Below are 129267 nucleotides of genomic sequence, written 5' to 3'. Positions count from 1 at the left end.
ATCTTCCAATCCATAAACATAAGACGTCTTTCCACTTATTTGTGTCTTTAATTTACCATCCCCCCTTAAAAAAAACAAAGAAAAAAAAAATTATGTCTGCAGAAATGTTATTTTCCTTTTTCTCTTTGGATTCCTCTTATTTCTTGCCTAATTGCTCTGGCCAGAACTTCCTGTAATATGGTGAATTAAAATGATGAAAGTAGGCATTGGTTCATTGTTCTAATCTTAGAGGAAAAGCATTCCATCTTTTACCATTGTGATGCTAGCTATTTTTTTTTTCCATATATGGCCTTTATCATGTTACAGAAATTTCCTTCTCTTGCTAGTTTATTATTTTTATCATGAAAGCATGTTGTGTTTTGTCACAATCTTTTTTGCCTCAATTGAGATGATCATGTGTTTTTTTTCCCCCTTCTGACTATAAATATGGTATATTATTTTGATTTTCTTAAGTTGAATTACCCTTGCATTCTGGGATAAATCCCACATAGCCATGATATATAATCTTTTTAATATGCTCCCAGTTTTGATTTGCTATTTTGTTGAGGAGTTTTACATTTATATTCATAAGGAATGTTGGCCTGTAGTTTTCTTGTAATGTCTTTGTCTGGATTTGGTATCAGAGTAATGCTGGCCTTGTAGAATGAATTTGGAAGTGTTCTCCCCTTCAATTTTTTGGGACCAGTTTGAGAAGGATCAATGTTTTTTTTTTTGTTTTTTTTTTTTAAAGATTTTATTTATTCATTTGAGACAGAGAGAATGAGAGAGAGAGAGAGCACATGAGAGGGGGGGAGGGTCAGAGGGAGAAGCAGGCTCCCTGCCGAGCAGGGAGCCCGATGCGGGACTCGATCCAGGGACTCCAGGATCATGACCTGAGCCGAAGGCAGTCGCCCAACCAACTGAGCCACCCAGGCGCCCGAGAAGGATCAATGTTAATTCTTCAAATGTTTGGTAGAATTTATCAGTGAAGCTATCTGTTCTGGACATTTCTTTGTTGGGAGACTTTTGATGACTGATTTAATCTCCTTGCTTATTGTAGTTCTATTTAGATTTTATTTTATTTTATTTTAATTTTATTTTATGTAATCTCTACACCCAGTGTGGGGCTCAAACATACAACCTCAAGATTAAGAGTTGCATACTCTACTGACTGAGTCAGCCAGTCACCCCTAGATTTTTTTTTTTTTTTTTTTTTTTTATTTATTCATGAGAGTCAGAGAGAGAGATAGAGGCAGCAGCAGAGGGAGAAGCAGGCTCCCCGCCTAGCAGGGAGCCCGATGCGCACCCCTAGATTTTATATTCTTTCTTGAGTTAGTTTTGGTAGTTGTGTATATCTAGGAATTTGTCCATTTTATCTTGGTTATCTGATTTATTGGCATACAATTGTTCATTGTGCTCTCTTATAATTCTGTTTCTGTAAAATCAGTAGTGAGGTCTTATTTTCATTTCTGATTTTAATAATTTGAGATTTTTTTTTGTTTCTTAGTTAATCTAGATAAAGATTTGGTAATTTTTTTCAAAGAACTATCTTTTTCTTTTGATGATTTCTCTCTTTTTTTTCCCTCTATTTGGTTTATCTGTGCACTAATCTTTATTTCATCCTTTCTGCCAGGCTTGGGTTTAGATTGCTCTTCTTTTTCTGGCTTCTTAAGGTATAAAGTTTATTGATTTCAGATATTTTATTTATTTATTTATTTATTTTTAAAGAGTTTATTTGAGGGAGAGAGAGAGAGCAAGAGAGAGCACAATCAGGGTGAAGGGCAGAGGGAGAAGCAGACTCTGCTGAGGAGGGAGCCTGATGCAGGGCTCAATCCCTGGACTCCGGGATCATGACCTGAGTTGAAGGCAGATGCTTAACTGACTGAGCCACCCAGGTGCTCTGATTTCAGATATTTTTAAATGTAAGTGTTAATAGCTGTAAATTTCCTGCTGAACACTGTTGTCACTGCATCCCATGTTTTGATATGTTGTGTTTGTGTTTTCTTTGGTTTCAAAGTGTTTTTTTCATTTCCCTTGTGATTTCTTCTTTGACCCATTGATTGTTGAAGTGTGTTGTTTAATTTCTAACTATTTCTGATTTTCCACTTTTGCTTCTATTTTTATTTTTGGCAGTTTTTATTTCATATATTTTGTGCACTCTTTTGTTGTGTATATGTATATATATTTATATCTTCCTGATGGGTTGAATCTTTTACAGTATATAGGGGCTTCCTGTGTCTCATAACCTTTTTTGACTTCATGTTTATTTTGTCTAATATTAGTATATCTATTCTCTTCTCTGGTTACTATTTGCGAGGAGTGTCTTTTCTATTCATCTACTTTCAGTCTGTGTCTTTGTATCTAAAGTGAGTCTTTTCTACACAGCATATACATAGATCCTTTGTTTTTTTTAATCTAACCTCCCAATCTTTTAATATAATTTAATCTATTTACATTTAAAATAATTATGAATAAGGAAGGATTCACCTCTGCCATTTTGCTGTTTGTTTTCTGTATGTCTTATATGTCCTTCCTCCCCCATGCCATTTCTTCTTTACTGCCTTCTTTTGTGTTTGATTAACTTTATTCTAGTGTACCATTTGATTCCCTTTACTGTATATAGTTTAAAACGTTTTTCTCAGTGGTTATCTTAAAGATTAAAATCATCTTGGGGTGCCTGGGTGGCTCAGATGGTTAAGTGTCTGCCTTCGGCTCAGGTCATATCTCAGGGTCCTGGGATCGAGCCCCGTGTCAGGCTCTCTGCTCAGTGGGAAGCCTGCTTCTCTCTCTCCCTCTACTACTCCTCCCTGCTTGTACTCTCTCACTCTCTCTGTCGAATAAATAAATAAAATCTTTAAAAAAAAAAAAAGATTAAAATCATCTTAAATTTACAATTTATTGGAAATAGTACCGACTTAGTTTCAGCAGTATGCACTCTCCTGTTATATATTTCTGTTCTCCCCCTTATTTTTCTCAGATTATTATCTTTATATGTGTATTTATTAACAAATACTGATAATTGTTGTTTTATCTATTTGTCTTGTAAATCATAGGAAAAAAGTAATTATAAACTAAAAGTACAGTAATACTGTCTTTCTGTTGATTTATATAGGTAATTTCACTTAAGTTCTTCATTTCTTACGGCTTCAATTTATTTAATATGTTTTTATTATTGCCCGAAGGATAGCATTTCATGCAGGTATGAACTCCCTCTGCTTTTGTCTATCTAGAAATGTCTTAGTTTCTCCTTAATTTTGGAGGAATTTTTTGCTGGATATAGAATTCTTAGTTGACATTTTTTTTTTTAAGATTTTATTTATTTGACAGAGAGAGACAGCGAGAGAGGGAACACAAGCAGCAGGCAGAGGGAGAAGGAGAAGCAGGCTTCCCAGGGAGCCTGACGTGGGGCTCAGTCCCAGAACCCTGGGATCATGACCCAAGCCGAAGGCGGATGCTTAATGACTGAGCCACGCACGCGCCCCTTAGTTGACATTTTTTTGTTGTTGATTACTTTAAATGTCATCCCACTAGCTTCTGGCTTCCATGGTTTCTAATGAGAAATAAGCTGATAATCTAAATATTATTATTGATGATGAATATTATTATACATGATGACTTCTCTCTTAAAATTCTCTATCTTTGTTGGCCATTATGTGTCTTGTGGGTGTCTCTCAGTTTATCTGGCTTGGAATTTGTTGAGCTTGTTGGATGTGTATTGTATTTAGGAGTTTTCAGTCATTATTTCTTCAAATATTTATTCCTGTTCCTTTTGTTCTCTTTATGATACATATATGTTGGTATGCTTGGTAATGTTTTGTAGATCCTTCTGGCTCTCTTCGTTTTTCTTCCCTTTTTTTCCTCTTCCTCAGATAGGATAATTTCAATTTTTCTTCCTTCCAGTTTACTGATTCTTCTACCTGTCCAAATCTGCTGTTGATATCTCTAGTGAATTTTTCACTTGTTATTGTATTTTTCATCTCCAGAATTTTTGTTTACTTGTTTATAATTTGTGTCTGTCGGTATTTTCATTTTGATTATGCCTTGTTTTCTGATTTCTTTTAGTTCTGTCAGTGCTTTCCTTTAGCTCACTGAGCATATTTAAGATAGTTGATTTAATGTCTTTACTAGTTATTCCAAAATTTGGGATTTCTCAGGAATAGTTTCTGTCAAATTCTTTTATTTCTGTGAATAGGACTTTTCTGTTTCTTTGTACGTTTTGAAGATCTGTTCCATTATTCCTAGTGAGCTGTTGACCTGACAAAAATTTCCTTAAATGTTTGTGTGAAAAACAATGAAATAAAGGGTCATGTCTCATTAAATCTGATAGATGCTGCTGGGAAAGCTGTTACTGCCCAGAGGGCTGCAACCACTTCAGACCACCCCAAACACAGTTCCATGGTTTTTAGACCTTCCTCACTGCCAGTCCTCTGACCAGCCAGACTTTCCAGGAATGCAGGATGCTATCCCCATAGCCAAGTTGGGGTAAGGAATGGCGGATGATTGCTGGTTCATACATTCTGCTCACTTATGAATGATCAGCAACTTCTTCCTGAAGCACTCCCCTGGTTGATATGAGTGTTCATTGGGGTTCCAGGGATCTAAAGTAATTGGTGCCAATCACTCTGTCCAGCTCAATGGTTACTTGTGTAGAGGGACCCATATCTAGAACTTTCACTCTGCCATCTTGTTGATACCTGTCTTGATTTATTTTTCATATCATACTTAAAAGGACCAGTTGCCTTGTTCTTCTGAAAATTTTGTGCTGATCAGGATACTTCTTGCCTTAGGACAAATGAATTGTTAACTACAAGTTTAATTCCGTATGTAATCTAGTCATTTAAAAACTTTCTTTAGTAGGTGTTTAGAGTTTTATCTTTTTGAGGTCTTCTAAGTGAGTCACAATGAATCCATGCTCTTCTGTTTTCCCTCTTCTAATATTTCTGATGCTGTTGAATTCTCCCCTGTTCTACTTGTCTTTGTAGGTTTGTCTTTTTTTTTTAATCTCTGTATTTAGTTGGTTGTTGGATGGAAGGAAAGTTTTGTATCTGTCTTCAATTGGCCATCCAATTAATTTTTTTAGAGATTTATTTATTTATTTTAGAGAGAGAGGGAGAGAGAGAGTGAGCATGTGAGCAGGGGGTGGGGCAGAGGGAGAGAAGCAGACTCCCCACTGAGTGCGGAGCCTGACCCTGGGCTTGATCTCATGACCCTAAGATCATGACCTGAGTCAAAAGAGTTGAAAGCTCAACCAACCAACTGAGCCACCCAGGAGCACCCCCATCCAATTAATTTAATATTCTGTGCATTAATTTTGTATCCAGTGCTTGATTAAATTATCTCACTGCAGTAGTTTTTCATGTAAATATTTTTGGTTTTTGAGGTAAAAATTAACCTAATTTACATGTAATGATAATTTTTCTTTCAAAAAAATTTTTTTTCAGATTTATTTATTTGAGAGAGAGTGCACAAGTGGGAGGGGCAGAGGGAGAGGGGGAGAGAGAATCTCAGGCAAACTCCCTACTGAGTGTGGAGACTGGTGTGGGGCTCGATCTCATCACCCTGAGATCCTGACCTGAGGCTGAGCAAAAATCAAGAGTTGGACACTTAACCGACTGTGCCACACAGGTGCCTCTCCTTTCAAATTTTTATATCTCTTTTTTTTCATATAATTGCATTGGCTGGTACTTCTGGAAGTGATATATGATAAAAATAAAGAATATCCTTATCTTATTCTTGACTTTAATAATAATGTTTTTAATATTTCACATTAAATTTGGTGATATCCTTTGGTTGGTATTTTATATATGTATTTATACATCCATCTATTCCTATTTTAAAAAATATTTATTAGTGCGTGCACCCATGTGCATGCACAAGCAGGGGAAGGGGCAGACGGAGAGAGAGAATCTCAAGCACACTCTGCACTGAGCAGGGAGCCTGACACACTGAGCAGGGAGCCTGACACGGGGCTCAATTTCACCACCCTTAGATCATGACCTGAGCTGAAATCAGGAGTTGGGCACTTAACGGACTAAGCCACCCAGATGCCCTTATTCCTATTTGATTAAGAATTTTTATTCTTTTTTTTTTTTTTTTTTTAAGAATTTATGTATTTATTTGACAGGGAGAGCCAGAAAACACAAGCAGGGGGAGCAGCAGAGGAAGAGGGAGAAGCAGACTCTCTATTGGGTGGGGCTCGATCCCAGGACCCTTGGATCATGACCTGAGCTGAAGGCAGACACTTAATTGACTGAGCCACCCCAAGAATTTTTATTCTGAAAGTTTAAAATTTGCCAATTTGACTCAGAACTTTTGAAAGTACCCATGATCACGTATTGACTAACCTTTGCTGTAGAGAAGAATTCACCTTAGCTTTCTTTTTAACATGGTACCTAGAAAGCTCTTGGATAGGCTTCTATCAGTGAGAAAATGATAATTGTTTTTCTTGAATCATTTTGAAGTGCTTTCTGTTCTGTTCTTTTTTTTTTTTTTTTTAAAGATTTTATTTGCCAGAGAAGAGAGTACAAGCAGGGGGAGTGGCAGGCAGAGCAGGCAGAGGGAGAGAGAAGTAGGCTCCCTGCTGAGCAAGGAACCCAATGCAGAAGTTGATCCCAGATGCAGGACTTGGTCCCAGGACCCTGGGATCATGACCTGAGTGGAAGGCAGATGCTTAACCAACTGAGCCACCCAGGCGTCCCTGAAGTGCTTTCTTGTGATTTTCTCTGAATGTTCATAAGCTTTTTCAGCAAGTGCTAGTACTTTATTGTTAGGAATGTCAACATTTATATATATATTTTTAAGATTTTATTTATTTATTTGACAGAGAGAGACACAGCAAGAGAGGGAACATAAGCAGGGGGAGCGGGAGAGGGAGAAGCAGACTCCCCACTGAGCAGGGAGCCTGATGCGGGGCTCTATCCCAGGACTCTGGGATCATGACTTGAGCTGAAGGCAGACGCTTAACGACTGAGCCACCCAGGCACCCCAACATTTATATTTTAACTACCACATTTTCTTTGTTTTTTTTTCCACGAGAACGTTAAGTATTGTATTAATTGATTCTTGTTGAATCAAAATAAAGACCAAATACGACTGTAAAGCATTCATAATTTATGATGAACATTGTAGTTTGTTTGGGCTGCTACACTGAATTACCAAAGACAGCAAACACTTATTTCTCACCATTCTAAAGGCTGGGAAGTCTAAGATCAAGGCTCTGGCAGATTTGGTGTCTGGTGTGGGACAGCTTCCTGGTTCATAGATGGATTGTTATCTTCTCACTGTGTCCTCACATGGTGGAGGAGGGAAGGGAGCTCTCTGGGGTGTTTTTTATAAAAAGGGCACTAATCCCATTCATGAGGGCTCCACCTTTGTGTCCTAATCACCTCTCAAAGGCCCTGCCTCCTAATACCATCTTAACATATAAATTTGGGGGGACCACATTCAGTCTGTGACATTGATGGAATATCAATGGAGTATCAATATTAGAAACTTACTGAAATCTTGGGGTAAAGGCAAAAATTCCCTGGTAATTGTTTAGGAGTGAACAGTGTGCTAATTGATTTTCACATCTGGTTATCTTTTTGAATTCTAAGAAAAATCCTAAGAACTATTTTTATACCATTTACTCTAGGGAAAATTGAGGCTCAGAGAAGTAAAGGAATTTGCTCAGTGTAAAATAGGTAATTAGAATGGATGATGCAGAAAAGTGGCTAAACGGAATAGATTTTACGTATATAATGTAGAAGTGGTCAACTTTTAATCACATTTAATTAGGTCAACTTGTAGTCACATAAACGGAGTAAATTGAGTGTTTGGTGATTGAAACATATTCTCAATGACATATAGAAGTGGCCAAATATATTTATAGTATAGGATTTGAAAACAGTTGTTATAGTTGAGTAGTTACTCTGTTTTCAGAAGTGGATTACTGCAGAGAGCTAACTGGTAAAGAAAGTTCTATTCTGAGCTGCAGTGTTTTCTTCTGATTGATACCTAGCACTGCCATCAGAGGGTATTATGAAGTCAGTTCTAGCTTTTCTGTTTTAGAAATGGTCTTGTTTTAGGTGTGCTAAAACCATAGAAAGGATCCAGAGAACTCATGCATTAAAAGCCTATGCATTTCATAACGTCTGTATATTTATGCTTTCCTTATTCCTCTGAAAATTGCTGTGTTGATGAGGGTACTTCCTACTTTGTGGCACATGAATATTAACTTCAAGTTCAACTTCATTTCTTCCATTTGATACTTGTGTAGTTTGAATATTGATTTGGTTATTTTATTGAATTTTTTATTAAATAAGAGCTGTGCTATATTATTACTCAATACTTAATTACATATCAATATGAATATTCAAAAAGCTAATATCCAGCTTGCTGGCTGTGGTCGTGGGCAGCTTAGCTTTGAACATTATTATTATTATTTTTAAAATAAACTTTAGGCCCAGTGTGGGGCTTGAACTCACCACCCTGAGATCAAGAGTCCCATGCTCTACCGACTGAGCCAGCCAGGCACCCCTTGTTTTCAAATCCGTATAGAGAAGGCAATAGTGATTTCTTTCATGGATTTGCTTTAATGTTTAACTCATATGAATATTCGACTCATAACAAGCATCAGACAAATGTTAAAATATTAGTGGATGGATACACTTATTTTTTAAAACGAATTTATTTGAGTTATGAAAATTTTGAATCACTGTTATTCAGCATATTTCAATTTTTAATACTTTCTGTAGTGGTAATGTTAAATTTTTTTTTTTTTTATGTTTACTTAAAATTATGTGAAGTCCTTATATGAGGGTTTCCCCTAGCATATGTTACTGTTTTACCCTGAAGAAGTCTTCCTTAGTGAGGAGCTGTTTCAGAGTAATGGTGTATATATTTTATTTTATTTTTTTTTAACATTTATTTATTTTAGAGAGAGGGAGAGAGAGCACACACAAGTGGGTGGAGGGGCAGAGGGGGAGAGAGAGAGAGGGAGAAATGCAGACTTCCTGCTGAGTGCAGAACCTGACTGGGGGCTCCATCCCACAACCCTGAGATCATGAACTGAGTGGAAATCAAGAGTCGGGTGCTTAACCAGCTGAGCCACCCAGGCTCAAAAATTTTAATTTTTGAAAATATTTAAATGTCTTAGAGTATGGAATGGCAATTTGTAGATCTTTGAGTAAGTCAAATCAAGCCACCCCTTAAACTTTTAAATAGAATTAATCTGTTTTCTTTAAAGCAGATATAAATGTATCTTCTGCCATTTCCCAGTATCAACATGTCTTCCATACTGACAGAGACACAGTTCTTGCTCTTAGAGTAATGATTTGAGACTGGTTTTGGAACTGAGCAGTTTTACTGTGTCTGAGATACGGTTTTATTATAGAAAAGTTAACATCTCTCTTATTTAACTCAAGGTTTTGTCACAGTTAAGTGAAAATACAATAAGGCTTTTCCTATAAAATACTATTTGTTATTGAAAATATTTCATTTTCATTACTGTGTTGATTGAAACTAAACTTGGTTTGAGTAGGATGCTGAAGGTCAGAGAATAGCACATTATATATAAAATAAGGGACTAGATTGTATACCTTGACGATTAAATAATCATGTTACTTAAAAATAACTCTGGTAGTCAAAATGAACATATGGGTTTTTGCCTTCTGGCCCTTCCACAAATATTTGGGACAGCTGAGTGTATACTCTGTGCCTAGGCACTCTTTTAGGTTCTAGACATTCAGTGAGAAGAGCAAATTAGTTATGGTCTATCCAGTGTTTTCATAATGTAGTTGTTATACCCCTATTTAATGTCTGTGAAAAGTGCTTATTCTGTATCCCTTTTGTTTCTGGAGATTGATAATCCCCTCCTCTTTAATGCTTTATCAACTTTATATTGTTTTCTGTTGTTGACTCCTGTTTTTCCCATTATTCATTCAGGTGCTTAGCTGCCCGAAATTCTTTTTAGATTAATGTTAAATCTAAAGTGCAACTTGTTGGGGCGCCTGGGTGGCTCAGTCGTTAAGTGTCTGCCTTGGCTCAGGTCATGATCCCAGGGTCCTGGGATCGAGCCCTGCATCGGGCTCCCTGCTCAGCAGGAAGCCTGCTTCTCCCTCTCCCACTCCCCCTGCTTGTGTTCCCTCTCTTGCTGTGTGTCTCCCTCTGTCAAATAAATAAATAGAATCTTAAAAAAAAAAAAAAAAAGTGCAACTTGTTGATCACCTCTCCTACTCAGACTCCCTGCTCCTCCTCATAAGCTATATATATCAGTATAATGTGATCCTTTCAGAGGTTTTATTTTTTTCATGAATTTACATAAAAATATATGTAGTGTGTGTATCTTTATAGGTTTTTGGAGAATGCATAACATTGTAGTAGTAATGTTCTGTGTTCTGTGACTTTTTTCCAGTCAACAGTAATCTTATTGATCTTTTCGTGTTAGATCTACTTTTTATTTTTTATTTTTTAAAGATTTCATTTATTTATGTGAGAGAGAGAGCACGCATGAGAGCGGGGAGGGTCAGAGGGAGAAGCAGACTCCCTGCTGAGCAGGGAGCCCGATGTGGGACTCGATCCCGGGATTCCAGGATCATGACCTGAGCCGAAGGCAGTTGCCCAACCAACTGAGCCACCCAGGCGCCTGAGATCTACTTTTTAAAAATCACTAATCTGTTCACTTTTTTCCATCTCCTATCATCACCTTTGTTTCAGGTACTGTTATCTCTCACTTCGATCAGTGGCCATCTAGTTGGTTTCTTTGCTTCTAGTCCTGCCTTTTTACAATCCATTTCCCAAATAGCAGCCCAAACAATGTATTAAAAATGTAAACAACATGTTAACCTTTTAGTGAAAACACTACAATGATTCCTGTTACAGTAAAATCCAAACTTGGCATTTAGAATTCATGATTGCTAATTTCAGGGATGTTTACTTGTTTTGTTTATTGATTTTTTTTTTTTTTCTCTCAGGTGTCCAAATGAGTGGTGTCTTGTACATACTAGGTTAGGTGCTTCATAAATCTTCGTTGAATGCAGTTAATGAACTAACTTGTTGGCCTTGGTGGGTTTTTCTGTGCAAGTTTTTATATCCCCTACAGTTCTTCCCTACCAACTTGTTCAGCCACATTGGTCTTTATTCTCTTGCTTGAATTCACCAACTTCATTACCTCAGGCTTTTGCAGGATGCCCTTCCTACAATTTTCCCACAATTGGATCTTTCTTGTCATTCCAGATTTCGGTATAAGTATCACCTGCTCAAAGAGGTCTTCTCTGATCAATCTATTACCACTTTGTTTTTAAAAACTTTAATTTTTGCTTTAAAATCAAGTGAGAAATTATGTTCAGAAATTAAAATACAACAAAATATACAATGAACAATTTCTCCATCCCTGTCACCTATCTGCCAAAGTTATATTTATGTATATTAGTATCATCTTCATTGTCCCAGACACTCCTTATAGCAAAATGAGCAAATAGCAATATATATGAAGTAGTCAATGTTCTTAAACCAGCCTTTTTTTTGTTTTTATTTTTTTAAACTGGGCTAAGTGGTTTTATTAGAGAAAGAGGATTACAAAGGATTTAAGAGTTGGTGTTGGGGCTCTTAAACCAGTCTTTAAGACTTGTACGACCACTGTATCCTCACCTTCTCAGATGGCTTACTCTGAAAATTAGGCTACCATGTATTAACCACTTCAGATTCCCATCCACTCCATCTACAGAGTAACCTGCAATCAGTCTATACCCACCCTTCCTTTCCCCCCCTTTTATTTTTTTTCTTTTTCTCCCCCCCCCCCTTTTTTTTTCTAATTCTCTGATTCATGTTCAGGATTAGTTCTACTACCACCTGTGTCCATGACCTCATCCTCTCCATCTGCTCAAGAACTTATTTTCTTTTCTGGCTCTTCACTGTTAACTCTCTGCTGTCTCTTTGGCTTCAGCACAGCCCTGCATATATATCAGATGCTCAGAAAATATTGGTTGAATATAGCAGAGTAATGAAGAGCTTGGACTATTGAATTATAAAGACCCGGGCATGCATTCTAGCTGTGTGACTTGGGCAGGTTAGTTAGCATCTCTAAACCGTAATTTCTTATTCATTAAAATGGGACAAAAATTGTAGCTATATCAAGAGTTGTTTTGAAAATGTAACCAAGAAGTGGAATGTATAAATTTCCTGTGGCCATTGTAACAGATTACCGTAAATTTGGTGGATTAAAACAACAGAAACTTTTTTCTCTAATGATTCTGGAGGTTTTAAGTTGGAAATCAATGCCACAGGGCTCAAATCAAGGTGTCAGCAGGGCCATCCTTCCTCTGGAGGCCCTAGGAGAGAATCCATTCCTTGCCTTTCTACATTCTGGTGACTGCCAGTATTCCTTGGATGGGTTACTTCAGTCTCCGATCTCCAATATGTCTCTGTGGTCACATTGCCTTCTCTTAAGCCTGCAATCTCCTTCCACCTCCCTTTGCAAGCTTGTGCATTTAGGGTCCACCCAGCTAATCTGTTTTTAAATCCTCAATCATATCTGCAAAGACCCTTTTCCCATATAAGGTAACCTTTACAGGTTCCAGGGATTAGGATCTGATATCTTTGGGAGCCATTATTCACCCTGCTATGTGGATATAAAGCACGCAGCATTGTTCCTGTCAAATAAAGATTTAAGCTTTCTGGATAGGGTCAAGAAAGATTTCAGATTCTCAGAAGGATTTAATTTATAGTTATAAGGGAGCCAGGGAATATGAGAAAAAGGAATTAAAAAAAGATGTAAGTGAAATTAGGGATTAGATTGTATCATCTTATTTAATACAGTGGGTAAATGGGATAAAAGTATAGAGAAGGGATTTTTGTTGTCAGATTTTGGTTATTTTCTTGTTCAAATACATATCAAAGGATTTATCTATATTTTCAGTATTAAAGTTTATAGCTTAAATAGTGTGGTAGAAAGGAGGTGGTAGAGGTGGAAATATACTGCATATCATTACTGAAAATTGATTAATTACATTTCTTTTTATATTCAAGAGGTTCACATGTAAACTATGTAAAATGATTAGTGAATGAGTTCCTAGATTGGATACCAAATTTTTCTTTTATTGGATAAGAATTATTGTCATTTAGAATAAAAAGAAAAGTACTTTAAAATACTTATTTCAGTTAGAAGAGCAAAAGATTATATTGACATTTGTTTTCTTCTTTTTTCCATCTCCTTTACAGGTTTTTTGGCATGGACACAGGTTCAGTGGGAGGATTAGAATTGACTGATCAGACTCCTGTTTTATTAGGGAGTACGGCCATGGCAACTAGTCTCACCAATGTAGGAAATTCATTTAGTGGTCCATCTAATCCTTTAGTTGCTAGATCTAATAAATTTCAAAACTCGTCAGTGGAAGATGATGATGATGTTGTTTTTATCGAACCTGTACAACCTCCCCCACCTTCTGCACCGGTGGTAGCTGATCAAAGAACCATAACATTTACATCATCAAAAAATGAAGAACTACAAGGAAATGATTCCAAAATTCTTCCTTCCTCAAAAGAGTTGGCTTCTCAGAAGGGAAGTGTAAGTGAGACAATTGTCATTGATGATGAAGAGGACATGGAAACAAATCAAGGGCAAGAGAAAAATTCCTCCAATTTTATTGAACGGAGACCTCCTGAGACTAAAAACAGAACCAATGATGTGGATTTCTCCACTTCCAGTTTTTCAAGAAGTAAGGTAAATGCAGGAATGGGTAATAGTGGTATCACCACAGAACCAGACTCTGAAATTCAGATTGCTAATGTTACAACCTTAGAAACAGGTGTAAGCTCTGTGAATGATGGCCAATTAGAAAATACTGACGGGCGAGATATGAACTTAATGATTACACATGTAACATCACTGCAGAATACCAACTTGGGAGATGTCTCTAACGGACTGCAGTCAAGTAATTTTGGTGTTAATATACAAACATACACCCCATCTTTAACTTCACAGACCAAGACTGGAGTAGGACCTTTTAATCCTGGTAGAATGAATGTGGCAGGAGACGTATTTCAGAATGGAGAATCTGCAACTCATCATAATCCTGGTAAGCATTAAGTGATCTACTCCATGTAAAATTGCCTGATTCTTTTTTCACTGTAGTAATTGGTATTACCTTGGTTAGTTTATTCATGTAAGAGAAGTTAATTCCATTGACTTTTAAAAGTTTGAAATTTTAGCTAAGAAGAGATGTAAAACCATGTATTTCTTTGCAGATTATTAGAAAATTAATCCCAGAAATCTATGTCTAAAGGATTGGAATAAATACTCTTCACATTCACTACCACTGGAGTCTAACAGATTGGCATCTTATTTGTCATATACTTAGTTTTTGCTAATATATTTTTAGTATTTAGTAGTAATGTGTAAATAGTGAAATAAGATAAGTGGCACACTTAAGGAATAATATAGTATAATAGGTACATTTAGATTTGTTTTTACTTTACTTTTAAAGTAATTTTGATCGCTTATCTGATTTTAATTTTTTCTTATTATCATTTTATTCCTTTTTTTAATATTTAAGGTTGGTAAATTTCTCAACTATTTGAACAATTTTTCTTCAGGCAGCTTTGCTTTGTGAAAACATTAAAAAAGAGAAGTTGTAAGAACTCTGGTTTTTGATGACCTTGTCTTTATGTCCCTTTCTCTTTCACCTCTGCCCCCAAACCTTTTTATGTCTGTCTCTCTTATATATCCTTCTCTGTTTTTCTCTCATTTTCTCATCATTTTAGGCTCATTAGCAACCTTATTGGCCTAGAAATTGTGGAGAATAATAAGGAATGACTAAAATATAGTAGTGTAGAATGGTATAAAATGCTAGTCATTTTTCCTTTTTTCTTGTTATTTTTTTGGTTATGAGAGTAATGTTTAATTATTGAAGAATTTTTGGAAAATCTATAATTAAAAAATGAGGGAAAAAATTCCCGATAGTATTATTTTTTTTTTTTTTTTTTTTTATTTGAGAGAGAATGAGAGAGAGAGAGAGCACAAGAGGGGGGAGTGGGAGAGGGAGAAGCAGACTCCCTGCCAAGCAGGGAGCCCGATGCGGGACTCGATCCCGGGACTCCAGGATCATGACCTGAGCCGAAGGCAGTCGCTTAACCAACTGAGCCACCCAGGCGCCCTCCCGATAGTATTATTAACTGAAGATTACCACTGTCAGTGCTTTAAGTGACTGTCTTTAAGGTTTTTTCCATTTTATTTTTATTTTGGTTGAAATGCAACTCTGAATAATTTTGCTTCCTGTTTGTTTCCCACTTTACATTATATTTTCTCATACCGTTAACATTTATACACAAAAGTTTTAATGGCTGCGCAGTAGATATGGATATACCGTTCCCATATTTGGCAGTTTATACTCTTTCCCATATTTTGCTGATTATGAGTTTATGATGAACATCTTCTTATTTCTTTAGAGTATATTCTTAGAAATGAAGTTACTCGGCCAAAGGATATCACTGTCCCCCTCCTTCCAAAGATTTTTGGTTGAAAAAATGTATTTGGTTTATAGTGATTTTGAAAGAAATAGGTTCCTTATTACTCAATTTGGAAAATTTCTCCTGCCTTCCAAGACCCTTTCCTTCTATGTGTGTATATATATATTCATAGGTAGGTCTGGACTGGGGGGTGATGTATGTGTGAGTTTGTATGAGCATTTTAAAGTTGTCGAAATAATACTGTCATATTGCCTTCCAGAAGGGTTTTACCAATTTATACTACCAGCTGTATATATATAAGTTTCTTTCACTGTAACCTTCTGGCTCACATAAACGTTTAAGAAATGATAATGCTCAAATTAATTTCAAAATAGCCATTTTGTCTTTACTGTAATTATAAATATATTAAAAACATAAGAGTACGAAGAGGAAAATAATTAATCTCACCATTGAGAGTAGTACATTTAATTCTAACCTGAGATCATAGTTTAGGTTCAGTTTTGTAAACTCTTTTCTCCTACCATCCCTTTAAATACCTAACAATACATCTTGATATATTTGATTTTATTCTCTATTTAGCTTAGTTCCAGTTTTTACTATTTAAATAACTCTTAAGAATATTCTTATGCATGTATCTTAGGATCTTATTTCTTTAGGAATATTGCTGAGTCAAAGGGGCATATCATTGTAAGAATTGTGTTCTTGGGGGGTGCCTGGCTGGCTCAGTTGGTAGAGCATGTGATTCTTGATCTTGGTGTTGTGGGTTCGAGCCCCTGTTGGGTGTAGAGATTATTTAAAAAATATTTAAAAATCAAAAAAAGAATTGTGTTCCTGTTTACTGAAACTTATACAAGGGACTGTATGTTACTTATCAGAAAAACTAAACAGATACACCTTTTGCTCCTTTGTTTATGAATTAGCTCTTGTTTTTATTTGCTGCTTTGTAATTGGGAGTTATAAAATCTTGGCTATTTATACTGGCTCTCAGACTAATTGTGACTTGGGCAAAATAAGCTGTTATCCCTTGATGTCCTTTGTATAAATAGAGGGTTTAGATAAAACTTCTCTTCCTAAAACTATTTTGATGTTGGAGGATGTGAAAATTTGAAAGTAGGAGAAATATAAGAGCTGAAAATAGATTAAGGGTGACATATTATTTATACAGGGTCTCAAACTAAATTTTAAAAAAAGCATGCCATTTTTTCAAAATCAAGTTAATAGATGTTCCTAAGTTTAGTTTCTTTAAGTATATATTCAAATGATAAACCTACAGAATCAAGAATCTTAAGGAGCCAGTAATTGTGTTTCAGTAAGCTATTTCTTCTAGCATATGTTCAAATATAATTTTCAGTTGGAAGCCCTTCATAAGGTGAAATTTTTAGTTAGTGATTACAATTAACTCTTAAACATTGCAGGGATAAGGGGTGCCAACTCTCCCCGCCCCCCGCCGCTTACCGTGCACTTGAAAATTCACATGTAACTTTTGACTCCCCCAAAATGTAACTACTAGTAGCCTACTGTTTGTTTTGCTAGTAGCCTACTGTTGACTAAAAGCCTTAATGATAAATAGTCAACACGTATTTTGTATGATATGTGTTATATACTGTATTCTTACTGTAAAGTAAGCTAGAGAAAAGAATGTTATTAAGAAAATCATAAGGAAGGGCGCCTGGGTGGCTCAGTTGGTTAAGTGACTGCCTTCACCTCAGGTCATGATCCCGGGGTCCTGGGATTGAGTCCCACATCAGGTTCCCCCTGCTCTGCGGGGAGCCTGCTTCTCCCTCTGCCTGCCACTCCCCCTGCTTGTGCTCTCTCTCTCTCTGTCAAATAAATAAATAAAATCTTAAAAAAAAAAAAAATCGTAAGGAAAAGAAAATACCTTTATAATACTGTATAATAAAAAAATCTGCATATAAGTGGACTCATGTAGTTCAAACCCAGGTTGTTCAAGGGCCAACTGATTTTCTTCGTATTCATTAATATTTTTACCTGTTTATTAAAACTGGTCCATTACCTTCATGATAACAGGATAACAGGATTCTAGAATGTACTCAGTTTACTCTGTATAAAGTACAATTTTTGTGGGCAGGCATATTGTGGAGTAAGGTAAAATTTTAATAACAGTGTTATGTAGCCCCTTGAAATCATTAGGTTGATGGACTGGGTTGGAACCAGGAAATCACCCTCCTTAAGGTTTTGATAGTAGAGAAGTTTTCCTGAGCTCCAGATATATTTGTACTTCTGTGGAAGGAAAAAAAATTGTTTTTCATATAGAAGGGCAACGTTTTATGTATGGAAGTTCAAAATTTGGAAGAACCTAGAAAGGAAAAAAATTACTAGAGACAATAGAAATGGTGGTCTGTAAAGTTTCAGAAGGGAAAAAAGTTATGGTATTGTTAGTGTGGTGAGGTTTGTGGAGTAGTAACTAGTGTAGTAAGCTGGACACTTGCTGTGAAGCACCAAAGAAGCTTACTGTTAAAGAGAGAAAAGATAAATTACTTTGCACTCCAGTGTTAATGTTACACATATCTTTTAATTCTGTGCGATGCTGAAACTTTGCAGTGAGAGAGTAATGAGATGTTGGCTTGGTCACTCACTATATGTTGGCTTATCACTTCTGTGTTACACTCTGATTTCTTTGAGATTATGTGCTCTAGAGGCCATGGAACTAAATATGAAAAAAGCTGTTTTTAAAAAGATGTTTTGAGGTGTGCCTGGGTGGCTCAGATGGTTAAGTGTCCACTCTTGATCTCAGCTCAGGTCTTGATCTCTGGGTCGTGAGTTCAAGCACCATGTTGGGTGGAGCCAGTGTGGAGCCCACTTAAAAAATATATGTATTTTTAATATAATCCTATATAAACTTTATCAGACCTGTACTATATTTGTCAAAGGTTCTGATTGGTCAAGATTTTATTATAGTTTTATGTTGATGTATGTGTTCCTTACTTAAAGGAATATTCTATAAATTAATTCTTCCTGTTTAATAAATAATGACTAATATTTTTTAGTGCTTCCTCTATGCTAGTCACTATGGTTTATTGCATGTATTATCATTTAATGTTACCATTCGTATAAGTTTGGTACAATTTCCAGTTTAGAGAAGAGTTTAACTTTCCAGTCTAGTGGTTGGAGTCTAAATGTCAACCAGGCTTCCTTCCTTCCTTCCTTCCTTCCTCTCTCTCTTTCTTTCTTTGACAGAGAGAGAGAGAGAGAGAGAGACAGAGAGGGAACACAAGCAGGGGGAGTGGGAGAGGGAGAAGCAGGCCCCCTGCTGAGCAGGGAGCCCGATGTGGGGCTCAATCGCAGGACCCTGGAATCATGACCTGAGCTGAAGGCAGATGCTTAACGACTGAGCCACCCAGGCGCACCTCAACCAGGCATTCTTATTCCAAAACTTTGGTTTTTATTTATCTGCTATACTGCTGCCTTATTAATGTCTTAAACTTGTACAAGATGGGAAGTTAAAACTGTTTATGTAATAACATTGTCAGTGTGTGTAAATACCTGTTTCATTACTTTTCCTTGTGCATTTTGTTTTTAAGATTCCTGGATTTCCCAGTCAGCTTCATTTCCTCGTAATCAGAAACAACCAGGGGTGGATTCTTTATCACCAGTGGCCTCGCTTCCTAAACAAATTTTCCAGCCTTCTGCACAACAACAACCCACTAAGCCAGTTAAAGTCACTTGTGCAAACTGCAAAAAACCTTTACAGAAGGGACAGACAGCTTATCAACGAAAAGGATCAGCTCACCTCTTTTGTTCTACCACCTGCCTTTCTTCCTTCTCTCACAAGCCGGCTCCAAAGAAACTTTGTGTTATGTGTAAAAAGTAAGGTTTACCTTTCCTTTTTTTTTTTAAAATTGAAGTACAGTTGACACATGGTGTTACATTAGTTTCAGGTATACAACATAGTGATCTGACAAGTCTGTAGATTATGCTTTGCTCACCAAAAGTGTAGGTAAGGCTTACCTTTCAACATAATTCCATATGATTGAATATTGGTGGTATATAATTTTAGGGAAATTATAAGAGTCTTAGACTTGATCTTAGCCATAAGGCCGAGAAGCGATTATAAGAGTCTTAGAGGTGATTTCTGGTGTTTGAAAAATTGGTAAGCCAGTTGTTTGAATCTTAAAGCCAAACTTTCTCTACCACCACCAGGTGGCTTACAATTAAAAGGCTTCCTATTTGGATAGGCTTTGGGGTTGGTTGGTTTGTGTTTGTTTATTTATTTATTTATTCATAAAAGATTAATTGATTTATTTGATAGAGAGAGCACGTGCATAAGCTTGCAGTAGGGAGGGGGGCAGAGGGAGAGGGAGAGAGAGAATCTCAAGCAGACTCCATGCCGAGCATGGAGCCGGACATGGGGCTTAATCCCTGAGACCACGACCCTAGCGTAAATCAAGAGTTGGATGCCTAGCTGACTAAGCCACGCAGGTGCCCCTGGGGTTGATTTAAACACTAGGCCCTTGTAATTTTGTCTGTAATCTCCACTGGACTCCTTGAATTTGTCAAAATGCATACATGTTTATTTGCATTATTAATTATTAGAATTTAGTTCTAGCCAGATAAAATTGTTTTGCAGTTTATATATAACTAGTTCTGTATAAAAATAGGTCAAATTTTGTACTATCTTCATCTTAAGATTATTTTAAATTGGCAAGTCTTTGGATTTTATGTTTTTATGTTTGTTTTGAACATTAAATCACTAGAATACTCACAGTTTTAAGACTCAGGTACCAGTTTTTTGATATCCTTGGAGAGAGACACTTCTCTCTTCTGCCAATTTTTAGGTCTGGCTTCAACTAGTTAAAAATAAATGGAATATTGGGGTACCTGGGTGGCTCAGTTGGTTGATCTCAGCTCAGGTCTTGATCTCAGGGTTGTGAGTTGGAGCCCTGTTGGGCTCTGTGCTGAGCCTACTTAAAAAAAAGTGGAATATGGCATATTATGTGTATGGTCAAACCAGGTAGATTTTCTTTCTGTACCATCCTCTTGGTGTAGCCCAAGTTTGTGAAGATATTTTTAGATCTTAGAACTTTGAAAAAGGCTTAGTGTTCTGTACAAGTTTAATAAATTCAAATATTGGAACAGTTATCTAGTTTTTAGACTGCTTTATAGTAGTAAACTTTTACATACTATAATATAGGACCTCGAAATTGAGAATTTTATTAAAGGAAAACTTCACAGGTCATCAGTATTGTTTTCTACCATTTCTTTTTTTGAACATTTTATTTATTTGAGAGAGAGAGCAGGAGAGAGAGCGAGCAAGCAGGGGGGAGGAGCAGAGGGAGAGGGAAAAGCAGGCTCCATGCTGAAGGGAGCCGGACGTGGGGCTCAGTCCCAGGACCCTGGGATCATGACCTGAGCCGAAGGCAGATGCTTAACGGACTGAGCCACCCAGGCGCCCTGTTTTCTACCATTTCTAATTGCATTTGGAGAGCTGTAGAGAATGTATAGAATGGTAGGTGGGGTTATTTTGGGTTATGGGTGTGGGGGTTTACTTAAGTTCAGTTATCCTCTCTAGAATGTATGTCATATTTCTGTGACCTAGATCTTCCAAGCTTTCTACTTACCCACGGGAAAGGAATTGACTAAGTATTATAAATTTATACCTCAGATTAGACCTGGACATTAAACTCCATATAAATAATACTTTTTTAAAAAAGATTTTATTTATTTATTTTTTAAAATATTTTATTTCTATTTTATTATTTTTAGATTTTATTTATTTATTTGACAGAGATACAAGAGCAGGAACACAAGCAGGGGGAGTGGGGGAGGGAGAAGCAGTCTTCCCGCTGAGCAAGGAGCCCGACGTGGGGCTGGATCCCAGGACCCTGGGATCGTGACCTGAGCCGAAGACAGAAGCTTAACGACTGAGCCACCCAGGCGCTCCTAACAGATTTTATTTATTTATTTGACAGAGAGATAGCACAAGTAGGCAGAGTGGCAGGCAGAGGGAGAGGGAGAAGCAGGCTCTCCGCCAAGCAGGCAGCCCGATGCGGGGCTTGATCCCAGGACTCTGGGATCATGACCTGAGCCGAAGGCAGCCACTTAACTGACTGAGCCACCCAGGTGCCCAAACAATTTTTTTTTTTTTTTTAAGTATTTCCAATATCTGAAAGCCTTGTGAAGGAGTTTGAAGATAAATTGAACACTGGCAAAGATTTAATAGCGTAAGATACTTTTGCTTCTTAATCTTCTGTGTTCATATTTTATTGCCAAGAGGTTTTAAATAGTAAAAGTGATTTAATGGACCTAAAAATGGTGTTTGATTCCCAGGGTTCAATTTATGGAAATTAGAAATGTTAGTTATTACTCTTATATTTGATTTCTTTTAAAACATAATTTTACTTTAAGTTGTTCTGCTTATTTTTCAGAGATATAACGACAATGAAAGGAACCATTGTTGCTCAAGTGGATTCAAGTGAATCCTTCCAGGAATTCTGTAGTACATCTTGTTTGTCTCTCTATGAGGACAAACAGAATCCTACTAAAGGAGCTCTAAATAAATCAAGATGTACAATTTGTGGTAAACTAACAGAGGTTTGTATTTTTGTACCTTTTCTCTTTAGTTCTAACTAATGGGAATATTCTTAACTTTAGTTATGATTAACTTTCAGTATATATTTCCTTAAAACTGAGGATATATAAAATTTATCTTATAAATATCCCATTATGTAATCCCGTTCTCCCATGGGGAGAATGATTTAGGAAATATTAAAATATAATATTATATTAATTGACTCTTTTCTTGAGGTTTGGAACACGTAAAGACAAAACCATAGTGTTTAAACATATAGGTTGACTACCAAAGAAAGACAACAAAATAGAATGCTTAAGAAGGAGAACAAGTGGAGGAAATATTTTTTGATAACTGCACATTATTCATATGGTATTAAAGGGGGTATTAAACTCCCCCTGCTTGTGTTCCTGCTCTTGTATCTCTTGCATTTGTTTGAAGAAAAAGAAACCTGTGTACTATACATACCTCATTTGAATTATTTATAATATTGGTTCTCTCCTCCCTTTCTAGAGCAATGTACGTAATTTTAGTTCCTTTTGGATTTGTCTAAGGATTTCCAGTCTGTTTGTTTTAGAATTTATACTGACATTATCCAAACTGGGTTGTTTCCTATCATTTTTTAGATGTTTCTAGAGAAGTTTGTAGTGATGTCAGTAGTGGTTCCCCCTGTGACATACATGTATTTCTTGTGTGTATAAAATAGTTCAAAGAATAATGAAAGGTATTTTGTTTTTCTCTTTACCTGAATAAGCCTTCCACAGAAAAATTACTGAGGCGTTTTCTTTCATTGGAGCACCTTGTTATTAATGTACTTGTGATACTCATTTGTCATTTTTGTTTGTTTGCTTGTTTTTAGATTCGCCATGAAGTTAGCTTTAAAAATATGACTCATAAGCTGTGCAGTGACCACTGCTTTAATAGATACAGAATGGCCAATGGTTTAATAATGAATTGCTGTGAACAGTGTGGCGAGTACCTGCCCAGCAAAGGTGCTGGAAATAATGTCCTGGTGATTGATGGTCAGCAGAAACGATTTTGCTGTCAAAGTTGTGTCAGTGAATACAAACAGGTAATTCATGATCTAATCAAAATTGGCCATTCTTTTGAATATGTTTTAAATTGTAATAGTTTTACTTTAGCAGCATTTATTAACTAGGTTTTTCCTGGAATCTCATTTAATTCCATTATTGTATTCATCTCTTGGAGATGACCTATCCCAAATGAATACTGATAATATGTAGATTATTGGGCATTGTGTGATTTTACATATAATGGTAAATGCTAGCAGAATGATTCCTCATTTGAAATATTTGTTTATGGGTAGAGGAGAGGGGTTGCAAATAATGATTTTTCAAAGCTTAGTTTAGCAATGATTATCTTATTTATATTTCAGTGTTAAGGTCTTTTGATTTAGTTTGTTTTTGAATATATACATATGGTTCAAAAGTAAAATGTACATAAAACAATATATTCAGAGAAGACCAGCTCCTATTTCTATCTTCTCCTTTTGGTTCCTGCTCATCTTTTATAGGTATTAGCTTTTCAGTTCTTAATATTTTATGTGTTCTGTTATTTATGAAAAATTAAGAAAATATATAATTCATTCTTAGTTTCTCTTTTTTCTATAGAAAAGATAGCATACTGTATGTACTATGCTGCATCTTCCATTTTTTACTTCATACTATATCTTGGAAATCATTGTATATCAATGATAATGGACTTTCCTGTTTTTTTTAATGGCTGCTTAAGTTAAATTTTCAGGAAATTTGAATGAAATTCAAATTGTCACTCTTTTCTTGAGGTTTGGAACACGTAAAGACAAAACCATAGTGTTTAAACATATAGGTTGACTACCAAAGAAAGACAACAAAATAGAATGCTTAAGAAGGAGAACAAGTGGAGGAAATATTTTTTGATAACTGCAAAATTTTGTCTTTACGTGTTCCAAACCTCAAGAAAAGAGTGTTATTTCATTGTCAAGTGTTATTAAAAACACTCTATTAAAAATAAATTAAACATAGATAAGTTTATATTAGTCTGCTAGGGCTGCCATAACAAAATACCAGACTAGAGGGCTCAAACAAATTAATTTCTCACAGTTCTGAGGCTACAAGTGTAAGACCAAGGTGCCTTTCTGGGTTGGTTTCTGGTGAGGCTGCTCTTCGAGCCTTGCAGATATCTTCCTTCTTGCGGTGTCCTCACCTGGTCTTTCCTTTTTGCAAAAGGATGGTGGGGGTAGGGGAGGAGAAGGGGATCTCGGGTATCTCTTCCTCTTCTTATAAGGAAGGACCTTAGTCCTGTCTGATTAGGACCGCACTCTTAGTACTTTTTTAACCTTAACTGCCCCCTTATAGGCCCAATTCCAAATATAATCTCATTAGGAGTAGGGCTTCAACATATGAATTTTGGGGGGAACACAATTCAGACCTTACCAATATTGAAAACAAAATAAGTGCTCAAAACCTATTCCTTTCTAATTATTGTATTTTAATATTATTTGTATTCTTAAGGTTATTTGTGTCTGTTGTGTTTATATAATGGAGATATTACACATAATGATGTGCTTTTGTGCATCTCTTCCCAATTTCATGTTTAGTTTCATTTTGTAGCCTGAAATTAGCCATAGTGGGAGTATTTTCATGGCAAATGTTGCACATTATGTCTCCCTTAATCTCTGAGGAGCTAGTGGTTAACCATGTCCCAGACAGCACTGGGCTATATGATAGTTTATTTGTTCACTTTGCTATTGGATGGTATTGGGGGTATTTCCAGTTTTTTGCTATTTGAAATAATAGATGATGAATAACCTGGTGTATGCTTTATTCTGTGGAGGTATGGCATCAGGGTAGATTCCTAGAAGCTGGATTGCTTGTCTAAGGAATGCATATGTTAGTTTGTTAGATATTGTTAAATTCCCCTCTGTTACAATTGTACCAGTTTGCATTTCTCTCAGTTATATATGTGGAGGTGCCAGTTTCTCCGTTGCCTGTCCAACTGAGAATATTAACACATCATTCTGATTGGTAAAAATGATATGTTAATATTGTTGTAATTTGTAGTCCTTTTATTAGGAATGATGAGCAGTTTTTTATATTTCAGAAGTAATTGTCTTTCCTTTTTTGTGAACTATTTGCTTACTTCTTTTACCCATTTTTTGTTTGGGTTTGATCTTCTCAGCTTTTTCCATTAAATTGAACATTTATTATGGGACATCTGGGCCTCTGACTGTTGATCTCAGCTCAGGTCTTTATCTCAGGGTTGTGAGTTCAGGCACCATATTGGGCTCCACACTGAGTGTGGAGCCTACATTATAAATAAATAAATAAATAAATAAATAGATAGAAAATTTATTTTAATGAGCAAAATGCATTTGTAATTTGCTTACAAACAATTATTTAACATCTGCCATGTTGCAGGTACTGTCTTAGTTGCTTGGAATAGTACTTGTGGAAAGTAAAGTAGACATAGTTACTGCTTTCGTAGGATTTGCATTGGGGTGGCATACTTCAAATTAGTTAGTATTAGGAAAGCTATATGGTGATTGAAAGGACCAGATTAATCATAATCTTCAAGACTTCATTATAGTGTTTGATGTTTGATGATTATGTTGCATTTATTATCTTTTGATACGTAGAAGGTTTGGTTAAGAGTGCTGGCTTTAGTAAGTTAGTGTGGGTTAAAATCCTGGCGGCACCAATCATCCATCTGTGTCATGAGCAAATTATTTAACCTTTGTGCCTTGCCTCATTTCACCGTGTGTAAAGTTGTGGAAATAGCAATCCCTGTCTTATAGTGTTTTTAATAAATGAAATCTGAGCCTTTCTTCTTGATTTTTAAAATCCTACTTCAAGAAACTGAACATTACCAATTCTCCATCAGCCCCTTTGTGTTCTCTCCCAATTACTATCCCTTTCTGCCTCCTAAAAGATACCCACTGTTTTTGACTCCTAACATGGTTTGACTTTATAAAGTTTATGTAAGTGGCATTAATATGTAATGATACCCTTCCATGTTATATATAACTGTGATTGGATGTTTGTATAAATTTTTGTCATGTAACGTTTTAAATTTTATTGTCTCTTTAAAAAAAAATAAATTTTATTATCAAATTTAAGTTTTCTTTTATTGCTTCTGGATTTTGTTTCATACACTTTCCTCACTCCCAGACTATAAAGGAATGCTTTTCATGTTTTCCTTCTGTTTGCAAGGCTTCATTTTAATATTTAAATCTTTAATGCATTTAATGGAATTTATTCTGGTATATTGTTGAATTATGGGTTAAGTATTATCTGCGTCCAAATGATTGTCCTTGAGAATCGGCATCTTTGTGGTGTCAAGATGTCCTATCATAGAACAAGGGATTTCATTCTACTTGTTATATCAGTATGTTCCTGTTAAATTCATAAATATTTTGGGACGCCTGGGTGGGTCAGTTAAGCATCTGCCTGCATCTGCCGCAGTGGGTTCTCTGCTCAGTGGGGAGCGTTCTTCTCCCTCTGCCTGCCCCTTGTGCTCTCTCCCTGCTTGTGTGCGATTTCTCTCTCACACACAAATAAATAAATAAAATCTAAAAAAAAAAATTCATAAATATTTTTTAATCTTGTTGCTATTTTATTTTAAAGATTTTATTTATTTGAGAGAGAGAGAGAGTGAGCGCTTGGAGACTTGGGCAGGAGCAGGGGGAATAGCAGGAGGGGGAGGGAGAAGGGAAAGGGAGAGAATCCCTAGCAAACTCCGCACTGAGCGCTGAGCCCAACCCTGGGCTCTATCTCACAACCCTGAAATTCATGACCTGAGTAGGATGCTTAACTGACTGAGCCACCCAGGCGCCCCTGATGCTATTTTAAGTGAGGTTTTCTTTTCCATTATTTTATGTGTGTGTGTACATGTAGGATGCACATATATTTTTTAATTGATTTTAAATACCTGCTATCTAACTAAATAATCATCATTGGTTAATTTTCTTGGATTTTTAACTAAACCATCATACCATCTGCAAATAGAGAAAGTTTAGATTTTTCTTTATATTTTTCATTCCCATTATTATTTTGTCTTGCCTGATGGCGTTTCCTAATAACTCCAGTACAGTTTTGAATAGTGGAAGTAGTAAATATCTTTGTTTTTCCAGTGGGAATTTCTTTGGTGTTTTTTTACTAAATTAGATGCTGGCTTTAGGGTTGAGGTAAATATATTTTACCATATTAAAAAAGTACCCATTGAATTTTGTTTTATTAAGTATTTTATCAAAAATGAATGTTGAGTTTTGAAGGTCTTCATATGTCTATGGAGGTGATTGTATGATTTTTTTCTCTCCTTTTAATCTATTAATATGTGAATTATTTTAATGAGTTTTGTAATCCACCTAACCGTTCTTGCATTGCTAGAATAAACCATACCAGGTCATCATTATATTTTAAATTTTAGTTGTCATTGTTTATATTTAGTACTTTCCCATTGGTATTCATAAGTGACATTAGTCTTTAGTTCCCCTTTTTTGGGTGCATTCCTTGAGATGTCAGTGTTACAGTTGCTTTAAAAAAATGCTTAAAAGCAAAATTCTTATCTTTATATGCTTAAAACAATGAAAATGAAAATAAATGAATTAAATAATTAATACAAAAAGTTATAAAAAGAAAACAAACTAAGAAGAAAAGAAATAAAAGTAGGAGTGAGTTAGGAAATAAAAGCAGTACCAAAATAATCCAGAATGTTGCTTTTATGGTAACTAAATTCCGTGAAAAACTAGACCAGCTGATCATTAATCCGGAAAAGAGGTTTAAAAATGCCCAAATTCACAAAAATAACAAATGACAAAGTGGACTTAACCATCAAAACAGAGGAAATGGAGGAAAATCATTTCAAAGGGACTACTTTGTATACAACTTTATATAAAAATGTTGAAAACCTAGATTGAGTAATTTTCCGTGAAAATAGAATTTTTGTGTGTGTGAAAATATAATTTACCTAAATTGACTCCAGAGCAGATAAAATAAGGCAGAGAAATTTCCATTGAAGAAATAGAGATAGTTATCAATGAACTACCCCACAAAGAGAAACAGACTCCGATGTTTCTTTTTTTTAAGATTTTATTTATTTATTAGAGAGAGCACTAGCGGAGAGGGAGGAGCAGAGGAAGGGGAGAAGCAGACTTCCCGCTGAGCAGGGAGCCTGACGTGGGGCCCGATCCTAAGACCCTGGGATCTTGACCTGAGGTGAAGGCAGATGCTTAACTGACTGAGCCACCCAGCAGCCCCGACTCAGATGTTTCATAGGGAAATTCCATCAGATTTAAACTAGGTAATCGCATTGCTATTTTAAACCATTCCAGAGCATAAAATGGTAAGAAAATAACTCAAAGTTTTAAAAATTGTGATAAATGTATATAAAACAAAATTTCCAATTGTTTTGAAACATTTTTAAGTATACAATTGTCATATGAAATACATTCATAATGTGCAATCATCTATTTTTAGAACTTTTAATTTTTTAATTTTTATTTTTTAAAGATTTTATGTATTTGTGTGTGTGAGAGAGAGAGAGCACACAAGCAGGGGGAGCAGCAGGCAGAGGGAGAAGCAGGCTCTCTGCTGAGCAAGGAGCCGGACATGGGATTTGATCCCAGGACCCTGGGATCATGATCTGAGCTGAAGGCAGACATTTAACCCACTGAGCCACCCCGGCGTCCCTATTTTTAGAACTTTTTAATGACTCAAACAGAAACTGACAAGCCAGTAACTCCTCATTTTCTCTTAACCTCCCTGGTCCCTGGTAATTTCTAATCTACTTTGTGTCTTTATGAGTTTGCCTATTCTAGATCATATACTTGAAGTCATACATTATCTGTCCTTTTGTGTCTAGTTTATTTCACTTAGGGTAGCGTTTTCAGTTTCATCCATGTTGTAGCATTACTTTTTACCTCTGAATAATGCTCATATATAGGCCACATTTTGTTTATCCATTCATTTGTTGCAGGGCATTTTGGTTGTTTCCAACCTTTTGGCTAGTGTGAATCATGCTGCGGTGAGCATTGGCATGCAAGTATCAGTTTGAGTCGTGTATTTTAGTCTTCTGGGTATATACCTAAGAGTGGATTTGTTTGGTCATAGGCTAATTTTATGTTTAGCTCTCTTAGGAACTGTGAAACTATTTTCCGAAACAACTGTATTGATAATTTACAATCCTAACAACAATACATGAGGTTTCCATTTACTGTACCTCTTTCCCAACACTTAATTACTTTTTGTTTTTTAACATTTGTTTTTTATTTTAATCATCTTAGTAGATGTGAGGTGGTATCTCTTTGTGGTTTTGATTTGCATTTCTCTGATTACTAATGATGTTGAGTATATTTTTCGTGCTTATGGATGATTTGTATATCTTCTCTGGAAAAGTATCTATTGAAGTCCTTTGCCCATTTTGAATTGCATTGTTTTTCCTTTTGTTTTTCAGCTGTAGGAGGTTTTTTTTTTTTTTTTTTTTTTTTTTAAGATTTATTTGAGGTAGAGTGAGCAAGAGAGAGAGAGCATGAGCTGGTGGGGGGGCAGAGGGAGGAGGAGAAACAGGCTCCCCACTGAGTAGGGAGCCCACCCAGGACCTGAGCCAAAGGCAGACGCTTAACCAACTGAGCTACCTGGGTGCCTCTAGGAGGTTGTTTTTTTTTTTTAAGATTTTATTTATTTATTTGACAGAGAGAGACACGGCGAGAGCAGGAACACAAGCATGGGGAGTGGGAGAGGGAGAAGCAGGCTTCCCACGGAGCAGGGAGCCTGATGCAGGGCTCAATCTCAGGACCCTGGGATCATGACCTAAGCCGAAGGCAGACGCTTAACGACTGAGCCACCCAGGTGCCCCAGGAGTTTTTTTTTTTTTTTTTTTTAATGTTCTGAATATTAACCCCTTATTTCTTAAGGTTTTTTTATTTTTTTTTTTAAGATTCATTTATTCATTTGAGAGAGAGCAAGAGTGAGAGAGAGAGTGCCTGAGCATGGGGCAGAGGGGCAGAGGGAGAGGGAGTCTCAAGCAGACTCTGTACTGAATTTAGAGTGTGAAGCCCCTTTTGGGGCTCAGTCTCAGGACCTGGAGTTCGCCACCTGAGCCAAAACCAAGAGTGGGCTGGCTGCTCCACCGACTGTGCCACCCAGGTGCCCCTAATTCCTTATTTGATTTATGGTTGCAAATATTGTCTCCCATTTATTGGTTGCCTTTTTACTTTATTGATAATGTCATTTGATGTACAAAAATTTTAATGTTAAAGTCCAATTAACTTCTTTTTTCCTTTGTTGATTATGTCTTTGGTGCCATATCTAAGAATTTATTGCCAAATCAAAGGTTAAGATGGCTTATTCCTATATTTTAACAGCTTTATGGTTTTAACTCTTACATTTAGGTCTTTGGTCCATTTTGAATTAATTTTTGTTTATCATGTGAGACAGGCATCCAGCTTAATTCTTTTGTATATGGGAATCCAGTTGTCCCAGCATCAGTCTGTTGAAGAGAGTATTGTTTCCCCATGGAATGGACTTGTCATACTTGTCAAATATTAATTGGCCATAGATGGGTAGGTTTATTTCTGGACTCTGTATATTCCATTGGTCCATTGGTCTACATGTGTGTAGACATGTACTGGAACAGTACATAACAGTACCACACTGTTACGATAATTGCGTCTTTGTAATAAGTTTTGAAATTAGGAGATGAGTCTTCCAACTTTGTTCTTCTTTAAAGATTGGGTATTCTAGACCCATTCCAATGTTATGTGAATTTGAGTATCGGCTTTTCCATTTCTCCAGAAAAGGCTATTAGAATTTGGATAGTGATTGCACTGATCCTGTAGATTGCTTTGGGTAGTATTGACATTTCAACAATGTTAAATCTTCCTGTTTGTGAATATGGGATGTCTTCCCATTCATTTAGACCTTTCTTAATTTCTCTCAGCAGTTTGTAGTTTTCAGTGTACAAGTCTTCACCTCCTTTGGTATATTTATTTATAGGTATTTTATTCTTTTTAACACTATTGTTAATGGAATTGCTTTATTTTGTTTTCAGATTGTACATTGCTAGTATTTAGGAACACAACTGATAAATTTAAGTGTTGATCTTGTACCTGTAACTTTGTTGAATTTATTAGCTCTGGTAGCTTTATTGTGGATCCCTTGGGATTTTCTCCATATAGAGTCATGTCATCTGCAAGTAGCAGTAGTTTTACCTCTTCCTTTCCAATTTAGATGCCTTTTATTTCTTTTTCCTAACTGTTCTGGCTAGAACTTTCACTATTTTGTAGACTAGAAGAAGTTTGCGCGGCCATGTTTTGTTTCTGATCTTACAGGTTTCCTTGTGTCTTTGACTGTTGAGTCTGATGTTAGTTGTGGGTTGTTCATATACGGCATTTATTATGTTGAGGTAGTTTTCTTCTATTCTTAGTTTGTTGAGGTTTTTTGTTTTTTTTTTTAATCATAAAAGTGTGTTGGATTTTGTTAAACTTTACCATTTGAGATTATCCTGTGGTTTTTACCTTCTTTGTGTTCATGTGTTTTATTATATTCATTATCTTCTATTGAACCACTCTTTGCATTACTGGGATAAATCCCACTTGGTTGTGGTATGTAATACTTTCAATATGCTGCTGAATGTGGTTAACATTTAACATCCTAAATTTTATATCTAATTTGAGGTGATTACTTAATTGGCATTTAAGAACTCTGCTCCTATATAGCCCCACCCTTATTTTTGTTGTAATAAATTACATCTTAAACATTGTTTGCATAATAACATAGATTTACAATTGTGTTTTGTGCATTTGTCCTTAAAATTATGTAGGAAATAAAAATTGGGCTTATAAACCGAAAATACAGCAATATTGTATTTTATATTTGCCCATGTAGTTACTTAAACTAAAGACCTTATTTCTTCATTCTGCTGGAGTTACTGTCTAGTTTCCTTTCCATTTCAGCATAAATCTTTGACTCTCTTTAGCATTTCTTGTAGAGTGATCTGGTGGTAACAAATTCCCTCAGTTTTTTATTTGGGTATGTCTTTATTTCTTCTTCATGTTTGGATAATAGTTTTGCCAGATATAGTGTTTTTGTTTGAAAGTTTTTCTTTCAGCATTTTATATATGTCATCTCACTACCTTTTCGTTTCCACTGTCTTTGATGAGAAATTGGTGAAAAATCTTATTGAGGATTCTTTGTCCTGATGAATAATAGCTTGTCTCTTGCTACTCAAGAATGTCTGTGTCTTTCAACAGTTTGATTATAATGTGTCCTGTTGTGTCTTTTTGAGTTTATCCTACTTATAATTTGTTGTGCTTTTCAGCTTTGTAGATTTGTTTCCCATCATCATATTTATGAAGTTTTTTGCGATTTTTTTTTTTTTTTTTTTTTTAAGACTTTATTTGAGAGAAAAAGAGAGCGGGAGAGAGAGCACAAGCAGGGGGAGGGGCAGAGGGACAGGGAGAAGCAGATTCCCTGCTGAGCAGGGAGCCCTTTGCTGGAATCCATCCCAGGACCCTGGGATCATGACCTGAGCTGAAGGCAGGCGCTCAGCTGACTGAGCCACCCAGGTGCCCTCAGCCATTATTTCTTGAAATAATCATTCTTCTGGGCCTCTCATAATGCACATGTTGGTCTGCTTGATCTGTCCTATAGGTTCCTTAGGCTTTTTTCACTTTTCTTCATTGTTTTTTTCTTTCTGCTCTTCAGACTGTAATTTCAATTTGGGCCTTGTTACTGCTAGTGAAAGTCCTGACTCTACCAGTTCTCATCTTGAGAGGGGTTAGGTGACAGGGTACCTCGTTACTTCCTGATAGGATAGAATTTCAGGCTCCCTACTTAGCCTTTTCTCACATCACCTTAGCTGGGTTGCTGCAGTGGGGCACCTCATTGCAGCCAGGCCAACGTAAGAGTCTAGGCTCTCCACTTGTCCTTTTCTTGTGTGGGTGGGTTTAGTGCCACATTGTTATTGTGGTGTTTGGATCGAGTAGAGAGGCTATTGACCAAAAGTTTTCTGTCTTTCTATGCCATAATTCGAATTGTATTTCTCCTATAGCTGTGTCATTTTCTGTTGCTGGTTTCAAGATTTTTTTGTCTTTATTTTTATTCAAATTTTAATTTTATTTAAAATTTTCAGGAATTTGTGATAATATTGTGATTCTTTCAGTTTATCCTTTCTGGGGTTTGCTCACTTTCTTTTATCTGTAGGTTTGTATCTTCTGCCTAATTTGCAATGTTTTCAGACATTTCTTTGAGTACTTTTTCAGCCCTATCTTCTTCTTCCTCTCCCTCCAGGACTATAGTGACTTTTATTCTTTGTTGAAAGAGGCTAACTAGGGAGCCTGGACTTCTCTATATCTTTTTAGTCCTACAGATCCCTGAGGCTCTTTTCTTTTTTATTTTTTCCATCCAAGTCTGTTTTCTTTCAGTTCAGTTTGAATAATTTCTATATTTCCCTTCAATGATTCTTTCCTCTGTCTTCTCCATTCTGCTATTGGTTGGGGTTTACTAATAATTTTTTTAGAATGATGTTTTTTGTTTTCGGGTTTTATTTAGTTTTAGAGGTAGAGTTTAGTGATTCATTAGTTGCACGTAACACCCAGTGCTCATTACATCAAGTGCCCTCCTTACATCAAGTGCCCTCCTTAATGCCCATCCCCCAGTTACTTCATCCCCCACCCACGTCCCCTCCAGCAACCCTCAGTTTGTTTTCTATAGTTAAGAGTTAGAATGGTGTTAATGTTACAGAAAAACTAAGCAGATGGTACAGAGTTCCTATGTGATGGTCTTTTATTGATACCTTAAATCAGTAAGGTAACATTTGTTGCAATTAATGAACTGGCATTAATATATTTGTTATTATGTAAAGTCCGTACTTTATTCAGATTTCCTTAACTTTTATATAATGTCCACTTTCTGTTCCAGGATCCCATCTAGGATACCACATTATATCCAGTAATCATGTTACCTTAGGCTAGTCTTGGTTATGACATTTTCTCAGACTTCTGTTGTTTTCGATGACCTTGACAGTTTTTAGGATTTAGGTATATTGTAAGATGCCCCTCTATTGGAATTTGTCTGAAGTTTTCTCATCATTAGACAGATTGGAGATACAGGTTTTTAGGAGGGATGTTAGGGAGGTGTTTACTTTTTACACTGCCATTTTCATCACATCATAAGAGTACATCTATCAACATGATTTAAAATGACTGTTGAAGTTGATGTTGATCACCTGCTGCAGTAGCATTTGTCGGGATTCTCCATTGTAAAGTTTCCACCCCATTTCCATGTTGTACTTTTTTTTTTCCTTTTTTGGAGAGTGAGAGAGTGTGTGCCCAGCAGGGGAAAGGAGCAAAGGATGAGGGGGAGAGAGAGAGAGAGAATCTTAAGTAGACTCCATGCCTTGTGCTAAGCCTGAGGCACGGCCCTGAGATCAGGACCTGAGCTGAAATCAAGAGTCCACCCTTAACCAACTGAGTCACCCAGGCTCTCCCCTTGGGAGCACTTTCACTTGGCTCCTGTGTTCTTTTGACATACCCTATCCATTGATTTTTAAAATTTGTTACTGATTTTTTTCAGTCCTAGAATTTCCATTTTATTCTTCTTTATATCTTCTATTTTTTTATATGAATTTCTGTTTTTCGTTGTTAAGTGTATTTTTATTCTTTGTTGAAACATTTTTATCATGGCTGCTTTAAAAATCTTTGTCATAATTCTAACATCTCTGTACTTTCATTGTTAGTATCTACTGATTGTCTTTTTCCATTTATTTTTATTTTTTATTATTTTTTTAAGATTTTATTTATTTGAGAGAGAGAGAGAGCAACAGAGGTGTGAAGGGCAGAGGGAGAAGCAGACTCCCTACTGAACAGAGAGTTCGATGCAGGAATCGATTCTGGGGCTCTGGGATCATGACCTGAGCTGAAGGCAGACACCTAACCAGCTGAGCCACCCAGGCACCCATCTTTTTACATTTAAATTGTTGTTTTTCTGGGTTTTGATAGGATACATGATTTTTTTTTTTTAATCGAAGCCTGGAAATTTTGGGTATTGTTATTATATTCTGGATCTTAGATAAACCTTTTGCTTTAGCTGGTTTTATTTGACACTGCTGTGGTAGGGGTAGGAAGGCCTAGCCTCAGTTTTGACAGGTGTAGGTTGAAATCCGGACTCTCCATTTGGCCTCTGTTGACACCCATTGAGGTGGGAGGAGCTCCTTGTTATTGCTGGATGAGGGTAGAATTCTGGTTCCCCTCTGGGCTTTGGCTGATTCACCCTAACTGGGAGGAGTAGGATTATCTCCTTACTGCTCCCTACAGCTGTGTATCCACTGACACCAAATGATTCCATTCTAGTGGATATAGAAAATATTTTTTACACTATCATTAAATGAAATAATTATTTAAAAAGTTTTTTATCTTTCATTCCGTAAAATATTATTTTCATGTTTAATTCATATATTGCATGTTCATAGTTTACAAGTAAATAAATGGAAATCCATGTATACATTGTTACTTGACAAAGGGACACAATCAGACATGTTTGGAGATCACTATACAAGATGCTATAGTGAATGTCTTTTCCTATAGCCTGGGGGAACTAAAACCCTATGGTGATCTTTTCTTACCCTTGCCCTCCCCTCCCCTGTTTGTTTCTAACATTTAACTTGGCTGCCATTGTTTATATTCCCATTGCTGAATTAGTTTCTGGAATATACTGATACAGGTAGTTAATAATCTAGATCCTGGAGTGGAGACTATATACTTAACACTTCTCTTTCAATATTTTATTTTCCACTTTCTTGCATAATATTTTGACTTTAATGGAAAGCAGGATGCTTTCTGCAAGGAGTAAAGATGTAAAGTATTATGTGCTGTAAACTGTCATGTGCTCCAAAAAGAGTTTCCAGAACAACCCATTTGCCAATAATGAAAACTGTACCTGCATAATCTTCAGATCACTTAATTTAGAATGCTTTGAGGTACCATAGGCTGTAATGAGATCTTAGAATATGTTGTCATCTAAGAGAAATAAGTAATTTTTTTTGGCTAGGTCTACTTAGAAGCAAGTAAGTTTAAGGGTCTATTTATATTTATAATTTGTTACCTGTTAATTGTTTTATCATTAAATGATTTTTTTCCTATAGGATAATTAAAATAATTTAATAATGGCAGTGGGGATAGAACAGATAGGCATTTTTTGTTTTTTAAGATTTTATTTATTTATTTTGAGAAAGAGAGAGAACAGCTGGGAGAGGGGCAGAGGGAGAGGGAGGCGCAGACTCCCCGCTGAGCAGGGAGCCTGAAGCAGGGCTCGATCCCAGGACCCCGGGATCATGACCTGAGCCGAAGGCAGACTCTTAACTGACTGAGCCACCCAGGCGCCCCCCCAGATAGGCATTTTTAAAAGTCGGAATGAGTTTGTAAGACACAAACAGATAATTAAGAATCAACTTTGACAGATTGCTTATTTACCTTTCAATTAAGCAGCCTTTTTTTATATGTTTTTTCTTAAAGTCTTTTAAAATATTTTTTTAGGTAGGTAGCCATCCAAGCTTCCTGAAGGAGGTTCGAGACCACATGCAGGACTCCTTCTTAATGCAGCCTGAGGTAAGCAGGACTGTAGCTGTGGTTAGCCCTTGACAATTTCATGTACTGCTACTGTCTTTATTATGTAACTGAAAAATCATGTGCATTTTGAAGTATATTAAAATTTATGAACTAAAAATATGTCAAATGATAATTTTTTCCTTATGTTATCATAGGTAAACTTTATTTCACAAATTTTACATGTATTGTGATTTATTTAATTTGCTTTTAGGTATTTTTATTAAAAATTATTTTCAGATAAAAAATTTATGCACAGTACCTTGTCCACAATAGGCATTTACCTACGATATAAAAGGTCCTCTCTTTTGTACCTACCTGAAAGATATTAAAAACCCTTTATTTTGTAAAAATTTCCAAACTCATATTCCTTTATCCAGATGAATAGATTAGTACATAAATATGTGAATAATAAATGTATACAATTAATAATTTTAACTGTAGTACAAGGAATTCATATTGACATACTACTGCTATATATGATTAATCTAAATACCTTATTCAAATTTTAAAACATTAATGTCCCTTGCAGCAAATGGAAAAAAAATTACTTCTTGTTTAGGATCCAATCCTGGATTATAGGCCGTTATTTCTTTAAAAATATTTGTCTCTTCCCCCCTTCCCTTCTTCTGAGACCCTAATTCCGGATATATTAGATTTCCTGCTATTGTCCCATGGTCCCTGTGGCTCTATTATTTATTGGTTTTCTTTTTTTGGTCTTTTTTTTTTTTCTGCATTTTGGAGAGTGTCTATTGTTGTATCTTTAATTTTACTAATCTTTTCTGATACACTCTTAGTCCCATATGGTTTATTTTATGTCTCAGATCTTGTATTTCTCATCTCTAGAAGTTCCATCTGGGTCTTTTTTATATCTTCTATTCCTTTCCTCATTATGTTCATGTTTTCCTGTACTGCTTTCTTGAATATATCAGCATATTTATCATAGCTCTTTTAAAATTTTTGCCTACTATTTTCTTAGCTGTCATTTCTAGATCTGTTTCCACAGCTTGATTTTTTAACTTTCTATATAATGAGTTATATTATGTTTTGTGGAATGTTTAAAAGCCATTGTTTCATATCTTTTGTGTAGCTTTCTGGTTTTTAAAAGTGGGAGATTAAATCTAGTCTCTATCATAGCTGGGGTTGGAAGTCCTGTCTGCTTTAATCTGAAATAGTTCCCTATCTTTGTCTTTCATGACCTTGACATTTTTGAATACTATAGGACATTTAGTAGAGTGCCTCTCAATTTCAAGTACATCAAGCTTTTATCTCTTGAGTACTTTCCCATGTGGTTCACTCACTTGGTCAAAATATAGTAAAAGAAATGTATTACATACAATGTAAAAGAATAAATTAGGGGGAAGTTTTATTTAAAATCATGTGATGATTAATTTTGATATTCATATAGAACTGGGTAAAATTTAAATGTAAGGTACCAATTTTCAATGAGTAGACTGAAAATGAGCCAATTTGCCATAAACTCCCTATTATATTTACCTTTACCTTACCAGTATCTTGTTTTAATTAGTTCTACCTTATTCTTCTTCACTGAATTTGTAAGTAGGTTTATTTTCTCCCATGTCTGCATGGGGAATATAATAATTGTGAATTTGTTACAATTAATTTCATTTTTAACTCACTCAGTGTATATTTATAGGATGAATGAAATTAAATATTTTGATTGTTTACACATAAAACAGAAAACATGGCATGAACGGATATTTCTTTTTTTACTAATGTTCTTTCATTAAATGGGTCCTTTTATTTTTGAAGTAGTGGTGGCTGTGTTAAAATATTTTCAATATTAATGATTCTATCTTTCTGATAGTACTTTCTCATTCTCTTCAGATAAAAGTATTTGTCAGTGTGGACCAGTTGCTTAGCTCCTTGTTTACTTGACCCAATTCAACTGGTCTACTTTTTATTGGTACGTCTTAAAACTTACTAATTACTTAACCATTCTGCCAATAAAATTATTGTCAACTTGAAGGATGTTTCTAATAAGTTAAAAAAAAAAAATCTAATCCAGGATTAGATTAGATGGTTGGACTTCATTTATATTGATAAAAGAATTCTTGATGGGTGCTGCTACATGCAGGTCTTGTACAAACATGTGAGAGCTGCTTTTTCTCTTTGTAATCCTGTGATCTAATGGCAAGTGTCCTGATATTTTTAGTATTCCTAATTTGTACTGTGATGCCAGATTTTTAAAATTCTTTTTTCTTTCATTGTCTTATTGATGTGTTTTCTTTGACTCTTTTCCCATTATGAAAATTTGAATTATTACATAGGCCTCAGGAAAATATTTTGTCATTTCAAGCAAAAAACCAGCATTCTCCTCTATTGTCTTTGTAACACTGGGAAAGTCATACTTAGACTTAATAGGTTTGCAGTTATTCTTTTCTGTTCCTTGTTACCATTCTTTTACTGTTGATAAGTATTTCTTTTTGCAGTGTGTGAGAGATTGAAGAATGGGTTCATTTCCACTTTGAAAAGTAAAACTTAGGACTTCTGCGAAGTGATATTTAAGTAAATGGGGAATAGGCAGCCTTGCTTATTTTTTATGGTATCATAAAAATATTTTTTTTATGGTACCAGTTATGTTTTTCTATAAAGTTTTTTTTTTTCTTTTTTTGATGTTGATGTTAGTTACTTGTTTTTGGTTATTTTACTTTAAATTTATTACCTTTATTTTCTAAAATCCTGTGGCGCTCATGAAATTTGTCCATGCAGTTTACCCATTTTGTTATTTTTGGCCTAATTGTCATCTTCCCTGACATTTATTAGTCATCCATTCATGGAACATTTTGAGGCCTTTTAATATCATTATATTGTACTAGACGCTGTTGGGTATGATGATGAATAAAATAATCTCAACATCAGGTGGAAAGATGGTTATAATTATTTTGCAATATGATATGTGATATTTGATTTAGCAGCTTTTGATAGTTGTGTAACCACTCAGAAGAGAGAGCAAATACAAGTTGCACATTTTAAAGACTTGCTTTTCTTTATGTTTGATTTCTAATTGTGACTATCATGTTTTTAATACAAATACACCAGTTCATCTGCTGTATTTGTATTTTTGTAAGACTATATTTCAGTAATACTGCTTTTGTCTAGTAATTTTCAAAGTGTATCTCCTTTGGTCTTACCATTATATATTTTACCTTGTTTCTTTGAATTACGTGTTGGCAAATATTTACTCTTGCCAGAAGGATTGACTATTCTTATCTATTGACTAATTATTAGCTTTAGTTAATAGCCCAAAATCCTGTTAAATGACATTTTTTTTAGTTTAAAAAAATTTAAAATAATGGTGTTTTATTGTGGTTAAATGAGGTTTTAAACATACTATACATAGGTGGTTAATTGGTTTTAAGAGAACTTCCAAAAGTTCTTGAGACAACAGCACAGCTCAGTGGAAAAAATATTTAACATCAAATTTTTCCTCTGAAGGACTGTAGTCATTTGATTATTAAGGCTTACACTTTGTAGGTCCATTTAATTTCTTCTATCAAATGACAAAGAAGTGTGTCATGGTAAACAGAAAACACTGTGCCTTTGTTTTTCAGTTTATACTTTACCTATAGGTGGGGATTTTTTTAAACTAATTAATAGAGAAAACCCTATTTTTTGTAGGAGACTTAGCTGAGATCATTACTTTTGTTTGAACCTGATTTAGCTGAATTGTAGTTAACAGTTTGCATCCAGATGAAGATTTCTGACCCACTAAACCTGATTAGAGATTAACAGAATTGTTTTGCAGAGAAAAGGTGCACTGAAAAATATGATAATTTTTTCTAATTAAATTATAATTTTCTTAATTATCTTTTTATGTTTCAAATTTTAGAAATATGGAAAACTGACCACTTGTACTGGTTGCCGAACACAGTGCAGGTTTTTTGATATGACTCAGTGTATAGGTCCTAATGGATATATGGAGCCATATTGTTCAACTGCTTGCATGAACAGTCACAAGACAAAATATGCAAAATCACAAAGTAAGTTTCAGGTATTTGGAAAGCTAAAAAACCTTAATAATATGACTATTTTTTTTTTTTTTTAAAGATTTTATTTATTTGACAGAGAGAGAGACAGCGAGAGAGGGAACACAAGCAGGGAGAGTGGGAGGGGGAGAAGCAGACTTCCCGCGGAGCGGGGAGCCCGATGTGGGGCTCAATCCCAGGACCCCCTGGGATCATGACTTGAGCCGAAGGCAGACGCTTAACGACTGAGCCACCCAGGCGCCCCAATAATATGACTAATTTCTTAACTACTCCTTCCCCTAACTTTGTTTTTATACTTGTATTTAACTGTATAAACAATTTTTATTTATCACATTAAACTTTCTTACTGCAGACTTTTTTTAGTGGTTTTGACCATTCCATATTTCTTTGATTTTCTTTAATTTTAAGTTATTGGTGAAGTTCTGTCCATGTCAGCATTCTTAGTTGAAATTGCTTTTCCTTCCAAAGATCTAAAATTGAGATTGTTTCATGTATCCATGTATGTTTTAGAGACATGATGTTAGACTCTTTTTTTTTTTTTTTTTTTTTTTTTTTTTTTTTATTTATTTGACAGAGACAGCAAGAGCAGGAACACAAGCAGGGGGAGTGGGAGAGGGAGAAGCAGGCTTCCCGCTGAGCAGGGAGCCCGATGTGGGACTCGATCCCAGGACTCTGAGATCATGACCTGAGCCGAAGGCAGCCGCTTAACGACTGAGCCACCCAGGCGCCCTAGACTCTTTATAATGATATTTTTTAAGGTGCAAATTATCTTGGAAATTAATAAAAGAATAGCTTATAGAAGCTTCCGTTAAAAAAAATTTCCCAGAGGTCAATTAAAATTTTGTACTAGACTTTTTATCATTTTATAAAGAAATCAGATATGTATCTTTTCTCTTCTAGGTTTGGGAATTATTTGCCATTTTTGTAAGCGAAACTCTTTACCTCAGTATCAAGCCACAATGCCAGATGGGAAACTGTATAACTTTTGCAATTCCAGTTGTGTGGCTAAATTTCAGGTTTGTTATTTATTTTGGATAACTCTCACTCCCAATAAAATACACGTAGAAGATAAACAGTGTAATATGCTTTATCTTTATTAAATGTGCTAACTTGTATGTAGTTTGTTGAGGGTCAAACTGCAGGGTGGAGATTATAGAGTCACAGTAGTAGACATAGCTGCGGCAGCTCACCACTTAGCATGGATAATCTAATTGACTTTTTAATTGTTTATGGTAGAGACTTGAAGGAAAATAAATTTTAGTATAATTGAGCTCAGTGCCTGATGTGTACTATATTCTTAGTCAATGGTTTTAGTAATATGTGACTTTTAAGGGGAATTCTGTTTTATGATAAATGGATGAAGGACATAGGTATATTTAGCCTGGAAGTGATGAGCATAAATGTTTTCTTCATATATTAGAAATATGCCATGTAAAATGGGGATGGGACTTGGTACAGTAGACCCTAATTTAATATAAGATCACTTTACGGAGACCCTTTTCATTTTCGTAAATGTAAAGAACCTTCTGGCATAGTTCTTTAAAGTTGGATTATGGATAATCTTAGAAGGTAGTATTACTGCAAGTGTTCAAACTTAAATTCATTGACTACTTGGAAGGAATAGTTGAAAAGGGAATTTAGCATTAGTTAAGTGGTGTGAGTAGGTAGGTTTACCTTGCTGTAGGTGAAAATTTTCAAGGTACTCAAAGGTTCAGACCAGTGCATAAAGCAGTGCTTCATGATAATCTTCCAACAGTTCTACAATGCTGCAGACACTGTGTACTGTTATTTATTTATTTTTATTTTTTTTAAAAAAGATTTTATTTATTTATTTGACACACAGAGAGACAGCAAGAGAGGGAACATGAGCAGGGGGAGTGGGAGAGGGAGAAGCAGGCCTCCCGCCAAGCAGGGAGCCCGATGCGGGGCTCGATCCCAGGACCCTGGGATCATGACCTGAGCTGAAGGCAGACGCTTAACAACTGAGCCACCCAGGCGCCCAGTTCTGTGTTATTTAACTTGAAAATGTAGTCCATTAAGTATGTTAGAGTAGTTACAACCATTATTAGCATTTAAATTGAGGTAGTTTTTAATTCAGCCAGGTGAATGTTGTTTTTATTAAGAGTTACATCCTTGACTGAATTTAGGTAATAAACCATTTTCAAGACTAAACTTTTATTTTGGAAGTTGGGATCATGGCCATTGATATATCCTTAGAGTGGTAAATACTGCTTCCGACTTGTTGGCTTTTCTTAAACTAGAAGTTAAGGAGTAAGGATTAATTAGATGAGAGAACAGTAGTGTCTGTGGCATGCTGCTTCTCAGATTTCAACTTTATTTTTGATGTTGGTAAACTGGAAATGCTAACAGAAAATGTTTTAACTACTTTTTTTATTTAACTGAAACTTGTATTACCCATGATTTGAAGAGACAATTTGTATGTGTACATTGTATATTTTAAAGAAACACTTAATGTAGACTTATTTCTGGGGAATGTATCCAGATAAGTGTTGGCAGCCTCATCACTGTAACTCTGCATAAAAGTGATACAAAGAATAGAAAAGCAGCATTTTTTCCCTTTATCTTAAAGCACACCATAGATTTTGAATTTTATGTTTTCATTAGATGATGTTTCCATTTCATAATAAGGTAATAGGATAGTATTCATTTATTTTGAAAGAATAGTTAACCTTAATGGACTTACACAGTTTTTTTTGAAACATCAGGGCACAGTTGGTTTTTATTTAAAAAATGTATTCACCTAATAGTGACTATCTTAAATCTGCATGTTTTCTTTTTTAACAAATTTTAATTGTGTTGTACAATGTATGCAGAAGTTTTAAAAAATGATAAGGTTTTTTGTATAAAGATTCTTTCCTCTCTCCACTGCCACCCTGAAAAATTTTTTAACTTTTATACATTCAAAAGATTATATGTAATGTGTAATATATATTAGAGAATGATAAATATCAGCATACTCACCACTCAGGTTACAAATTAGAACAAAACTTTTTTTTTAAAAGATAGATTTATTTTAGAGAGAGAGAGCGCGCCACCCACAGACACCCCCCCCAAGCACCATCCCCCCCCAGGACCCCCCCACACCCCAGCATGGATGTGTGTGGGCATGCCTGAGTGGGAGGGGGGAGGGGCAGAGGGATAGGGAAAGAGAGAATCTCAGACTCCCTGCTAAGGGCAGAGTCTTATGCGAGGCTGGATCCCACAACCCTGAGATCATGACCTGAGTGGAAACCAAGGGTTGGATGCTCAACTGACTGAGCCACCAAGGTGCCTCTAGAACAAAACTTTTTAAGCCCGTGTATGCTTATATCTTTTCTTTTCTTTTTTTTTTTTTTTTTTTTGAAGATTTTATTTATTTATTTGACAGAGAGAGACACAGCAAGAGAGGGAACACAAGCAGGGGGAGTGGGAGAGGGAGAGGTGGGCTTCCCGGGGCTTGATCCCAGGACCCTGGGATCATGACCTGAGCCGAAGGCAGACGCTTAACGACTGAGCCACCCAGGGGCCCTGCTTATATCTTTTCTTATTCTGTAAATTGTTTTAACTTTTTAAAATGTAATAAAACTAAAATTATTGGTATCAATTCCAGTCTGTAAATCTTTTTTCCCCTAACTTTGTAAAAGAAATGATCAGTTTTAAAAAGTATTATGGGCTGTTTTCACTGATGGAATTAAAATGATAGCAATATTGCATGTGGGACAAATTACTACTTAAAATACCTATTGGAGAGAACTAGGAGCCAGGTTTTTTTTTTTTTTTTTTTTTAAAATGTTTAAATACTAGTTCAGAACCCGGTTAACCTTAACTATTATTTGCTCAGGTTTTTTTTAAAGGTAAAAAATAATTTTTGAGCTGTATGATTTTTCCTTTTTCATGTAATTTTAAAATAAGTGGTAGTAATCCTGAATAAAAAATGAATTTCAGTTTCATAAAACTTAGTGTACTAGTAAGTAATTTTTAAATACAAAATTCAGAAATACAATTTTATGTGAGGAAATATTTAAGCAAGAAACATACTATTTTCTGGACATAGTCAAAATTTAACAGTAGTTACAAATAAAAATTCTAAAAGTATGTTTTGTTCTTTGTTTTAGGCTCTAAGTATGCAGTCATCTTCAAATGGTCAGTTTGTAGCTCCAAGTGATATACAGTTGAAATGCAACTATTGTAAAAATTCCTTTTGTTCAAAGCCAGAAATCCTGGAATGGGAGGCAAGTCCTATTTTATTATATATATTGTCTTGCTTAAATAAGAGTCTAGTAAAATAATAATGGTGTTTCCATTTGATGACCGATTTCTTAGTGGACAAGGATTAGTTCTTCAGATTTTGTGATGATTGAATTATTTACTTCCTTTTGTGGGAAGAGCATCAACAAAGGATCTGTTTATTAAAGTCATATCCTTTATACATTATATTTGTAATAGTGTACAGGACGTTACTTTGTTTAGCTACATACTTGGAGCATCTGTTTGTACTGTATTTTTCCATTTTACCCCCATCCTTATTAAATATCGTCTGAACTATAATATTTTGTATTGCCTGCTACCTGTACAGATTAGAATCTGTTAGTCATTTACCATGTTGTCATTTAACATTTTATAATTGTTTTAATAAAAGAATCCTAATATAAATGTATTTTATTTTCCCTTTCTCATCACTCTTGCCTTCACCACTTTATTAATTTACTTTGCCATATATTTTTGCCATTAGCAACACCTGATCATTATTTTTTGTTTAAATAAGGGAGCAGTGATGGATGAATGCATGGACGGATGGATTTACAGGTGGACCTGGCTGAAAATTGCTTTCTTGATCAGTGTTCATCTTTGGCCATTCTTTCTTTTCATCTTTTTTGAGGGCATGGAATATGTAATAAAATGGTGTACAAGACATAGTACTAACAGTAGATTGCTTTTGAACTAAAATTTTTAGTGGCTATTGGTAAGTCAGTAGCTGAGTCCTAGGAGAAAGGTGATAACCAGAATCTGACTAATGATTACTAAAGTACTTTGGAAATCTGAAATTTCATTATTTTAACACTTTAGTCCCTAGAAAATTATTGAGCATTTAAACCAGTTATTCTTGGAGACTATTGTTGGCACCCAGTGATGATTTTTAGTGACTAACACCCTCTTTAAATCATAGCAGGAAAAATGTTGAAAGTCTAGTAAGAATAAAGGAATAGTAGGGGATGAGGAATGAAATCCATAAGCAAGCACAGAGAATAATATAGGGAATAAAGATCCTGCCTAGATTGAATTTTTATAATACTAGATGAAATTGAGGTCCTTTCTACCATCTCCATGTAAATGCTACCTGGCTTTTGTAGTCTTGGTGTTGCTTTTATTTACATGGAGGTTAAGTTTTGGAAGGAGTTAAGAAACACTGTCTATCAGACTGAGAGTTGAGCCTGTCACTCAGGCGATTGAGAATTCAAGGGCCTCTTTCTTCTCATTCCACTGTTGGCAGTTGTATTTTCTTTGTTGCTGTTTTTCCTCTTATAAGTTATATGTCCACAGTGGGGCAACTTTCCACTGATTGCCTTATTACTTGAGTTGGTTCCTAGACTCTTTCACCTTCCTTGTCTTGGTCTTCAGCTGTCTTTGCCCCCTGTTAGGTAGATGGATTAGACCTAGTCTATGCCCTCCATAATAACGGGAAAGGGTGCTGCCCTGGGAATTATAACTTGTTTGTGTTTGGCTGGTTTCTGGAAAGTAACTCTGGCTATTGTAGGTTTGGGGCCAGTAGAAATGACTAAATAATGCTAACCTAGCTCCATTCAAGGGAACCAACTCAGTCTAAAGTTTAGCAGCACACTGTATCATGGCCCCAAATTGAATACTTTATGCATAATAGGTCTGTTACTATAAGCGCGGTAGGAATGTGATTGAGTCTACTTGACTATACTCATCAAAGAATATTTCTTTTTGAGTGAAACTGATGTTAATGTCATATTTCTCATCTTTTTGTAGTTTACCCATGTTGTATCTTCCATTGCTTTCTTCCCATTTCTCCAGTTCCCTTAGCAACACCAGACTGCCATCTTGTTCTAGTGATACTTTTACAATTTCACTGAGTAATTTTGGGGTAGTTAATGGTATTGAATTTTGTGGAGTTTTTTCTGAGAAAAAAAAAAAAGAAATGTATCTCCAAGGATTATCAATCACATTTAACTGGGTAAATGATTTAACTTTGTTTCTGTAAAAGCGACTTGTTTATTTCTTAAACTTGTTCTTGAGGTGGTTATCATATACTTACCAAGGTTCCCATTGTGCATTTAGAACAAAGTGCATCAATTCTGCAGCAAAACTTGTTCAGATGACTATAAGAAGTTGCATTGCATAGTTACATATTGCGAATACTGTCAAGAGGAGAAGACTCTTCATGAAACAGTAAATTTCTCTGGCGTTAAGAGACCTTTCTGTAGTGAAGGCAAGTGTATATACAGTGTTGTTCATAATTTTTATTAATATTTAATGTTAATTTTTTGCCCAAATATTTTAAATATATAACTACATATATCCAGAGTAGCTGTACAATTTTAGTGTAGCTGAACAAAAAAAATTGAATTTGATTTTCTACTGACTTGTTTTGTTATTTTAATTTGTAGACCTCTGGGCCTCAAGGTATTTTATCTCTAAAAATTTAAAAACCTTTTTTCCCATTAAAAGTAAGTTTTGAAAATAAAAGCATTATTATATGTCATTTCTAAACATAGAAATTGTGATCTGAAAGTTGATTTTACAAGTGGATTAGAATTATTTTCCATTGGGTTCATTTCCCTGCCCAGCTTTGTGCCTAGCCTACAAAGGTTTTCAGTATACCAGAAAGAAAATCATATGTGGCATTACTACAATGGGAAAATACTTTTAGGTTTTTAATTTGGGATGCCAGGCAAACACTGGCTCTTGTTATTGTATATTCAAGAATTCTTTTCTCCTCTCATTTACACTTTTGCTGCTCTGGTACCAGGCAGCTGATTATAGAAATAAACGCCTGTTCTCATTCTAATTCTCCAGAGATAGGAACCAGGATTGTAACTATGGGTTTGGGGCTCTTGTTATTATTACTTTTCCCCAACTGTCACATTCTTGCTCTAAGCTGGCTTTCAGTTTCTATTCTTTCTTTAGCCCCAGGCACTGAACTCTCCCAGCTTTTCTATCTGCTATCCTCATCTGTCATTTTCCAGTTAGTTCCCCCCGGCCCCCATCCACTTTTTATATGGATTTTTGCTGCTGGTTAGGAGCAAGAAAAAGGTTGGAAAATCCTAAATGCCAGCAGTATTGAATGACCGAAAACTCAAAAGATCTATCAGTCCATTCCATCAATGCCTTCGTCTGATACATTATACATTTCACATATGAGGTTATGTATGTAAGAGGGTACTGCTTATAAAACAAGGCATTCCTCTTTTTATAAGTTTAGTTGAGTACATTTCACCTGATGAGAAAGGTAACCATGTTTACTGTTAAGATCATAGCTGTGATGAAAAGTGACATAGTGTTTCATTGAAAAGATTGATTCTGAATTAATTTAACTCCACACCTGAATTTTTATGTAGTGCGAATCTTAAGTCTGAATATATTGGTGTTGATGGCTGACATACCTATCCATGATCTTGTACTATTTAGATTATATGGATTTTACTAAAATGAATAGACAAGTAGCAGCAAATAGAGAATTGACATATAAGAGTATAATTTTCAATTGGAGGGACTTACATCTTTAGGCAATAAAAGCTTAAAAAGGACATGTGTCTTTTTCCTGTTTAGTAATATATTTTGTGCTTTCTCTAACTGCACCTAGTTCTCTCCTGGAACTTGGCCGAAATAACAAAACATGTAATACCTAGTACTACCATCAAAATCTAATTAGAAAGAGAAAGCTTTAATGAAGGTAAAATATTAAAAAGGTTTTTAAATATAGTTCATGATAACAGAAAAGAAGTCATAGGACAGTATTTAAATAATTGCTAAATAAACCAATAGAAAACAATTGCAGTTTGAGTTCACAGATAGGAAAGATGATTTAAAACTAGGTTCAGTAGAATTTGCAGACGAGGTGTAATTTGAATTCCTTAGTAATGAGTGGGTAGGATTTCAGTAGATATGAGTGCAAGGTCATTCCTGTGTGGCACAGTATGAGTAAAAAGTATGGAAACTTATTTAATTCATATAGAGATATTGTAGAGATTAAGGTTGATATGTAAAATCACTTAAAATAATGCATTCATATACTAGGTAAAAATATTTTATTAAAAGAATAACAAAACATTTTCTCTGAACAAGTCAATAAACCAGTTTTACTTCCCTGAAGGTCCATGTAGGGTGTCAGAGAAAAGTAAGGCTATAGAAATTTTGGCTAAAATGCCTGCTTAGTTGAGAACATCTTTACGTTTCACTCAGTGCTTCTCAACAGTCTACACTGTTTGATTTCTCTAATGCCTATTTGTGGTGTGTTACTCTATGATACTTCAGCAGGATTATATTTATTTATTTATTTATTTATTTTTATTTTTTAAGATTTTATTTATTTATTTGAGAGAGAGAGAGAGAGAGAGAGCACATGAGAGGGGGAGGGTCAGAGGGAGAAGCAGACTCCCTGCTGAGCAGGGAGCCCGATGCGGGACTCGATCCCAGGACTCTAGGATCATGACCTGAGCCGAAGGCAGTCGCTTAACCAACTGAGCCACCCAGGCGCCCCCAGCAGGATTATATTTAAATAGCCCAAACAAAATAGTTATGAGATGTTACTAGATTGGAAAGTCTTAGAGCATTATTTGAATGCACATGAGATCTAATAAAATATTCCATGCTCTGTTCCAGTATGTACAGGTTGTTGTTGATTATATTATATTATTCAGTTTTGATCAGAAAAAGAGGACTTATATGTGAACTTATAGACACTTCATAAAGCTAATGATCTGTTTGACTTATAAGCTCTTTCTCACCTCAAATAATAGTTTTCGATATGTTTTTTTGCTTTAATATTAAAACCTTGTGTTTTTCAGGCTGCAAACTATTGTATAAACAGGATTTTGCACGACGTTTAGGATTGAGATGTGTTACTTGCAACTATTGCTCTCAACTGTGTAAGAAGGGAGCAACTAAAGAACTTGATGGTGTCGTGAGAGATTTCTGTAGTGAAGACTGCTGTAAAAAATTTCAGGATTGGTACTACAAGGCGAGTAACTAAAATTTTTTATTATAGCAACTGCTTTATCCAATCTTTAATAAAATATTGCAGTTACTATCATTACAAATATGGTAGCTTATTTATTTAAAAAATGTACATACATTAAGCCCTGCCCAGATTATAGAATTCATTAAATTTTTTGTCATTTCAGAAAGTTGTTTGTACAACTTGAAGTAGCATTTTTACTTGTTTTCTAACTTAGCTATTACCCCAAACTAGAATATATATTTTCAGCAATATAGTTTAACAAAATGGATTATTTCTCTAAAATTTGTGTGTCTTTATTTCACCAAATAGAAAATAGACCATTTTATCAGTTTTGAACATTAGCAGGTAATTGTTTTAGACACTTAGGATGTGTTTTAAAACACTTTGTTCTCTTTTACCTTTATAATTGTGGATCTTTGGAGAGTTTCAGATTGAAAAGACTATATGGATAGAGACCAAAAATATTTAATTTGAAACTGTAAATAAGTGTGTGTGGTTGTCTTATTATAATCTACTTCTAGAAAAGATAAACCACTTTTTTGTCCATTGCATTGGTTTTTTCCTAGATAAGAAAAATGAGTGTAAATTTGGGCTTTGTTTGGTCAGATATTACCCAAGAAAATGTTATTAGTTCATATGTCCATAACATGGAAAATCATCTCAATGTTAAAACTTCATTATGGTTGTACTTCTAAAACATGTGAAGATGACATCATCATAACTTCAAAACTGTGAAATATTGCTAAAAGAAACAAAGGGTAAAATGGTTGAAATATGTAGAATATTATTTATTTAGTTCACTTAATGAAAGTGACTAGTGCTAATACTATTTAGGAAAATTACAAGAATTCTTGGTGTAGTTCTTGAATGTTTACAGCTCCACATATCAAGTAACATTTATTAAATTAAAAGAAGATGCTTTCCAAGTTGAAAGAGGTTGTGGAGGCTAAGAGTTTTGGTGCAATTTTAAAATTACTTCATTATTTTACTGTTGCTTCTGACTAATTTGTCTTACAATTAGGGGCGCCTGGGTGGCTCAGTTGGTTAAGCATCCAACTCTTGATTTCAGCTCTGGTCAGGATCTCAGGGTCATGAGGCTCCAAGCTTGGCTTGGAGTCTGCTTGAGATTCTCTCTTTCCCTTTCCTTCTGCCCCTCCCCTGCTCAAGCTCCCTGTCTCTAAAATAATTTAAAAATTTTAAAAATCTTAAAATTAAGGTTCAAATTTTAGAAACACACAGGACAAACATACTAACATCCTCTAACATGCATTTGTTTTAGTCTAATCCAACCTTTTGTTCTATTAAAGACAGTAGCAATTTTGAGAAATCACTCAAAATGTTACTTTAATAGCTTATTTAAAAGCTCAGTTTTGTTTAACACGTATGAACACTCTCCCCTGTTTGGGAGGTTTTATTTTTGAAAATTTGTTTTGGATTCAAAACAGCAAAGGTATTTAGTGGCTACATTATAAAGATGGGAAAATTCCATTTTATTCTTCCTTTTGGTTACCCTTTTGATCATTTATTTTATAGTTTGAGAGACAAAAACTGTTACCATATGATAAGTATGATTTCTCTGTCATTTTATTGTGCAAATTTCTGCCTAATTGTGTAATTGTGAATCCAGACCTTTAATATTTTAAAATCCTTTTTGGAGGATTTTGTTGTTTTATCCACAGAACACTGAATGTACTTCTGTTTGGCTTCTTTCTTTGAATGATTTCTTCTTGTTTTCTTTTATATTACTTAAAATAGAGAAGTCTTTTTGTTTTTTTGTTTGTTCTTTTTGGGGGAAGCAAAGAAGTGTTCTTTGGCAAAAGACCATATTACTCTAGATACTGCCATTTGTTCCATTTTGCTATTTATTTTAAAGGATAATTGTGTCTAATGTTTTTATGCAATGTTTAATGATGAAATTTTGGTGAGGCAGTGCATTTCAGGATATATAACAACATGTTAGTTAAATAACCAGTTGTAATTATCTGTTGGTTTAAAGTCAATATTTTGTACATTAAACACATTTTTATTATTATTCCTTGTCTTATATTAAACCCAACAAATGTTTGTGTAATATGCACAATAGCATTTTTACATTACTAACATTTTTACATACATTTTACTAACATTTTACATACATACATTACATACATTTTTACTGTACTAACCTGAGGAATAAAGGTTATACCATTTTATCATAATGGTAGGGATTTGTAAAGCAAGTAATGATGATTTTTCTATGATCAATAGGAATACCAGCTTTGAGATGAAGAGTTGCCCCTCCTTATTCATCATTGGCTTCTCTGTGGTGGCAACCAACACTAAATCAAGGAATAACTTTGTTCTGTGTGTCAAATTGTATTTTCTTATACCTCTCATGAGTCTCTCCTGTTCACTGCTACCATCCTGATATCATCTTGAAAATGTAGTAAGTTGAGTCCCAAACCAAATTACGATTTTTTTTGCCCTTTCCTCTTCCACTTTTTAAATTTAAGAACTCAAGTTTTATATTTTAGTTCATTATAAATGTGACACTTAACAGTCAGTCCAGCTTTTATTAGAAAAACAATTTTTTAAAAGGAAACTTTAAAAACAACAGATAGCCAGTCTAGTTTGTTAACTTCACCTTTGGTCATGAGCATTTGCTTCCTAACCAGAGGAGCACATACATTGTATTTTCCACCTTCTTATCTTTGTGCCTCAAGTTCATAGACTATCTATAGTATAAATAACTTTACATTTTTATTTATTTAAATTAAATTTAAATATTTATAAGTATACTTTAAAAATTTTGGCTTTTGTTTCTTTTACTTGACAAGATGTTTTGAATGATCTGTGTTTTTTGGTTTGTATAATGGTTTGCATTTGGATTTAAATAGAGGTTTATTAAATACTGTCTCTTCTAAATTGGAATACAAAATCTGTTGAAATCATGCAACCAGAAAATGTTGAGAGGTAAAGTTAACGTTTTTTTCTTCTCCCAAATTGTTCTTTAGAAGGAAGTAGATTTTACTGTTCCTCAAAATAAATGTTTCCAGGCATAATGTGAAAGCAGGTGGGAGGAGAGATGTTTTGATCTCTATAAGTTTGAAATTTTAGGAGAAAAAGGGGTTAGTACTCTAATGGAATAATAGCTAGGTGTTTGATAATGTGGTTAATTCAAAAGACCTACTGTTTTCCAGAATACTTCACAGTAATTCTTTGTAGAACTAATAATATTTTCTTGAATGTTATTGCTACAAATTATAGTTTTTTAACACGGGTTTTGATTTGCTGTACAAACCAGTAGTGAATGGCAGCATTCTTTAATGTAAATGCCCTGTAATGATATAAAAATATGATTTATGGGGTTTAATCAAATTAATACTTACGTTTTAGTAAATCTTAGTCATAAAAAGGTAGTTGAATAAAAAATACTGGGTTTTTAAATTTTCTTTTTTTGTAAAAAAATTGCTAGAAATATTTATTTTAAAAAATTATTCTTTGTTTTTGAAATAATTTTAGAAAGGGAGTATCTAATATTCTTGCTTTAAATGTGCTTTTTGGTAACTGAAGATTTCCTATCACTTGAATGCTTTGCCTACAATCACCTACTCTTATCACAGCATTTTTTTTTCCTTTTTTTTTTAGTGAATAACTGTACTTAGTAGGAAGTCATAAATAATTATTTTTTAAATGACTGTAAAATCCCCTATTTCATTCATATTCATGGATTCCCCTCCTCAAAATTAGGTCTGATTGGTGAAATGGGAAACAAGTAGATGGGCAAGTTACAAGGATGTATATATATCAACCAAAAGTGAGAATTTGAAACTGCCAAATAATAAGGGACTGCATCAGTATAGGCTGAATGACCTATTATCAATTATTGAAAGAGAGATTCCTGTATTGGCTGAGATGCTGGATTAAGATTTTTGAATTAAGAATTTAGTACCCACATATTATTTAGGTTTTTTGAACTGGTGACTGTTAATCCACTCCACCCCCCCCCAATAACAGACAGTCCCTGATTTTCCATAGTGACAGGAAGACCACTAAGTAGATGATGAAATTGTATTATTTATTTATTTATTTATTTTTAAAAGATTTTATTTATTTGACAAAGAGAGACAAAGCAAGTGAGGGAACACAAGCAGGGGGAGTGGGAGAGGCAGAAGCAGGCTCCTCGTTGAGCAGGGAGCTGGATGCGGGGCTCGATTCCAGGATCCTGGGACCACGACCTGAGTCGAAGGCAGACGCTTAACGACTGAGCCACCCAGGCTCCCTGAAGTGGTATTTTTGAAACCAGCAACTTAAGTTATACTTCAGTTCTTCTTCCTTTTTTTTTTTTTTTTTTTTAAGATTTATTTATGAGATAGAGAGTGTGCTCAGTCGGGGTGGGGGTTTAGGGGCAGAGGGAGAGAATCTCCAGCAGACTCTGCCCCAATCGCAGAGTTCATCTGGGGGGATACCGTGACCCATGAGATCACCTGAGCCCATGAGATCACCACCTGAGCTGAAACCAAGAGTCAGCTGCTCAACTGACTGAGCCACCCAGGCGCCCTGTACTTCGGTTGTTATGCTGTAGAAATGTTAAGCTTTTCTAAGAGTTCTCTCCTATGGTTGGAAGGAGGTAGTTTTCGTAAGGAATCATCATGGTCATTTTTAACGATGTTTTCCAATTAGCCATTGTATTTTAAGCTCAGTTCCAAACTTTACCCAGAATTCGCATGAGTGGCTATAAAAGAAAAAACCAAATGGAAAAGAGGTTCACAACTTCTGAAACTTTGATTATGGCATTGAACTTGGATTTAGTATTGAGTATTGTTACTATCCTTCCATTCTGAAAAAATATGTACATATTTTATTTCCATTTGCTAATTGGCATTAATTTTGGTCCTTGGGTACAGAGAAATCATCTAAATTTGTTTTGAACCTTCTGGAAGAAAGCTTCAAATATTGTTACTACAAAATCCAAATGTCTATAATTATAAAATAATGAAGTGATTTCATTGTTCAGATTCTTTGAGGAGAATGTGCTTGGCTTCATGTCTTTGACCTTCTAAATTTTTGTGTAAATAGAAGTATTTTAAGAATTAGCATAGTATATGTAGTGATTTGAATACATTTTATACAAATTGATTTGGGTTTTAGATGTTACATTGAGAACCTTTTTGCAGCATTTTACCTTTATTTGGATTTTTATTCTCTAGTTATTTATATTAACTCATTTTGTCTTTCCATTGTCTTTATAACTTGATACACTAAATAAAGCCCAGTTTTTGATTTGGATTGTCTGCTTGGAATCCTGTCTCTGCATTTTAATGTTTGGCCTTAGACAAGTTACTTCATTTCCAGTACTGTGGTGAGGATTGTAGAGAGTAGATATAATATGCCCGGCTTTTATTTTTCAGGTTCTCAATGAATGAGAGGTAGTCAGACTACAACTTCACTTTTGCTATGTTTTTGTACTGTTTAGACTCAATAATTAGAATGTTAAGCTTTTGATTTCTTCCTTTGTGCTTTGTCTTGGGTATAAAGTATAAAAAGGGAACCAAACATTGAAACTTTGAATACTTAAAGGTTATTTTAAAGAACAGTTTTTGGGTGGTGACCAGGGACCTTTTTCATTATTGAGTAAAATATGACCTAGTTGATAATAAGTGCTAATGTTACTGAAGTTACCACATAATATTACCGGCAATATAAAATTTGAGCTCACAGTTTTTGGACAAGAGATGTGATATTGGCATCACTTAATAGTCATAATTTATACTACAAATCTTCATTCATTTAACATTTATTCAGCAGGAGAAATACCTGACCTGGAGAAAAAAAAGAGCCTGTGTTCTAACCTTGGGGTATGTTTGTTATATAAGACCTGTTTATCAACACAATCATTTGTTAGTATTCCTGCCTAGGAATTTTGACATGGTATTTATTCATAGAACTCCTATTGAGAAATAAACTGAGAGGTTTCAAAACCCACAGTATAGAATTATAGATTATTTAGGTAATGAGGAAAAGCTACATGATTATTATGAACTTAATGTGTATTGCTTTATCAAAACTTCTAAGTTGTTAGTTAAACCAAAGGGTAATTTAAAAAATATGGTAATTTATTTCTGCTCTAACTGGATCAAACAATTATGAAAAGAACTGTATTTGGAATTAATCATTCATATCTTTTGGTCCACTCATTGATTAAGTTGTTAAGAAATAGTGAAAATGGGCAAAATTTAGGGGAAATGGGTTCACTAAAAAATGAAAATCTGTCCCTGGATTATGGATTCACCATCATAAGGTTTAATGTTTTATGTCTGAATTTTACTAGTTGGGGCTGATTGTTGTCCTAAAATATAACTTTTTTAATTAATTAAAGATTTGAGTGTTTTAAAACATGAACTTAAAGTCCTTGTTAATAGTTAAATCAGCATATTTAATAAAGCTCTTTAAATTTATTAAACTGTTGAAAATACTTCAACTTAACATCCATGATTTTCTCATAAGAGCTTGCTTCAGAATTTTTCTGGTCTTATACAACTTCTTTAAATTGATTTATCTTGAGCTATCAGTTGAACACAGGAAATCTGTTTATTAATCAGAGATTTTCAGTGTAATCTGATTGTAGGAAACTTCTACCACTATATCATTAGGGTCCTCAAGATTATTTTAAAATATTAAAATATATTGTCCAATTTGGTCTATTAGTGTTCACTTTTTTTTGGTTATCCTATCTTTGTAATGCTGGTCTTTAACTGCTGGTAAGTATAGAAAGGGATTTTGACAATTAGGTAAATTTTGCTACATTTTTTTCACTTTTATTGTGGATTTTTACTGTATGTTTATGATTTATATTTTTTATCAGAAATTGTTTTATATTTGGCAATAATCACTGATAAACTTTTATAAATCTTTTAAAGTACATGTCTGACTTTTTAAATTTTTTTAATTTGAAATGTCTGATGCCTTCCTTTTTTTATTAAGGCTGCAAGGTGTGACTGTTGTAAATCTCAAGGAACGCTTAAAGAGAGAGTGCAGTGGCGTGGAGAAATGAAACATTTCTGTGATCAACACTGCTTACTACGTTTCTACTGTCAGCAAAACGAGCCCAACATGACAACTCAGAAAGGACCTGAAAACTTACATTATGGTATGTAATAATTTAGGTAGTAACTTGAAAAACTTGTATAGCAGTGTTTAGTTTCTTAGATCTGAATTCAAACTAATGATAATGAATAGTTGATTTTGGATAACGCATAGTCCATTTTGTCTGGGTGGAGGTGCCCTGTATGATATTTCTGTAGGTGTATTGTTTTTTATTCTCTTTTAAAAATTTAGTGCTAGTTGAAAAAAATGGCAATTTTAAATGAAGACCAGTTTTAGGAAATTGTATGTGCTGGGAGTAGGTTGGGAGGAACAATGAAAACCCTTTAGAAGTTGTGACTTATTTAAGAGTTAAGCATAAGAACATAGTATTGAACCCAAAGCAATGAATATTTTCTGAGAGGACAGAATGGGAAAAGGGTTAATTCCACTTATTTAGCTTTGTATTTCAGCTCTCAAATTTGATACTTTTTACTTACAACGTTTTCTTCATTAACTATTTTAAAAAATCAGTAACATTTAATGAGAAATACAGATTTAGAAAATTCTGAAGAAAGTGATATTTGTCTTATTTTAAATTTGTTTGTTTTTAGATCAGGGTTGTCAGACGTCCCGAACCAAAATGACAGTAAGTATTGCTTAAGTAAAGTGCTAAATATTGATTTTTATAATGTGGGCATAAATAAATAGTCCAGTTTAATCTGATCATAATAAAAGATTTTTACTTTCCTCTCTTGGGACAGTTGAAGTATTTAGGTAAATTATCTAGTATTAAAACAGATACTTTCATATATGCTAAGGAATATAAAGGTGAATTAATTATGGCTTCTACCCACATTGGGGGAGATAGACATATAAATGGTATTTGAGTTGAAGTAACCATAATCTTTTTTTTTTTTTTTAAGATTTTATTTATTCATTTGAGAGAGAGATTGAGTGAGCATGAGCACAATTGGGGGTGAGGGTGGACGGACAAGCAGACTCCCCACTCATCTGACACATGGGGCTTGAACCCAGGACCCTGAGATCATGACCTAAGCCGAAGTCAGACAGTCAACCAACTGAGCCACCCAGATGCCTCAAAGTACCCATAATCTTTAAGGCAGTAGCAATACTATGTTTGAAATGATTGACTGAATGATTGTATTTGTTCCTGGTGGCTGTGAAAAAGCTTTAGAACAGTTGACTAGAAGGTTGCCAGATAGACAGTGATGAAAAGTAGGAGGAATGTGCTAAGGACATGCATAACTATTCATTAGGGCCAAACTTAAGGGACACCTGTGGTGGAATCATGGAAAATGAGGTAAAAGGATAGGCTGGGCCAGATTATTAATGGCTTTGAGTTTATGTTTCTCAAATAGGTATCTGAAGGTCTGTTTTGGGGGCCAGGACTTAACAAGTTTTTAAATATGAGAAATATTTCCATAATGTGTCCTGTGGATTTTTTTCTTTAGTCTTCGGTGTAATACATCAAATTCTGCTTTTATGTTAGCATTTTAAGACTTTTTATAGGTTGAAAGTGTCCATTTGTATGTAATGAATAAAGAGAAGAAGCAATGTTTTGCTATACTTTGAAGCATAGTGAGCCTGCCCTCTTGTATGCTGAGTAACAATAATCACCAGTATTGGAATATTGGTATTTCTGGCATCCGTATCCAAGGGAAGCTCTATAGGAGTCATTTATTGGCATTATATTAAGTCTCTGAGTTTTTGACCTGGTAAGAAAGAATAAATCAATGGTTTTTAGATCTGGCTACACATTTGGATCACCTGGGGAATTTCCAGAACTTTCCAATGCCTAGCCCCCAACTCAGAAATTCTGTGTTTTTGGAAAGTTCTTCAAGTGATTTTAATATGTAACCACAATTTAGGATCAATGACAAAGTTGAAAAATTAGTGATTTTACATTATTCTGTTCAGTTTTTGCTTTTGATGTTAATAGTTAAGAATCCTAGGAAAGTAAGAGTGCTTTCTCCCTTGCTTTACTCCCCTATATGTCATCCCCCCCCTTATGGAAATACATTTAAAATCAGATAATTCAGAAATACATCAAAATACTCAGCTGAATCATCTCATTTTAATACCAGGCACTTTTATCCATGATGAGGATATAAAGATGGTCACTCCATATTTTCACTTTGTAGCCATAAGGCAACTTCCAACCTTGTTTCAAATATGTAAGCTTTTGACCAAGGCTTTAAGGCCCACCTTCTACCAGCATAATATCAAATACTTTCTTCCTCTCCTAGCACTTGAACCACATTATATGACAGCCAGAAGGGTCTAGGGAAGGATAAATCAATGTGCCACTGCAATTATTGCCTTTTGTCTTATAAAAGCCCTTTCCCATCTTTTCTTTGTAAGCTTTTGAAATCTTTTAATTCCCTACCCATAAACTTCAAAGGGTGAGAGCTTAGCTGTATAATTTTGGACAAGTCCCTTTACACAAGTTCTTGGTGTGAATTTCTTGTTTGAAAAATGGGGATGAAGATAGTACCTACTTCAGGGTTATCACATAGTAAGTATTAAATACGTAGTAGCTGCTCTGTTCCAGACCTCATAAAGGCAGTATGTATAGTAGTTAAGAACATAGGCTTTGGTGTTAGGTTAATTTACTTGAATCCTGACCTCAGAACTTTTAGCTCTGTCATCTTTCCCAGGTTGTGTAACTTCCGAGCCTTAGTTTTCAGATGAGAAAATAAAGTGGGAGTGATTAAAAGGCCTACCTCTTGTAGTGTTAGGAGAATTAAATAACTCATTTCATGAGTTATGTAAATTTGGTGCTTTATGTAATGTCTTCGTCCATTTGAGCTGCTATAGCAATACCATAGGTGAGGTGGCTTACAAACAACAGGAATTATTTCTCACAGTTCTGGAGGCTAGGAAGTCTAAAATCAAGTTGCTAGCAGATAACAGTGTCTGGTGAGGGCCTGCTTCCAGGTTTATAAATAGCCATCTTTTCACTGTATCTTCATATGGTGGAAAGGGGTAAGGCATCTCTAGGATTGCTTAATGAGGGTATTAATCCCATTCATGAGGCCTCTGCTGTCATAATATAATCCCCATCTAATGGCCACACCTTCAGATACCATCACATTGGGTATTAGATTTCAACATATGAATTTTAGGGGGTATATATTATCTGTAGCACATAGTGTCTGGCATGAAGCAAATACTGAACAGATGGTAGCTTTTGTCATTATAATTTTATTTTGGGTCCTCCTTCAGTATTCATTATAAATAGAAGTAGATCTTGCTTGTTGAGAAGGAGAAAAGTAAGAAGCATTATCAAGTGTAGGTCTTCACTAGGTGGCATAGTTTATTTGACATGATGTAATGTTTCTAAATGACAGGAGGTAAAACCTTGAGTAATCTACAAAATGTATGATTTTGGACCCCTTGTTCTTATGTGGGGATTTTAGGGTATTTTCCAGCTTGGACCAGGCTTACCTAGTCTTGGTATGTAGTAGATACTCAATACCTATTTGTTACATTATTCTTCCCATTTTACAGTTGAGGAAATTGAGCCACAAGAGACTGAGTCACTTGCCCGATGTTACACAGCAGTAATTTTAGGACTAAATTCCCTAACTCCTTGTTTGTAGCTCTTTTTCTTAGCTGATTAATAATGTGGTTTGAAATCCTGATGAATCTAGAATAGTACCATCCCCGTGGCCATATGCATTATTTGTAACTCGTGAGATATCTACCTGAAACAGTCTTTTAAAAAATTTGTATCTTTCCATACCTTTAAATATGCACAGATAAATTTATTAAACAGTAAGTGCTTTAAGTACAATTGATCATCATTCATATTTGCAAATTTGCCTATTCTCTAAATGGTAGCCCCTAAATCAATACCCATGGCAATTTCAAAGAAATTTGCAGACATGGTGCAGATTGGTGAAAAACATGAGTCTCCTGAGGTGCATCTTCCTGCTGAGGTGGAACAAGGCAAGGCTTTCCCTTCTTGTCTCACTTCATCCTATAAGCAGGTGTCCTTTTCATAGTCAATTAGTACCACCTTTTTCATATTTTGTCCTTTTTGTTGGTGATCTTGCTTTATAAAAGATCCCCCAAGAATAGTGTTAAAAAGCCATATCTAGTGTTCCTAAGCACAGGAAGGCTACTCTGTGCCTTATGGAGGAAATGATGCATATTAGGTAAGCTTCATTCAGTTGGCAGTGAGTTTAATGTTCATGAATCAACAATATGGTACACTTAGAGAAAGGAATAAGAAATTCACCAGTCTGTAGATGAGGCAACTCTGAGTACTGAAGTAAAATCTATAGTACATGGTGAAGCTATGGAAAAGAAGGAAGAGTGATTATATTTATGGATTCATGGACTTAGGACTAATTAAAAAAAAAGTGAAACAGCATTGTTGTGAGGTTTTCAGCTTACACAGAGCATGTTACGCAGGCTCAGGAAAATGTTAAACCCTTCTTGCCTTGCTGGCTAGCTCACACATTTCAAGCAAAATGGTATGAAAAATGTTAAACTTGCATGCGAGGTGATTTCTGCAGATCAGGACCAGGATGCTTTGGAAGAATACCAGCCAAGTGTTAACACAGGAAGAAGGGATATACAGTTAAACAGATTTTCAACACTGATGGGACTGGCTTGCTTTCACAAGGTCAGTGGCAAATGAATGTATATGGTACAAGTGGTCTCCAAAGCACCTGACTTTAAATAGTTTAGAAACCATGCAACCTTGCTGTTGTGTGCCAATGCCAAGGATAACTTCAATCTCTCCTTGGTGCATAGAGCCCAAATCCATGAAAAATCCAGGGAAAAAACTGAACTATATGCCAGTCCATTAGAGGTGGAACAAAAAAAAGCATGAATGGTATCTAAAATATTCTGTGATTGGTTCTCCCAACTGCTTCATCCTAGAAGTTGAACATTGTCTCCAGAATGAAAACCTTGCATTTGAGGTTTTTTGAGGTTTTATTACTGGATGATTTCCATTGCCTTGAAGAACTCAAAAATGCCTATCTCAGTGTAGTTCCTTTCATGCCCCCAAACACTCTCTCTCTCATCCAGCCCCTCAATTAGGGCATAATTGAAGTTTCAAGACCTATTTCATGAGAAAGCTTTCGAGGCTCTCAACACCAACAAGGAAACCACCCTGATAGATTATTGGAAGTTAGTTACCATACGCAGCATTATTATGTTGGCACAGCTTAGGACAGCATCAAGCAGGCTACCATGAATAATTGGGAAAATGTTTGACCACACTGTGTGAAAAATTTCAAAGTTTTTGAAGGTGTCACAGGAAAAAAAAAAAAAAGTGTTAAAAACGTAATGTGTATTGCACCAAGTAAGTGAAGAAGGCTTTGGGGACGTGCAGGACGATATGGAGGAAGTTTGGTAGAGAAGGCAGTAGAGCCTACCAGTGAAGACCTTGGCAAGATGGCAAAACAAGGCGTCAAATTCAATGATGAAAGTCAGCCCAAGACTCCTAAGAATGGCCAAAATATTGGAATGGAATTCTGCCTTCGGAAGAATTGTCAGTGACATGGAAGAATATGACCCTATGCTGAACAAAGCTGCAATTTAAGCACCACTGTGGTTGCCCCTTATGTAAAGATGCTTTAAAAGATTTGAGGTGAAAAGCCAAGCAGACAGGCTGACTTCTTTTTTTGAAGCCAGTTTGGGAGGGAAAAGTGCTGACATTGTCAAGAAATTACAAGAGCCAAACTCTTGAGGTAGAACTGCCAGATGTCACCCTCTTCTTCCCTCACCAAGTCACCGACTTCTTCCTCTTCTGCAGAATAATTGCCATCAACCTTTCCCTTGGTTTTTATGGGCACGCCAAAGGTTGAGAGGTTTAACCACACAGTGCACTGCCCCATTGTACATCCTGCATGTCCACTAAGAGTAAGATGTTAATATTTTTATAAAATGTTCCATGTTTACTCTTTGGTTTTTTTTCCAGGACTTTATTTACATTAGTGTACAATATACAGTATGTGTTAACAGGACTGAGTATGAGTACCATATAGTATATGTGTACTGTATCTGTGTACTATGCAGGAGTGTACACATCTGAGTGAAAGTGTTAATAATCATAGTATACTACAGTACACAAAAATGCTGTAATCATGATATGTTATAAAGAAACACAGAGTATAATGATTTGTAAGAAATATATATGAAATCAAGTGTGTTTCAACAGAAACACTGTTATGTATTGATCTGTTGATGAAAATTTGTGACCAAAGGCTTGTAGGAACCTAACGTCGTATTTCCTTTTGGAGTTATGGTTCTGTATTCACTACTTAAGTATTCATGGTGACTGTCTAGAAGTTAAGTACCTCAAATATTCTGTATTCTCTACCTTTTTTCCTATATCAATATATGGAGAGCACCTATGTTTAGTCCCTTCTGGACAGATCTTTAGCTTATTTTAGATTGTGTATGTGTGTATGTGTGTCTGTGTGTGTTTTGCCCGGGAGGGGCGGGGTGTTCTCAATTGCAAATAATGCTACAGTGAACATGGTAAAAACATCTGAGAGACTATTATCTAGGACAGGTTTCTGAAATTGCAATTGCTGGGATATAAAAAATAGTTTGAAGTTTGATAATATGGTAATTCTTTTCATCATTTTTTTTTTTATCTTTTAAAATTTAGTAACATATATAAGCTGTTTATCCAGTAGAGGGAACTAGTGTGTATCAGGTGGCCATAATAACTAAGAATCTTTCTCAAATAAATTTAAAAGAACCTAATTATTTTCAAAATTCAGGCTAACAATCTTGTGTTTTTTACCTAAAAGTAAAAATTGTCTTTTTATGTTTTTTAAAAAATATCCATTGAGGTCACACAGTTCTGTAGAATGAATGATTTCTCCTGCTTTGTCAGTAGTTAGGACAGATTCACATTGATCCTTTCAGATTAAGACTATGGTAAACATAGTAATAATAACATAATTTGGTTATATTCTTAAACTTTTGTGTGTTCCCTCCACATGATCTAGAAACCAGATATTCATTAACACCGGGAAGTAATAAAAATTAGAGGCAAAAATAAAATGTTGCTCTTTGCTTCCTCTGTAGGGTTCAGCACCACCCCCTTCTCCAACACCTAACAAAGAGATGAAGAACAAAGCCGTTCTTTGCAAACCTTTAACAATGACGAAAGCTACTTATTGTAAACCTCACATGCAGACCAAATCTTGTCAGACAGGTAACTTAGGAAAATTTGACTTACATACTTCCCTATACTTAATACCTCACCTCCTGAAATTCATGCTTTTCTCAAATAATAGGCTATGGAATGTATTTGTTTTGGTCACTTTGTCATTTTCTGTTGATTTTGCTTATCTACATTTAGACATTACCTTGAGAATACAGCATTTTATTTAAAATAATTAATGAAAATCAGTCTCTGTTAAAGGCTCAGAATATAAATTATGTCACAGGTGAAAAAATGCTGTATCAAAAATTTCCTTGGGGCTAAGATTCACTAAAGTTACAGTAATCCCTCTGAGAAAATCATTTCTGTAAATGTGATCTGTAATGTTAACAGTTCTGTTTCCTTGTCAGAATGAGATGATATCATTCAATTATATATTTTTATGAGATTTAAATGTATTCTAATTGTTTGATTAGATAAATCTTTTTGCAAGGAATGTGAGGGGAATCTGATAGGATACCTGGAACTATATAATGTTTTTAAGGGATGTTTTCTTTGTATTTTAAAAAAAAAAGGCCTAAATTCTATTTTTCTGTCTTTATTAAAACAGTTACTGTATTTAGTTTTGTTTTTACCTTACCTAATTTTGTGAAAACAGGGAATTTGTTTTCTTTTTCTTTCTTTTTTTTAAGATTTTATTTATTTGAGAGAGAGAGAGAGAGCACAGCAGGGGGAGCAGCAGAGGGAGAGGGAGAGGCAGGCTCCCCACTGAGCAGGGAGCCTGACTTGGGGCTCGATCCCAGATCCCAGGACCCCGGGATCATGACCTGAGCCGGGATCAAGACCTGAGCCAAAGGCAGATGCTTAACTGACTGAGCCATCTAGGCGCCCCCAGGAATTTCTTTTAAAAGGGAAATGAGGCACTTAAATTTTTCTTTGTTACCAAATTTAACATTGAATAACTACGTATAAATGTTACTTAACATTGCTCCTTAAACACATTTTGTATTTTTAGATGATAATTGGAAGACAGAATATGTTCCAGTGCCTATCCCTGTGCCTGTGTATATCCCAGTACCGATGCACATGTACAGTCAGAATATTCCTGTTCCTACTACGGTTCCTGTTCCTGTAAGTCGGATTTTAAGGTTTTTTGTTTGTTTGTTTTTTGTTTTCATTTTGAGGTTTATCAGGCATTAGGTGGGAGAACAATGTAGTGAAGCTAGTAAAACAGGGTTGAGTCTTTGCCTTCATCAGTTAAACTTAGGTTTGGTTGAATCTGTCAGTGTTTGCTTTGTGTTTAATCAAGTATATGTTCATCCTTAAAGGTGAAGTTTAGCAAATGTCTGTGTCTGCTTTATGCATATATATATATATATATATATATATATATATAGTGTTTTATGTTTGAGTTCATTTTAGAGAAAAATATTTGTGAAGTTGTAAGTTTTAAAACTTAAACACGGAATAGAATTTCATATGAATTATGATTACATTATTTTGTCCTAAATCACTTGCAGTAAAGACACTATGCCAGGGCTTGGGAATCTTTCTCAAATAAATTTAAAAGAACCTAATTATTTTCAAATAAGGTATCATAGTACCCTGGGGACAGAGGTATCTTAAAAATTATTTTTCTTTAATTTTCATTTCAAAAAGTAGCTGCTTAATACTCTGAGCTTCCCTTGTTACAGTTGACATCTTAGTTTTGGTATGTGTTTTTTCCAAAGTATTATAAAGAAGATCATGTGTTAGAATAATTTTTAATTTGGGAAGTTATCTTTATTTATTTATTAGAGAGAGAGCACAAGGAAGAGCAGGTGGGAGGGGGAGAAGGGCAGGAGAGGGAGAAGCAGGCTCCCTGCTGAGCAGAGAGCCCGATGTGAGGCTCGATCCCAGGACCCTGGGATCATGACCTAAGCCGAAGGCAGACGCTTAACTGACTGAGCCACCCAGGCATGCCCCCCTCCTTTTTTTTTTTTTTTTTTTTTTTTTAAGATTTTTATTTTTAAGAGATCTCCACACCCAATGTAGTGCTCCAACTTACAATCCGAAGATCAAGAGTTGCACACTCCACTGATTGTACCAGCCAGGCACCCCCTGGAAAACTATCTTCTAATGTTGAGTAAACCTAACAGTAAATATTTTGGTTAATTAGGTGCCGGTTCCTGTTTTTCTGCCTGCCTCATTGGATAGCAGTGAGAAGATCCCTGCAGCAGTCGAGGAACTAAAAAGCAAAGTTTCTTCAGATCCTCTTGATACAGAGCTGCTTACAATGACAGATATGATAACTGAAGATGAGGGGAAAACAGAAGCTGCCAACATCAACAGTGAGTTGCACTATATTTCACTTTGTGAATAAGTTTATCATTGGTTTTCAGTAAGTGTTATAATTAATATAGTATGTTGCAGGACATATCATTATGTTTCACCTTGAAATGGGAGTGGGTGAGCATTGCAACAAAAATGTATTTTTGTATTAAGAGATCCATACTCTATCTAGCCACATGCTCTCTTATGCCATGCCCAGTTTTAATATATATATATATTTTAAGATTTTATTTATCAGAGAGAGAGAGACAGAGGTAGGCAGAGGGAGAAGCAGGCTCCTTGCTCACCAAGGAGCCTGATGTGAGACTCGATCCCAGGACCCTGGGATCATGACCTGAGCCGAAGGCAGACGCTTAACTGACTGAGCCACCCAGGCGTCCCCCCATGCCCAGTTTTAAGCAGGACTTTGTACAATTTGTACAGTCCCTGTTTTAATTGTAATCGGATTTGACTTGTAAAATCAACTCAGAATTATTCCTGTTTTAATGTACTAGCTCAGACACAAAAATAACTTGTTGGCTTTAATAATGATCCAAACACTTATTTTGTAATGGTTATCCCCAGTTTTGTTTTGTTGGCTATACTTAATAAAGTAATTTGCATTATCTAAACCACGGTTTATCCTAACTTCTGTTAGGGCAGTGTTTGCCAAATGGCATAAGTATGTTGTAGATGATTCTCTTAAGAGTATTTATTCCTACCCTTACTCCTCTGGTACCACCCAGAGACCTTTTTCAACCATGAGCTGCCTAATTCCCATTACCCTAGAGCACAATAGAAACACTAAAAATTTTATGTATTTCATAATGTGACAGTTTTTGTGGAGGACTTTGTTACAAATTAACTTAGTGGGTTGCAACCCGTGGTTTTGTTTATTTGTTTTTTAATGAAGTGAATGGGAAAATGTTAGTGTGAATCTCATCAAAAAGATACTGTTTTGTGAAACCTTTGTTTCCTGTGTGTGTCTGCTTGTCTCTCTGTCTCCTATCACCACCTTGAAATGGATAAAATGTGTATCTTACTGTGGGTTACAATATAAAAATGTTTGAAAGCAACTGATCAAAACATTAGAAAGCAGTTGTAATTGAATGATGTAGAAAACCTAGGTCACAATTCAAAAAGCGTATTGAAAATTGCAGTTATCCACCCTCATTAGTTTATTTTTGACAAGAGATACTCTGCATACCAGAGTTGGTTTACTATCAAAGCATGCCTATTAACTTTTTGAAAAGGGGCAGTCAGAAACTTAAAGGATTAAGTTTCTGTGTACTCATGATTATCTAACAATTATAAAATTTATAATAGTTTACATTTCAAGATTATATACCTTTTCCTTTTGTGACATATTAATATAAGTATTCTTGTTTTATATTTACAATTAAATGACTTCCTTTGCCAGATTAAATATAGGTGCTGTTCAGGTCTTCTATTTTGATTTCTAATGATCTTATGAATTGATTACAGGTGTAGTTATTGAAGCAGACATAATTGGTTCAGATCTCTTGAAGAACTCTGACCCAGAGACACAGTCTAATATGCCTGATGTACCATATGAACCAGACTTGGATATCGAAATAGATTTCCCCAGAGGTACTCTTACTTTATTCTTTAAGTGTGAAGTACAGTTATGGAATTTAGTTATGATCATTAATCATTTAATGTTTGTGTTCTTGCCTTTACTGTTTATATTTATCTTTTTTTTTTTTTTTTAACCCAAACAAAACTCAACGGTTAATTCCTGAAATGAGGCATAGGATTGAATTGAATAGAATTTCTTAGAGCCTGAAAAGACACTTTCTCAAAGTAATTCATTATAGAAAACTTTGTAGATAGAGTAAAGGATAAAGAAGTGATTGTTTCTTTTTTAAAAAATTAAATAAAATATTGACTATTTTTCATAGGACCTTTTTAAAATTAAGTTCACCTTCAAAAGGAAAAATTATTTTTAGGTCTTTTGTTGTAAAGGAAATGTGTTCTGTTTTTCATTATTTTCTTAATCTATTGATGGCTAATAAACCTGCCCAATAGAATGTAAAGCATTTTATTTTGAGACAGATTTGATATGTTGAAACAGATTTGTACTGAGATCATTTAGATCTTAGAATTGAATTTCAGGTTGTAATAGTTTTTCTGATATTATACATTTCCATGAAAGTTTCATGTTGTTATATTTATACATGTGTTTTATTTAAGAGTCTGAATAGGGTTTATCAGAACTCATAGACCATTTTCTTTTCACCCTCACCTACAGCATAGGTTATCCTCATAAATAGGTGCTTGGTTATATTTTGTGATTAGTTCTTTGTTGGCTTTGTTTATGTAATATAAACTTGTGCTGTTATATTTGGAAATAAAAGTTCTTCTGATTTGATTGCCAGCTGCTGAGGAGCTTGATATGGAAAATGAATTTTTATTACCACCTGTTTTTGGAGAAGAATATGAAGAACAGCCTAGACCTCGATCTAAAAAAAAGGTATAAATTAATAGTATTTTTGCATTCAACTATGATCTCTGTGTAGCGGTATCTCTTTAGGTATGGAGCAAGGATATAGTGATCCACAGTTGTGCCTGAGACCATGGGAAGACTTTTTCCCCCTAGATTTAAAAAGGCTTTAAGAGTTAAAGTCTTTATTACTTCATTTCTAAGTAATAAAAATGTCTAGATATACTTGTAACTTTATAGAAGAGTTGAATATCATTGCCATTTAATTTTCCTTTATAATTTTATCCTGACAAAAGGTTGACATTGTTGCTAAAAAAAGTAAACAATTCTTTCACAAGAATTGAGACTGTTTTCTAGGGATCTGTTTTTTCCACTATTATTTCTGATGAGACTAATCTGTGAGGTTGAGATAACACAGTTTATAATATTTGATCTTTTTTAAGCGTGTCAGCACATGCAAAGACATGCTGAACAGTTTAATTGTTCAGGTAGATCAAATCTACATGTATTAACAGTTGTGATTTTTAAAAATACTTTATCAACAACTTTATATATTTCTGATTTGCAATATAAAGCAAGACCAAAAGAAAAAATAAAAGGATGACTTTCACAAATTTCCCCACAAAGAAAGAAAAGACTGAAAAAGGAGTGAGTACCTGCAGTAGGATGAAGTTGGGCTCCTGTTTGACACCATATAAAAATTAACTCAAAAATGAGTAACAGACCTAAATATAAGAACTAAAATTATGAAACTTTTAAAACAGGCCTAAATCTTTATTATCTTGGGTTAGGCATAGTTCTTCGATACAACACCAAAAGTATAAGAAATAGCAGGAAAAAATAGGTGAATTAGGTGTACTACATCAAAATTTAAAACTTTTATACAGCAAATAATGCCATCATGACAGTGAAAGGAGCTGAGTGGTCATTCCCCATAAATTGGAAATCTTGGGAAGTTCAATTTCTCTCTTACATTAATATTTAGAATCCTTTTCAGATTACTTATTAATTATGTCTTACATTTAATTATTTTCTTATCAGTGACTGTCACAGCAGAAGTTAAAATGATTTTGTTATACAAAGTGGTTTATGTAGAAATACAGCATTCCTGGAGATATATTTCAAGTAACTATTCTCAGATTCTGGAATACCAATCAGTTCTAAGCGTATATATTTCTCTTTTGATTTACATTTGTTGAGAGATGACTTACATAAAGTCATGAAACAATTTAGGCTTTTTTAAAAAAAGATTTTACAATGGTGTTTTACTAATAGGGAGCCAAGAGAAAAGCTGTATCAGGATACCAGTCTCATGATGATAGTTCTGACAATTCAGAATGCACCTTTCCTTTCAAATATACGTATGGTGTAAATGCATGGAAACACTGGGTCAAAACTAGGCAACTTGATGAAGATCTTCTGGTATTAGATGAGCTAAAATCTCGTAAGTGTTCTGATTTTGTTTCTTCTTGCATCGTATTTCAAATCATGATTTTTGTTATTAACTATACCTTTACTTTTAAAAAAACATAAATGCGGCTGACAGTATTTTAAGTACATTTAAATATAACTTTTGTTTTACTTTAAAATTCTTATATAGTATAAATCAATTTCAGAAAGTTTCTTAATCTCGAGTAAATAATAACAATTTTTCTTTCTTTTTAGCTAAATCAGTAAAGTTAAAAGAGGATCTGCTCTCTCACACCACAGCTGAGCTTAACTATGGGTTAGCCCATTTTGTCAATGAGATCCGTCGGCCAAATGGAGAGAGTTATGCACCTGACAGCATCTATTATCTTTGCCTTGGAATACAGGAGGTTAGTAATTTGATGGCTACGTTTGAATATAATGTTAATAAGCAAGGTTGTTGTAGTAGTTTTGGAAAAGAAAAATGTTAATGTGTCAGGAATATTAAGGGCAGCTTTATGGAACATAATGATTTCTTGGCTTGCCAAGACAAAAAATAATTTACTCTATTTGAAAATACTAGGATATTATAAAGGATTTTCTTAGCTAATTTGTATATAGGTCTTTCTGTTATAATGAGGTATGTTCCTAAAAATCCTCAAGTTCTTCAAAACTACTGTACTATAACCAAAAAGAATTCATGTGAAAAATGGAGTTAGGGTCAGGCGACTTAAACTCATGCATCTTTTGTAACAACCTAACAAAGCTGTATATTTGTTACCATGTATATGATAATCAGGATGGCTTCATTTCCTCTTTACAATTGCATATAAATGAATTAACATTCTGAGGCATGATCTGTATATGAATATATAGATCCATGCTGATATACGTGTAAATAGAAAAATGGGTTCCTTTGCAAATAGCGGGTCTGTTTCAGTTGTACACTTCTCATGTTTCTAAGTTCTTAAATAGGGTATTTACTCTTTAATTCTTTGGGATCATAAAAGGAGATAATTCTTTGGGTTTTTAGATCAACTTAAACCACATATCTGTGAGTCATGAGTGAGTCTATTTTCCATAGTAAACATAAAGATCAACTTGTAATTCTGAACAGATTGTTCGGGTTTGAGCCCAGGATCTTGCTTGACATCCTATGTATTTTTAGCTGTGGTAAATGATAGAAGGAGATCTTTTTTTTTTTTTTTTTTTAAAGATTTTATTTTTATTATTTATTTGACAGAGAGACACAGCGAGAGAGGGAACCACAAGCAGGGGGAGTGGGAGAGGGAGAAGCAGGCTCCCCGCAGAGCAGGGAGCCCGATGTGGGACTCGATCCCAGGACCCTGGGATCATGACCTGAGCCGAAGGCAGTCGCTTAACCAACTGAGCCACCCAGGCGCCCAGGAGATCTTTTTATGTAGAGCTTTGTTTATAGGCCCAGAATTTAGTGTTATGCTGCTAACAGGTGGTAGAAACTGAAATAAATTACTCAGAAAATTAGAATTGTCTTAATTTTTATTTTACTTATACTATCTTTAGGATAGAAATTTGCCTAAGATTATATAAGTGGTAGTGGGGAAATAACACATGGCTATAAATTACTGTATGTTCAAAGGCCATCACATATTTTACAGTAACAACCTAAAAAGTATATAGTAGATTTTACTTTTTTTATTTTTTGATAGATTTTACTTTTTTTATATTTTGATAGATTTATATGTACCTTGAGCCTCATGTTTAGTTGGCAGTAATAGGTCCACCATTCCAAATCCCCAAATCCCTGAAAACTAGAGATTTTACTCTTTAGATTTTCACAAAAACTAATTTGATAGTAACTTGTCAAGTTACTATTTATTATACTTTGTTTGATTATCCACAGAATATTAACTATATAATTCACTAAAGGATTGTTAATGTTTCTAAACAAACATAGGGTTCTTCCTTAGACCACTCTAGGAATATTATGTATATACATAATAAGTATATACATGCCCTATATTTTCTCTGTAGAATCCAAAAAATTAAGAATTCTAAAATATATCTGGACTCAGTGGTTCTAACTCAGGGTTTATAGACCTATCTATGTTTTCCCCCCTTTTTATTATACCTAGTAATAAAAAAGAGTAGAAATAGCAGGTGCCAGGTGTAGGTGAAAACATCTCAAGCATCAGAATAAGTTATTTATTACATATAAATCCTCTTCAGAGCAAATAGGAGCTGGGTCTTATTCTTTGTGTCTTGTACCATGCTGTCCATATGGTGTAGGCACTCATTGACCTGTGTAATTGTCAATGACTAGTACACAGTAGACCGATCTATCCAGTATTCCATTGCTTTTTACTGTGTGTACTTACTTAAGATGGTGGAACAGTCTTTTTTTTAAAAAATGTTTATATCATCATCTTAGAAATAGTTCTGTTGTCTAGATCAATCATTTGTAAAAATGTTGAAGAGCACACTAGGGTTCTGCCAGATTAACTCAGCAGGAAGGAAAGAGATTGAGTTGTAGGATATGTTTTTCGTTCTTTTAAGACTTTTTAAAAATTCAAGTTAGTACGCATGTAGTGTATTATTAGTTTCAGGGATAGAATTTAGTGATTCATCAGTTGAATGTAACATCCAGTGCTCATTGCATCAAAAAGGACAGTCTCCTCCTTAATGCCCATCACCCAATTACCCCATACCTCCATGTACCTTCCCTCCAGCAACCCTCAGTTTGTTCCCTATATTTAAGAGTCTCTTATGGTTTGCCTCCCTCTCTGTTTTGATCTTATTTTATTTTTCCTTCCCTTCCCCTATGTTCATCTGTTTTGTTTCTTAAATTCCACATATGAGTGAAATCATACAGTATTTGTTTTTCTCTGACTTATTTCACTTAACATAAAACGCTCTAGTTCCATCCACATTGTTGCAGATGGCAAGATTTCATTCTTTTTGATGACTGAGTAATATTCCATTGTATATATACACCACATCTTCTTTATCCATATTTTGCTATTGTGGGTAGCGCAGCTATAAGTAATTGGGGTGCATGTGCCCCTTCGAGTCACTATTTTTTTATCTTTTCTTTTTTTTAAGATTTTTATTTATTTATTTGACGGAGAGAGAGAGATAGCGAGAGAGGGAACACAAGCAGGGGGAGTGGGAGAGGGAGAAGCAGGCTTCCCACCGAGCAGGGAGCCCAATGCGGGCCTCAGTCCCAGGACCCTGAGATCATGACCTGAGCCGAAGGCAGATGCTTTAACAAGTGAGCCACCTAGGCGCCCCTATTTTTATATCCTTTGGATAAATACCTAGTAGTGTAATTGCTGGGTTGTAGGGTAGTTCTATTTTTAACTTTTTGAGGATCCTCCATACTGTTTTCCAGGGTGGCTGCACAGTTTTCTTTCCCACCAACAGTGTAAGAGGGTTCCCCTTTCTTCACATCCTTGCCAACATCTGTTGTTTTCTAAGTTGTTCATTTTAGCCATTCTGACAGGTGTGAGGTGGTATCTCATTTTGGTTTTGATTTGTGTTTCCCTGATGATGAGTGATGAGAATTTTTTCATGTGTCTGTCAGCCATTTGTATGTCTTCTTTGGAGAAATGTCTGTTCATGTCTTCTGCCCATTTCTTGACTGGATTATTTGTTCTTTGGTTGTTGAGTTTCATAAGTTTTTTGTTTTTAAAGATTTTATTTATTTATTTGCCAGAGAGAGAGAGAGAGGGAGAGTACAAGCAGGGGGAGTGGCAGCCAGAGGGAGAAGCAGGCTCCCCGCTAAGCAAGGAGCCCGATGTGGGACTCGATCCCAGGACCCTGAGATCATGACCTGAGCCAAAGGCAGACGCTTAACCATCTGAGCCACCCAGGTGCCCCGAGTTTGATAAGTTCTTTATAGATTTTGGATACTAGCCCTTTATCTGATATGTCATTAGCAAATATATTCTCCCATTCTGTGGGTTGCCTTTTCATTTTGTTGATTGTTTCTTTTGCTGTGCAGAGCATTTTATCTTGATGAAGTCCCAATAGTTCATTTTTGCTTTTGTTTCCCTTGCCTCTGAGATGTGTCTAATAAGTTCTTACAGCCAACATCAGAGACGTTGCTTGTGTTGTCCTCTACGATTTTGATGGATTCCTGTCTCACATTTAGCATTTTCATCCATTTTGAATTCATTTTTTGTGTGGTGTAAGAAAGTTGTCCAGTTTCATTCTTCTGCATGTGGCCATCCAGTTTTCCCAATGCCATTTGTTGAAGAGATTGTCTTCTTAACAGTTGAGGGTCCATTTCTGGGTTCTCTATTCTGTTCCACTGATCTATGAGTCAGTTTTTATGCCAGTCCCATACTGTCTTGATGACAGCTTTATTTTTTTTTTAAGATATTATTTACTTATTTGAGAGAGAGAGAGAGCATGAGCAAGGGGGAGGGGCAGAGGGAGAGGGAGAAGCAGACCCCCTGCTGAGCAGAGAGCCAGACATGGGGCTCAATCCCAGGACCCTGGGATCATGACCTGAGCTGAAGGCAGATGCTTAACCAACTGAGCCACCCAGCGCCCCTGATTACAGCTTTAATAGTACAGCTTGAACTCCAATTGTGATGCCTCCAGTTTTGGTTCTCTTTTCCACATTACTTTGGCTATTTGGGGTCTTTTCTGGCTCCATAAGTTTTAGAATTGTTTGTTCCAGCTCTGTGAAAAGTGCTGGTGTTGTTTGATAGGGATTGCATTGAATATGTAGATTGCTTTGGGTAGCATAGACATTTTAACAATACTTGTTCTTCTAATCCATAGGTATCGAATGTTTTTCCATTTCTTTGTGTTTTCCTCAACTTCTTTCACAAGTGTTCTATAGTTTTCAGAGTACAGATCTTTTACCTATTTGGTTAGGTTTAATCCTAGTTATTTTATGGTTTTTGGTGCAATTGTAAATGGGATCGATTCCTTGATTTCTCTTTCTGCTGCTTCATTATTGGTGTATAGAAATCCTACAGACTTCTGTGCATTGATCTTGCCACTTTGCTGAATCCTATATCAGTTCTAGCAAATTTTTGGTGGAGTCTTTCAGGTTTTCTACAGAGTATCATGTTGTATGTGAAGAGTGAAAGTTTGACTTCTTCCTTGCCAATTGGGTTGCATTTTATTTCTTTTTCTTGTCTGATTGCTGAGGCTAGGACTTCCAGTATTATGTTGAACAACAGTACGGAGAGTGGACTTCCCTGTCGTGTTCCTGACCTTAGGGGAAAAAATCTGTTTTTCCCAATTGAAGATGATATTAGCTGTGAGTCTTTCGTGTGTGGCCTTTATGATGTAGAGGTATTTTCCTTCTGTCCCTACTTTCTTGAGGATTTTTATCAAGAAAAGATGCTGTATTTTGTCAAATGCTTTTTCTGCATCTCAACCAACTGAGCTACCCAGGTGCCCCGATGTTTTCAGTTTAATTTGCTTCCCTTTTTTTTTTTAATTCTTCTTTAATTTCCTGGTTGACCCATTCATTCTTTAGTAGGAAGTTCTTTAACTTCCATGTATTTGTGGTCTTTCCAAACTTTTTCTTGTGATTGACTTCAAGTTTCATAGCATTGTGGTCTGAAAGTATGCATGGTTTGATCTCAGTCTTTTTGTACCAGTTGAGACTTGATTTGTGACCCAGTTTGTGATCTATTCTGGAGAATGTTCCATGTGCACTCAAAAAGAATGTGTATTCCGCTGCTTTAGGATGAAATGTTCTGAATATATCTATTTAAGTCCATATGGCCCATTTAGTCATTTAAAGCCCTTGTTTCCCATTGATCTGCTTAAGTTATCTGTCCTTTGCTGTGAGTGGGGTGTTAAAGTCTCCTATTGTTATTATATTATTATCAGTGAGTTTCTTTATTTTGTTATTAATTGGTTTATATATTCAGCTGCTCCCAACTTGGGAGCATACATATTTACAATTGTTCGATCTTCTTGTTGGATAAACCCCTTTATTATGCTATAGTGTTTTTCTTCATCTCTTATTACAGTCTTTGGTTTAAAATCTAGTTTGTCTGATATATAAGGATGGCTACTCCAGCTTTCTTTTGATGTCCATTAACATGGTAAATGGTTGTCTGGCCCCTCACTTTCAATCTGGAGGTGTCTTTGGGTCTAAAATGATTCTCTTGTATGCTTACAAGAGATGGGTCTTGTTTTTTAATCCATTCTGATACCCTGTGTCTTTTGATTGGAGCATTTATTCCATTTACATTCAGAGTAATTATCGAAAGATAAGAATTTAGTGCCATTGTATTACCTGTAAAGTTCCTGTTCCTGTAGATTGACTGTGTTCCTTTCTAGTCTTTGTTACTTTTGGTCTCTTTTCCCCACTGAAAAGGTCCCCTTTAATATTTCTTGCAGAGCTGGTTTAGTGGTCACAAAGTCCTTTAGTTTCTGTCTTGGAAACTCTATCTCTTCTTCTATTCTGAATGTCAGCCTTGCTGGATAAAGTATTCTAGGCTGCATGTTTTTCCCATTTAGCAGGTTGAATATATCATGCCACTGCTTTCTGGCTTGCTAGGTCTCTGTGAACAGGCCTGCTCTAGCCTTATGTGTCTACCTTTATAGGTTAAGGATCTTTTTTTCCCTAGCTGCTTTCAGACTTCTATCTTTATATTTTTCAAGTTTCACAATGGTATGTCATGATGTTGACCTGTTTTTGTTGATTTTGAGGGGAGTTCTCTGTGCCTCTTGGACTTGAATGCCTGTTTACTTCCCCAGATTAGGGAAGTTCTGAGGTATAATTTGTTCAAATAAACCCTCTGTCCCTTTTCCCCACTCTTCTCTGGGACTCCTGTGATATGGGTATTATTTCGCTTATTGGAGCCCCCAAGTTTACCTTCGTGATCTAATAGTTTTCTTTCCCTTTTCTTTTCAGCTTCATTATTTTCCATAATTTTATCTTCGATATCACCTCTTCTGTCCTATTCTCTACTCTGCTCCTTCAGTCCTCATTGTGATTATATTCTGTCTGTTTGCATCTCAGTTGTAGGACCCCCCCCCCCCCCCCCCCCCCCGGAGCCATGGTTTCTCTGGTGTCTTCTATGCTTTTTTCAAGTCCAGCTAGTCGTCTTAGGACTGTTGATCTAAATTTTTGCTCAGATATATTGTTTATATCTATTTTGAGCAAGTCCCGGGCTGTGACATCTTCCTGATCTTTCTTTTGTGGAGAATTCCTCTGTCTTGTCATTTTGGCTAAGTTTCTATCTTGTGTGTTATGAAAGCTTGTTATGTCTCTTGCACCTGAGAGTAATGTATTAAAAAGAGGTCATACACTGTCCAGGGCCTGGTACTTTAGGAAGTGTTTCTGGTGTATGGTGTGTGCACTCTGCTGTTGGACTTTGGCTATGCTTTCCCACTGGTCAGTCCTGTGCAGAGTTCCTCCTTTCTTGCAGCGGGGAGTGTTTGAACCTTTATCTAGGTGTGCTTTGATTTGTTTGTTGAAAAAAGCATGGAAAAAAGGAAAGAAAGGAAAGAAAAGAGGAAAAAACCAGAAAAGCCTGCTCCACGAAAAAGAGAAAAGGAAAAAGAACGAAAAAAAACCAATCAAAAAAATTACTATAAGCCTGATTTCAAAGAAAAAGGAGAAAAAATAAAGAGAAAAGAAAAAAAGATGCCTGATTTCAAAAAAAGAGAGAGAGAGAGAAAAGGAAATGAAAAAAAAGTAACAAGCAAAAAACTATAAGCCTGATTCCAGTGGGGGGGAAAAATACAGCCTGGTCCTATTTCCACCACAACTGAAGGGGATGCTTTGAAGCACTATATGACCAGTAGCTTGGTGCATGTGGTGTGCTGCCTGTGTTGCTCTTCTGGGGGAGATCCTCGCTGTGCTGGCTTGGAGTCAGTCTTGCCCTGTTAAAAGAAGTATGTGCCAGGCACATGGGGGCAGGGTTTGATGTAAGTGGCTCCCACCTCCACTGGGGGCCACTGTGTTGCTCTCTGAAGTCTGAACATGTTGGTAGAGAGGCTAAACTGATGCCACCCCACTCTCTTGTCCCCCGACAGAGGATCTCACACCCCCTGCTGTTTGGGAAGCCCTCACAGAAAAGTGAGGGCCCTCAGTGAACCTGGCGCCCAGCTCTCCTGCTTTTTATCTTTGGCACAGATGGTATTCAAAACTCTAAATCTCCTGCATTTTATCTTTGGCACGTGACTGGGATTCAAAACTCCAAAAAAAAATTTTTTTAAATTTTATTTATTTGTTGGGGGGGGAGAGAGAACACACGGGGGTGAGGGGGAGCCACAGGCAGAGGGAGAAGCAGGCTCCCTGCTGAGCAAGGAGCCCATGCAGTACTCAATCCCAGGACCCTGGGATCATGACCTGAGCTGAAGGCGGATGCTTAATGGACTGAGCCTCCCAGGCGTTCCCAAAACTCCAAATCTTAAAGGAGCTGGTACTGCTCAGATCCGCTCCCTCCTCCAGATTAAAGCATCGCTGTGCTCTGACTAGTGCCTTTTGTCCCAGAAAAACAGTCCCCTACCTGCACAGTATGTGGAATCTATGGTGTGTCACTGTGAAAAACAACAACTAGGTTACCCACCCTCTGTGCGCACCTTTGTCCCCTGCCAGTGAAAGGCCGTTTGCTGGCGCCTGCAGGGTCTTTTGTCCTTGGAGAGGCAATAAACCCTCTTCCAAATGTACTCCACGAAGGGGAACGATCTCTCCCAATGCGGTAGGAGATCCCTACACCACTTGTGCGTACTCCCAGGCCAGAAACTTCCTTTTCTCCAGGAGCGCACTTCCAAAACCTCAGAGCTTGAGCTTCATTCACTGTTTGCAAAAAACCTGCATCACTCAGTTTCCCTGGTTCTCCAGTCTGTGGTCTGAAAGGTTTTCTTGTGTGAATCCTATGCCACACTTTCTCAACCACTCTCTCCCTCTCTCCCTTTTCTCTCCCTGAAGAAAGGGTTTCCATCCCTCCGGGGCATGGCAACTTTTCTCTCCCCCAGTTTACTTCCACATTCCTTGCACCTACCATGCTATCTCCTTCCAACCATGGAGATCCTTCTTCCAATCTTCAGCTTGATTTCCTGGGTGTTCCAAGTGATCTGACTTCAGTACAGCTGTGTTTGAGGGACAAGAAAAGCCTAGGGTCCCCCTACTTCTCTGCCATCTGAACTCCTCCCTTTTTATTCGAGTTTTAATCCAACTGTACTTTTTGGTATGTTTTGGGGTTCTGTATAAAATTTCATTTAAAAATGGCTTCTGTAAGGAGGCCTGGGTGGCTCAGTCGTTAAGCGTCTGCCTTCGGCTCGGGTCATGATCCCAGGGTCCTGGGATCGAGTCCCGCATCAGGCTCCCTGCTCAGTGGGAAGCCTGCTTCTCCCTCTTCCACTCCCCCTGCTTGTGTTCCCTCTCTTGCTGTATCTCTCTCTGTCAAATAAATAAAATCTTAAAAAAAAAATTAAAAAAAAATGGCTTCTGTAGAAATTCAGCTTAAAAACCAGTGTCGCATAATATAACTTCAAATTATAGTGTAATAAAAGACAACATAATGGGGAGGGGTCTCTGTCCTACCCATCTCTATTCCACCTGGTTCACCTCCCTAAAGTCAAATAGTCTTTCCTCTGTTAGTTGTTTCCTCTGACATAACTTGCATGTAGAAATACAATTGATTTTTGTTTATTCATCTTATAGTCTGTGTATACCAATTCACTATTAGTTCTAGTACATGCTGTCTTCTTTTTTCTTAGAAATTTCTGCATATATAATCATGTTGTCTATGAATAAAGACGGTTTTACCTCGTTCTTTCTTATCTGCATGTCTTCTTTTTCTTGTCTTACTACATTGGTTAGGGATCTCAGGCCTCCTCCTGCCTCCCAACATTTAGATGCAAGTAATAAGAGTGGGAAGTAGCCCAGCGCCGAATCCCCGCCCCGCGGTGGGGCGCGGGAAATGTGGCGTACGGAAGACCCACTCCCCAGCGCCGCTCGTGGGGGGCCCAAGTAATAAGAGTGGAAACCCTTACCTTGTTTCTAATTCTTGGGGGAGGGTTCTCCACCATTAAGTATGATGTTGCCTGTAGGTTTTTTGTATTTTCCTGTTACCAGGTCAAGGAAGTTCTCTTCTGTTCCTAACCACCCCCCTTTTTTTCTTCCAAATTTTTATTTAAGTTCTATCTTCCAAATTTTTATTTAAGTTCTAATTAATATTGCTGAGAGTTTTTATCATAAATCGTTATTGAATTTTGTCAGCTGCTTTTTCTGCATCTACTGAGACAATCATATGGTTTTTCTCCCTTATTCTACTAATGATGGCATATCAGTTTTCAGATATTAAATCAACCTTGAATTCCTGAGAGGGACTCCATTTGATAATGATATATCATCCTTTTTTATATGGCTGAATAGACTTGCTAATTTACTGTTAGTGACTTTGCAGATGTTCATGGAGGATACTAGTCCATGTCTTTCCCTGGCTTTGGTATTGGGATAATACCACTGGCCTCATTGAATGAATTGGGAAGTGTTCCTTCCTCCTAGTTTCTGAAAGAATTTGTGGGAATTGGTATTATTGGTATTATTCCTTCCTTAAGAATTGGCTGCCTTCCTTATAACCCGGTACAGGAAGTTGAATCTCTGGATTCCTTCTTCTTGAATGGATTATGTAAATATTAGAACTCCAATTACTGTTAGAGGTTTTAGAGCTAAATGGATTGCATAATGAACGATTATGTCTTTAAGTTGGTTCAATTTTTTTTAATGTAAAATAAATATAAAACTTAACCGTCTTAATTGTTTCTAAGTGTACAAGTCAGTGGTATTAAGTACATTTGTAATTCTGTGCAAACATTACCACCACCCATCCTGATAATTCTTCATCTTGCAAAACTGAAACTTTTTACCCATTAGACAATAACTCCTCATTCTCCCCTCTCTCAGCCCCTGGCAACCACCATTCTGTTTTCTGTCTCTATAAGTTTGACTAGTCTAGGTATTTTGTATAAGTGAAATCATACAGTATTACTGTTTTTGTGACTGGTTTATTGCACATAGCATAATGTCCTCAAAGTTTATCCCTTTTGTAGCATATGTCAGAATTTCCTCCTGTTTTATTTTTTTTATTTTTTTATTTTTATTTTTTAAGATTTTATTTATTCATTTGAAACAGAGAGATACAGAGAGAGAGCGAGAGCATGAGCAGGGGAGAGGCAGAGGGCGAGGGAGAAGCAGGCTCCCCGCCGAGTCAGGGGCCAGACGTGGGGCTCAATCCCGGGACCCCGGGATCATGACCTGAGCCGAAGGCAGATGCTTAACCATCTGAGCCACCCAGGCACCCCCCTCCTGTTTTCAAACAGGTTCTCCATGTACTAAAAAATGTTTCATCAAAAAAACTTGTAACTGCTGAACTCTTCACTTTAAAAATGGTTAAGATGATAGATTTTTCTGTTTTTTTTTTTTTTTTAATATAATTGAAGTTTTTCTGTTTTTGTTTTTTTTTACTATTCTCAATATTGGACATATTTTCACAGACTTGATTTAATTTTGTAAAAGACTGTATGGTATTTATAAGCAGCTTTAAAAATAATCCTAAAACTCAGTGTAAAGATAAGCTATCTAAAATATACTTTCTGGAAATCATTGCTGTTTAATGTTACTTCAAGGATGTGTACAGAAATAGAAGCTATTTTTGGAAGGGTGTGCATATTTATCTGTTGCGTTTATTAATTTTGTTCACATCTGACAATAAAAATAAGATAATGTTGAAGTATGATTTTCTTTGATTATGTTTAGGGAAGGAATAACATCTTTATTTGTGAGGACTAAGTCTTATGAATATATGTAGGTAAATATGTAGCCACTTCTGTATTGTGTATTTGAGAAGTTAAATGTAATTAATGGATGTTTAACTGGGTACTGTATGAAAGGGGAGCATAGCATTTTCTTTTTTCTCCCTCACAAACAAAATAGCTGATTTTCCCCTTAGGCAATATAAGGAATAATGATTATTGTTAAAAAAGAAAATTATATGAAATCCCACAATCATGATTGTTCTTTTATCCACTATCTTACGCAAGTGGTTGCCCCTCACACCAAATGTATTGTCAGTGGAATTGTGGATACCCTTTTCCTGAATTCTCCCTACCTCATCACGTTTAGCTAGATGTGTATGCTTCTTTGTGTTTTTTTATGAACATGGCAAAAAAGATATAGTAGTTTGTCAACTAAGAACATGGAGGCATATTAATCACTTTTGTACTATAGTTTCCTTCCCTCTGTTTCCCAGTACATTGTGGCAGTCACTCTAAATCAGTGGAACAGGCTTAACTGTATTATATTTCATATGACATTTACTTTAGTCATTTCAACAATGATGAGCATTCCCTTTGTTTCCTAAAATTTTGCTATTATAGATAAACAATGTATATCTTTCTTCCCTTTCTTCCCCAAAGCTTACATAATTATCCTAAAGAATTGGTGCTTCTATTTCTATGAGATAAGATTTCTGAAAGGGTATTATTATTGGATCATAAGGAAAGCATATTTTTTACTTTGAAAGATATCACCAGATTGCTTTCCAAAAGGATTGAGAATCTTTTTATATTTGTTGGCCATTCGAATTTGCTTTTATGTGAATTTCCCCTTTATCTGTTGGGTTGTTTAATCTCTTTCCGTTTGTGAGAATTCCTTGTTTATTCTACGTAATTATTCTCATTTTCTAAAAATTTGTCCAAGATTTCTTATTTGGAGGGATTATTATTTTCCTTTCTTAAAAAAGAGTTAGAACTCCATTTACTCAATTAAAAAATACAGTAAACTCACTTATGTCTTATTAATTTGAGTTCAGTATAAATGGTTTTTTTGGTAGTTAAATTCTATTAAAATACATACATTTTAAAACATAAATCTTTCTTTGATTCAGAAGGGCCTTAAGAATTTACCTTATTTTTCATAGCAGTGGTGTAATACATTCAGAGTTTTGTTAATCCTTATTTCATTGGTTTCTTCAGGAAGTATTAGTTAAGTGCTTATTGTATGCTGAACTCTGAACATTGGAGTAGATATTGGAGATTACTTTTGACTGTTTACTGCTCTCTGCGCACTGTGCTAACTGCTTGGCATGTCATTTAATCCTCTCAACAACCTTACTATTATTCTCACCATTTTTTGGTGATGAAGGGAAGTTAAGTAGCTCACCCAAGGTTACATAGCTTATACATTTGAATCTGGTAAGCAGTTTGACTTAAAAGCCTTATTTATGCTCTGCTCAAGGATTTGAAATACATAAACAAATGGTATTTAAACAGCATTGTTCTCATGGTATGGTATGTTGGTGGCACAGAGGTGGGACTAATTGATTCTAAGGATGTAATCTGAAAATAGAACAGTGGTGAAGACCTTTAAACTGAGCTTTGAAATAGATATAGAAATTCTAGGCAGGAAGGATGAAGGAAGAACAATGGCATTCCAAGAAGAGAGAAAAATGTATACCAGGGTACAGTTTTCCAGGAACTACTTGGCATGGCTAGAATGTGGAGTGTGAAGTGTAGAGAGCTTTGGGGGTGGATAAAGTAGGTAAGAGTCAATATAGCAAAGGGCCTGTGTTCATTGATAAAATGTTTAGACTTCATCTTTTATCCAGGGTGAAACATGAAAAGATTTTAAGCATTTTTAAAGATCATACTCAATATTTTTTTCTTGGAGGTGTTTTTTCTTGCAGTTGAGGGTTAGAATAATATTATTGAAACACCAGGGCTGCTGATTTGTAGCTAAATTAATGATGGGTTATGTTTACATTGTTTTTTTGTTTGTTTGTTTTTAAAGATTTCTTTATTTTAGGGAGAACATGCTTGTGTGTGAATGTAGGGGGAGGGGCAGAGAGAGAGGTAGAGAGAATCTCAAGCAGACTCCCCACTGAGGGCGGTGTCCAACATAGCACTCAGTCTCAGAACCCTGAGATCATGACCTGAGCCAAAATCAAGAGTCAGATGCTTAACTGACAGCCACCCAGGTACCCCCCGTGAGGATAATTTTTTATTAAGATTGCTATTCTTTAGACAGGCCTTGCCCATCAGAGAGTTTTCTCCAGGGTTACTTTCTAGAAGGTGCTGCTGTCTTTGATGGCTTCTCCTTTGCTTTTTTTTTTTTTTTTTTTTTAAAGATTTTATTTATTTATTAGAGAGAGAGACAGCGAGAGAGGGAACACAAGCAGGGGGAGTGGGAGAGGGAGAGGTGGGCTTCCCGGGGCTCGATCCCAGGACCCTGGGACCTGAGCCAAAGGCAGACACTTAACGACTGAGCCACCCAGGCGCCCCATGGGACTGCCTTTAATGGAAGAAACAACCATAATACAGTATCTATTCGCATACTACAGCAGCAGCTCAGAAAGTATTGTCATTCCTTCTATAACAATAAGAGCAGCGGATCTTTTAATTCATCAGGGATTGCCAAAGAAGCCTCTTCAGAAGGACTGAGTGTTGGCACATCATTTAGGAGCTACTTGTAGTAGAGCTGAGTTGAGAACCTAATTTTTGGCTTGTTATTGTTAAGGTTCTGAATGTACATAGAAAGTGCTTTCCCCTTGTTGCTTGACTTATAGTTGAAAATTATTTCAGGATCACTTCCCTCTTTTTTTTTTTTTTTTTTTATTATGTATGCTGCTTTATGTTAAGAACAAAAGATACAAATTACTGTTCCAAACATGGGGATTTCACTTTTGTGATTGTTTTATATAATGTGCACTAAGTTTACATTTTAAAAATAATCTAGGAGCCGTACTTAAAAGAAACTATTTGTGGGGGTGCCTGGGTGGTTCAGTTGGTTAAGTATACAACTCTTGATCTCAGCTCAGGTCTTGATCTCAGGCTGGTGAGTTCAAGCCCTGAGTTGAGCTCCCTCCTAGGCGTGGAGCCTACTTAAAAAACAACAATACTTAAAAAACAAAACAAAACTATAGTCTCATTAAATAGGTTGAATTGATTGTATTTTAACCAATTAGTGCTAAAATCATAACATTGAGAATTTCCAGATTAGGAAATGGTAGAATTCCTGCTCTCTGACTAACCCAAAAGCAGGGGAGGGATCTGACATTGTTACTTCATTGATTGCCAGGCACTTGGTTTGCATCCTATTTGAAAGGCATTAGTTAGGAATTTTTGTTCCGCCATTTTGAAATAATACTGGTCATTCTTCCTTCTGACTAGTAGGACTAATGTTAGATCAGTTCAGATGAATGATATGCTAGTCTGATTTTTGATAAGTACATGGTGTATATATATAGATATATATATAGAGAGAGAGAGAGAGTCTTTAAAAACATTTTTTTATTTAAAGATTTTATTAGAGAAAGAGCGCGCATGCACAAGTGGGGGAAGGGGCAAAGGGAGAGGGAGACGCAGACTCGCTGCTGAGCAGGGAGCCCCTACATGGGGCTTGATCCCAGGACCCTGAGATCATGACCTGAGTCCAGGCAGATGCTTAACTGACTGAGCCACCCAAGCACCCGAGTACATGGTATATTTTTTTTCATCCTTTTACTTTTCATTTATCTGTGTTTGCCTATTTAAAATAGGTGTCTTGGGCTCCTCACTGGCTCAGTTGGAAGAGTATGCAACTCTTGATCTCGGGCTTGTGAGTTCAAACCCCATCTTGGATGTAGAGATTACTTTAAAAAAAAAACAACATAAAAAAAAAGTAGGTGTCTTGTAAGCAGCATATTGTTGGGCCTGGCTTTTTTTTTTTTAATTTTTATTTTTTTTTAATTTTAATCCAATTGACCAATCTTGTCTTGCTGTGTTAAGACCAACAAACTTTTTTTTCCCCTTTTAATAAAGGACCAGATAGTAAATGTTTTATTCGGTCTTTGTGGGCCACACCACCCATTCAGCTCTGCCATTGTAGTATGAAAGCGGACTTGGGTAGTATGCAAATGTCAATCGTGTCTGTGTTTCAAGAAAACTTTATTGACAAAAATAGGCAGTGGGTCAGATTTGGCTCGAGGACTCTAGTTTGCCACCTGGCTTAGACCTTTTACACTCAGTGTAGTCACAGCTAACATTCTGTCCTCCTGGTTGTTTTGTATTTGTTACATCTGTTCTTTGTGGGGTTTTTTGTTTTGTTTTTCTTTCTCTGCTTTCTTTTGAATTAGTTACTTTTCTATGATTCTGTTTTATCTCCACTATTGGTTTATTTATGCCTCTTAAGTTTTTCTGTAGTGGTTGCCCTAGGATTTATAATATGCATCTTCAGTTCATTATCTACCCTCAAAAATTATTGTACCTCTTTATGTATAGTGTATGAACCTTACAATAGTGTAAGTTGCCCAACTCATGCCTCCCACTCTTTGTGCTATTATTGTCATACATTTTACTTTTGTGTTATTTTATTTTTAGATTACATTGGAGATGGACTTTGCAAACTTTAGTGTTTAAATCATTCTTTAACAACCCTCCCTGTTAAGGTTTGTCATAGTAAGTTTATTAGAGTCATAAATTTGTATGACACACAGGAGTTAAAGAGAAGCAATAAGTGATGAATAAGTATTCGCCTAACAAAGAGTGCTAGGAGAGATCGTCAGACAGCTACAGAATAACATTTCATCCCATCTCTACCATTCAGAATTTTTCTTTAATCATTAATAATTTAATTACTCTTAACTAGAAAGTCTAATTTTGTTTTCTCCATATGCCACATAATGAACATTGGAGCCAAATATTCTGTTTTTATCTGACAGACTGAAGATTTCTCCTAGTTCTTATATTCTGGATTCTTGGGTGTGTATTTCAGCTTTGTGTTTTTTAGGCAGCAGAGTAATTGGTAGCTTTGATTGTTAATGATTTCTAGATACATGGATAAAGCCAGTAATCTCCCATGTTGTATTAGTGTGCCTATTTATCATAAACGTAAGATTTCTTTCTTTCTTAAGACATACAGAATATAAGTAATATGTTCACTAATAATTAGCTGGTTTTCCTTCAAGAAACTTTTTTTTAATTGCAGTACTTGTGTGGTAGTAACCGAAAAGACAACATATTTATTGATCCAGGATACCAAACATTTGAGCAAGAATTGAATAAAATACTCCGAAGTTGGCAACCCAGCATACTTCCAGATGGTAATGCTCTTTTATTTTTTATTTTTTTAAAAGATTTATTAATTTATTTTAGAGTGTGCATGCGTGAGTGCATGCGAGTCGGGGGAAGGGGCAGAGAGAGAGGGAAAGAGAATCCCAAGCAGACGCTCCGCTGAGTCTAGAGCCCGATGCAGAACTCCATCTCATGACCCTTCATGAGATCATGACCTGAGCTGAAATCAGGAGTCAGATGCTTAACCAACTGAGCCACCCAGGTGACCAGGTAATGCCTTGTAAATAAAAGTGTTGCTAACTTGCTACTGGGATTTTTATTTTTACAGATAATATATTAAAAATAATTAGGAAATAATTTAAATTAGCATATTTTTCAGTGTACTTATTCATGAACTCATCTGTTCATCTTTTGTTGAATTAGAAATGAATGTAGTTGATAACTACTGTTTATGAAGAAATCTGTAATAAATGTGACGTATTTTCTCTGGAGTAAGACCCTGGATGTTTATTTCTTAAGCCCTCCAGGGGATATTGTGATACAAATTTCTCTAAGAAATCTGTTTTAGATGTGTGAAGAAAACATGTTTGTGAATGGAAATCACCTATTTTTTTCAGGAATTCTGCAGATTTTAATTCCTTTCTGACCATTGTGTGCTTGTCCTACAGAAGAACAGAAGCAAACATCTAGTCCCTTACTCCAGAGATGCTAGTTCCATAGTCTGGTGTGTTCCCTAGCCTCTTTTGTTAAAGAGCTGCATAGGTAATTCTGAAATTCATTCCAGTTTTAACCTGGTGTGAATGGAGGATTGAAATAGGTTTGTTCTTGAATTAACTTTATTTTTTCTAGATGGCTAAATGAAAAGTGTTTTATTCATTGTAATTCTTTAAAAATATTTCTCTCTATTTAAGGGTCAATATTTTCTCGAGTCGAAGAAGATTATCTCTGGAGGATAAAACAACTAGGATCGCATTCTCCAGTAGCTCTTCTGAATACCCTGTTCTACTTTAACACTAAGTATTTTGGCCTGAAAACAGTGGAACAACACTTAAGACTTTCCTTTGGCACTGTATTTAGGCACTGGAAAAAAAATCCTTTAACAATGGAAAACAAAGCATGTCTTCGATACCAAGTGTCTTCCTTATGTGGAACAGATAATGAAGGTAGTGTGACATTTTTATTTTTTGGATCGTCTGTGGCAGGGATAGCCAAACTTTGCCTTAGTAAAGACTATATTGGGTCACTTGACTTGTTAAGAATCTAAGGACTGCCATTTTCATAAAGTAAGACAGCTTATATCTTCTTAAAACATCTTAGTTCATTTTGTTTGAAAAATTGTGAATTACCAGAAGCCACATATTTGTTACAATAGATACTAAGAGTGAATAATACTATCTTTCTTCAAGATTGGTCTTAAGAAGTTTATGTAATTTTTATTTTTTTAGATAAAATTACTACTGGAAAAAGAAAACATGAAGATGATGAGCCAGTATTTGAACAAATTGAAAATACAGCCAATCCTTCTAGATGTCCTGTGAAAATGTTTGAATGCTACTTGTCTAAAAGGTAAGTGTTAATGATATTTAATTTTTTAAATGGTAGTGTAGGTTAGTTAGGTTAGGTAGTATAGGTTAGTTGCCTTGAATTTAACATTACCAAGAGGTGACTTTTTTTTACTGACCTTTTTTTAGATTTTTTCTCTCTCTTCTCACATCTAATGTTTGTAGTCTCATTATTATAAAATACCCAGCTTATACTTAATATTTTAGGATTCAAGCATATGTTAAGAAATTGTCCACTAATGAAATTACTACTTACTATTGTCATCTTTTAAATTACAGCAATCCCAGTGATTATATAAAGCATAGGGCACAAGCTTTTTTATAAAGAATCAGATGGTAAACATTTTAGGCTTTTTTGGGCTATAGAGCCTCTGCTGTAGCTACTCCATTCTGCTATTAAGCGAGAAAGCAGCCATATACTATATATAAATAAATGGTCATATAGTATTTATTTATTTATAGTATATAGTTTTATTGTGCTATAAAATTTGACACAAACAAGTGACGAGCTATAACTTGCCCACCCCCCTGGTGAAAATGTATGTTCAAAGGTAGAATGGATAGGTGGAGATGAAAATGAAGTACTTACATTTAAGAGAAAATGTTCCTTTAAGAAGGTCTAAAAGATACAGTGTTCTAAAAGTACATTACTTTTCAACAATACTAACCACTTTCCCCCCTCAATCTAATACCAACAGACATTTTAGAAAATTTAAACCATGAGATGTTTAGAGATCATAAATTTTATGCTTGTCCATTGCTTTATATATGTATCCTTTAGTTTTCAAAGGGTTAGTATGAACCAAGTATATTATCTCATGTAAAGTTTTATAAATTATAATTAGGCCACCCGGTTAGTTCTTAAGAATTCATAAAAGCAGTGGCGTCATCTATAGGTAATAGTAATATTTCTGACAGTGGTTTGGGGTGGCCCTGTTTGGCTGCAACAGTGTCAGATCTTCCAGTGGTAGTAACTATTAATTGGAAATCCCTATCTTACTATTATCTTCTTCATATTTTAAAAGTTAAAATTTCTATTGTATAATGTTAGTAGGTAATTTTATGAGCTACCATATTTCATCAATTTTAAGACACATTTTTCAGATTTTACTATCTCTGAAACTGGGATGCATGTTAATGATTGATACCTCTTAAAATTATAATTGGCAGCATTTTACTTGGTTAGTGGCAATATTAAAATAATGATTAAAAATATTGTTTCTGTTGAAGGTGTTTTGGATTCAGTGAAATACAGAGTTTAAATTATGGTGGGAAAATAATCTTTCATCACAGAAATTAACTTTCAAAATATCTTAATGATAGAGTATTTAATGTAAGTAATGAGATCTCGTCAGACCACATAATATTGTTAGTAGTCACGGAATTATTCTTGGAAGAAGAAAAGAAAGTTGTGGGGAATTTTGTATATATACCATGAAATTGACTTTCTCCTTTCTCCCAAAGTCCACAGAATCTTAATCAGAGAATGGATGTTTTTTATTTGCAACCAGAATGCTCTAGTTCTGCAGATAGTCCTGTCTGGTACACATCTACTTCACTGGACCGAAACACCTTGGAAAATATGCTTGTACGGGTTCTTTTAGTAAAAGATATTTATGATAAAGACAATTATGAACTGGATGAAGACACAGACTAAAAAGGAACGTTTCAGAAGCAATCGGGATAAAACAGCATTAGATAGTCATGCTGCTAGATCTTTATTATGGAAAACATTTCAAGTTTACTCCTTCTGTTTTGAGTTTTGTAGCAGTGTACCCACACTGGGTATTACCATGTAAATAATCTGTGAGTGAAAGTTGCCATTATTCTATGTAGTGGTTTTAGGATACTTAACAAATACATTCAAATTCTTTTTTTATTATTATTTATTTGATTAGGTATGTTTGTAACTTTTTACATTACAAAATACGAATGAGAATGTGCCATGTATAATTTTTTTCTTGTAGTAAGAAACATCCATATTGCACAACTCTACTGTTGCAAGGCTTCCTTGAAAGGAGGCTCTTTTACTGGGTTCTTGACCAGATGGTTGTGTATGGGTAGCACTACTAAAAGTTTAGAACTTGCAGTGTCTTTCAGAATTTTTAAAATAAACTGTAAACTAATAGGCTGGGTTTTTTGTTTTGTTTTTTGGGGGTTTTGTTTGTTTTGTTTTGTTTTACGTTTCAGTTACTGAAGCCTTACAAGGTTATGTAGAGAGATACCATCTTCTGTACCAAAAATAGACAAGAGAATGCTGTCAATATTGGTGTACTGTAATGTGAATCTATACTGGTGAAAACAACTTTTTGTTCCCCTTATTAAAACCTTAGTGTCCTTTTCTCATTTGTGGCTTTCTGCATCACCCTAGTCAATAATATATATATATATATATATATATATATATATATGTATGTATGTATATATAGGTATGTATATGTGTGTGTGTATATATATATATATATATATATGTGAAGAATGATGTTGAAAACATGATCATTGAGACATTTTCTTTCTAAAAATGTCCAATGAAAGTACAGAATTCTGTTTTCTATGCCAACCATAAGTATTCAAAATCCCATTCATTTATAGAAGTTTGATTTTTCTTTTTCCCCCCCTTAAAGATACAGATCATATTGCAGTATCTGAGTAGTACTCTAAAACTACCAATTTTATTAGAATTTTTGTATTGCCTTCAAATATGACCGATGCATACGTTGGATAAAATTATTTTTAGAAATGCCACTCCCACCAAAATAGTTGTTACAGAAAGTCAAGCTAGTTTAAATAAGATAGTATCACATTTTACTATGAAAATTACCAGTGTAGTAATTCTGATATTTCAGATGATTAAAGAACAAAGAAACTGATGGATAGGATAAAGTATATCTGAAGGGAGATCACATTCGATGTTAGATTGTTTGGCTTTTAAAATTTAATTACTTCTTATAGAAGATTGCATTAAAAAACTTTGTGCTTCTGCATAGCAATTTATCCGTTCAGAACTTTTAGAACAAGGAAGTTTACTTAAAATCCTACTTCATAAAAACTGAGCAAAATGCTAGCTGCAAATTATTATAAAGAAATCATTTGGCTGACTTCATAGAGCATGTGTGTAGTCATATTGTCTTGTTTGATTCCTGACTCACCACGGTGACATTAGTTTTTTAAAACTGTTGGGAATTTGGGCTATTTTCCGCAGTGGTTAGGCAATGTCTACCTGTCCCTTAGATATCTCTCTCTTGCTTAGGATAAATGTTAGCATTCAGAAGAAATTTTCTCAATCATGATATGGAAAATTTCACAAGTGTAATCACTGTATATTTAAGCAATAATTATCAGAAATGTTTTCGGCATAAAATTACTTTATAATGTTCTAACTTGTTTTATAAGTTTGAATAACATTTCTGTCCCTTAATTTTATATTTATTGATTTGATAATCAGACTGACAGTAGCAAATCTGATATTACTTTACTAAAATAGATTGCTCATTGTCTGTTTAATGAAGAAAAGTGGGTAACATATTTAAAATATATACTACAAAAATTTCCTCATACTTACCTTTTTCCGGAAGTACTTCAAGCACTTTTCCTATAAATGCATATTGCTGATTAAAAGGCGGTTAATCCTAACCATCTTTTATTCTTCAAAGTGGTGCTATATTCCATCAAGCAATAATATTTGCCCCAAATGTCACTTAATATTTATTCTACCAAATACCATACATTTCTGCCGTGGTACTATTATTAAGCACCTTGTCTTGCTATTTACATTTCCTTCATTGTACATTTTAGCTTTTCTAAACAGAAATGTCTACATAATTTTGATCTTAACATGATTGAGGATTTAGAGCTCTTGTTTTTGTCTTGAATGCAATCCAAGGTTGACTCTCAGGGGGAAAAGAAAAAAAAAACTTTATAAGAATTGCTGTTCTGTGAAACTTATTTCACCTAGAATACATTTCATCGGTTCCTGGATGTCCTTAGTTTGTGTGGTCATAGCTGACTGCTGAGAAAAAGGACAGTGAAATGGTAGCAGTTTCTTTTTGCTTCTAAATGATTTCTGATTATAGCATCCTGTAAATATAACTTTATTGTCTTTAGAGGTCTATTGGAGATGCTATATTTTTTTGTTCTGAAGATTTTGCCATTTAAAATGAATCAGAGTTTTTATTCATATTGAGAAGGGTGAATTTCCCATGCAAATTGAATCTCCATTGACACAATTTTTAGGTTTTAAACATGTATTAGATAATATAAGACATTAAAGGATTTTTCTAGGCAAGAAGCTCCACTTTTTTTTTTCTTTTTTGGCCATAAAAATACTTCTATTACACAAGTTGTTAACAGTGTGTTAAGCATAATTGAGATAGGAAGAAGATGCATATTGTACTGTGCATTCAAACTTTTGTCACTGTTTTTCTAATGGAATTTCCCTATGTCCTGGCCAATTTGGAATGGGGTAACTCATTTATGGGATAATTTGGAAATGGGGTAACTTGCTTATACATAGTATTAAGGATTACAGTAATGGAGAAGTCATAAAATTGCAAATTTTTGGTTTGTACTGTGGGTTCATTTAATCCGAGATCTTAAATATCTTGCAGTCTTAAATCACTATAAAAATTTACACTTTTATTTTGCCAGTTATTTCCAAATGTATTGTTATACATATGTCACTTATGTTCTAAGTTAACACTGACTATAGGATAATGTCCTTGTTCCCCTCAAACAAAATAGTCATGAAAGTGTACATGAAAATATTTTTAAAGAATAAATTTCTTTAACTAAATTATAATACTTTTGGATTTCCCCCCTTAATAAGCCCCTTACTCATTTTTGGAGAAGTTCTTTGAATTTCAGTTAGCCCATTTTACTTTTTAGGAGTGGACCATTTTTAATGCTCTTTTCCAGTGTTAAGTACTTTTATTGTTTCTGGGTTTATCATACTTGAAAATGATACTAACAAAACCTTATACTTAGAAGTTGATGTCCAGAACAGGTCAACTGCATCAGTCTGGGTCTGAGAGTAGAGACATCTAAAGTGGTGTCTCAATTTGTACTATTTTTTTTTTCTTGGAAGCTAGATGATAGGGGGACTCCCGAAATAAGTTACTGTGATCCCTTGCCTTATAATGAACTGGACAAAAGAAAGTTGTTCCTTAAAATCTGGGCAGATAGTGTACTAATTAATTATTGAGTTAAACAAGTTAATGAATTTAGGCCTTTTGAGAAAAAAGAACCAAAGAGAAACAAAGATGTAATCTGTAAATAAAGAATTAAGAATAGAACCAAAGAGAGGGTCACAGACCATTTGGGTCTACCATTGGAGATCTTTGTATCTTTGAAGGAAGGCAGGTGTAAATCCTAACTGAGCAGATTTTATTTTCTGTTGTAGTGCAGTGGAAAGAACAATTACAGCTCTTTCTGGGACTTTCAACTGCATATACTTTATTCTGTTTGGGCCTCATTTTCTTTATCTGTAAAATGAAGGTATTGCCTTGATTTCTGATTCTCAAATTAAGCACAATTGATATTAGGCTTAAGAAGTAAATCTTACAGATTTATGTGTGAAGCCTTATGATTTATTTAGACACACATTTTCTTGGAGAGGGGAAGGATCCTTCCTAAAATAGCCTTAACACAGAGCGTTAGTCCTGATTTTTCTAAGTCCTATTCAAATAACTCCTCAGAAGTAAATTCAGCACATGAAAATTGATTATTACAAAACTTAAATAGCAGATCTTTGTTACATATTTCCCCTGTGTCAAAGAACTATTGCCAACCATGGTAGTTAAGGAGGAAGAGAAAATAAAAGATTAAGAAGACATAAATGTTGCAATTGTGGGCTGTAAACAAGATCACTGTTTAGGTACATTTAACTGCTAGGAAACAGGATATATTCATGATAGTTTACAGCAGAGAAGATGGTGTACACTCAGAAATACCCTAGAAGGTTTTTATGGTTTAGAGTAGGTTTCATAGAATTGCCACCACCTGTGATTATATAAAACATTAGATTCCTGTAACCTGCTGGATAGTGCTTTTAGCTCTGTTAAAAAATGGTCAGTGGCACAGTTTCTGATTATTTTGATGGCTCTGTGTTGATGGCATCAGTCTTCATCTCTGGCTTTCAGACCAACTCATTACAGGAGTAGTTAAAAATAGCACCCAAAGAGGGGCACCTGGGTGGCTCAGTCGGGTAAGCGTGACCTTCGGCTCAGGTCATGATTCCGGAGTCCTGGGATTGAGCCCTGTGTCGGGCTCCCTGCTCAGCGGGGAGCCTACTTCCCCCCTCCTCTCCGCTCATGCTCTCTCTCCCTGTCTCTGTCTCTCTCTCTCTCAAATAAATAAATAAAATCATAAAAAAAAAAAAAAAACACCCAAAGAGGTAGCTCAGAGGTTTCAATTGCCTTTTTTCTTTGTTAATGCTGCTATGAGTAAATGATGATCCTTGGATCATGGGAGATTTAGAGTTCAGAATTTTAAAAATATATATATGCTTGTAGATTACATAACACCCTCACAATGGGGCCTGGGGCAGTGCTCTATAATCAATATTTATGCAGCAGTAGATCAGGTTCAGTAACTTTAATAAACTGTACAGCTATAGAAAGCTTTACATAGTTAAGGTCAGTTTTTGTCACAAACAGGAAAAACTAGATTTTCAGACTTTGGGATCTCAGAATTGCTAACAAGGAGCTTCAGACCTGTAATAAAAACTGATGTCCTATCTAGTATTTTCCTTCTAATATCTAGTATTTTGTCTCTTCTTAGTTGTGATAGAAGTAATTGAAGGCTTTTTATAAAATTTGCATATTAGATTTAAAGAAAACAAGGAATGCTTAGGCATAAATAAAGCAGCTCTAGAACCATTATTGAATTCTGAAACTTAAAAATAACCACTTTTACTATACATTTTGCGCCCGTATTTGTAGCATGATTACTCTGTATAGGTATGATATACCTTTATGAATAGCTACAGTCATGTCATGGAGCCAGTCATTTATTCATTCAACAAATATTTGAGTGATTATTTTTTCAGGCACATTAAGCCCGGAGCTGAGAACACAATACAATGTAAGAACCAGCCCCTCCTCCTCTCAAAGACTTGGTCTAGTTGGGGAGAAATGAAAGTCAGAATAAGAGAGGGTCTCAGGCCTTACTGAGAACAAACACTTGTATTAGCAAACTCCTATTCATTCACATTATCAATATCCTACTCTTAGCTCATCTCTTAAATTCCTGCCTGCAGTTCCAAATTTCTGTATTATACCAATCTATTTCCCATTCTGGAAAGGGAGGTGCCAACTACTTTTAGGGTGCAGAGATAGATGCAAATTGAAAAATAGCAGTGAACATCAAGGCTTTCCAAGGTGGTTAGTGTTTTCAGTTCAGTTTTTAATCACCATGCTACAACAGCAGAATATATTTCATTAGAATGTAAGTTCATGAACGTAGGGAGTTTTTTTGTTCCCTGCTGTATTCCAAGCACCTAGCAAAGTCCTTGGCATATTCTAATTAATAAATGTTGAATTAATGACTATAAGTACTTCGAAATTTAATAACTTTTAAAATAAAGGAACCATTCAAATAGGACCTATGATCCATGAAGTCATACCTAATTTTTGGTGTGCCTTTGAACGCTTGTGTTTCTGTGGGTATGTCTTCAGTTTACTCTGCATATACAGTGAGTTTCTATAACCTTCCATTTATGAGGGCAAAGGGGATTGGGATATAGGGCTTGATTTGTAGTAGTGTTCAAAATATAGACACTTAAAAATGACTTGTGAAGTTTGTTAAAATGCAGATTTCTGACCTGTCCCCTGGAGATTGATTTAGTAAGATTACAGTGGGTCACAGAGCTGCAAGATTAATGCCTGGGTTAAAAACCCAAAGACTTAATACAGTCAGAAAATTGGCCCCCACACATTTTTAAAAATAGAATTGAGTGGAATAGAACACAATAAAGGTGTTTTCCTCATGAGACTTGTTTTATATTTGGGTATTGGATGACCAAGTATAAAATATATTTCTTACGCTTTTTAGTCAAAAGTTTGAAAGCCCTCCTCTAGGAAACTCAGTAAGGGAAACTCCACATCTATGGAAGATTTATTGATAATTTGAGCCTCCCATTTTGTGTTCAAATGCCACTTAATTTTATCCACATTGAGCTCCAGAGAGTTGTGAGCTATGGAGACTCATGCTTTTCATTTTGCCATAAGTAAGTTGCTAGTTAAAACTAATGTGGATTATCTGAGATAAACCGATTTCTCTGCCTTTTTTCCTATAGATTTGAGGCTTTTTTTTTTTTTTTCTAAGAGTGGGAGTAAGATAATAGTTATTGGAGTGCTCTTTGTGTGATAACCCATGAGGTTTGTTGGTATTCTCCAAAGATCAGTAAAGCCTAGGACCACACGAACAGTGCTGGAGCACCAAATTTAGGTCTTTATATGGGGAGGTTTATGTGTGCCCCTTAACCTTTTTGCTGTCCACTTACTCTTACAGACATGAAAGTAGGTAATCCTTTCAATCCCAGTCATCCACAAACTGCTTTTCAATGATATAACGGATGTTTAGTAAGCATATGCCAAGACAAAAGTTAATAGGTGAGCATGCAGCAAAATTTTGGAAGATAGAAAGCAGATGGCTAAGTGGAGATGGACTTGGCAGAGCCAGTAATAGCCACACCTAGAGCACTTAACTCTGCCTGCCCTCACACGCACATCTGCAGCAGGGTGTGCCCGAGAGAGAGACAACCATGACCAATGCTGCTCTAGTCCGTTCATTGTCTCACTCTCCTAGATTACAATTTCATACCTTGTCCTCTCTTCTCAAATCTCTTAACACTTACCCCATCCTTAGGAGTCAGCAAACTTTCTGTAAAGTACCAGAGAGTCCATATTTGGGCAACAGGGAGGTTATGTGGATACTCAAATTTCCACAAATTCATTTATTGACAAAATTAAAAATATAATTGAGTGCAGCTTTTTCTAATACAGATCTATTGAGAAGGATGGAATGCTCTTTGGGGGAGAATCCTTTTAATTGGGATTCAAAGTTCAAAATCAGTTGCAAATGTTCATCTGTTAGATTCTATGCATTTCATCTTTGAAAGTGTCTTTTCAAGCATAAGTATTGCCAAATACTGCTATCAATCCCTGATCGTATGATTCTGATCAAGCATATTCATCACATGAAAAGGCATTTATACAATTAGACTCTTCTTTTAGCATGTCATTGTGTTGAAGATTAATTACTTCTAACTGAAAATTTGATGGGATCTCCTCAGTTGCACAGTTAAATGAGTTTTGAAATATGGAAATTTCCTTTATACTTGCATTGATCTTTGAAACATACTGGTGGAACTGTAGTTTGAGCTTGGAAGATGTATCTGCTGTAAATACGTGTGGGAATGCAGGTGCTTCTTTTAACTTCTGACAGCATGAGAAGTGTAAGCAGCTTGATATTTCTTGTGATTCAAGAAACATTAGTTGTTGGAAATTAATATGTTCTTTATACAAGCACTGTTTTGCCTTGTAGTTTTAGGTTGAATTTATTAAGAACCCATTATCAAGCCTACAACAAAAGCCAATTTCCAAAGTTATTCACTGTTCGGTAAGTGGTTGAGTATGGTTCTTCTCATTCAATGTCAATGGCCCTGAACTCAAAACCTCACAACCTTAGTACTCCTAAGCCATTGGAATGCTGTGTCGTAGGGCAAATCAGGATATTCAGCTTCTTATCTGACCTATTCACAGAACTGATGATGGTTAAGTCCACAAGAATGTATGAAGTTCACTCTTGATTCTTTGGGTTCATTAACACATGACAGATTCAACTAAAGTACCTGCTGAAGAGCAATACCACGAACAACCATAGGCTTTAAACATTTACATTTCAACTAAGACTTTTTATATTCCATACATATTTTTGCTACCATTTGTTGCACACATCCTAGCAGATTACTTTTTCATGTTTTACTGAATTAGTGTTTTCTCAACTTCATTGAAAATATTCTTACCTGTAGTTGTTACCTACAGACTGTTCGTAGAGCCTAATTCTTCAGTCACTTCAAAGTTGACATTGACTCCTTGAAAAGACAGCTAAGCAATACTGGTTAAAAATCTTTCACTCATCAAGAACTAAGAAAAACCACTTAAAATCATTTAATGTGTTTTTAAAATTTTAAATGACTTAAAGGCTAAGTTTATTTTATCTGGATACATTTCTTTGGTTACTGCAATTAGATACTATTTAGTTAATTTACCATTGGTAAATGGCTTGCTTGGTTAGCAAATGAGCCACTTGGAAACTTATTTTGGTTGCAGCCTTTTGTGAATGTTTTCATTTTTGTGAGGAAATTCTGCTGGACTGAGCTATTCCATTTTAATTTTTCTTATTTTTCTGACCATTGCTTTCCTCTGAGTTGGAAATATTGTGATGAATGCTCAGTCTGGTCATGTCTATGGCTATTTCTGTAAAAAGACTATGCAGTAAAAAGACAATGCAATCTAATTTGATAAAAATAATGCACACTTCACTGTGCTTTGGGAGTGTGACATTCAAAAAACATTTTGTTTTGACATGGGTTTGCACTGGTAAAAAAAAATTTTTTTTTAATATTGGTGTATGGCAATACACATGGCCCTTGAGACACTGTCATGTTATAACTAAGTCACTGAAGAGCAGCCTGAACCTAGGGGAGCACCACATACTACTCTATTGCAACTAAACTGCCCTGTGGTGCAGAAGCAGCCATAATAATATGTAGATGAAAAAGCATGACTGTATTCCGATAAAACTTTATTTGTGGACACTGAAATGTTAATTTCATGTAGTTTTCATGTGTAACAAAAAATTAATTTCCCAGCCATTTAAAAATATAAAACCCATTCTTAGTGTGCCATGCAAAAACAGGCTGTGGGTAAGACTTGGCCTGCAAGTCTGGATAGGAAGAAAAGTCTGCAAATTTGCCAACTCCTGCTTAAGTTGCTTACCTTGATTCCTAATTCAATGAAAATAATGCAATGTTAAAGCAGTCAAGAGGCTTCTACCCCATCCCACCATCACATTTACCCACCTAATGTATATGGATTGTTGCTATTAGTATACAATCTCTTGTTGATCCCATCTTTAAAAAAACAAACAAAAAAACCTCTTTACCTCTACCTTAACTCTACCTCCACCTCATTTCTTTGCTTCCCTTTGTAGCAGAATTCCTCAAAACAATTTTCTATCCTCATTGTCTTTAATTTCTCTTCTCCTGTTTTTTGTCCCCATCATCCCACTAATTGTGCTCACTAATGTCACCTATGACCTCTGTGTTGTTAAATCCAATGGCCAATTCTTAGTTATCTTATTTACTTAGCCTATGAGAAGCACTTCAAACTGCAGATCACTTCCTTCTTTTTGAAATACTTTTAAAACTTATTTTCCAGTATTCTACATTCTCCTGATTTTTCTCTGGTTTCTTAAAGTTGGGGTGCCCAGAGGTCAGTTCTTGGGCGTCTTTTATCTAACTTAATCCTTTGGGGTGCTTATGTGGTCTCAATGGCTGTAAATGCCACTGATAAACTGAAAACTCCATTACATGTATGAAAATATATCTCCAACCTGGGGAATAAATGAATGACTTTATTTTGTTCTAGTGCTTTAACTGCATTAATTCAGTTAATATAACTATCCTATAAGCCAGGGGACAGAAAACTTTTTCTGTAAAAGACCAAATAGTAACTATTTTAGGCTTTGTGCTCCTCTTAAGGTGTGTCGCATGTTCTGTGAATTGGGGTTTTTTTGTTTTTGTTTTTTGTTTTGCAACCCTTAAAAAATGTAAAACCATTCTTAGCTCACAGGCCACACAAACACAGGCTATGGGCCAGATTTGGCTTGTGGATTGTAACATGTTAACTTTTACTATAAGCTATTATAGGGTAGTTGTATCATCCCCATTTTACAGATGGAGAAACTGAGGTACAAAGAGGCTAAATAACTTGCCCAAGCTCACAGCTGGTAAGTGATGAAACTAGGGTTCCAATAAGCAATCATGGCTCCAGACACTGTGTGCTTATTCACTATAGTGTCTAGAAGGTGAATATGTGTCTTCAAAAAGGTAAGCTAACAAAAAGCTAGTGATTTATGCCCAGAACCTCCAAAAGTCTCAGGAATTAGAGGCACCAGATACTCTGAAGATAAGATATAGGAGATTATTTAAAAGTCTACAGAAGAGGGGCTCCTGGCTAGGTCAGTCAGAAGAACATGCAACTCTTGATCTCGGGGTTGTGATTTCGAGCCCCATGTTGGGTGTAGAAATTACTAAAAATATAGATAATAAAAGTCTAAAAAGAAGCCATTTAGCCCTCTCCTCAATCTATGCAGCCTTTCCCTTCCTGTACCTATAGAAGTCTGGAAGTTTAGGAGAGGGTCAGACAGAAAGGCCTGGGACTCAGAAACCAGGCATAAACTGAGGCAGGAGTGAAAGGCTTTTCTGGAAACAGGAGGATTGAAAGTGAGAGTCCTGGCCTTTGGTACCCAGGATGCTTGAGGCCAGGCTTCTAGCTCATCTGGCAGAAGATCTGAGGATTCCTCTTGGGAAACAACCAGCCCAAGACAAAAGACAGAGATACCTACATCTGCTGACATCACAATCTGCACAGTGAACTTAGGCTGAACTCCATCAGTCAGGAAATCTACCCACACCCACAGAGCTCCCTTTCGGGTGTTTTGCATTTTTAAGAAAGATGGACTTAAAGAAAGATGGACCAAATATTTGAGGAAATCTTCAATGAAAGATGGAGATCAAAATAAAAAGGGAGGTGGAAGAAAAAGCCACAGTGTAGGAAGGTAAAAAAATTAGAAGTAATGCACAAAGAAAGATAAACACATACAGGAAGCAATCAGGCTATGAAAAAGGAATATTAAACAAGAAAGACTGAAAAATTAAAAATACAGCAGCAGAAACAAAATATTCCAGAAAAACTGGATAACAAGGTTGAGAAAAATTGCATAAAGCTGAGAAAAGAGATGAAAAGGGGCAAAGTATGAGAGAGGAAAACATTGCCTCTCAGCTCTGCATCCACCCCTCTGCCTTGCTTTGTGATTATTGGAGCTGGACTCCATAAACACTTCTTTTGCCCATGTCAGTGTCAAGCCTTGTCAGTAGAGGGCGCTGGAGGACATTGCAAGAGGAAGGGGCTTCCTCTTGGATTTCAGACTTAGGTTTTTTGTTTTCAGGGCAAGACTGTCAGCAGATCCTCAGTGGGCAGCTTCCCAAAGATTCAATCCAGGAGATCTAACATCAAACACTATAAGTTCCAGAAAGAGAACGGAGAAAGTTGCAGGGGTGGAAAATGGCAGAGATGTAATGTGGGGAAAATTCCCAGAACTAGAGAACAGGATTTCTCAGACTGAAAGGGCACAGGGTGCCCAGAGTAATTAACTTAAAAAGACTGGACCAAGACTCATCATTGTGAAATTTCAAAAATCTGGATAGGATGAAGAGCTCCTAAAGGCTTCCACAGAGGAAGAAAAAAAAAATCTGAAAAACATCACATACAAAAGATGAGGAATCAGAATGTCATCAGGATTTTTAACAGCAGTGCTGGACGTTAGAAAATAATGGTGCAATGCCTTTAAAATTCTGAGGGAAAATGAGTTTAGGATTCTATAGGTAGCCAAACGATCAGGTGGAGTAAGGACATTTTCAGAATGCATATTCTTAGAAAGTTCACCTCTTAGGTAACTGTCAAGAAGTGACACTTGTACCAAAATGAGATTGTACACTTGATCCTAGCCAAAAGGCCGAGAAGCGATTCCAAAATGAGATTGTAAATGAAGAAAGAGGAAGATATGGACCCAGGAAATAGGAGATCCAACCCAGATGTGAGGCAATGAAGGGTGGTGAAGGGGGTTTCAGGATAACTGTTTCATAAACATAGTGTGCTGTTTGTCATTGTATTACCCCTCAGCTCTACATTCACCCCTCTTTACCCTGCTTTGTGATATTGGAGCTGGACTCTAAACATTTCCTTTGCTGATGTCACAATGTCAAGCCTCCTCAGTAAAGGGCACTGGTGGACCCTGCAAGAGGAAGAGGCTTCTCTTGGATTTCAGAGTTTGGTTTGCTCATTTTCACAGTAAGGCTGCCAACAGGTTCTCAGTGGGCAGCTTCCCAGTGAGATTCACTGGCACCTCAGCTGGGGGTACCTGGATTAGCCCAGCCTCTGCACCTCATGGCCCTTCTCTGCCACAGCCTCACCCTCTCCACCTTGGGGAGAGGGCTTTTCTGAACTGGCCCTTCCCTGGGCACTCTCATCCATCCTGGAAATACTAGCTTCTCTGTACACCTGGTATCTCTGTATTCTTCTCTCTCAGTCATTTTCCTAATTGCTAATTAATAATTCTTCCTGGTAAATTTTCTCTGTTCATATTACTGGTATGGTTTCTGTCTCCTGGCTAGACCCCGATTGATACACATAATACGATAAACACTGAAATGTATTTTACCAAAATGTGTGATGTAGTTGTATTGCGACAATAGTAGAGGGGAGATATCTCTGTGGATACATGAAGGGTGTGTGTCGTAGCAGAGCTAGCTCTTCTATGGTGGGGAATCAGCAGATTACATTAAAAAGTTAAAAACTCAAGAAAATACACTACATTTAGAAATATGTCTGAAATGACCAAAAGAAAGAGCTAAATGATATGAAAGTTACTGCCTTTGGGGATCAACAGGACAGCAAACAGGAGACTGCTAGTTTTCATTATATACTTAAACATTTTAAATTTATCACAATAGTCAAAAGGTGGAAACTCCCCAAATTCCTATCAACAGATGAATAGATAAACAAAATGTGGAAACTGAAAAGAAAGAAAGAAAAAAAACTACTGACACATGCTATAACATGAATAAACTTTGAAAACATTACAGTGAAGCCAGACACAGAAGGACAACTATTACATGATTCCACTTATATGAAGTCCCTGGAATAGGCAAATTCATAGAGACAGTAGAATGGTGGTTGCCAGGGGCTGGGGGGAGAGGGGAATAGGGGATTATTGTTTAAGGGGGACAGAGATTCAGTTTGGAAAGATGAAAAAGTTCTGGAGATGGATGGTGGTGATTCACATCTATGTGAATGTACTTCATGCCACTGAACTGGACATTTAAAAAATGGTTAAAACTGTAAACTTTATGTTATGTCCATTTTATCACAAGAAAATTTAAACTTAATAAAATTGGTGCATTCGAGATATGAGTCTCTGATAGAACATTAATTCACACCTGATGACTTGAAATATTAATATCTCTGAGTAAATAATTGCCCATTAGCTTGAGAAAGGTATTTTGGGAATTTTATCATTTACCATGCCAAAATTATCTATCTTGTCTTTGTCTTATGGATTAAGTGGCCACTGTCTTGCTTCTTTTATCTCAGTCACCATTTCACTCCAGAGAAAAACATGCATATATATCAAAGAGCAGTTTTCAACGTGGCATTCCATGACTTGCTGAAAGGACATTTGTACCTCATTCGAGGAGTATTTACAGACCTACTATGGTATCAGGCCTGCTAGGCATTAGGTAAACAAAGATGAATAGTGTTTCCTCAATCTAACAGAACAAAGAGAAAAAAGAGCCCGTGACATAATGTCAGAGGAGGCCAGGGAAAGCGTCGCAGAGAGCAGGAAATGGGTCTTCCAAGGTGAATGACCGTTTGTCCCGTGGTCACGGCAACAAGGGTGAAGTGGCCTAGTGGGCACGTCATGTCTGGGACCGCCCAGCATCTTTAGAGCGCCCTTCCTTTACTCTTGCTTCCATAGCTGTCCTGACCGTAGATTAGCTGATCTCTAAATTGTGTTTCTAAGCTACACTGTTTAATTTAACAAGGTGTGTGTGAAATGCTTACTCTGAGGCTCATTACCATGCAGGAGGCTGTTGCAAGCACCCAACAAATATGTCTCAGGAAGTTTTCAAAACAGTCACAGTGTCACCGGGGAGATCAAACCTATCAGCAGAGACTTAGCCCGGAGGGGCAAAATGCCACATGGGTGCCGGAGGGCACGTGTGTCAGGGGAGGGAGGGGAGGGAGTCACGGCCATGGGCGGGTTCAGGCTCGTGCGCCCACTGATGGTGGCAGTTGTAGCTGAGAAAGAGACGCAGGTAGTGCCGGCTCTGCCCCCTGCCCGCTGGGCCTGTGGCTGCCCCAGCACAGATCAGCACGGTGGGCTGTCTCGCTAGAGGGCATGGCTCACCTGGCCCTGGGGAAAGGGAAATGGGGCCCTTGCAGAAATGGAGTGAGCAGGGCTGGTTGGCTTCATTATTTGGCACCCCTTTAAAATAATATTCTTTAAACATTTGCCTAATTTTTATTAAATAGAGACACTGACCTGGGAGTGGTGGTGGGTAAAAAGGAGGCCAGGAGGAAGGACTCAGCCTCTCCCTAAAGGTCCTCCAGAAGTCTGCTCTGGCCTCTAATTTGCACACCCCACTCCGCAGACACGTGATCACCTGGATGCGCCCTCCAGAGGAGGCAATTGGGGGGGCCATCTGTTATGGTTTGAGTATGCCCTCAAGGGATCTCACCTTGTCCCCAGATGCCTGACCAGAGCACATCTTCCCATCACACATGCTGCTCTTGCTGAGAGGGGTTCTGCAAATTCCAGTTTTCTCTGTGTGGTCATGTAAGCAGAGAGAGTTAGGCGTCTCCCCAAAAAAGAAAGACAGACATAGCTTTTTTTTTTTTTTTTTTTTGATACAAGAAAAGTCATTTTAGCCCCCCAGCACCTTGTGAAAGAATCTAAGAACAAAATAGCCAGTCAGGCCAGGAGGTAAGCTAATCATATCAGGGGCAATAAATCAGTGGTAAAACTCCTAGTGCTGATTCAAAAGTGAAGATTGACCTGACACACATTCTTGAGTTATCTTTGCAGGATCTAAACCCCTTTGAGCACTCAGATATTGGACCAACTGGAGCCAGAGACTTGTTGATGTTGACCCTTGTTGGCCCTCCTGACTTTGACCTGGACTCTCTCACCTTAAGATGATTTTTGCCCCACGTCCTTGCTGTATGCCCTGCCGCACAACCCCCTTGATGAATATGTACAAACCCTTAGCTTAAAACTTCCCCGGTTTTATTGTTTGAGGAGACACTGCTTTGGGAAAATCCCTGGTGTTCTCCTTGTTGCAAGTAAAGCCCTTCCTTTTCCTATTCTTTGGTTTGGTTGCATCGTTTGGCCTGACACCCACCAAGAAGCAAACAGAGGTTCAGGTAACAGTTACATTTCTGGGCATGTTTTAGTGCCCTTTATTGGACCGGCCTCCTGACAGCTGGCTGCTTGGCCTACCCCTCGTCTCCAGTTCTAGTGTGATCACTGGCTGTGTAGCAGGCCACAATGTCTGGCACAGGGTAAGTACTTAGTAAGAGCAATTATTATTATTATTATTATTAATTATTATTATCGGAAGCTGACTAGGCTTACAAAATTCTTGAGAAGTTTGAAAAGCAAGAGTAAAACTATGTCCTTTTTTTCTGAACCTGAAGGAAAAGTTTCTATATTTAAGTATTCTCTGTTGTCATCTAAGCCCCACTGGGTATACTTGAATTTATTCCTTTGGGTAAGAAAATAGTGTGTGTTGACTTAAGTTGGTGGGTAATTCAAGCAGCTTCATATCCTCACATTTTGAATGGCTTGTATGTATTTATCAGGCATCATTAACAACTATTTTTTTTCCTTAATGTGTGCATGAAGGAAAGAGTTTTTCTCTTTGGCAATGTGTGTTGGATTGCTTTGTTTGAGGGACATTCCAGCTAGTGACGTGGAGGAGCACCACCAAAGAAAGAAATGGGTTTATTTTATAACCAAAATCTCAACTGTATGGTAGCTTTGTAGAAACCCTCAAGACGTAGGTGAGTTTAGCTCAAAGCCTTTTCTATAAGAAAACAAGCCTTCTGAAATAAGAGGTAATTGTTTAAATTCTCATTCTTCTTCTTCTCTCTCCCTAGTCTGATGATGTTGACCAGAAGCTTCTCCATCCTATTGAATTAAATGTCTGAGACAGTCATGTGGTCAAGCTTTCAGTTAATACACAACAAAGAACTGCCGCCACATATTGACACTGTATAATGAAAGGCTGATGGAAACACATTCTAGTGAGCTGCAGGAAATTCAAGGACATGAAGCAAAAAAGATATTAAAGAATTTTTGTATCAGAGAGAGTAGAAAATGACAAATTACTTTTTGGAGTTAGGATTTTCAAATAACAACTTTCTGGATAATTCTCATTCTTGTGAAATATTCTGCTTTAGATTTTTTAATTTTGGGGGTCAGATAATTTTAAAGAGCAGTAAAGAATATTAAATTGTAAGCATAAGGGGAAAACATTTTAACACAACAAATAGATCTGAAAGTTCACTTTCTTAGCATATTAATATTTCCCCCATCTTGTCCTTATCCATATGTTCATATTACTTGTCTATAAATACAATTATGTTTACATTCCACCTTTTCATTAAAATATCGTGTGTTTTTATATAGTTCCTTTGGGGATTTTTGATTATATAAAATATTTCTGTAGTTTACTATGACACTCTTAAAAGTGTTTTTAGGCATAAGGTCATTGGGAAGAGGGTGCCATTCTGTTTTACTCATTGCTGTTGAGATTAATTTCGTATTTATTAAGATCCACCAGTGAAATTCATGTCTGTGCTAGTCTTTGAAATGGGTTAAAAGATACAAAAAATCCAATCCCCAAACAACTGTTGTGGATCTTAATTCCAAGAATGGTAAAAACAATGTCCCTCTTTCATTTATGCTTATTCATTTGATCAATATTAATTGGATACAGACAATGGGCAAGGCATTGTGTGAGAAACATCATTATAGGACAGCCAGTTTCTGCCCTCAACAAGCTTATCATCCACAGTAGCGATACCCCACTGTCCTATAATGATGTTTCTCAAATACCATGATTTTACTCATATGTGGAATTTAAGAAACAAAACAAATGAGCAAAGGAAAGAGAAAGAGAGAGATAAACCAAGAAACAGACTCTAAACTGTTGAGAACAAACTGATGGTTACCAGAGGGGAAGTGGGTAGGGGATGGGTGAAATAAGGGATGGGGGATTAAAGAATACACTTATCAGGGTGAAAAAAAATGATCATAAAATAAAATGATTAAAAATTATAAAATTAATATGTGCTCATAAAATATTACTTGTTTAAAGTATTAAAAAAAGACTTATTTGATTCACATTGTCAAACTGCTCCCCCAGAAAGCACTGTACTGAGTTATTGCCGTATCTGTAGCCAGGAGCACACATGTCTCACCACATGGGAGGGCTTCTCCCCTAACTTTACTCAAGTAAATTCAGAATAGTTCGGTGAACCTACTCCCCAAATGTTAACTGGCTTTCATTTATGCATCTCTCCAAAAACAGAAGACGTTGATGCTTATGAATTAGTGAAAGAATATCATTTCACATGCCTCTTAAGATATGTGGGATGAGGGGAGCCTGGATGGCACAGTTGGTTGAGCGTCCGACTCTTGATTTCAGCTCAGGTCATGATCTCAGGGTCGTGAGATGGAGCCTGCATGGAATTTTGCACTGGGCATAGAGCCTGCTTGGGATTCTATCTCTCCCTCTTCCTCTGCTGCCCGCTCTCTCTTTCACTCAAAAAAAAGATACATGGGATGGGAGGGATACAAATTAAGTGTCATGGTATATAGAGGATAAAGGAACTGTTTTGGGCTACAGTGATTTGGGGAAATATCATGGAGGAATTGGATTTTAAATTGCAGTTGAGGAGTGGATAGGGAAAGACAGAAGACATTTTATCATCAGAGAGAAACAAAAGCAGTCACTAAAGAAGGGACCCACTAGGCATGTTAGAAGAATAATGAGTGCTCCACCTTAGTTGAAGTGCGAGGTTCATGTGGGGAAATGATGCTGGAAAAGCCAACAACAGGGTGGAGATGATGGAGGATCTCAAAGCTTTTTAAATGGGAAGGCACAGATTGTTTTTAAAGAGGTGAGTGACTTCAAAATGGAGCTTTAAAATGTGAATCTGAGTGGTTTTGCTAAAGATGGGCTGAACAGGGGCCAGTCTGCAGGCAGAAAATACAATTAAATGGCCAGCGAGTGGAAAGTGAGGGTTGCCAGGCAGAGGAGCCAGGACAGAAGAATGGAGGCAATCTGGATTGAAGAAGAGGGAGAAGTGAATGATTATTCTGAGGTATTGAGTTTGGGATGGTGAGAGATGCCACAAACTGAAAGAGGACCCATAGGAGGAGTACTCAGTTTGAGGCAGTTCCTAAATCCAGTTTTGGACATGTTGTGTTTGGGATCCAGCTGGAATACTGAAGCTCAAGGGAAATGTGGGAAGAGATTGGGATTGATCACAAAGAAATACAGACCTAGAAATGAATATCTCAAAAGGGAAACTTTACAGGGAAAAGAACAAAGGACAGAAATTTTGAGAATGACCACATTTAAGGAGAATAGAAAGAAGAGACTATAGGGCACAACCAGCAGCTTGACGGTCAGTGAATACATTGCTGTGGGGCAGGGGTGGGGGGTAGAAAAGATGGGAATGTCTAGGATGTCAGAAGCACCAGGGCAAACACAGATGTTGAGTTAAAAACACAGACTAGGAACTCGAGAAAGTAACATTGCCGCCTTCAGAGAATTTTGCTGGTGAAGAGGAGGAGAAATAAGAGCTCAATTTCCCTTTAGAGGCTGTCCTGGAAGTAGGCACTTCAGTTGTCAGAGGGTGATTCATCCTAACTCATATCCCCTGTAAAAGAATCCAAGAGGTGGGGCTGGACTTCAGTCCACCATTTCTCAGCTATCTGCACAGTTTTATCTTGTGCCTGTGCTCTGAAGAGTTGAAGGTTCCATTGGCTGCCTCTCATCACAATACAGTCTAGGAACAGATTCAGTACATCTGAAGAACTGGAAGATTCACCCATGGTTGAAGTAATTGAACAGGAATTGAGTTAAGAAAAATTCAGTGTTAACATCTGAGCCAAAAGAGAAAGGGAGAAACCCCTGTGTTTAGCCTCCTCCAACTAGTGGTTTTTACTGGCCAATATCCTGTATCTATTTGTGTCTGGAGATTAGCAGAACTTCCTTTCTCTCCACCCTCATCCTAAACACCAGCCAATATTGGATATCCTAAATTCAAAATACCACATGCCCCAGAAGTCCAAGCCTCGTGACAGATTCGAAGAATTTCGGAGTTGGAAATTCTTAGAGATAACTTAGAGATAACTAGTAGGTTGTAAGCTACTGCCTAGAGGCCAAATCCTGCCATGGCCCTTTTGGGTAAAGTTTTATTGGTACAAAGCCACACCCACTGGGCCACATATCATCTGTGGATGCTTTCTCGCAACAGTGGCGGAATTGAGTTAGCTGCATCAGAGACGGTCTGGCTCGCAAAATCTAAAATATTTACTGTTTAGCTCTTTGCAGAAAGTTCAGTGAAACCTGGTTTATATGGCTGGCTACCTAGCTAGCTGTGCTCTTATTGTGAAGAGACAAACCTTTCTCTTTCAACCTGGGCAAATTGTGATGCTTTTAAAAAGCACCAGGAATATTTTTTGGAAGTCAGAGTTTTCCATCAAGTGGCTTTGGCTGGATTCCAGATTGTTTCTATTCATTTAGCAGTAGAGCTGGACCTGGCACATGGCATGAAAACAATTCTCAGACCTCACTTTTGTTTCTGCTCAATCCCTTGTCCTTTTAACCAGCACAATAAAAGTGCTTCAATAAGCAGGGTCAAGTAGGATATACCAGAGAGAAATGTGAAAACGAGATTATAGGCTGTGATTAGAGGCTCCAATGTGTGCTGACTGCCCTTCAATCACATGGTACGGACTAAGGCCACCATTTATTATAAAACACACTGCCCAGCTCTTGGAGGCATAGAATAGATGACAACTGCATTTTAAAATGTTTTGTTCAAGTAAATGAATAGTCATTTTGGAAAACAGGGAAGCAAAGTTTTAAAATCGCTGAAAATGTTTTCAAATATTCATATTTTGGTGTTCTTGGGGACTTTGGTTACTTTAGTTCTTAAGAGGCATGTGAAATGATACTCTTTCACTAATTCATAGCATCAGGGTCTTCTGTTTTTGGAGAGATGCATAAATGAAAGCCAGTTAACATTTGGAGAGTAGGTTTACCGAACTATTCTGAATTTACTTGAGTAAAGTTAGGGGAGAAGCCCTCCCATGTGGTGAGACATGTGTGCTCCTGGCTGCAGATAAGGCAATAACTCAGTACAGTGCTTTTTGGGGGAGCAGTTTGACAATATGAGTCTAAAAAGTCTTTTTTTAATACTTTAAACAAGTAATATTTTATGAGCACATATTAATTTTATAATTTTTAATCATTTTATTTTATGATTATTTTTTTTTCACCCTAATAAGTGTTACTTTTTAATACCCATCCCCTATTTCACCCATCCCCTACCCACCTCCCCTCTGGTAACCATCAGTTTGTTCTCAATAGTTAAGAGTCTGTTTCTTGGTTTATCTCTCTCTCTCTCTCTCTTTCTTTTGCTCATTTGTTTTGTTTCTTAAATTCCACATATGAATGAATGCCTGGTATTTGTCTTTTTCTGACTGACTTATTTCTCTTAGCATTATACTCTCTAGATCCATCCATGTTGTTGCAAATGGCAAGATTTCATTCTTTTTGGGGGGGTACCTGGGTGGCTCAGTTGGTTAAGCATCTGCCTTCGGCTCAGGTCATGATCCCAGGGTCCTGGGATCGAACCCCACATCAGGCTCCCTGCTCAGTGGGGAGTCTGCTTCTCCCTCTTCCTCTCTCCCTCTGTTGTGTGTGTGTGCTCTCTCTCTCTCTCTCAAATAAATAAAATCTTTTAAAAAAATTTCATTCTTTTTATGGCTGAATAATATCCCATTATATACATATGCCACCTCTTCTTTATCCATTCATCTATTGATGGACAGTCAGTTGCTTCCGTATTTTGGCTATTATAAATAATGCTGCAATAAACATTGGGGTGCATGTATCCTTTTGATTTAGTGTTTCTGTATTTTTTAGGTAAATACCCAGTAGTGTGATTACTGGATCATAGGGTATTTCTAACTTTTAATTTTTTGAGGAGACTCCATACTGTTTTTTAGAGTTTGCATTCCCACCAACAGTGAACGAGGGTTCCTTTTTCTCCATGTCCTTGTCAACACCTGTTGTTTCTTGTGTTTCTTGTGTTTTTTTTATTTTAACCATTCTGACAGGTATGATGTGATAGCTCATTGTAGTTTTGGTTTACATTTCCCTGATGATGAGTGATGTTGAGCATTTTTTCATGTGTCTGTTGGCCATCTGGATGTCTTCTTTGAATAAAAAAGTCATAATAAGGATTATATCCATCAATCCAGCAATTCCACTTCTAGAAATTTGTCCTAAAGAAATAGGGATGTAGAAGATATTTACATATACAATGCATTATTTAAAATAATCAAAAATTGGAAAATAAATGTCCAACAATTGGATTTTGCTTAAACAAACTGCCATTCATTTATATAATAGAATATCATGGAGCCTTTAAAATTAGCATTTTGAAGAAAATATATTAACATGGAGAAATGTTCATAATATATTAAGAAAAAAGTATCAATGAATGTATAGTATGATACTAATTTTGTACAAGTATACATTTAGAAAATACCTCAAAGAAAAAATGTTAGCAAAGTTTATCTCTAGGTAGTGAGATTTTAAATGTCTTTTATATTTTTTTTAATGCTTTGGTGTTTGTACTTTCAGGATAATGTGTAGATTTTTTCTTTTGGACTTGAGATTTTTTGGGATTTTGAATCTATGGATTGGATCTTTCATTAATCCTGGCAAATTCTTAGCTGTAATCTTTTGAAATATTGTCTTTGCTGCTTCTCCATTTCTGTTCCTTCTAGTATATTGGTTAGATATATACGAGACCTTCCCTATTCTTCTTGTCTCTGAACCTTCTTTTCATACTTCCCATTTCTTTGACTCACCGTGTAGCATACTGGATAATTTCTTCAACTATATCCATATTGTTCAGATCAGCAATTCTTTCTTCAGCTGTGTGTTATATCTATCTACTGATTTTTAAATTTCAATTATTATTATTATATTTTTAATTTCTAGAACTTCTATTTGGTCATTATTTATGATTTCTTATTCTCTGCACATAATTTTATCTTGTCTTTTAGTTCTTTAAAATAGTAAATATAGTTATTTTATGTTCTGTGTCTGGTAATTCTAAAATCTGAAGTCTTTGTAGGTCTATTTCTGCCATCTGTTGTGTCTATTTATTGTCACTCATCAAACCACATTTCTTTGGGCATGTAATGAGTTTTATCTGTGTGCTGTGTAAGGGTAAATTAAAAATGAATTCTTTTGCTGATGAAAGGGAAATAAATTATTACTTCTCCTGTAGCTATTCACTGGAAAGTCATTTGTGGGTTTCTTTGAGATGTAGGATGAAGATAGATTCCTCTTGAAAGGAATTGCAGGTGTTTTTCCTTGTTTGGAGACACCTTAAACCCAACTCTGTGTGAAGAGGTTTTGTCAAACTGGTAGTGTGAATTCAGGCTGCAAATCTGCATGAGAACTAGCTATAGCTATAAGTTGTCTGAGGCACAATGCCCCTTGTCCATTTAGCACCAAGGATTAAAGCCGGCAAAGTTTCTTGTGGTCTTTGGAGAGGGGAGGGATATCTAATTCTTTTTTTTCTTCTAATTCTTAAGCTGAGTGTGTAGTCTTTTGGGGTGCCAGCTTTTGGGTACCTATTAGATTCCTTGAGTGGACTTTAGCCTTAACCCTAGTGCTCCCCACTAGGCCATGGAAGCTGAGGCTCAGATTAATCCTCAATCCCTTTCTTTCTCACCATTTGCACAATGAATCTGACAGGATATCATAATGGTTTTATCTTTAATTTTAACTAGACTCTTACACAGCTGTTACCTCTGGTCTGAGCCACTGTCATCTCTAGCTTAGGTTACCCAATCTTCCTGCTTCTGCCCTTGCACTCTAGCAGTCTGTTCTCAACACAGCAGCAAGAGTGGCCCTTTTATATATAGGTCAGATCATTTTGCTTCTCTGCCCCAAACCCTGAATTCCTCATTTCACTTGGAGCAAAACAAAATTTTTACAACGCCCTATTAGACAACTTACCTCTCCAACCTCATTAACTACCACTGTCCCCTCACTCATGTTGTTCAAGCCACATGACCCCTCTGGTGTTTCCTTGGCCATGCAAACTCACTCTTCACTCAGATATTCCTCAGCTCTTTTAAGGCTTTGCTCAAATGTCACTTTTCCAGTGAGGCCTGCCATGTTGAATCTATTAAATATTGTAAACTTTCCCATCCCTTGGACTTCCAATTCTTTTACTCTGCTCTACTTTTTCTTTTTCTTTGCATGCACTTATCAGATTCTAAGTATTGTCATTTTCTCATTTTTCGTGTTTATTTTTTATTATTCATCTCACTTACTAAAATGTAAGCTGCTTCATGAGGGCAAGAATAATTCTTTCCTGAGAAATACAAACCACAAACTCTCATTTACATGGTTTGTGGTCACAATTTACACTATTTGTGTGGTTTGAGAAAACCTAAGCCAAAAAACAGAACAAAGTGTTCCTGAGTTAATAATGACACCAGAACTCAAAACTGGGCCTCAAAGAATTCCAGCAGAAAAAGTTCTAAAGAACAAAAGCTCACAGATACATATCACTACGTGCCCAGAACACAATGAGTGAGAGTCAGCAGAATTAAATTATAGAAACAGCATGAAAACTAAAGGTCCTGGAATTATCATACGAAAGCATAAAATGAATGTTTAAAGAAATAAAAGAGAAGATTAATATATGGCAATCAAAATGGACTTATGAGACTAAAAAATGAATAAAAAAGAACTTTTAGGACAAAATCATAATGATTGAAGTTAAAACTCAGTGGCTGGGTTAAATAGCAGATTAGGCACAGCTAAAAATGACCTAGAGGGAACTCTGCAGACAGCCACTGACAGAGACAAAGAGATGAGAGTAAGACAAGGAGTTACAAAGAAAATGTCTGATGTAAATTTACTGGAGTTCCAGAAGTGAAGAGGCAATGTTTGAAGAGATAATGGCTAAAAATTTTCTAAAGTTGACAAGGGACAGCAATCCTCACACTCAGGAAGCAGAAATCCTAAAAGGAAATCCATTCATTATAATAAAGATGCTGAACACCAAAGACAAAAGAAAATTCTCTCTTTTTAAAAAAAGGCATGCAGTAAGAGGTGTTCTTAAAAGCCTCCTTACAAAAATAGAGAGTGACCCTGTGCTTAACTGCCCCAACCTACGGTTTGCTTCAAGTGGCATTCATGTCTCTCTTAGATACACATGATGAGAAAATTTCCATAACTTCTCTGTATAAACACTAGAGAATGGTCTGGTGCTTACCTGCCAAAGTGTACGGTTTCCTCAGAGTGGGTTTCAAGGGGATTCTCGGAGACATGAGGTAAGAAGTTTTCTTAAAAATTTTGTATAGCACAAAAAGGTGGCCTTTTTTTTTTTTTTTTTACTGCCTGAAACTGCACTGGGAAGAGAAAACAATTCTTAAAAGCAGTTATAAAGAAAGATGAACTTCACTGGAAAAACAATTACACTTAACTTTGAGCACGTAACTTTTAACCACAATAATGGAGGTCAAAAGACAGTGGAATGACATTTTCAAATTTCTGTATACGTTGAAACTGTCTTTAAATTATAAGGGAGAAATGAAGATATTTCAGATCAATAAAAACTGAGAGTTTACTGGCATTAAGTCTTCACTAAAGGAATTTCAATTCTTCCTTCAGGAAGCAGGAAAAGGTTTGAGATACAAGAAAGAATGGTTAGCAAAGAAATGATAAATATGATTAATCCAAAATGTTAATATAGGATTAAAATAATCTCTTCCATGAATATTTGGTAGAATTCTCCTGTGAAACTATCCTATGAAACTAACTGGAAAACTAGTGTTTTCTTTGTGGCAAGATTTTTAACCACTGGTTCAATTTTTTAAATACATATAGGAGCAGTCAGGTTTTGTTTTTCTTCTGGAATCAGTTTTAGTGATCTGTAGTTTTCTAGGAATTTTTTTATTTTACTTAATTTCTTAAATTTATTGGCATACAGCTATTCATCATATTCTGCTAGTTTTTAATCTTTATTACTAATGCTTTTTATTTGTGGCTTGTGTCATTTTGTAGAACAATTTGGTATTGCCTAATGAAGTTGAACATGTAAATGCCAAGCAATTTTACTCTCAGATATATAAACTAGACATAATCTTGCCCTTGAGCTCAGGAGACATGTACAAGTATGTTCATAACATCATTGCTTAATTAGCCTAAAGCAGAAAACAACCTGAATGCACACCAACAGTAGTTAGATAATAAATACTGTGGATATAGCAATACAATACCCAGCCATTAAAATGAGCAAATAATAGCTTAATGGACAAACAATATGGATAAATCTCAGAAACATAATTTTAAGGAACAAAAAGCAAGTTTCAAAGAAATATATGTACACTGATTCCATTTACATAATGCCCCAAATAAAAGGAAAACTAAAAAATATTTATTGTTTAGGGATATCTACAAATATTGTAAAACCATAAAGAAAAACAAGGGAATTACTAACATGAAATTTTAGGAGAGAAGTTACCTCTTGTGGGGAGGGGGAGGCATTGTGATCACAAAGAGGCAAATGGGAGCTTCATAGGTTTTAGTAATACTGTATTTCTTAATCTGGAGGGTGGATGTTCAGCTTTTATTATTTTTTACATTGGATAGATGGAGCGTATATATACTCTTACCTGTGTGTAAAACATTTGGCAATACAAATACTGAGGGAAAAAAAAAGAAGCATCTCCAGGGACTCTAGTGCAGGCTAAAGTTCTAGAACTGCTGATCTAATTCTTATAGCAACCAGCTGCATTGAAATCAATGACACCAGGGGAGAAGGCCCTCCTTCTGCATCCCAGTACCTGGCCTCCTGATGACTTTATTTTCTTGAAGGGCTTTGGATTCTTCACTATCATTGTAGTAAATGTGATATACTGGGTGTGAAAGACTGATTGCGTGAATGACCCTGCCTGCCGCTGTGTTCTTTATCACGTGAGTCTGTGGTTCTCCCTCAGGAGAGGATATGGTTTCCCCACCCCTTGATTCTGAGTTTGGCTGTGTGACTTGCTTTGGCCATAGGAAGTTAGCAGAGGCTTGAAAAAGTGCTTGTGTGTCTCCATTCCCACCCTGACTCCTTACGTGTCCTCAAGGGCATGCCTCAGTTAGCCTGCTGGGAGATGGGGCATGCAGAACAGAGCAGAGCCACCCAAGTTTCTGCCAGTGAATGTGTCCTACATCAGCCAACAGCCAGCAACTGTCAACCTTCTGAGTGGCCCCAGCTGAGATCAAAAAGCTGCCTGGCTTACTGGCCAACCCGCAGGTGGTCACAGTCCAGGCTGGCACCAACCGTCCAGCCCAGATCAAGTGAACCCTGCAGTCTTATAAACAAAACAGTTGTTTATGGTTTTATGTCACTGTTAGTTAAACAGCATTATTGTGGAAATAAATAACTGACACACCCAGGTTTCTAAAATGTAACTCTGGATTTCCCTTTTCCACTGAATTAACTGCCAAAGATGTAATCCACTAAATAATGATATTTAAAAAAGCGTATGAAAAATCCGAGATCTGTTTGTATATATTTCATGATTCCTCTATTTTCAATAAAAATATTTATCTTCTGTGTTAATTTGCCAAGAATTAGGCAGCTCTACTTGAAATCCTCCTTCCCTATTGGTGGAGATAAAAAATTGTACAATCACTTTGGCAAACACTTTGCTGTTTCTTTAAAAATTTAAATGTACACTCACCATCCAGCCCAGCCATTGCACTCTTAGAACTAAAAATACATCTCCATAAAGACTTGTATACAAATGTTCATGATAGTCCCAAATTTGGTTCAAACTGGGTTAAAAAATTAACCATTCATGATGGTTAATTTTATATGTCAACTTGACTGGGCCAAGGTGTGCCCAGATATCTGGTCAAACATTATTCTGGGTGTCTCTATGAGGGTGTTTTGGGATGAGAGTAACATTTAAATTGGTAGACTGAGTAAAGCAGATTGCCCTTCCCAGTGTGGGTGGGACTTACTCAATCAGCTGAAGCCCTAAGTAGAAAAAAAAGCTGACCCTCCTGTGAGTAAGAGAGAATTCTCCTGTCTGACAGCCTTCGACTGGGACATTGTTTTTTTGTTGTTGTTTTTTGTTTTTTAAAGATTTTATTTATTTATTTGACAGAGAAGGAGAGAGGAAGAGCACACAAGCAGAGGCAGAGGGAGAGGGAGAAGCAGACTCCCCACCGAGCAGGGAGCCCGATGCGGGACTTGATCCCAGGACCCTGGGATAATGACCTGAGCCGAAGGCAGACACTTAATAACTGAGCCACCCAGGCGCCCTGGGACATTGTTGTTTTTTCAGACTAGAACCAAAACATTGGCTCTTCCTGGGTCTTGAAGTCTTCTGGCCTTGGGACTAGAATTTACACCTTTGGCCCTCTGGGGTCTTGTCAGCCTCTATAATCATGTGAGGCAATTCCTTATTTTATATATATATATATTTATATTTATATATGTGTATCCCCCCCCCCCCCGGAGAAGCCTAACACACCACCCAAAAGTTCATTAACAGGTGAATGAACAAATAATGGAATTCTCAGGAATAAAAAGGAACAAACTATTGAAACCTACAACAACAGAGATGAATCTTGAAAACATTATGTTGTATAAAAAAAGACAGATACAGGGAGTTCATATTGTATAATTCCACTTACGTGAAATTCTAGAAAAGACTATTCTATGCCGTCCAAAGCAGATCAGTGATTGCCTGAAGTTGGTGATGAAGAAGAATTGACTAGAAGGAGCACAGGAGAACCTTCTGGGGTGGTGGAAATGTTTCTGAGTAGGGTGATACACATTTGGCATATACATGGGCAAACACAAATTATATCTCAGTAAAGTTGAATTTCTAAAAAGAATTACTCAGTCCTGGCAAGGGAATAAGCTTTTCTGATATCATATCCTTTGATGCTCTCATCTGTCAGATGAAGTTTAGATGGTCAAGCAGAATCCAAGTTTTCATTCATTTAGTCATTCACTCATTGGGTCACTATTAAGGACCTACTATGTGCCAAACCATGGTCCAGGCAGATATGGTCCCAGCCCATCTGAAGCACAGAGGGACAGTGAGGAACAATCGTTACCGGGTCTTCTATCCGCATCTAGGTTATAATCCCCAAAGTTCCTAACCTCCTAAATGACTCATTCTAGAGGCGAATGGCAAGTTAGAGGTTGGGCTGGTATTAGAACTTGGCATATTATTAGCTTTTGGTCTTCTACCAGTCAATGTCATACTTACACACATACAATTGCCTGGATGTCTGAATTGAGCTTGTTTTCCGTATTTAACATAAACTCTGGAGGCCTCCGTCTCAGTGTGGACAAGTAGGTTTATACCTAGAAAAGCAATGGAATCTGCCAGTTTTTTATTAAGAAAATGCTTCCCAAGACAAGTTTTTTTTTTTTTTTTCTTAAGTAGGCTCCATGCCCAGTATGGAGCTCAATGGGGGGCCGAACTCATGACCATGAGATCAAGACCTGAGTCAAGATCAAGAGTCATCGATGAACTGACTGAGCCACCCAGGCGCCCTGTATCCAAGACAATTTTTATAAAGGGCATTTAAAAACAAATTTCATAAGGTTTTGAATACAAAGGAATAAGAAACAACTATTTTCAGTCTTAGCTGGATTTGCCAAATGGATAAATTCCAAAATGTTAGTATTCTTGTCAGCTGCTTTGTGTCTTACCCAAACCAGTCACATCTCTGTCTAACAAAGGCAGTAATACAAGATACAGTCTCGCAGCCAACATTTGATTGTGATCTTGCTATTGTAGTTAAAGAATCAGTTTCTTAACAGCGCTTTCAGTGATGTTAAAATTGCTTTCCAGAGTTGAGAACCCATTAAAAGGGAGATATCATAGAATTAATAATCAACAAGTGTTGGCAAGGATGTGGAGAAAAAGGTAAGCTTGTGCACTGTTGGTGGGAATGCAAACTGGTGCAGCCACTCTAGAAGACAATATTGAGGTTCCTCAAAAAATTAAAAGTAGAAACTACCACATGAGTCAGTAATTCCACTAGTGGGTATTTACCCAAAGAATACAAAAACACTAGTTTGAAAGGATGCATGTGCCCCTATGTTTATTGCAACATTATTTACACTAGCCAAATTATGGAGGCAGCCCAAATGTCCATCATAGATGAATGGATGAAGATGAAGTGGTATGTGTACACACACACACACGCACACACGCACACACACACACACGCACACACAGTGGAATATTAGTCATAAAAAAGAATGAAATCTTGCTATTTTCAACAACATGGATGGATCTAGAAAGTATAATGCTAAGTGAAATGAGTCAGTCAGAAAAAGAAAATATGATAAGATTTCACTCATATATGGAATTTAAAAAACAAAACAAACAAGCAAAAGAAAAAAGAGAGAGGGACAAACCAAGAAACAGACTCTTAACTATAGAGAAGAAACTGATAGTTCCCAGAGGGGAGATGGGTGGGGGATGGGCAAAATAGGCGAAGGGGATTAGGAGAACACTTACCATGTGAGCACTGAGTAATGTATAGAATTGCTGAGTCACTGTATTATACACCTGAAATTAATATAACACTGTATGTTAACTATACTGGATTTTTTAAAAAAAAGTGTTCAACATCTACACTAATAATGATGACACTTCATACACCTGGAGATGGCTTATATGACAACTAATGATCCAGAACATAATGCAAATCAGACTGAAGCAAAGCAAAACAAAATACAATAAAACGGAAAGCCAACTTTCTGAGAAGTTATATTGTATTTGGCTTACAGAAATTAAGGCTATCCCTTACCCGCTCTGAGCCTGCCCTTACTTTGGTTCTTTGGATGGTGGGGTAGGTAGAAAAATGTCCCCCCAAAGATGTCCACATCCTAACCCCTCAGAACTTTTGGATATGTTAGGTGACATAGCAAAAGGAGAATTAAGGATGCTGATGCAATTAAGGTTTCTAACAAGCTGGCTTTAAGATAGGAAAGTTATCTTGTGAGCCCAATAGAATCACAAGCGTTCTTAAAAGTGAAAGAAGGAGGCAGGAAAGAAGGTCTGAATGATCTGGTCTCAGATGGACTCAACAATTGCTGACTTTCAAGATGATAGAAGGGCCACAGGCCAAAGAATACGGGCAGCTGGAGAAGCTGGAAAAGGCAAGGGGACAGATTCTCCCCCAGACCTTCCAGAAGGAACCAGTCCTGCCAGCACTTTGATACTGGCTCAGTGAGACTCACTTTGGACTTCTAACCTCCAGGACTATAATAAATTTGTGTTGTTGTAAGCCACTAGATTTGTGGTCATTTGTGGCAGCAGCAACAGAAAACACATACAGGTGACAATGGGAAAAATATTTTTCAGAAGCCCCAAATTTTACTCCTTCTTTATTTTATAACAGGAATATCGCCAAGTTAGTTAAACTTCCCAAGCTTCCCTTCCTTCAGTGAAACAGGGATCCTCCCTTCATGGGGTTGTGGTGAGACTGAGACTCAGAGAATGTGTAAACTGACTGCATCCAAATTGAAAATGGGAAAATAATATATAATTTTAGGTTTAAAAGAATCACCCCAAATTAATTATTTTTACCATTATATACTTAGCTATAAAACTTTCCAATAAATAATTTTCATTTATTGAATACGTCAGGCACTTTGTGTGAATCATCTCGCTTAATCCTCACAACAACCATGCAAGAAAGATAGTATCATGGCCATTGTACAGAGGGAGAAGCTGCAAATTAGACCACATGTAAAAATATTAGTACTAACACGACCACTGCCCTGAGTCCTTTACAACAGTTCTAGGAGGTGGGTTCTGTTGTTACCTCCATTTTACACGTAGGGGCTAGGCACAGGGTGTGAAGGCACTTGTCCAAAGTCACAGAGCCAGGACTCCAGTGTGGATCTGGCTTCAGAGTTGGTTCTCTTGACTACCCACTTGTATTTGTGAAAGTGCAGATAGGAAGTTAGGTGTGAAAATATTTATTTAGAAATGAATTCAGTGGGGCGCCTGGGTGGCTCAGTTGGTTAAGCGACTGCCTTCGGCTCAGGTCATGATCCTGGAGTCCCGGGATCGAGTCCCGCATCGGGCTCCCTGCTCAGCAGGGAGTCTGCTTCTCCCTCTGACCCTCCTCCCTCTCATGCTCTCTGTCTCTCATTCTCTCTCAAATAAATAAATAAAATCTTTAAAAAAAAAAAAAAAAAAAAAAAAGAAATGAATTCAGTGAGGAGTGCCTATTTAGAATGCCCTCCAGCACTCCATATGTCAGGAATGGAGGTGTGCTCGGAGTTGGAGTGGGAGAGATGGGGGTTGAGCCAACTGTGGTTAAATACTTTTGCAAATTTTACAAAACCTCTGACTATGTAAACAGATTGCTACAGCCTCTTGGAAGGCCTTGGAGGGAATCCAGGCAAGTGAGAGGTCTGAGGTATACACTCAATTAGCTTCGAGGCAAATCCTTCTCTTAGAGTGTGGGAGGAAGTGGGGTGGGAGGTGGTGGTAGGAGGGTGTTCTGACTCGTTAGTCCCTTAGGGTCCTATGGAGATTGACAATGACAATGTATTATTTTTTGGGGGGTAGAAAATTCTCATATATATATATATATATACATATTTATGAGAATATATGAAAGGAAGCAGGTTTTCTAAACAAAGCAAGTATAAGCAGGAGGTTTGCAATGTTAGAAGTTCTATGATAATGTGAATATGCAACACATCTTTTTTGAAATGGGCCTAGAGCCCTGTGGTTGGCTTGCTTAAGAACCATGGATGAGGTTTACCTCTGTTAACCTACCTACTTCTTCTTTTTTTTTTTTTTTTAAAGATTTTATTTATTTATTTGACAGAGAGAGAGACAGCAAGAGAGGGAACACAAGCAGGGGGAGTGGGAGAGGGAGAAGCAGGCTTTCCTGCTGAGGAGGGAGCCTGATGCGGGGCTTGATCCCAGGACCCGGGGATCTTGACCTGAGCCGAAGGCAGACGCTTAACCGACTGAGCCACCCAGGCGCCCCAGCCTACCTACTTCTCATGAAAAGAGAAAAATAATAATTGGATACCATAATTAATTATAATTACACAAAAATATGTAACTAGTTAATTATAAGGATTAATAATAATAATGACCCAGATGGTCCCAGAGGTTTGAAGAGGTTATTGTCCCTGGGGTCTCCCATAACATACATCACAACATCCATGAATTAAAATCACACTCTTTTCTCACAGGATGTTCCTTCCTGGCCACTGAATTTTGTATTACAAATGTGTGTATTAGTATCTGCCCTTTTACATCTGATATTAAAAGTATTTAGTTTATTATAGAAACTATAGAAAAGTAAAATAAAATTGATCTGTAAAGCCAGAAACAATCATTGTTTTTTCCTTCTAGTCTTTCTTTAAGATGTATAATTTATAAACAATGCCATTTCATTCAGGCTTGCCTGGATTTGTCCTGCAAACACATGGGGCAGGAGTACAGCCCCCACGAGCTGAGGCAGGGCCTTCTAGAAGAGCGCTCCTCTCAGCAGACAGCCGCAAGGTTGAATGTCAAGTAGGGCTTCCCAGGAGACAGGGTTTCTGAACTGAGTGGGTAGCACAGTTGTAGAGCTTGGCATTGATCACTGACATGTGGACATTTCACCAGAAAGCTAGGCTGATGCTTGATAGGGCGTCAAACTACAAAGCCCATGAGGCCTGGTGGCTGAGTGCGGCAGCAAACTGGAGACCCGGTTCCCTCTGTGGCACAGACTTTCTGTGGGGCGAACCCAAACCTGGAAGGATAGGGCAGGGACTATTTAGGTGGCGTGAGCCGCACACAGGCGCTCTCCTGCCCCAGATATGCAATGTTAATAGTGGCCACTAATTCAGAATGGCCAGAGCAAGCCCACCGAGCGTGGATTTGGCCTGTGAGCCTTCAGTTTGTGATCGCTGCCTTTTTTTAAGTAAACTTTTTATTGAAGTGTCATATGCATGCACAAATCTAGTAAAGCCATTAAAAACTTAAAAAAATAAAATAAAACGTATATCTAGTATTTGGGTTTTTCTGTTTTTAAATGTGACCTCAAAATAAATTTCTCTTAGAGTTGAAGTTCATGTTAAAAAATGAAAATACCCTTTTAAAAAATTATGAAAGCAACGTAAATTAAGAAACATCAGAAAATAGAGACAAATATAAAGAAGTCACCTTTAAGTTACAGACACCCAAAGGGTGTGAGAATGTAAAGAACTAGATAAGGGGACAGGGCTTCAGACTCAGTAAAGCAACCCTGTGTTTGGTTTCAAGTGTCAGGAATCCACGTTGCTGGGGCCGGTGTGAAACGGCTGACGAGGCATGGCTGGAGGCTGAGTCGGGGCGGTTGCCCTCAGACGCGTCCCCTGACTAGGCAGTGAGGCCTGCTGACCTGTCGCCAGGGCTGATTTGGGGGCCGAGTGGGGTGGCATCAGCGGTGAAGGGACCTGTGTGAGTGGAGCGTGCCCAGCACGGCAGAGCCTCCCCAAGGCAGCAGGGAACAGACAACTTTCCAACCTGGGTGAAGTGGTTCTCTTTGGACAGCTGTCCCTGTTACACAGACCTTTCTGACTCCCTGAAGTTTTCCCCCATTTGGTGTCAAACAGCTGAGTGTAATCTTCCATGCCAGTCCTTCAAATATGACCATACACAGGATAGCAATAATTTTTCCTCTTCAGCCTAACAGCTCAGCTCCTTCACCAATTTCCTCTATGGTTTCCAGGTCTCTCTGGAGTAGTTCTAGCATTTTCAACAACTCTGGCAAAATGTCGCCCTTCAGCCTCACTGCTGTCTAGGGCAGAAGAGAAGTGGGAGGGCCTGTGTTCCATGACTGGGCCTGGGGCTGTCACGGATCTTGCCGGGCATGTCGCACTGTTGGCTCATAGGAGCTCGGTCACAGTTTCTCACACGTGCTCCTGCCAGGGTATCTCTTACTTATGCAGCTGGATTTTGGACTTAAATACAGGTTTTTACCTTGATCTCTATGTAGATTCACTGAGTTGGATATGGCCCAACAGTCCAGGATGACAAGATTGAGTATCCCATTCAGCAAGTTCCTTCTGTCCTATTACCTATCTATTTAGTGAACACACTTTTTGTATCTTCATCCATATCATGGTACAAATACTGAGGAAGGATGGGGCAGGGCATACTACACTTCAGGCAGGTCGTGAAAAGTGTCTATCTACTCCCAAACACTGACTCCTTTGATAGGCTAATGGTTCCCCAATCCCCAGAATTTGAGAATATCACCTTAAAAGGAAAAAAGGACTTTGCAGATGTGACTAAGTTAAGGGTCTTGGGCTAGGGAGATAATCATGGATAATCAGGGTGTTCCTAAGTGTAATTATCAGTGTCCTTGTAAGATGGGGGGGGCAGAGGGAAATTTGATAGTCACAGAGGTGAATAAAAGTGGTATGATCATGGAAGCAAATACAGATTACAGTGATGCAGCCAGGAGCCAGGGAATGCCACAGCCTTTAGAAGTGGAAGAGACAAGGGGCGCCGGGATGACTCAGTCATTAAGCGTCTGTCTTCGGCTCAGATCATGGTCCCGGGGTCCTGGGATCAAGCCCCACGTCAGGCTCCCTGCTCTGAGGGGGGCCTGCTTCTCCCTCTCCCTCTCCCTCTGCCTGCTGTTCCCCTTGCTTGTGCTCTCTCTCTTTAAATGAATGAATGAATGAATGAATGAATTGGAAAAGATGAGTGGTGGGTTCTCCCCTGGAGCCTCTGGAAGGAACCAGCCTTGCCAACAGCTTGACTTCACCCCGGTGAAACTGATCTCAGGCCTCAGATCTCAGAACAGTGTGAAGAGAAATCTGTGTTGTTTTAAGCCACTAAATTTGTGGTAATAGGTCATAGCAGCCCCAGACGAATGTTCACTCTGGCTATTCAGTGACAGTTCCCTAGGCATGCAGGTGTGTGCGGTCCTAGTCTCTGACTAGTCCACCAGCATGTCTTGTGGTAGCTGGTCCCAAACTGGCCGAAATTCAAGTGCAGTCTAACTTCTTGCTTCTGCCTTTTTCACCCTTGATGAAGAACCACAAATGGCTGTGGCTGCTTCCTTGGTTTGGTATTCCCTTGGTCTGGTATTCCCTTGTCCCTGGTCTCTCAGACCTTATCTTCACGATAAAAAAACTATTTAGAATTAAATATAGAGATGATAAAATAAATCAAACTTAAGATTCAGTACTTTGGTGTTAATCTTAGGTTTTGTATTCACTGAGTACATATATATATATATATGTATGAATATATACACATACATATTTTCTTTTAAATCAACTTTGTTGGCATATAAGTAATATACAGTAAGATGAACCTATTTTAAAGGTGCAGTTTAATGAATTTTGAAAAATGTGTGTGTTTGTGTAAGCACCACCACAGTTAAGATAGAGAACATTTCATTTCACCAGAAAGTTTCCATACATCTCTTGCAGTCAGGCCTTCCTAAACCCTGATCTCAGACAATCACTGATCTGCCTCTGTCAGTGTAACATCCTGGTATATTGGGTATTTAGTATGTTTGTAATCTTTAGGGCAATCTGGCGTATTAGGGAATCTGACAAAATTGACTTGTGATTTCTATATGAAATGTATAATAATTTTAGACTCATAATTTTTTAAGATTTTATTTATTTATTTGAGAGAGAGAGAGAGAGAGCACAAGCGGGGGAGGGGGGAGTAGCAAGGGTGAGGGAGAGGCAGGCTTCCCCGCGGAGCAGGGAGCCCGATTTGGGGCTCCACCCCAGGACTCTGGGATCATGACCTGAGCCGAAGGCAGCCACTTAACTGACTGGCGCCCCTAGACTCATAACTTTTCAGTTAAAAAGTTTAAGAGCATTTGACTGTGTGACTGATATTAGAATGTATGCAAGAATTTTGAAGTTCCTATATTTATTACTTTGATTTATTCAATTTTTATTATTTTTTAAAAGGTTTATTTATTTATTTATTTGACAGAGAGAGAGAGATAGCGAGAGCAGGAACACAAGCAGGGGGAGTGGGAGAGGGAGAAGCAGGCTTCCCGCCAAGCAGGAAGCCTGATGCAGGGCTCGATGCGGGGCTCGACGCAGGGCTCGATCCCAGGACCCTGGGATCATGACCTGAACCGAAGGCAGATGCTTAATCATTTGAGCCACCCAGGAGCCCCCGATTTATTCAATTTTTAAAGAGTTACTTGAGGTTGTTGTAAAGTTTTGTGAGTTCGAGGTATAGGTTGAGCCATTCAGGCATTTGAAATAGTTAAGAATAAAATGAGTATATTAAATTTATAAATGCAGTTCAAAATATTGAGAAGCATTAAATGAATTGATTGTAAGAGTTTAATTGGTTCAACTAATTAATTGGCTCAACTAAGGTGATTATTCTTATTTTACTTAAAGTTTACCAGATTTATACATAGTATAACAAAGTTTGTACAACGAACATAAAGGCTAAAGGAAAACAAGATTTTGAATTTGAACTTTATTTTTTTTTTAAATTTGAACTTTAATAATGAAATACCAATTTGAAATTTAAGTAGTTGTAAAGTCCTTTCTGTACATTGAAGTCCCCCTTGCTCATTAAAACATACACACAAACAAACCCAAACACACACAGGCTCATTTTTCCTCCTTTAGTTTGTGTAGTGCCGGACATCCTCACACACTTCATCATCAATCATTGACTATAGGCCTTTGGGTTTCTTTTACATAGCAGCAACTCTCCCAAACTGCAGAAGTGGGGCTGGGGGCTGGGGCGTGAAGGAGGTTGCCTCCTTATGACATTGTCACGGTGATAGCAGGGCAGCTCTCAAAGTTAAACTTGAGTGAACATTGGAAGGGAAACCTTCATACTTGTGCTTGGATTTTTCTTAAAAGAAGAAAAAAAATTCTTCCTTTCCAGACCCCACTGCCTTCTCTCTGAACGTTCTGCTCTTGGTTCATGGCACCACACAATAATGCCCCCGCCAGCTGATAGATACCCTAGGACAGCTAAGGTGTTTTCATAGCACCTTTGAGCAAGAGAAACAGAAGCTCAACCAGGGTTGGTGACCGCCAGCTCCCTCGCCACAGCTCCCGGCAGCTGCAAATGGCCTGCAAAGAGATTGGGTTTTGTATCTGCCTCATGTGTTGTCTGGCTCAGGTCCTAAATATTTTAAGAACACACCTGGAAGTGCAATGAGGAAGGACAGAGTCCACACATGCTCAGTCATACTGATGCACACCCTTGCACACACACATTTTAGATAAATGCTAAAATGTAGGCAGGGATAATGTGCTTTCCAAATGTCTTTTGAGGATCTTGGACATAAAATTCTTAACTCAGGTATGTTTTTAAGACCATTCTTTATTCTGTGCAGGGGACCCGCTGCACATGTTCAGGTACTCAGTATCCCATTTGTCTTGCCGCAGACACGGTAAGCTAGGGATGATGAGCTACAAGGCCGGGAGCCCCGGGGCTGGGGGGCTGTGCCCTCACTCTGCCCTCTTCGGTGGCCTTTCGTTCCTGTCCACCCATGTCCTGGCTGCCTGCCTCCTCCTGTCCACATGGGCTGTGGCATGGAGTAGGAGTTTCCGGAAGGTTTACTATAAAAATGTATATATTTCCTCTGAGCTCGTTCAAAACAGTCTGTCTTTTGAGGATGATTTTTTCTCATTTATTTTGTCTTACACTTTCAGGGGAAATCAGAAGGAAGGGCATCTCTTATAGTCCACAAAAAAGTGTATAGTTCCATATTTGGAAACTCCAGCCCCGTGGGAGCCCTTCCAGGCTGCGTAACTGGCGAGGGCAATGTGGGGGCCCCCGCCCATATTATGGACAACACGCCTTGCAATTCTGTGGGGAAACAGAACATGTCCAGGTTTATGTTTGGATGCATCACACATACATTAATGCTGCACACAGATAGATGAGTAAGAATCAACTTTTCCGGGGAAAGTGGTATCTACAGCCTGTTCTTTGAGGGACTTATTAGACCTACTAGAACCTAAAAGAGGTTCTTGCAGAAGTTGCAAGTTTTGATCCAATGGCCTGGATGTGTTTGGCCCCTTCGGTGTGTAGCGAGGTAAGCATTCATATTCATTTGTTCAATATTTAGCACGTATTTTTTGACAACTTAATAAAAACTCTAAGTCATTTAAAAAAACTATAAACTTTTCTCTTTTTTCCCACTGAAAAGGTAATGAAAACTTATAAAATGGCTCAAAGAAGATTCCAAATCGGGACCACAGTAGTTTTCTGGGGTAGGTTCAAAGCTTGCCAAGCTGACTTCTTTTTAGGACCTGCTGGTCCTCAACTGGATGGCTTTGA

General features: G+C 36.4%; 1 protein-coding gene across 3 annotated transcripts; it reads left to right on the top strand.

The window, feature by feature from the left end:
• The first annotated feature begins 13176 nt into the window (after positions 1–13176).
• On the top strand, positions 13177–91094 carry ZMYM2 (zinc finger MYM-type containing 2). Of its 3 annotated transcripts, XM_078070601.1 has the most exons (24): positions 13177–13678; positions 13940–14033; positions 18966–19251; positions 21810–21975; positions 22812–23024; positions 36483–36554; positions 40405–40555; positions 41462–41577; positions 44677–44793; positions 46865–47015; positions 49594–49766; positions 56730–56895; positions 57443–57477; positions 63912–64041; positions 65006–65121; positions 66149–66320; positions 67786–67911; positions 68700–68794; positions 70040–70208; positions 70430–70581; positions 87105–87219; positions 88102–88353; positions 88636–88756; positions 90217–91094. In XM_078070601.1, exons 1-24 carry the CDS (start codon positions 13187–13189, stop codon positions 90407–90409), a joined length of 3873 nt encoding a protein of 1290 aa, XP_077926727.1. In that variant the 5' UTR covers positions 13177–13186; the 3' UTR covers positions 90410–91094. The 3 variants fall into 3 exon arrangements, with proteins under 3 accessions (XP_077926727.1, XP_035953066.2, XP_077926726.1); XM_036097173.2 differs by having other exon boundaries at positions 13177–14033; XM_078070600.1 differs by lacking the exon at positions 36483–36554 and having other exon boundaries at positions 13177–14033.
• Positions 91095–129267: the final 38173 nt, after the last annotated feature.

The sequence above is a fragment of the Halichoerus grypus genome, chromosome 4 (assembly GCF_964656455.1).
Source record: "Halichoerus grypus chromosome 4, mHalGry1.hap1.1, whole genome shotgun sequence".
Lineage (NCBI taxonomy): Eukaryota > Metazoa > Chordata > Mammalia > Carnivora > Phocidae > Halichoerus > Halichoerus grypus.
This window is presented reverse-complemented; position numbering and strand designations above follow the sequence as displayed.

What these genes read in the sequence shown, in the direction of transcription:
- ZMYM2 (XM_036097173.2), top strand. Translation starts at nt 13,187, where the DNA reads ATGGACACAGGTTCAGTGGGAGGATTAGAATTGACTGATCAGACTCCT. An exon ending in TTCAGGATTGGTACTACAAG is followed by an intron (nt 49,767 to 56,729) that starts GCGAGTAACTAA and finishes TTTTTTATTAAG; the next exon opens with GCTGCAAGGTGTGACTGTTG. An exon ending in GACCAAATCTTGTCAGACAG is followed by an intron (nt 64,042 to 65,005) that starts GTAACTTAGGAA and finishes TTGTATTTTTAG; the next exon opens with ATGATAATTGGAAGACAGAA.